Source organism: Callorhinus ursinus, unplaced genomic scaffold (assembly GCF_003265705.2).
Source record: "Callorhinus ursinus isolate GAN/ISIS: 27379988/994484 unplaced genomic scaffold, GSC_fseal_2.0 scaffold64, whole genome shotgun sequence".
Classification (NCBI taxonomy): domain Eukaryota; kingdom Metazoa; phylum Chordata; class Mammalia; order Carnivora; family Otariidae; genus Callorhinus; species Callorhinus ursinus.
Window position 1 is genome coordinate 732,579 of NW_027397126.1, and position 144,179 is coordinate 876,757.

Below are 144,179 nucleotides of genomic sequence, written 5' to 3' on the forward strand. Positions count from 1 at the left end.
CAGCCTTTCTTTGTATTTAATGACATGGACATTTTTACCTTTAATAATAACAATCTCTCTTCCTTAAAAAAAAAAAAAGAATGTTCCTTATTTTGAGTTTGTCTGATGCTTCCTCTTGGTCAAGTCCTAGTTATGCTTTCCTGGATGGCAAACCACATACATGACGATGTGTTCTCAGCGTATTATATTTGGAGGCACACGATGGCCATTTGCCCCTCATCACTCATGTGGATTTTGATCACTTGGTGAAGGAAGGTGTTGTCTAGTCTCTGCACCCTGTAGTTACCTATAGTTACCATTTTCACCTTTGTAACTAGTAAGCAGTCTTAGGGGAAACACTTTGAGACCACGAAGTATCTTTCTCATCATCAACATTTTCCCCTTTAGCATCCGAGAGTCATTTTTGCCTGAAATCAGTCTTTAGTATGATGGTTGCAAAATAATGATTTTCCAACTCTGGGGTTCCTTCCACATTTACCAGTCAACACTCAGCATGGTCCTATAAACAAGAGCTTTCCCTTTCTCCCCACTTACTTATTTATCGGCATGGACTCATAGATTTCTACTTTTTTCAATGTTTTCTAATTCATTACTATCCTTATTTTGGTGCTCAAATTTACCTTTATTTGGCCAGTGGGAGCCTCTTCAAGTTGGCCCCTGTGTCCTTGACATGTGGCCCTGTCAGATTCTTTTCTTAGCATTCTGGTACTTTCTGGCACAACAAGATGTCCCAGGCTCATCTTATACCTTCCCTGCTTCAGCCATAGAATCAGCCATTTCTCCAAGGAGCTCTGATTCCTTTCAGTACAGAGTATAAGTGTTTAGAAACCAAGTTCTGGGTACTAACTGTGTTCCTTGCTATTAGGGTGTCACTGCTCCTAGGAAATTATATATATATATATATATATATATATATATATATATATATATACACACACACACTAATAACTATAAATATATATATTCATACACACTCACACAAAAGCTGTCAGAGTTAGCAAATAAAAATTCTGGATACCCAGTTATATTTGAATTTCAGGTCAACATTGAAAAACTTAGTATAAATATATCCCATGCAATATTTGGGACATGATCTATACCAAAACAGTATTTGTTGCATCGCTGAAATTCAATTTTTTTAAGTAAGCTCTACACCCAACGTGGGGTTTGGACCCAAGACCCCAAGATCAAGAGTTGCAGGCTCTACTGGCTGAGCCAGCCAGGCACCCCAGCTGAAATTCAAATTTAACTGAGCATCTTGTATTTTATCTGGCAATCCTAATACATACAAACATTCATAGTACATACATATAAATGTACACATACACACGCAGAGACACACATATATACAATGCATTTTAGAAATCATGAGTTCACATCGATACTTGAGCTAACTCTAAATGGAAGGGAAAGAATTTTGCTTGATGGACAGGGATGGGAAAAGGATTTTAGGCAGGGCAAAAGGCCTATTACAGGACTTAAGAGAAATTCATGGAGATTAAGTTTTACTGTGTGGTGGGGAGTAGCAAGAGATTAAATTTTTAAACAGATGAATGACACGGGCCCCTTAGGTAAGCATGCTACTGGCACCGAAAAGGACAGACTAGAGAAGGTGGCACAAGAGGCAAGGAGACACATTAGTCTGAGGGAGAGATGACAAGTGCCAAAAACAGGTGATGGCCAGGAGGACGGAGAGGAATTCAGGAGCTACAACGGTGTTAAAAATGTTAAGACTGGATGACTAGACTTATAAAGGGTTAATGTATAAATTTATACAGGGTTGAGGGAGAGGATGGAGCAGAGGATAATGCCCATTTTCCTGACTGGGGCAACTAAGTGGCCAGGAGTGCTGTTCACTGGGATGGGAGACATTGGAGGAGCAGATCTGGGAATAAAAATGAGGAGTCCAGTTTTGGACATGTTGAGTTTGAGGTGCTGTAGGACAGCCAAGTTGAGACTGTCCAGGAAGTAGCTGCATCCATGGGTCTGGAGCTCAGGAGAAAGATCGGGATGGAAAACTATGGACATGGGAATCACCTGCATTTTGATCAATGAAGTTACAGGAGTAGACGAGGTTGTCCAGGAAGAGGCCATAGAAAGGAAGAGAAGAAGAAAAGTGTTGAGGATCAGCAAATGTTCAAGGGACAGGCAAAGGAGGTGGAGCCAGCAAAGAAGACAGGGGTGGTCAGAAAAGTTGAATAAATGTCAGAAAAGTTGGGATCAGGAAAGCCAAGGAAGGAGAGATTTATCAAGGAGGCGAGGGTCAAATAATGTGGAGATGTCAAGATAGGAATTGAAAAGTGTTCCCCGGATTCTTCAATTAACAGCTCATTAGTGACTACTTCACGAGAGTAGGTGGCTGAGGTAGTAGCCTACTTAGCAGGTGCCAAGTACAGAGGAGAAAGCGTGGTGGAAAGAGCGCGGATCCCAGAGGTGGACAGACCAGGGTTTCGAATCCCAGCTCCACACATACTAGCATCTTGTTCAACATCTGTGCCTCTGTTCCTTTGTAAGATGGGGCTAACCAACACCTCATAGGGTGGTTGTGAGGGTTTCGTGAGCTCAACCATATAAAACACTTGGGATAGAGCCTAGCACATGGAGGTGTGATATTGTATCTAATGCTTCAGAGTAGGAAACCTAAACTGCCAAAGGCATCCCAAGCAGCAACGTAATACTCAGTGCCTACAAAATTGTTGGCAACAGAAGTGGAAGTCAGGGGGCTTCCATTGGACTAATGGCTTCAAGGTCATTTTATTGTAGCTGTGACCCAAATCTAGTTCAGGAAGCTTCTGCTCCACCACCGCTGCCGTGACAATCTCCCACGCACAAAGCTGTGTGGACACATTGGAAGCTAGAGTACGGAAGCCACAAACACATCTCTGGAACTGCCCGCCAGCCACCAAGCCCAGGAAGATGCCCTCTGCCTAACGTGAGCCTTCCAAACATCGTGCAAAGGCATCTCATTGGCAGAACTGAAAATGTATCAGAACCCATATTGTATAGAGAACCCTAGCTGCAAGGGAGTCTGAGATAGGTCTTTTTTTTTTTTTCTTTTCTTTTCTTTAGGCTTCCAAGGAGAAACACAAAAAGGGTAGGAAGGGATGCTGAGTAACAACAGATAATATCCAGCACATCTGTCTCGAGGTGGAGCAAATATTTTCATCTTGACAGCTGACACCAGCATTCCAACTGTGGTCAAAATGTAGGCTGTCACTGGTTGACAAAATCCTGATACCAGACAGAAAATGGTGTACAAACAGTCCATAGGTTGGGACCGGAAGGACAGGGGTGGAGAAATTAAGGAAGGTTCTGTCTTGTGGCATGAATTATCACTGTAAAGTGGGGAGCAAATATCACCTGCCCTGACGGAAACAGGTGGAAGGCCAGGGCACCCGATGAGAGCAGACGGCTAATGAGTACATGGGGGAGGAAGCTGCCACCGTGTGAGAAATCCTTCTGCACACTGGCTAGCAAAGAAAACACGGGACTTAGTTTATAAAGCATTGTTATTCTTATTTATTGAAAATGTCCATTTTAAAAGTCTTCAAAATAAAAACAAGTTAGAAAATTTGAGCTTGTGTAAGAAGAGACATGACAGAAGAGGAAGTAAAAAGCCTCTAAGGGCAGCAGTTTAATTACAGGGTAACAGGAACCCACTTACAGAGTGTTGTAAACAACACAACTATGGAGACACTGCTCTCGGTTTAACATGGCTTCATTTCCTTTATATTACTGCTTAATATGTGAGCGCGGACACCACTCTGAGTACCGAGGGCCTCTCCTCAGAAGGGCCAAGTTCCAAAAACATGCATATGTACACGTTGCTTTAAAATAAAGACCTTTCAATATTATAAGCAATCCTATACCTTATCGACTATTTTGTAATCACAAAAATGTTCCCTATGGATGTAGTTTGCACATTTACTGCAAGGCATTGATTAACCACAGGCGGGGCAGATGCTCAGATCTGTGTGGTTGTTGTTAATTTTTAGGTGAAGGACGGAGTATCTAAGCTGTTGGGCTTAAAAACAGAACTACGGCCATTTCCAGAAATCTTCTTCACTCTTGAGCTTCCAAAGATGGCTGCGTGTGGTTGGCTGATGGCAGACTGTGGAATCATCCCCTTCCTGTGGGGAGTTCTTCCTGTGCAGCAAACAGTCAGCAGCCCTGTACCGTGTAGCTATGGGAACTTGAGACCCCCCCCAGTACTAGAAAGAAAAAGAGCTTAGCAAGCTGGGGGATTCAAGCTTCAAGTGTGGTTTCTAAACACCATTTGCAAAACCCACATGTATAGGCACCCATCAAATGTATCTGGTAGACAACCTTGACCAGTCCATTGGCCCTTTGCCTCTCTTTCCAGTGATCTACCCCACCTGCCCAATTGCACCTGTCTTGGGGAGAGAAAGGGGCAGGTTGCACTGCTCTGTCCTGGAGCCTTGTGCCGACTTTCATTTGTGCTGAATTTGGATGTGTTTTGTTCTTCTGGGACCCTCTTCTAAACCTGGTTTACCACAGTTCTAATTTTGGAGACACTTACAAAGGTGATTGTTTGATTCAATGAGCAATGTTAGTAGACCAGTTCCAAATACTGAGCTTCGCTAGCAACCAGCACACGACCACTAGAGGGGTCCTTTCTTTCTGGATACACAAACTGGACCAACAGCACATTTCTGCAAATAATGCTTCAAGTTCTACTCAAAGAGGCTGATGAATATTACAGCTTCTCACTGCATACCTGGGAAAGCGATAAAGTGAATTAAAGCGGTCTACTAGGACACAATATCTCCTCAATGCAGATTGTTTTGAAGGATGAGAAGTCCCATGTTGAATATGCAATGTAGATGAAGTAACTGCTCACAGTCTATATTTTCAAAAAGTAAGCAAAGCGCACACATACTAGTTTACACACCGCTTCATACGGTTGGCTGAAAGCACTGGGGAAATAGAAAACTTACACACGAGGCAGATGGTTAGGGGGGAAAACCTATCATGCACTGGGCAGGGATGGTCAACTCTGCGGCTAAAGGGGAAGATTGTCTAGTGCAATTTGCTAATGGGTCTGGTACTGGCAGGGGTGACCGGAGCTTCTGCCCCATAGAGTTAAAATGTAAACCCACATAAAAGGAATAAGGGTGCTACTGTTTTCTTGGCCTTGTAGACAACACAGGGCAGTAATTAAAATAAAAAGTGTGCATTGAGGGGTGGCACATGATAGTCAGGGCAGGGTGGCTGGGTCACTGGGCAAATGTGCTAGTCTTCCATTCACCCTACCCTAGTCATAGCTCAAGGAGCTTTGCCCTCCTTAAACTGGGTACTGAGGGGCTTCCAGATACAAGAAAGCATGAAAGAAAAAGTCAAGTTCACATTTACTAAGCCATGGCCAGCCACTGTGATATGGCAGCCAGCCCCAAAAGAGTGACGGGACGGGGCGGGGCAGGGAGGAGGGTAATGGCTGGTGAAGAGGCACTATGAATTGAAGGCCATCTGAAGACCGTTTAAGTCATTTGCCTATACTAGTTGTCCTTTTCTTATTAGATGGAAAAGACTCTGGGGAGACTTCCACCACCACCTCTTGCTTTTACCCCAGTCAAAAAGAAAACAACCAACCAATAACTGAATGACAACAAACACTCAAGCAAACAGAGACAGAGAAAGAGAAAGAGAGAGAGCGAGAGAGAGAGAGAGAAAGACTGACTCAGGTACAAAATAAAAACCAAGGAAGTGATCAAACAAATCATTCTGCTGGACATTTCGAGATGCCCTGGAGGCACGTGTGCCCAGCTGCACAGTGATGGTTATGGAAGAATGGAGGTCTTGCTACTGGACTCGGCCCGAATACACTCATCAGTCTGCTTCAACAGCCTCCGGACCAGCTTTTCTAGGTCCCTTCTTGATTTCAATTCTTCTTCCAGGCACTGCTTCATTCTTTTATTTTCCTATGATGGCAAAAGACTTGTTAATTCCCCAACCAAGGAGCGCCTTCCCAGGGCTCCTCCTGCTCCTCCTTTTAGCAGCCTTCACCACTGACTGTGCTTTCCTTCCTCAGGCTCCCTTCGCTCAGCTTCTAAGACAAGGCAGCCCTCTGCCTCTCTGACCCCTCTCTGGCCGAGCCTTTGCATTCTTCTTGCTTGCAGTGTAAGCGTCCTCTACGGCTCTGGCCTGGGGCCCTCTTCCAACTCAGCTCTCTTTTCACTTAGTGTCTCATCTCCTTCAACTCAACTCAGGGGCCTCCCGAGTCCTTCTGACACTTGACCTCATCTCATCTCACGAGCACTGGGTCCACAGTCCCCAGTGTCAGCTTGATATTTACAAGCACCTCAAACTCATAACGTCCTAAAATGAACTCAGTGTCTCCACCGTCACCCCAAACTTCTCTTCCTCCTGTGCCTCCTGATCTCCGTGAAGGGCACCACCCTTTCAAACTAGATACCCACGTAAGAAGCTTCATCTTCAATCCCTGGCTCTCCCTCTTAATCCCAACATCACAGCATCATTTTCCATGGGCTCTACCCCTGCGATGTGCCTTCCTTTACGTTCATTTTCCTCCCTCTGCAGCCTCAATGGCGCTGCCTCAGTTCAGGACTCCATCGTGTCTCACCCTGAGTTTTGTGATAACCTCCCAAGTGGTCTTCCAGTCTCTGTTCTCCCCCCTCCAGCCCATCCTTTCCCCCGTCACCAGGTACAGCCAGTCCCCAAACACCAGGAAGAGTGTGCATCATGGAGCACTGGATCACATCTGCAGAGGATCCCACAAATCAAGATTTACAGTTCTGTTTACACTCACACACTCAGGGATGATTTATCTTTGTTAACATTCTGTTTACAAATGTCAGAGAGCATGAAAGTTGTAACTAAGTATGGGACCCTATTGTAAACCGCTAAATAGGTATATGAGCAATCCTGAGAAATTTAAAGCCAAGACCGCGTGGTAAAATCAACAAAACCCACCATGAAGACACAAGAAAAATCCCCACCTCACTACCTTGTTCCTGTTATGTGACCCAAGAAAATGACTTTTCCATTTCATTACCTGTTTCAGTTCTTTGACCTCATCCTTCAAGGCATACACAGTGTCGACCAGACTCCTAGAACATAAATTTCAGAGATTAAGAGCTGGCACTGAAATACTATTAAGAAAAACTTAAGTATAAAAGCAGCTTTCGAGAACTACAGCTCCTGAAAAGCAGTGGACTTTCCAGCTGGTCGGGAGAGACACTGCCACGAATGGTGCTCGTGGTCCCTATTTTCAGGGGCCAACAACCGCCCGCACCCGTGGTCATTCGAATGCCATGTCATGGCACCTTTTCTCTATTGCCATCCTCCTTGGCCGCTTGCTTCCCAGCTTGGGAGAGTACAAAAAAGAGAGACTCGGGCTCATCATAAGGTTTTGATTCTTCCTTTGGGGCAGGAACGAACATCACCTAACATGTAATGTGGGGTGTCATGAGACCTGCCTATCTTATGGTATCCGGGCAATGGCACTGCTGTTCTCACCTCTCTGACCCTACATGACCCTACATGACACAAAGTCAGGGGCATTCTTCCTGGAAGATCCCATCTGTTCCAAAAGAGGATAAAGTGCCCTGGCTAAGTCATGGGACAGTTACTTCCCAGATGGCTCTCTCCCTGGACAAGAACTCTGGAGATCTGGGTTCCAGTTCGGATGCTCCCACTTACCAGTCCTCCAACCTTGGGTAACCAGTTTCTTTCTACTCCTCTCCTTGTCTTACTTTCTTCACATACAAAATGGCAATAATACCACATTCCCCGCAAGCCTCACAAAGTTGTTGTGGGGATTAATATAGCTATTATAACAATTATTATTACAACTGTTATCATTTATTGAGTGATGACCATGTGCCAGCCTTTATACTTATTCTTCCATTTAACCCTACCACAAACCTTAAAGTATTACTATCATACCCATTTATGGATGGGGAAACCGAGGCACAGAGTGGTCAAGAGGCTGGCCCCCACATCACACAGCTAACACGATGCAGAATTTGGACATGAACCAGGGCTGCTCTCTTAAGCCCAAGGGCTTTACCATTTTGCCACATCACTTCATATACCAGATGGGAAAATACATTGACGATGTCAAGCACTTTGAAATATGCTGTCCTATGCAAATTTAGGCCTGACTTCAGAAATGACTCAAGTTTAAACAAATGAATTATTTGGCTACTTTGTGTTTATTTTATGAGCCCATATGTACTTAACCTGATTTTTCCCCCATTGGGTCACCCTCACTAGTGTGCAAAGGTAGACCGGGAACATTATTTCCCTGAGCCTCAACTTCAATAGAAGTGGTGAAAGTAATGCTTATCTCGCTGGGTTTCTGTAGGATTCTAAATAGGTCAAGTATGTAAAAGTCCAGGGTTTGACTCAGTAAATGCGAGAAGCAACCCTCTGGCCATGGAAACTGGTGCTGTCGCCTTCCCAAGTGCCACCTAGACCCATCTGGAGTGCTATTCTTGCATACCCTAGAGCACCTTCCCATGTGGGGGAGCCACTGTGCAGAGAGTTCCACCCGCTCTGCCTCCCCTCCCCACTTCCCCTTGTTGGGGGGCAGCCCTCCCACAGCTCCCAACTGCATGAGAGCAAACAGGGCTATATTCCCAGAGAAGGAGGGACTGTCCTTCAGTGCAGGCTTTGCAAGAGATGCACTGCCCTGCTGGAACCTTCTTTCCAGCTCCCAGACAAATCAGAAAAGGTAGCCCGCTCTACTCACTTTTCTTCGATGATAGTCTGGCCATTGCTCCTGGTTTCTTCAATGATGAGTTTCTCCTCCTCGGGGAGTAAGACTTGTGGGAGCGAATCTTTGCGTGCACCTACAAACAAGGGTTGTGAGGGGAGAGTTACCCGAGACTGCTCTAGGTGTTGGTCCCTTCTACTATTGTCACTGAGGGGTCCTTGTTGATGGCACATTGCTGCCTTGCACCCAGAGAGCAGTCATCCAACATTTGCTGACTAAATCTTCCTGACGTGAGAAAATAGACAAATACATTGATTCAATTTTGGCCAGGGTGGGGGGCATTTTGTCAGTGAAGTCCATTCCAGTCGAAGGTGGAGCAGGGGTTGGGCGTTACCGCATCAGCACAAAGACATGGGCGTGTTTATGGCTCTGCTCAGACTCTCTCCAGGCTCTGGGGATGGAAGAGGTGACAGAACAGACAAGGGACCGGACCAAAGAGCTCTCCTGCACCTCCAACCTCCCCCTCACTTCTGGATCCTTCCTCTTGGAGTTCGAGCCCTTAATCTTGAATCTTCAAGTTGTGTGCACTCACTGCCTCCCCCTTGCTGAGGGGGTGGTGTCTCTGCCTTCCACAGGGCCCAGCACTAAGTAGGCAGCAGACTGACAAACTGCCTGGTTAAATGCACTCAGTTCCCCAGGAAACAGGACTTCTGGCTGGAGAGAGGGACAGAGAATGGGAGGCCTCCATGATGCTAGACATTTGCCACATGTCAGGGGCAGGCTAGGCAGGAGGGGTGGAAACGTGACTCTCGAGGCCAGAACACTGCCTCCACCTCCTACAGATCTGCGGACACTGTTGATGTGAAGAGAGCAGGTTCAGGGAGCAGATGAGGTCATGTTTTGTATGAGGGATGCTTCTTCTGGTGTCTCCCTGTCCCCCTCTCTTTCCTAGTTTTCACGCCCCAAACTGCTCTCACATTCCATTCCTGCCTCCTTGAAACTTGTTCTCAGAGCCAGGATCTGTCTATGAAGCAGAACATAGGACAGTCCTCTCTTCACGGTCAAATGTGTGAAGTCTGACATCAAATGTTTTCCTCACGCCAGCCTTGGGGACATGTTACTTTGAAGGCATCGGTCAAGGCCATCCGCCCAAGTGATCCCCACCCCTACTCAAGTGATTGGTCATTAGCTGTCCAACAGGGAGCGTTACGGAGAACTCACTTCTTCTGCAGATGCAAACACCTTGCACCAGGTCTCCTGAATGTCTATAATCACAGCAGACAAGACAGAACTGATGCGACCTGGTTTTTTAAAAAGCTCAAGGAGCAATCAGAAAAACCTCATCTGGCTTTCAGTTTGTAGCCTGAAAGGTGCTGGGAGGTGGGGCGGGGGGTGCCCTTTGCTGGTAGCTCCCTGTAAACTGCACACATTCCAAACGGCCCCTGCTGAGCAGCTACATTTCCAGATTTTCAGAGCAACTTTGAAACCTGAGCTGGGTGAAGCACTGTTCACTTAAATATGCAGCTGATCAAAGATAGTATTGTGACTTCCTTTCCAAATCTGCCTATGAGAAGAGATTAGCATCAGTTCACAGACACAGGAACTCTCTGGGCTCTTTAATTCCTAACTAGTGCTCGTGAAGGTATCCGTATACTTCAAAGGAGAAGGACTTTAAAAAAAAAAAAAATCTTTTTTTTTTTTTTCTCATTTCTATCACCTCCAACTTTTTTACTCTTGCGTCTCTCTTTCTCTCTGGGTGAAAAGAAACAGCGGGTAAACAAACCGCCTGGCAGCTCAAAGCACCTTATCGGAAAGATGCAGTTCTGAAGCACTCCTCTGCACCCGGTCACCTGCTTTTCTCTTTTTTCAAAGAGGCGCTGAGCAGTCAAAAAGAAATAGCATTCATTAGAGAAAGTGGTTTGGGAGGGAACCTACTTGAGCCGTGGCCTTGTTGAAAATTTGCGCTGGTGCAGTAGGCTTCGATCACTTTAAGGATCTGCGCATCTTCTTCCAGAGCAGCAGTACCTGTCGGATTTAAGGAATAAGGACTTTGCAGAGACAGATCTGCCTCTGGACCCTCGAGATGACGCGGCGCACTCCGCTGCTGGGGGCTGGCTTCCCTGACTGGAAAGCCTCCTTCGGCCGCTTTCTTTCCATTTTTCTTTGCTGAGGAAATCTTTTCATCGTTTGGGGGCTTCTACTAAGACTCCAAGGGGCCACAATGACCGCAGCGGGCGTGGCCCTAGCCTCAGTTCTCAGCCAAAACACACCACAACCTGCCTCCCCTCCAAATTGTAAGGCTCCCCTTCTCTAGGAAGCTTTCCCCCATAGACCTCACCCATTTTTTCCAAGCAGCCAGCAGAGTCATTGATTCTCCCTTCCTCCCTCTCCCTCTCCAACTCGTTCTGGAAGGGATTGGGGGATGGAACCCTGCTAGAGGGCTGATGTGCGCACCCAGGGGTGGGCTGGGCTATGCAGAAGCTGGAGTCCGGCAAAGATTTCTCCAGACTGTATTTTTGACTGAGACACTGAGGAGGCATCCCTTACTCCTTCACGTGTGTCCCAAAGTAACTCGGTCCCAGCCATAGAGGCCAATGCGCACATATGGACTGGCCAACCGACTCTGCTGTCCGCCTGGGAATCAAGCCGTTTCTACACGGCAGCAGGCTGATACCTTGGCTAACTGGGAACGTCACTGAGCATTAAATTTCCAGAAGGATTTCAGCCTTCAGGTCTGTTTAGTCTATCTCAGTAGCGGAAAACATCTTGGGCATCAGAAACTAAGGGACAGAAAATGTATCCATAGCAAACGTGGCCCTTCAGTGGCTCTCAACCAGGCGGGGCAAAATCTTCAACGCGAAGATCATATGGAGGGTGTTTGGCTCAGATCACATGAAGTGCAGTGGGAGGCAGCTCGTTCAAAAAGCTTAGAGGTGACCAAACCCTAGAATGCATGCGTTTTTCTTTGTGTAACAGGTGATACAGAGGACAAGCTGCTCTCATCATCTGCTTTCAACAAAATTCTTCTGCTAGCTCATCCATAACTGACCGTCAAAAAGTATAAAACACATGGCGCCTGGGTGGCTCAGTCGTTAAGCGTCTTGCCTTCGGCTCAGGTCATGATCCCAGGGTCCTGGGATCGAGCCCCACATCGGGCTCCCTGCTCGGTGGGAAGCCTGCTTCTCCCTCTCCCACTCCCCCTGCTTGTGTTCCCGCTCTCGCTGTGTCTCTCTCTGTCAAATAAATAAATAATATCTCTTTTAAAAAAAAGTATAAAACACATACTTTTCCGAATCACATATTCCTCCTCCGATGGCTTTCTTTCCGTCTTTCTTTTGTGAAGAAACTTCTTCATTGTTTTGGGGCTCTTACTAGACTCCTGTAAGGATAGAGGTTTCTTTATGAATTAGAATTCTCCCCCTGAAAACAAATTGAAAAGAGCAAATGAAATTAAACCGAATGGCTCTCTCTTATTTTGACAGTTTCCAGAGTGCATCAAAATTTAATAACATACACCAAAAAAATGGCTCCAATAAACTCTAAAAGGTTACATAAAACAGAGGCAATGACATTGTCCTCTCAATTGCCATAGGGACAGGTGCCATCTGTAGTGAAAGCAGTGGGTGTTGATCCTCGGGAAATAACCGTATTCCTAACGTGGTTTACAGTCCTCACTGATACAGTTTTAAGGGAATTAGGTAACAACTGTAGTACATACTGCTTTTCAAAGAGCTTCAAAACGGTTTAAATACATTTTCCTTAGCAACAGTCCCCCAAAGAAGAATATTAATTTCCATTTGTCAGATGGGAAAATTTAGGCAGAGGGACTGAATACTTTCCCTGAAGTCAGGGAGCAGAGCCAAATGAGGGATCTCTGGATAAATAACTCGGGGTCAAGAGTCACGGGTGTAGACCCAAGCTTAAATATACATATATAAAGCCATATTTTTAATTAGGTGATTAAAGAGCCATGAATTATTGAATTTTCTTTTGCCGTCTGAATAACCAGTGCCCATTATCAAGTATCCAAGTAAACGGATTAGAATCTTAGACCCTGGTGACCATTCTTCTCCCAATCTCCCATGCGATGCATATACGTGATGTATGGATAATAATTAGTACCTCAAAATATACGGAACAAAGAATTTAATTTCTTCCACTTAGCCACAGTGACCCACTTAGACTTACTTGAAAACAGACAGACATGGAAAACTCACATGTGACAAAAAGAACAGGAAAAAGAGCATTAAAAAACACACACACACACAAAGGAAAACGGGCATTTTTAGGGCATCTAAGACGATGTTTTCAAATGTATTTCACAAGAGCCTGCTTTTTTGAAGAAAGTACTTACATGTCAGATTTGCATCTTCATATTTTAGCCACCAGTTAGAACAAGGGACAAAACAAGCATAAAGGAAAGCTTCATTCATCAAAGGTTACAGCACAGCATTATGATGTCACTGTAAGCCAAAGATATTGTTCTACCCTTACCTTTAAGATATAAGACATCCTCTAAAGTGAATATGTAAAGAAAGAGAAGATGAGCGTGAGAGGTCGATGGTTATAATGACCAAATCCATTTATCAATAATTCTAAAACAACATTTGAAATGTTAGTGTTATCATCAATTACACAGAAAGAATATCATCATGTTTCCCACATTAGTCTCAGATGCAATATCATCATGCAAAAGCCCAAGGAATACAGTTCCGTGTGGAATAACAAATACTGAAAATAACCGAAATACACACTATGCAGTAAGAATATATTAATAACTCTCTTCTCCCAGTGGAAACAACATGATCATGCCTTAGTTTTAATGGATTAGTTCTGTGAAGGATTAAGTCAACTTTACCCTTCAAGGCTCACCTGCATTTGAACTTAGTAACTGACAATTACAAAATATCCATCGTTAAAAAGGGGACCCAGGTAACTATGATGTGGCACTCCTGGTTTACATAATCAGAGAAGAAAAGTGGATGCCTGCGGGTATCACTGGTCGATTTCCAAAGCAAACCTGTGGGACTATTTCCTGGCCCAATTCTGGACAGAGGTACATAATAAGGATTCTGCTCGAGCATTATTTCTCCTGTCGTGCCCAGCTGAAATGATCAAAAAATCCTCCGGTGTCCAAAGACTGTTTTATTTTTACTGCACTCGGAGTTGGAGGCAACAATTAATCAAAACAGCAGCACGGTGTTTGAGATCGGGACAAACTTAAAATTGAGCTAAATCTGTGTCAGGCATCAAAACACACGTTCGAAATAGAAATATATGCTGTCTTTGCCCCCTAATTCTAAGACGCACCTCATAACTGTCACGGACTTAAACCTTCACTCGGTAAGACCTAGGTAAAGAACAGTTCCTAATAAATGAGGCTCTTTACTGAAAGCTGAAACGATGAGAAACAGCTTAGGGGAAAAAAAAAATAAAAACACTGGATGGAAAAAGTAACACTCCACAATCACAGGAGCTAGTAGTGACTGACATTTCCTGACTGCAACTTTCAGGAAAAAATAGAAAGAAACTTCAAGTGCCCACACTACCCAAATATCCAATGCCCTCTAAGGTTGTTGCCTAAAAGCCTCTACTTAAAAGACATTCTTTTCATTAAATTCTTTTCCCTTCCCAACTGCAACAAAAAGTCCAGGCCCTCATAGTTCAGACTCATGGCCTGGTCCCATAAGACTTTCCTGGTTTGGCTTAATAGATCAAAATGATCCAAAAATGCAGAATTGGGTCTGCTTGGGTGGAAATTCGGGTCGAATGAAGTGGCTCTTGTTTGAGACGTGTGGACGTGATTATCAAAGGGTACAACTGTCTTGTCATCAGAAAGGTGAAGCAGAGGCACTTTAGGAGGGGACCAGGGAACTCAGGCAGTGCACATAAACCCTGTGGATATTTGATAAATATCTGCACAGGGACACTGGGGAAACGGGAAATTAAAAAATAAGAAATCCCTGAGTCTAACAATTCACAAGTGACTGACATCTATCCCCTAGCATAAATTCTAGCACATTCCCACAGAATTATCTGTAATGAGCTATGAAATGAGCTTGTCAGAAGCATTTTATACCATAGGTAGCAAAATTACCTCTTTATAACCTAGTGCTGCTGATGGTCTAAGTGGAGGTGCAGGTCGTAGACAACTTAAACTCCACGGTTTTATAATTTGAGGAGGTTCCAGGGGTCCTCGGGGCTGTCCAGTAGAGCTAAAAGACTGGGAAAATGTCTGATGAGATGTTGGCAATCTGCCATTTGAACCCAACCTTGGGCCACACGGCAAGAGAACAGCAACAGTGTCATTGGATCAGCAAAGCCAGCCATAGAAAAGGAAAGGTGGGCAAACAAAAGTCTCCAGTTTGAGAACTGGCACTTTCCAGGCCAGCTTACGGGGTCTCTAAGGAACAGCACCACATTGACTCAACATCCTAGGATCCTAGCTTCCCTCTCTCTTCTGGAATTTCACTCAAGCCAGGGGTGGCTTTCCTTTAGAAGAGAGGAAAGCGGAGTCAACATTGAATGTGTTCAGTCATGCACTGGGCGCTCGACTAGGTGCCAAAATAGGTTATTTCAGTGGAACGACCAAAGAGGAACCTCAGCAAAGCAAAGTAACTAGCTGGCGACTGACAAAGCCAAGATTTGAACTCAGGTCTGATGCCAAAGCCCTCGTTCTTCCCACCACAGCACACAGTGCCTGAGACCGGAGTTTTGGCATCACCGGTTTGAGTGTTGACAGACGACACGGCAATCTTTGCTCTCACTCAACAAGTACGGTAAAATCTCATTGATTCCAATTCCAGGAATTCCAAAGTTGTGATAACTCGGAAGAAGGCAACGCTGCAAGTTTACCCTCGAAGGTGACCTAGTGAATGTGGTAGCATCAGTGAGACTGCATGGCGGGGCTTAAGTCCTGGGGAAGGGAAACTCTGTGTTTTGACTCAGCACACAATGAGTAGGAGACTAACGGGCGCTAAATAAAATGAATTTTGTGTATCACTGAAATATCTTAGTGGGACTTGTGATGAGAAAAACTTTGCCGGCAGTTGGGGCAGGGGAGTCCCTTAATACTGTCAAACAGAAGTGCACACCTCTCGGTACACCTTTGTCTTAATTTGGATGGGCCGCCCTCCACAACAAGAAATCAGAATTCGTGAGGTTTTACTGTACTTTGAAGCCTACAAATATAGACGAGCTGAAGACTAAGGGCATGCTCACTGCTTCTCGTAAGTCCTCTGCAGGCAGGTCTGACGAGAGCCTCAACAATCCCCGGACAGCGCGAGTAGACCACTTACGGAATGACCGCTGCAAGATGATGATGAGGTCTTGGATAACGAACTGCAGGAGGCGGGCCCCCGGATCAGTCTGCAGAGCTGCTCCAGCCACTCCTGCAAGTCCTGGTTGCTGCTGCAGTGGATCACGATTCTCTCCACGTTACCTGCATCGCCCACCGGGGAGCATTTGGAAACAAGAGCGAGCAGAAGCCTGAGCTCGCCTCCTTCATAAACAGACTCGACGCAACTAAGACTCGGGTGTCTGTTTTTAAGGAGGGTTCACACCTACGTGCTAACCCTGTGGAAACGTCTATGTTGGGGACAGGTCATGAAGTCAGGAAATAAATACCTGTATCTGATTTCTAAAACTGTCCTTGACTTCTACTGCTTACAGAATCTGAGGAAAGTAGTCTAAAACTTTAAACAAACTCACAGGGCAAAAAGTGAAGGACAGAGCCATCTCGTCCACAGAGAATACCGTAGTGCCTCAGACACTATTCAAAGTTGAACCAACATCTAATTTGGGCTCCCTACTGGGGAAGAAGGGGGTAAGGCCCCGGGGCCAACATCCCAGCGTCAGCCACTGTGCCGTGTCTGTGGAAAACGTGGAAATCACACAGGCCTGGCAAAAGGGACCCCAGGCCGAAAGGTCAGGCCTGGCATTTTGCTTGGTTTGTGCATTTACATCAGTCCGTTTTGTTATTTCTGAGGCCCAACAGTGGCTGTCTTAGGCAAGAAGAGATTGAAACTAATGGCAAAGCCGAGGCTTCTGAGTGGCCAGGAGACTGTGTTCTATCGCTGGGCCCTAATTATCTCAGGAGAGCTAACATACTATGCTGTGCCCAGGTAAAGCTCACTCATAGCCTTATCACAGAAAATAATGGCATTTATTTATTCAAATCCCACCTCGTCTCAAAAAGGATTTCAAGTAGCTACTTGAAAAAAGAGAAAATTACCTACCTGTGATTTCAAATGTGTTGTCATTCCCTTCGATTTCATCTAATCTAGTCACCACCATTCCTGCTACTGGTATTTTTCCCTATCAGAAAAAGAACATTCCCGTTAATTCTGTGGTTATATGCACGCCTGCTTATGTCTATTAGATTTTTCTGACCCTCTCAGGAATCCCTGCTGAATGACGGCTAGACAGATTTCTCTGGCCTGTCAACAGAGAGTATGTTTCCCTGCTTTCAGTTTTAATTAGACAAGAAAGCAAGGGGGAAATATGGGTTGTGTTTTGCTAACGCGCCCTAAACCATACGGTGGAGATTTACAAACAGCTTACTTTTTTCTAACACATTTGCAGGAGACTCAGTCAACAAAGTAAAGACTCAAAAAAAAAAAAAAAAGTCCAATTTTACGAAAATTAGTAATTGCTCTACCAGGCTGAAGGAAGTTTAACTTCCTAAGGAGTTTCACGACTTGCACCTCAGAACCCCAAATGATGTGATATGACTGCGACTAGACAGTCCCAGGAGTGGGTCCCAGCTTTATAGTTTCTCAGCAATAATGATACGAGATGAGCCCGTGAAACATGGCTGCTGATTTATCCGGTTGCAGACTTAGAGTTCTATTTAAACATTCATAACCTAGCTCACAACCAGAGCAGTGGACATTGAAGATAAACTCATTACAGCAGTATAAAGGTTTCTGATCTAAGGAACATCTGTTCTTATAAGCCGTTTAATTACAACAAAGGGTCAGAACACTCTGTGTTCTCTGGCTGGAGCTTTTAATGCCATAGTGGAAATATTGCATCTGGATGGAAACCTGTTTTCATTCTGGGTCCTGCTATTTGCTTTATATGAAATCTACTAACCTGATAGATAAAGCCACTCATCCGAGGACTTGCAGATAACATTATCAAGACACTTGAGAACAACAGGAGGTACCGCTCCTCTTTTTCCTAAAGTGAAATGAAACATGCTAAGCGGAGAACAGAAATTGGACATTTTATTTGTTAAGAATTTCAGGAGTCACTGTTGTGTAACCCAGAGCTTGTGAGGCAACGAAACATGAACAGTGACCTTTTAAGAAAGATACCCAACCTCAAAGCACCAAACTAGCTGAATTTTGCTTTGAAAGGAGTACAAACCCATGGTTTATCTCTCTTCTTCCTCTACAAAACAGTTAGGTGCAAATAACCATGCTTGGTTCCCAAGTACGCACGCCTGAGACGTCACAGGGTTCATGCCAAGGCACAAGGCTCTGGGGTCACAAAATGAAAATGATTTTACTTTAAAAAGGAGCAAAACAGAAGGGGCTTTCAGGCCATAGGAAGTTTCCTATGCTCTAGCATGTGTATTAAATTCTCATTCATAAAATTACTTTTACTCGGTAAGAATAAGATAACTATCATACCCATGTAATGGGAAGAAGTAAATACTTTTTGAAAATGGCATGAAAGGAAATTTCACACAGGAGGGCTTCTCTGAACCCCTTAAACAGATAGGCGATTAGTAGGTGCAAAAAAATTCTGTTCCGCTTACATGCCCAGCCATGTTAGGTGCAATGATCCTTATGCCTCTCTCCATCTCCTTCCTTGCACTTGAGAAGGGCAATCCTTCGAGGCTCACTCTTCTACCAAGTTCTCTGCAGCCTCTCACATCTTTCTCTTGCTTGGTTTCCTTCTGCAGACACTTCATCTCTTCCTTCTCCTTCCAGCAGCCTCTCCTGCTTAGCTAGTTTCTTCTCTTTTGCCCTTACCATCCGCCCATCCCCTGTCCCTCACTGGCCCCCACGGCTCCTTCTTCGTAACACAGGCCTGCCTCGCTGTGTTGCGCTTCGCAGATGCTGCCTTTTTTACGACTGAAGGTCTGTGCCAACCCTGCGTGGAGCAAGTCTACAGGCACCATTTTTTCCAACAGGCACCATTTTTCCAGCAGCATTTGCTCACTTCGCATCTCTGTCACGTTTTGGTAATTCTTGCCATATTTCAAGCTTTTTCACTATTACTGTATTTGTTCTGGTGATCAGTGATTATGACTCACTGAAGGCTCCGATGATGGTTAGCATTTTTTAGCAATGAAGTATTTTTGATGGAGGTATGTACTGTGTTGAGACATAACGCTATTGCCCGCTTAATAAACTACAGTACAGCGTACAGAAAACTCTCACATGCACCGCGAGACCGAGAACTTGATTTGACTCACTTCAGTGTGCTGTTGGCTTTGTGGCGGGGCTCTGGAACCGGACCTCCAGTGTCTCCCAGGTATGCCAGGACCCCGTGCCTTGACGTTCTCTTGCCAAATTACTTGCTCCCTTCATTTTTCTCCCCATTGATTCCTTCCTAACTGCGGCCCCACTGCCCTCTGGAAGTCATCAATAACTGCCTTCTAGCGAAATCCAATGGCTTCTTCTTGCTCTCCATACTCCTTGACCTCTGACCCTTCGGCAGCACTCAGCCGGCTGACCACTTTCCGTCACCCCTCCCTCCTGGGGTTTCCATAACAACACGCTCCCCCAATTCTCTGGGTCGGGCTCTTCCAGGTACTAGCTCCTCCTCCCTCCACCCGAGAGGTTTATCCCAAAGGTGTGAAAGACTAATAGTTAGACTCGCGGCCACATTAACCTTCCCCAGGGTATCTGCATCTTAAATGAGATTGCTTGTTAACCCCAAGTCATGAATCTCTGACAGAGACCTGTCAGGGACTATAGGGAGATGTTTTGGGATGGGGAAGGCAATTCTAACACCCAATAAATCATACCAGGTGACATAAGCAACCTTCCTCCCCTGCTCTGCCCCCTTCCTAAAAGACACAATCCATCTTCAGCCTTCCGTGCCTCTCTCTGGATATTTTCTTCCTAGGAAGGCACATCTGTCAGGAACAGCTAAATCTCTGCCTCCAGCTCTGCCCTCCCACCCACGTTTCTCTACCTTAGTAACAGCCGCCTACAAGACCTCTCCACCTGGAGACCTACGGCTGGTTACCTGCAAGTGAACAGGTCTAACATGACGCCATCATCTCCAGCCCACAGGTCACCGCTTCCTCTCCACTTGCCCTCCTAACCGGGCTCAGATTTGCCCCCTGCAGTTGTATTTTCTCCTCCACCACCTTCGTCGGCGCGGGGGGGGGGGGGTGCTTTTCACTTTGCAACCCAGCTGGTCCTTCTGTGGCCAGCCCCCTCCCCTCCAGTTTCCCTGAGGCCCGTGCCTGTCCGATTGAAGCATCATCAACTCCCCCTTCGCGGTGTGGATTTGAACAGCTCTTGCCCGATGCCTGGGGTTCTCAAAACCCGACCTCCGTCTCTTTCCCTCTCCCAGCACGCTTCCTCTGCTCCTGACCGACGGGCTTCCCCACTGTCCCGTGGCAAAAGGCCATGCTCCTGTTCTCTCCTGAGATAAGAATGGCCTCTACCTTACAAAATCCTCGCCTTTCTTCTTTGTGGCCCTCCTCCTCCAGGCCCAGCTCCATAAGGTCTTCTTGCTCTCCCCCTTCTCCGAACCTCTGCGGAATCCACTGTGGAGATCTGCACAACCTACCCTGACTACTTGGGTCTGTTCGCTAGTTGCAGCTTGTGTTTCGACCTGTTTGCAAGGCATTCCTTGAAGGCAGGGATCACCGCGGGTTCTCTCCGCCTATCTCCTGCAGCACCTAGTAGAGTGCCGGGCAAGGAAGAGCTGCTCAGTTTCTTTGAACGTTCAAGCACCTGACCTTGACGGAGAGACAAGTCAAAGAAGAAAAACAGGAAAGAGGAAAGATGGAAGCAATGGCACTGAGGTCTGAAACGTCTTACCTCGCACGTTCCATGCTGCACCATTACTTGTGACATAAACAGCACATTTCCCAAGGTTTTAATACTCTCTCCTTCCCAGGCCTGAATAGGCTCAGAAAGTATCTGCAACTCCAGCTGTTTTCTCTTTCTTAGGTCTTGGCACTGCCCCTACAGAACCAAAGCAGAACATAATGGGCTAGGAATTCTTGCAAAACAGACCCAAATCAAGACCAAAGTGAGATGAAGTTTTGGACTTTCAGATTTCCAGAGTCCCTATTCCTCAGCATGATGTGTCCCCAACAGACAGAAAGATCCACCATCCTAACTCTCTAGCCAAAGGTTTTGTGAGCAAGAGCTACTTTTGCCAGAACATCAAGATAAAGTGGTAGCAGGGGCCATGCATTTGTTTCGTTATAAGATTGATTTGATTCACTGTGGCACAGCCCTATACTTTAGGGACTAGTAGTAGATTGGTATGGGGAAAAAATACTAAATTAATTTTTGTTCCTAAAAGAACTGTGAAAAAGAGATACAACTGAATTTTATGCATACAAACTGAAAATACAAGCCAGGAAACAGTATGTGGGATATGAATACGATATATATAAATATCACTGCTTCAGAAAGCATGAAGTTATTTCTTAGAGTAATTTAACAGTATTCATTCCAAGTTGAATATGAAAATGAGCATATGGTTAGTTATGTTACTGTTTCCAAATAAATGTCATAGTTTTTTGGGGTGTGTTTTCTATAAAATCTCTGCTGCCCCTTTTAGCTATATGGCAACTGGAAGACATCAGTTCACTCTACACACATTTTTGAAGCATCTATACTGGGAATAAATATACTATGACCATCAAAGCAAGCTTCGCAACATGGAAAATGGTCAGAAAGACCTATTATTTTTTTAAAAAGGAATGTTACATTCAATTTACAGAGGACAAAATAAAGGGGACACAAAGAGTCATAAATGCCATGGCTGTCAGTTGGGCCGTTCAATTAGGCTGAGCCATGTAACTGTTTTTGACCTATGACAATAGCAATTTTAACCTAATACCTCACTCTGGTTTTCAACTTGCTGTTTACCTGTGGACACATCAGGTACTGATCTTCCGACAGCAATAAAAATGAGGTGATGGTGAATGTCCCATCACAAGCTTATAGCAAGAATCAATAACTAACCATGGATCGATCCCAACTACTTGGAATGCTACAGAAATGTCTAAAATGAAGCTAAACTTGGGGTGCCTGGGTGGCACAGCTGGTTAAGTACCCGACTCTGGGTTTTGGCTCAGGTCATGATCTCGGGGTCGTGAGATTGAGCCCCACATCCAGCTCCGTGCTCAGTGCAGAGTCTGCTTGAGATTCTCTCTCCTTCTCCCTCTGCCCCTCCCGCTTGTGCTCTCTCTCAGACAAATAAATAAATCTTTTAAAAAAGGAAGCTAAACTTAATCAATCACCCAAAGTAACACTATCTTTTCTCCTAAAATGCCACCAAGTGGTTTTACATCAGTGGGTTCAAGAAGACATTAACCATCACGCTCAAGATACAAGATTACAGGTAGCTTTGATAGCAATCTATATAAAGCAATTGCACTTTGGTAGGTTTTCTCCTTTTAGATTTGACGAAGGATTTCTTTTTCATATGCAAAGAATAAACTCACACCTTTTGGCATAAACAGATGAATCCAGTATCGATGCCAATCAGTGACTGACAAGCTACGCAGACATAAGGTGAACGACATGGGGGTAAAGACAAAGAGACAAAAGGAAACCCCCCACCTACACAGCAATGCTTAATGTGGCAGAGACTTCAAATGTGAGTGCTTTATGCCCGCAGCCTGGCAACCTTTCGTAGGTAAGCATGGTTTTTTTGGAAGACAAAATTAAATGAAGCAATCACTGCGATACTCTTGCTAAAGCTTATTGTTTCCATTCTAAAGACCTTTGCATGAGGAAAGAAACGTTACACACAAGTCACTCTCTTAGGAACAAAGCATACAAAACGGAGAATTATAATTTGAGAGCATCACCTACCATGAGAGTTTTGAATGCTATGATTGCTTTCAGAATATCCTGATGATCTGGATGCGTATCCTATTAAAGGAATACATTGTAAAACAATATTAAAGGAGAACAGATCAGCCGTTGTCAGGGGTCGGGGTGGGAGGAGGCTGTGGCCGCAAGAGACGGGAAATCTGAGAGGGTGATGGAACCGTCCTGCATGCCCATCACTGCGGTGGTCACAGGAATCTACACACGTGATAAAAGCCACAGCACTGCACGCCAAAAGTAGGAAGTCCATTTTACTGTAGGCAATAATTTAAAGATCACAAAATAAGACAGCACTTGAGCATTTGGCATCTCAGCGCCTCCAGTGACCAGGTGACCAAGAAACGAAGACAGCTGGTGGCGCTTCATGGATTTGGCAACAACATCCTAGATGTGGTTCCTGAGACTTTAGATAATAACTAACTGGCAGTTGGGGGCCATCATCAGGCCATGTTGTTAATAAATGACAAGAGGTAGGGAACTGTGGGAACCGAGTGGTGGGTAGAGAAAAATCAATCCCGTTTCACTTTCCTTCACAATCCTTCATTTTCCCTCTGCAGGCTCAACATGGCAGGTGGGAACAAAATTCCAGGTTTCATACCATTGTGCTCCTTTGTAAGCCATGGTAGTACCTATGGTCTGCAATTCCATGGTACTTATGACCCCAGCAAGCGGACAGGTTCAAGAACGGCTTTGAGGAATCCTTACGTCCATGACTGCTCATGAAGGGAAAGGGGAGATTCTTGCGGAGGCTGTAGACCTGATGTGGGGGTAAGATGTCTACCTGACCTCTGGGATTCAGCTGGAATAACGGAAGGACAAAGTCTGCTGCTCCACCAGCCTTCGGTAAGAAAACACAGAGCCGAACGGACCCACGTCAGGAGAAAGCATCTCAGCGGACGGCGAACTAGCGCTGAGGGAGGGTGTGGGTTAGCTGATGGTGGGAAATGGAAGGCAGGAGTGTAGATGGGCTCCAATTCAAGGAAGCCCAAGATAGAGGGTCCAGGCAGTGGGGGCGTGGGGGCGCATCTGGGGCTTCTCCGCCTCTAACTGAGTGTGTATTAGTACTCCAGCATTGAGCCCTAACAGAAACTGAGGCCACTGGTTTCTGGGTTTTTGCGATAAGCAAGGAGGGGCAAACCTCAAACGGTTCGGCAAACTGATTTAGCTTTTGGAAAGGCATCCAGAGGTCAACACCTTCCCAAGCCCTAACTGAAATTTCATTCCGGCAGGCTTTACTCACTAGCTCCCCACTGCCTCCAGCTTTCCGGCAGGTCAAATAACCTGAGAATGTGGTTTTGCTCAGAGGACGTGCTTTCAATCCTTACAAATGCTGACAAGACCGGCAGCGTGCAACCTTTTTCTTTAAAGATAATCAAACCCTTTAAAACCTCAAAACCTTTCCCCAGACACAGGAAGAGCAACTAGGGTAAACGCAGCCTCCCTCAGAGGGCCCTCCTCTCCCACCCACACCTCAAACACCCACGCTCGATGGCGCAAGGACGACTCTAGAAGCTATCCCTGTTGATTGGTTTTTAATAAAAGGATCGGGCCTCTTGCTGAAACAGTATTCCATGATCAGACCTTGTTGCCAGTCAACTCTAAGTTGATAAACACAAATGTGAGGGAACTTTGATGTAGGTCCATGGACACAAACACAGATCAACTAATACTGGACCCATTTATGAATCTTTAAGGAAATTCCAGAATGTTCCAGCATAATCCAGAGTCAGAAAGCTCAATGATCACAGGGCCCTCAAGATATTTATCCCTGTCTGTAGTGAAAGTGATATCTATATTTTCTATTGTTTTGCTTTGTTTATCTCCCCAAATCAGGTTGGTTCATATACCAGAACAACAGAAGATCTTGGTCAATTTTGACTGAACCACCATCTACAGAGGAGGAAAACCTAAGTCAGCCTGAGAAAAGCAGCAGCACCGAGGCTGGGAGGGAAAATGATCATGAACATTTAGTAGTAAAGGGAAAAAAAATTAATGACTCTGTGAATTGATAGAGGTGTGAATTAACTTGCTCATGGTAATCACTTCACAATCTCTACATATATTCAGCCATCCCATTGTACACCTAAAAAAATCACATTGTACAACCTAAACGTATACAGTTTTTGTTTGTCAATCACACCCCAATACAAGTGGAAAAAATAAATAAGTAAAAATAAAAAAATCTTCGGTGGGGGGAAGAATGCCCCCTTTTTATTTCGCTGCATTAAGAGGGAAACTAGAAGCCCAGCAAGAGAGAAGACTGGATCAAGTAAAATGCGAAACCAAGGCTTTTTCTGAATTCCTTAGTGAGGTTAGTCTGGAGGGAGACTGGCTGCTTCTTCCAGAGCAGAGGCCCATACCTTGCCTTCCCTTACCTCCATATGCCGTTCCAACTCTTGCAAGAGAGTAACATACTTTTCCAGTCGCATGAATGGTTTGCTGAGGCTGGTTGTTAAAATGAGGATACCTGGGCTGGATGCACCTTGACTTTCCATGAACTGTTCCAGATCATCACTAGCAAAAAAACGACCGCAGTTTTGTTACTGCTTCGTGTTCCAAGTAAAGAATTATCAACCAAATTATTGATTTATTATTAGAAGAATATTATTTTCCTGTACTTTGCACAATATAAAACCGAACAGAAATGAGTTTCATTAATCCAAATGCCGTCCAATTCACGCCAACTCCATTCAGTAAACCTTTACTGAGTTCCTGCTATGCAATCAGCCTTGTGTCCAGCACTGGGGCTACTGTGGTGAGCCAGATGCTCAGGATCCCCAGCTTCCTCTGCTCGTACAACAATCCTTTATTGACATCTACTAAGTAACAGGCTCTGGTCTCTGCTGGGGGATACAGCAGTGAACAAAACAAAAATCCCTGCCCTTACGAAGACTGCCCTGACGGACATGGGACATACAGTCTACCAGATGGCCCCAACGTATGGTTTTAGTCACTTCAAACGTTCTAGTTATTGGCTGGTCAATTGCCGAGGGTAGCAACTCACCGCATACTCCCTATCACCGGGCACCCACTTGTAATGTTCAGAATCAAGTTCAAAACTCAGATAGCTGCATGTGTGTCTGACTAACCACAGAGTCACTTAGCCTAGGATCTGAAACCAGTGCAGCAGGGCTACACAGACAGTTCTATAAGGCGGCAGCTTGGTTAAAAGAAAAAGACTATTCATATGTCATGAATTCTACCCTATAAGCTTGTGCTTCTTCTTTCTTCCTTTTTGCACCGTCTGGCTTGTCTCCTTTCCAGCAACGTGATACCGAGTCCTGGGGCTGCAAGCTCATTTTAATATTCATTTGTGCAAGGACCCCCACTGTCTACGGGGATGGCATGTTCTGAAACTTCTGCTTCTACCTTGGCCCCTTTTGCCTCCGTGCTTGCCCGTGCATATCCAATCAGTCTCAAGTTTATTCCTTTCCATTTGCACTGCCACTGCCTCAGTTCAGACCTTTATCTCTTCCCATCTGGTTCACTCCAAGAGTCCAACTGGTCTCCTGGCTCCCGGGCTTTTTGGCTTCCCAGCCATCCTGCAGACCACGGCTCTAATCCTGTTGCTTTCTACTCAGGAACCCCTGATTGCCTGCAAACCCAAGCCTGCACTTTCTAGCCTCCCACGGGTCCGACCCATCTCTCTCCTCACATGACTTACTTATTCTCCCTAGAAGACAGCTCAGGCAGGACAGTGCCTAACCATGGCATGTTGCAATCAGTGGTGAAACATGTTCAAAGAAACTTGCTATCAGCAGTAAAACACTGAGGGGGGGGGCAGGGATGGGTTGGATTGCAGGTTACCCCTATTCATAGACACATTCCCTTCTTGGGCTTTTGTGAGTGGGAGAGGAAGGGATGGGGTTTCGACTAATGCCCTGGCAACCTGGAGCCATGTAGGGTCACACGTATGTCAAAGGGAAAATGGGCTGGGAATCACTGCTTTCATGGAAGCTGGATCGTGTCTGAGTGGTCATGCCTGACAAGCCACACGGATTGTATCCGTTTTTGCCCCAGAAGCCCCTGGGAGGAAGGAGGTGCCCTGGACCTGGAGTCATAAAACAGGGCTGGTGACCCTGGATCAGTTACCTGGCCTCAGCTGACTCAAACCTACTTCCTACTAAAATTCTGAAGATTCACCATTGGGGTTTGGAAGGCGACTCTTTCATGTTAAGGTCTTCGGGAGTGCGTTTAATCCTATTTAATATGCGCAACGGCCCTTCAACCCAGGTGTTATCCTCATTTTACAGATGAGAAACCTGAGTCTCAGGAAGAGTGAGTAATCGGAAGTAAATGGCTAAGTTGGGGTTCGTGCCCAGGTCTGAAGTCAAACCCTCAAGTCTTTCCATGACACCACACGCCTCTGTATAGAAAAGGATTTTGTAAACTTTAAAGTAGTTTGTAAATGTATTTGTATTACTATTATTACTGTGCCAAGGCAAATACCTTGCTAAAATCACATCTTTAGAAACTACCATTAAGCTGTGATTTCCAGCTTAATGGAAACTCAATTGATGTTAAATTTCCAACCAAGAGCATAAAGTGCACAAAGAGGTTTAAAAATTCATTGCATATAAAATATAATTAGGAAAATAACTTGAATTTGGAGAGTGCATTTGAGTAGAAATGTAATTTAGAGAAAATCACTTTCCTAATTTCTTTTCAATTTGGTAAACAAGTCTTGTTTTTTCTTTCCATGACTAAATAAGTGCCCCCGTCCTCAATGTTCTACTCTAATTGATACAAGGCTTGCGACAATTAAAAGCAAATACTAACGCGTACTTTGTTATTACTTTCCATGCAGCATTCTAACTTTTAGGCTTGCTAAATATTATAAAAGAGTTGTTTTTTTTTTTTATTTTTCAACTTAACACGAGTTCATTGGCTGTTGGGGAGGAAATGAACATTTTACTGTGCAACAAAAGAATAAAACTACCTTAAGCTGCTGCCCATTACAATAACTAGATCCTGCAAGACACATTTTACTGAGCCAAATAAACTTAATCCACAAATTAATGTCATTATACAAAAATGTAAGACTCAAATTTATATTGTCGTACCAAAGAACAAGCTGTCTTTAAAGTGCGGTTTTTAATTTTATACAGCCTGTTGGAAATGTCAATGGGTTAAGGCTTGTTTTTCAAGCTTCACATGTTCTGTACACGTGATGTGATACAAGAGAAGCAGTTCTCAATGTATAAATGCTGTCTTAGACTCAACATACGTTTATCTCACAGAATGCAGGGTGCATGGGGCTCTGGGATGCTCTGGCTTGGGCTGGAAGGCTCCAGAAAACTATCTTACCTTCTAATACCTCTACAGAGCTTAACCATATCATATGAGAGTGTTTCTGTGGAATCTTTGCATAGATTTCTACTTTGAATGATGAGAAGTCTACCTAGAACATCTGGAAAAGGATCAGATATTCCCCCCTCCCCCCCCCGCCCCCACACACACCCTCCTGCCCACACCCCTATCATGGAAATCACTGGAAAGGGGCAAGTGAGGCCTGAGGAGCTGAAGGGCCCAGGCCTCTGGCCAGTGGAAAATCCCAGGGATGCCATGCAACTGAGTTGGGTGGGTCCCTATTACCCCTTTTTCATTAATCTAGTCCCAGAGAGCAGGCTGTCTGCTTCTTTTTTTGTCCCCACCACTTTTTATTTGTGATCAGTCTCACTCCCTTCCCCAGTTCTTCAAAGACACAGACAGGACCGAATCCAGTCTCAGAATGGTCCCTACGCTCCTTGTCCCCGAAGCAAGTACAGAACACAACTCTGGGTTTTTCTCAAAGTCTTCATTGCTGACAACAGGGTAAACAGAGTGACAACTAATAAGAGGAAAAGGGCACAGTGGCGACACAGTGGTGTCTGTCACTGCAACGGAGACGGAAGTACAGTTCAGACCTGTTACTTAGCACTCACTCTCCCCTCTCCTTGCTCTCTCTTTCAATCCGGGTCCCTTTCCCTCATGAAAAGGATGGGAGCCGCACCAAAGCACGGGAGAGAGGTGGGTATTTTTGTAAGAGAGAGCTTATTCCCAGGAAGAAACAAGAGCTACAGTAAGAAGCCTGAAGGGGAGAGAGAGGGGAAACCCCAAAAGACCTCAACCAGGGGATAACAAAAGACTGGGGCAGCCACTCAAATATATGTAAATATGGGGACACATCAAAGTTGGGGTCTGCTTCTATACCCATATTCAGCTAATACATTACTGCATTTTTAACAAGGTGCCAACAGGCCGTGAATTTTTAAAGCTGTAGAGCGTTGCCAAATGTCAGGCGCGTTGCTGGTATGATACTGCCATCTGCAGGCTGAAGGGAAGAACTTCAACCGACTGGCCTGCTCAGGCTGGAGGGATTTTCCAGGGTCTAATCATTCACAGATTCAGCAGGGAAAGAACAGAAATCCACCGATGTCCTTGTTTCAGCTGACACCTTCATCTAAAACGGGATTTTAGGGGCGCCTGGGTGGCTCAGTTGGTTAAGCAGCCGACTCGGTTTCAGCTTAGGTCATGATCTCAGGGTCATGAGATGGAGCCCCAGATGGGGCTACACGCTCAGCAGTGAGTCGCCTTAAGTTTCTCTCTCCCTCTCCCTCTGCCCCTACCCCTACCCCCACCCACTCTCTCTCTCTAAAGTAAATAAATAAACATATTTTTTAAAAAAAGACAATAAAACAGGATTTTAGACCGAAATTTCTGTAAATTTCATTCAACTCTACCTTGCCTCTACTAGTCAGCATAAATCACCACAAAATGCATGTAACAGAGCTGAGATTATATTAGAAGCACATCTGGGGAAACCCCCAAGTATTTCAATTTAATTTTTACTCCTTACATGCAAATTAAAGGTAAGATTAAAAATTCAGTTCTATGGGACTCCAATGAGTCTTCCGTCATTTCAAGGGATATTTTAAGATTCTCAAAAAACACCACAAACTAAAATGAAGCAAATAGGATATGATAATCCCCCCAAAGTTGAGAACCTCTAAATTAACTTTAAATCATAATGTTTGAAGGAATCTGTACTGTTATTATAAAATTAAATTCCTAATGTGGGTAAATGCAGTCAGTAACATTTCAGCACACAGAGTTACAATAGAAACTTCACTGAACACTACCATTTCTTTCTGGAATTGCTATTCTCAGATTAAAAGGAAAAGAGGGGCATCTCTTTTTATTGGTATTCAGAAATTTGCCCTTATATACGCAAGATGTTTATGTATCCACCACAGGAAAAATGCTTCTGGATCTTTTTTTTTTCTTCATTGAAGACAGGTAGTAAAATATTAAAACATTCCCGGAAATGATAAAACCAAATTCAGAACTGTGGTTCCCTGTGGCCTGGGAGGGAGGGGCAGGAAGGAGCAGGGAATAGGAGAGAGTACACACAGGACTCCAACTGAAGCTAGGATTTGTTAAGCTGACTGGTGACTTGATTTTATCTCTGTTTTTCATCTGCTGGAAATACCGCATACCTTTCTTCTAAAAAGCAGCTAGTAGCCGGTAGCAGATGAATACAGTAGAAATGAGGAGTGGCTACAACTACCTTGTGCTAGATGCTGGGTCCTTTGTAGACATTATCTCATTTAATCCCCACACAAACCCACTTTGAGCTGAAGAAGCCAATTCTTGGCCAGTGTGGCTGAGAGGTTGGAGGCTTCCTTCTCTACTCAACACCCGCCCCCCGCCCCCGCTACCCCACCCCACCCCCGCTCACACACACATAGGGAGGAGGCTCTACCCCAGGACTGGCAGGCTGAAAACACTGGGACCCAACACCCTCACCCCCACTCACTTGTTGGGCAGAGGTTCTGTGCTGGGAGAGGCAAGCAGAGAAGACCAGAGGCTAGTGGCACAAAGATTTTGCCCAGGGAGGAAGACAGCCTATAGGAACGGAGAGTTCTGAAGCTCTCCCCAGAGGAACTGGTTTTAGTTGAAAAAGAGTGTGGGGGAGGGGCGCCTGGCTGGCTCAGTTGGTAGATCATGCAACTCTTGATCTCAGGGGTCATGAGCTTGAGCCCCACATTGGGGGTAGAGCCTACTTTAAAAAAAAAGAAAGAGTGTGGGGGAAATCCAAGCCTAAAGGCTCTTGCAAAAACAATGAAGATTTTGGTGGCAAGCAAATAAGAGGATGATGGCAGTTCGTCTTAATTAAGAGCAAGAATCTAAACCCTAGGCCAATTAGGTTACAAGAAAGAACCAAGGAAAGAGACAGCTAAGAAGGGTCAAAACAAACTTCAAAGACTGGTCTCAAAAGCTACTTCGTTGGATCAGATGACAGATCAATTTATGCCCCCAGGGAATTGTCAAAAACATGAGAGCAATCAGCCGGAAATTAGTGGAGCCTAACAGCTGGATGTGATATGGAACTGGGGTAGACAGCTTATCAGGAAAATCAGGGAGAGATGGGCAAAGAGAACCCTGCTAATAAAACCACTGTCCTTTCAGGATGACTGTGTGCATGACCAAGGCTGGGTCCTCCGAGGAATGACATCAGAGGTGCACACTGTGGGCAAAACAGACCTCACTAAAAGAGTCTATCAAGTCACTAGACAAACAAAGAAGCAAACAACAACAAAAACACAGCCCCAGGAGGGGAGAAAGGAATCAGTGTCCAGAGTTGCTAAACCTAAAATTATTGCATAAAGTGTCTAGTTTTCAACAACAAAAAAATAGGTAACACACAAAGAAACAGGAATGTGTGACCCATATATAGGAGATACAAAGAGACAACAGAAGTTGTCTGTGAGAGTGACAAAATGTCAGACTCAACAAAGACTTCAAAGTAGCCATTATAAATGTGTTCTAAGAACAAAAGGAAACCAGCCATGCTTATAGAATTAAAGGAAGCTATAATGACAATGTCTCACCAGAGAGTATCAGTAAAGAAACAAATTATCAAAAAAAAAAAGAACCAGGGGCGCCTGGGTGGCTCAGTTGGTTAAGCAACTGCCCTCGGCTCAGGTCATGATTCCAGGGTCCTGGGATCGAGCCCCGCATCGGGCTCCCTGCTCGGCGGGAAGCCTGCTTCTCCCTCTCCCACTCCCCCTGCTTGTGTTCCCTCTCTCTCTGTCTCTCTCTCTCTGTCAATTAAATAAATAAAATCTTTAAAAAAAAAAAAAAGAACCAAATGGAAATTCTGGGGTTAAAAAGTACAATAACTGAAATTTTAAAATTTGCTGGAGCTGCTCAGTGGTAGATCTGAACTGGCAAAAGAAAGAATCAGTGACTTTGATGATAGATTCAGAGAGATAATGCAATCTGAGAAAACGGGGGGCAGAGGGAACAAATAAAGAAAAATGAACCAGCTTCAGAGAAATGCAGGACATCTTTAAGCACAATAAGACATGCATCCTGAGAGTCCTGAATGAGAGGAGAGAGAGAATGGAGCAGAAAAAAATATTTGGAAAAAAAAATGACTGAAAACTTCCCAAACTTGAGGAAAATGTTACTCTACATAGCCAAGAAGCTCAATGAGTTCCAAGTAGGAGACACGCAAAGAGATCCATATACAAATTATAGTAAAAATGCTGAGAGACAAAAACAAAAGAGAAAGAGAAAAACAACTCAGCATGGGCTATGGAACCTGAATAAGAATAACCGCTAATTTCTCCTCAGAATTAATAAGGGCCTGGAGGCAGTGAAATGACATACTCAAGGTAAAGAAACAAAACTGCCCACCAAGAATTTTATATCCATTCAAACTATCTGTCAAAAATGTAGGTGGAAAGAAAACATTCCCCAATAAACAAAAACAGAGAATTCTTTGCTGGAAGACCCACCTTACATGAAATATGAAAGTTAGATGATAAAATCAAGTAAATCCAGATGTAAATTCAAATCCACACAGAAAAAAAAGACCAGCAAAGATAATCATGCAATTATGAAAGACAGTATAAATACCTATTACTCCTTTTTCTCTTAACTAATATAAAAACAAATGTATAACGCATATACATTTCATATAATCATATCATGGGGCCTGTAACATATAGAAATATATTTTACAACCACAGCACAGTGGAGGTGGGTGGGAGGAAAGCTCTATTGGAATAAGGATATGATACCAGATAGTAACTCAAATCCACAGGAAGAAATAAAACACATAGTAAATGGGAATGTTAATGGAACAGATGCTCTAAATATATTCTTGTTCTCCTTTCCTCTCTCAGTTTCATTAATACACATAAAATTACATCAAATAATATTTATAGCAATGTTACTGGGTTGGTAGCATAGAGAAGTAATATGTATAACAATAGTAGCCCCAAAAAGGGAAGACGACACAGAGCTATACAAGGAATAACATTAGTATATCTCGCTAGAATTAAGTTAGTGTGAATATAAAGGAGATTCTGTTAAGTTAAGATTATATATATATATATATATATATATATATATATATATATAGAAAGTCTCTGAGCAACCACCAAAGAAAGGAATTCAAAAACTCACTGAAAGACTTCTGGTTTCAGCTCTGACATGTAGAGTTTGGAGGGCATCATTACTATTCTCACAAGAAAAAACACTGAACTATCTGAAAATCAATGACTTTTCTTAGATCCACTGGGAATTGAGATCACAGGGAAAACCACCCCCCTCCAAATCTGGAAGGACCGGTAAATACAGAGAATTAAAACAGAGCTCCACTTCCCTGAAGGAGAAGCCACTGGAGCCAGTAACTAGTTGCAACATTCAAATGGTAGTTTTGATGAATTTAAGAGTCTAAGTGTGGACTAGCTGGGCAGTTAAAAACTCTTGACCCAGTCTCGAGATTCCAATACTTTTGTGGGTTTTGCATCTAAGAGCCCATGCAAGTTCTCATGGTAAAAATTGGAGAAAAATCCCATTGTGTACTGTTCTTACACTTAAAAATTTGTTTAAGAGGGTAGATCTCTGGGGCACCTGGGTGGCTCAGTCGGTTAAGTGTCCGCCTTCGGCTCAGGTCATGACCCTGGAGTCCCAGGATCGAGTCCCAGGGTGGAGTCCTGCATCAGGCTTCCTGCTCAGCGGGGAGTCTGCTTTTCCCTCTGACCCTCCCCCCTCTCGTGCTTTCTCTCTCTCTCACTTTCTCTCTCAAATAAATGAATAAAATCTTAAAAAAAAGAGGGTAGATCTCATGCTATATATATATTTTTGCCACAATAAAAATAAAAGGGAAAAGTTTTTTTAAAGTGGAGGAGAGGGGCATCTGGGTGGCTCAGTCACTTATGAGTCCGACTCTTGATCTCAGCTCGGGTCCTGATCTCAGGGTCATGAGTTGACGCCCCGCCTTGGGCTCCATGACGGGAGTGGAGCCTACTTAAAAGAAAAAAAAATAGTGAAGGAGAAATAATACTTCCTCAGCAAACAAAAACTGGGGGAAATTATCACCAGTGGACCACCTTTGCAAAAATTGTTAAAAGAAGTTCTTTAGAGAGAAGGAAACTTAGATCTACATAAAAAAGGAAGAGTGTCAGAGAATACCAATAATTAAGAGTCAGATTCATAACTGCCTGAGCCACTTTAATAGTATAATATGCTAGGAGAGAAGATAAAATGAAATCATATAAAATATTTAACTAAAACCAGAGAAGTCAGTAAAAGGGGGGTAGTAAAGAAACAAAGAACAAGTACAATGAATAGAAAACAGTTATAAACATGGTAAACATGAATCCAACTATATCAATAATCACTTTAAATGTAAATGGTCTCAATATGCCAATTAAAAGACAGAGATCATCAGAGTGGATTAAAAAACAAGACTCAACGGTATATTGTCTATATGACATTGACAGAATAAAAGGAAAAGGAAGCAAAAGATATATAAAAAAATAGCTGGATTAGCTACATTAATTTCAGAAAAAGCTGACATCAGAACAAGGAAAACTATCAGGGATAAAGAGGGAGCATTACATAAAGGTAAAGGGCCAATTCTCCAACAAGACAAAACTATCCTTAACGTGAATACACCTAACAACGGAACATCAAAATACATAAGGCAAACATTGATAGAACTGAAAGGAGAAATAGATAAATCCACTATTGTGGTTAGAAACCTCAACATCCCTCTATCAATAATCAACAGATCCAGCAGATAGAAAATTAGTATAGATATAGCTGAACTGGACAGCACTGTCAATCTAATCATCTAATTTACATTTATAGAATACTTCATCTAACCACAGCAAAATATATATTCTTCTCAAGCTCACGTGGAACATTCACCAAGACAGATCCAATTCTGAGACATAAAACAATGTAACAAATTTATAAGGATAGAAGTCAACAAAGGGTGCTGGGACATTAGACATAGACATGCAAAAGAATGAAGTTGGACCCCTACCTCACACCATATGCAAAAAGTAACTCAAAAATAGATTAAAGAGCTAAATGTAAGAGATAACACTATGAAATTCTTAAATAGGCATAAATCCTCATGACCTGGATTAAGCAATACTTATTTAGCTATACCATCAAAAGCACAAGCAACACATATTGGACATCATCAAAATTAAACTTAAAACTAAAACTTTTGTGCTTCAAAGGACACCATCAAGAAAGTGAAAAGACAACCCACAAAGTGGGAGAAAAATTTTGCAAATCATGTATCTGATAAGAGGAATGTAAAGAAGAATATATAAAGAAGTGTTGCAACTCAACAATGAAAAGATGAGTAGCCCAACTAAACAATGGGCAAAGGATTTAAACAAACATATTTTCAAAGAAGATATTATAGCCAACAAGCACGTGCAACTGTGCTCAACATCGTTAGCCACTGGACAGAAGGAGAGTGACTGCTACTGGCTACACAGTTGCTTTGGGGGAGATAAAAATGTTTTGAAACTAAACGGTGGTGATGGTTGCCCAACCTGGCAAATATATTAACAACAACTCAATTATACACTTTATTTATTTATTTATTTTAAAGATTTTATTTATTTATTTGACACAGAGAGAGAAACAGCGAGAGAGGGAACACCAGCAGGGGGAGTGGGAGAGGGAGAAGCAGGCTTCCCGCAGAGCAGAGAGCCCAATGCTGGGCTCAATCCCAGGACCCTGGGACCATAGACCTGAGCCGAAGGCAGACGCTTAACTGACTGAGCCACCCAGGTGCCCCTCAATTATACACTTTAAAATGGTGAATTTATGGGACACCTGAGTAGCTGAGCCGGTTAAGCATCCAGCTCTTGATTCTGGCTCAGGTCATGTTCTCAGGGTCCTGGGATTGAGCCCCGCACGGGGCTCAGCACTCAGCAGGGAGTCTGTTTGAGGATTTCTCTCCCTCTCCCTCTGCCCCTCTCCCCAGCTCGTGTGTGCATGCATGCACTCTCTCTCTAAAACAGATAAATAAATCTTAAAAAAAATAAAATGGTGAATTTGTGGTAGGTACATAATTTCTCAATAATAAAACAAATAATCCAATTTTAAAAATAGGTGAAGGATCCGAATAGACGTTTCTCCAAATGAAGATATACAAATGGCCAATAAGCCCATGAAAGACACTTAACATCATTATTCATTAGGGAAATGCAAATCAAATCACAATGAGAGATCACTTTACACCCATAATGATGGCCGTAATCAAACAGACTGATAATAACAAATGGTGGGGATGTGGAGAAAATGGGACTCTCTGACACTGGTGGTAGGAACATAAATGGGTGCAGCCACTCTGGAAAACAGTCTGACAGTTGCTCTGAAGGTGAAAACAGAAGAGTTATCATATGACCTCGCAATGTCACTCCTAGGAATCTACCCAAGAGAAGTGAAAACATACGTCCACCCAAAGACGTGTAGCTGATGTTCAGAGCAGTGGATTATTCACAATCCATATGTCTGCAAATTGGTGAATGGAAGAACAATATGCAGTATCTACATAATGGAATCTTCTGTGGCAATTTAAAAAACGAGGTACTGGGGCGCCTGGGTGGCTCAGTGGGTTAAGCAACTGCCTTCAGCTCAGGTCATGATCCCGGGGTCCTGGGATGGAGCCCCGCGTCGGGCTCGGGCTCAGCAGGGAGTCTGCTTCTCCCTCTCCCTCTGCCCTTCCCCCTGCTTGTGCATGTGTGCTCTCTCTCATATAGATAAATAAAATCTTTTTTAAAAAGTAAAAAGTAAAAAAAAAAACAATGTACTAATAAGTGCTACAACATGGATGCAGCTTGAAAACATTACAAGAGAAGAAAGCCAAACACAAAAGGCCCTATGCTGTGTGATTCCACTTAAATGAAATGTCCCAAATTAGCCGATCCAGAGTGACGTAAAGGACTTTAGTGGTTGCCTTGGCCCGGCAATGGAGGGCGCCTGCTAATGAGTATGGGTTTGTTTGGGGAGTGATGAAAATGTTCTCCAATTGATTGTGGTGATGGTTGCCCAACTCTGAATATGCTAAAAATAATTCAACTGTATGCTTCAAATGGGTGAATTGCATGGTATGTGAAGTAGGATTCAATAAGGCTGGGAGATAAAAAAGGAAATGGTAACATTTTCTTTCTCTTTTTTTGGTAATGTTTTATTTCTTAAGCTGGGTGGTGTGTACATGGGTGTTCATTTTATTGTAATTCTTTAAATTTGCATTTAAAGTATTCTTTGTAGGTAAAATATAGATCTCAATAAAAATACTGTTTTTAGGGGCGCCTGGGTGGCTCAGTCGTAAGCATCTGCCTTCGGCTCAGGTCATGGTCCCAGGATCCTGGGATCGAGCCCCGCATCGGGCTCCCTGCTCCGCGGGAAGCCTGCTTCTCCCTCTCGCACTCCCCCTGCTTGTGTTCCCTCTCTCACTTTGTCTCTCTCTGTCAAATAAATAAATAAAATCTTTTAAAAAAATACTGTTTTTAGAAGTCTGACAGACCTAGATGCTAATTCTGGCTCAACCACTTAAGAGCTATGAGCTCTCTGGCCAACTATTTGACCTTCCAATGTCTTATCTGTAAAGCAGGGATGGTAGTAATAGTAATTCCCTCATAGGCTCTTACGTCATGCGCCTGGCGTGCTGTCAGTACTATTATTAGCCAATATTAGCTCTAAGGAGTTGAGCCACTTGCCTAAATAACTCAGAATCATGGCCTCTCTTTCTTTAAACTCCAACTTCCATATTTGCTATTCCACAAGAATTCATGACTTCGATCAGGGGAATAAAATGGACCTTCAAGTGGGACCCACTGAATTCTACCTTTAAAATGTCCTTACTTAATGGCTATATAAAGTCAATAAAGCTCCTTTTTAAAAGATTTATTTATTTATTTATTTATTTATTTATTTATTTATTTGGGAGAGAGAGTGAGAGAGCACAAGCAGGGGGAGTGGGAGAGGGAGAAGCAGCCTTCCCACCGAGCAGCGAGCCCGCCGTGGGACTCGATCCCTGGACCCTGGCATCATGACCTGAGCCAAAGGCAGACGCTTAACTGACTGAGCCACCCAGGTGCCCAAGTCAATAAAGCTCCTAACAAACCAGGACAAAACCAAAATTTCCACCACTTCTGAGGGTTTGTGTCAACTGGTGTTCCAGTCTGGCCCTGGGGGTTCAGGTCTGAGCCAGATTAAGAAAAGAATATTCTTTCCAGTCGTGAGCAGCCTCCAGAATCCATATGCATTCTGAGTCTGGTCTCCAGGTTACGTCCTAAGAGACTCTGTGTGGTGAGAGACACGCACCCCCCCCCGCCCCTGCTAGATTTCTAGCACATGATTTCAAAGTTCAAACTGCATCTTTAAGCCTATCATCCAGGGTTCTGGCCCAGATGAATGCGTCTGTGAATGTGTCAGGGATGGGGAGTCAGGGGGTAAGGAAGGGTAGGAGAGATATGAACTTATCTGGGTCCCTTGCAAGGACTCTTAAAGGAGATACTGTTTCGTTGTTCCCCATGAATTGGAAACAATTTATATTCATGTACAAATATTATCACAGCCCGTTGCTTAAAGTGCTTGCCAGATAGCTCACCCTGCTAGTTTCCTTCCACCTTTCCATGTTAATGAGTATCTGCCTCTGAGCCATAGCGCTGTTGGAAATTTCCCCCACTCGCCAAAGGGAAAGTGAAAAAGAGACGAAGCCAGGCACTCTAGCTATCTGCCAGTAACTCAGATAAACCATTCGCTGGGACAGGAGAAGGCTCAAACACCGGATCTAAATAGAGTTTGGCTTCAGGAAAGCCTTCCCTGATGCTACCCTCCCCCTACACGAAGCTGAGACCACATTGCAAAGTCTTGTGGCATCTTTTTAATTTACCCTTTTGTAATACCACGTTTATGACGTTTAAGTTCATGTCTGTATTTCTCTTGAGATTCTGTGTTCCAGGAGGGGAGGGACTTCCTCTTCCTTGTTGACTGCTGTATCCCCCATCAGCTAGTACAGGACCCTGCCCATAGGAGATGCTCCGTAAATTACCTATTGCACGGACAGACAAGCAATCGGTGGAACGACAAATTAATTCCTGCAGCGATGAAGGGGGATGATCAAAAGTTCAACTGGAGACCTTGGATTTCCAAATGAAGCGGTCCTAGGAAAGGATCTCACGGTGGAACAGCTTACCTGGGGAAATGGTACAACTCACCTGTGCTGTGTGAGCACATTGACAGCTGAAGGATGATTTGCACAGTAAGCCAGGTACATAGATTTAAAGTGAGGCATGAGGTTCAGCAGGCAACCTCCTACTTTGTGCTGATTTTCTGGAAACCTGGAGGTGAGACAAGATGAAACACAGAATGTAAAATAAGGAAGAGGATTCCAATGAAATCTGGCGACACACGAACCTTCTGAATTCTTTTGCCAAAGTGAACAGAGAAACTAGATTATAACCACTTTTGCCATGGAATGCAAGTTCTTGACTGCCGCTTTATTATTATTATTATTTTTTGAATGGGGTAATTGACCATCACTTCAAACTCGAGCCGCCAAACATAGCGCCCATATATAGGGGCCAGATACTTACTTGAAATGACCAGGGAGGGTTGTTTTTTAAAGATATTTGTTCAAATTACAATATTCAAAATTTTAGCCGGGCACACACAAAAATACTCTTGGCTAATTTATATGAAGTTCAAGTACAGACAAAAGTAATCAAATCCCAAACTGACACATCAGAAAGGAATATTATGTAGTCTTAGGGGCTTGGCGGCTGCTAGGCAGGATGGCCTCAAGGCTTTAATTTTTTTAAGTTATAAGCCACCTGTTTTCATTTGTAGACCAATCAGAAAAGTGAAAGAAAGAAAAAAAAATTACTCAGCATTCCACCATTCAGAGACAGCTATTAGAACAATTTTGGCATATTCCTTGGTCTTCCTTCTACATGTTTCTCGATAAAATGGAAAACAAAGATTACAAGTCTAGTTTGTAATCGGTTCTTCTCACTTACTGACTTATCTTTCCACGTCAATAAGCTGGATCCCTATCAGCATTGAGGACGGCCCCTCAGGCCTCTGGTGTGGGCTCTTACCATCTTCCTTCCCGGATGACCACCTGTATCCCAGAAAGCTCAAGAAACAGGCAATCACCCCGGTTTCCCTGTAGATGATGAAAGTTGCCAACTTCTCTGAGATACAGTGCTTGGAAAATTAATCTTGCTACAGAACTATATGCCTGATGATCATTACAGTCCATTCTGCAGTATGAAGCTGAACACCTCAACCATCGAGCTAGCCTTCCAGTACGTATTGTGGTTCACATAAAGATATACTTTCCTTTCCCCACTTTTTGTGTATTTCAACTGTTACTATAATAGACAAGATACCAGGCGTGATTTAAAGAGAAAAAGCCTCTTATGCAACTGAATGAATCACCTGACTAACTTTTCCAAGTAATTTGCAATGTACAAAAGAAAATATCGAATCAATATCAAAGGCAACGTCCCTGGTCAATGGAGAGCTTATCTGTCTCTCATACTGACCAGGAGCAGTAAACCGATACAATTTTTAAATAAAGTCAGAAACAATTTACTCCATGTAGAGCCCTGATATACAACCAGGGGTTTGGCTCTCCCTAGCGCATTTTGTCTATACTGGGACAATTTATCAACGTTGTAATAAATGAGTAAATACAAAGTGTCCCTATCTAAGACAACAGCTAGCAGGAAAAGAAAACACACCAAAGAAATGGTGTTGCTAGCTATTCTAAGGGCAACATACAACACTTACTTGGAACATTCTTCCAAGGCTTGGCAGAGCGTCTGTTGAAAGGAGCATACTTCCTCGAAGTTCCCCAGTAAAGATGTAAATTCCACAGTACTCAGACTGAAAAAAACAAACAAACAAACAAACAAACAAACAAACATAGTTTCAGTGGATAGAACTTCAGGATGATTCCAGTTATCCATCTCTGGTCTAGTGAGCTGATAATTTGCTAAAAAAAATTGGCAAATGGGATGAGGGAAGCAATCCCTAGATTTTAACTTTCGCTTTTTAATTTACATCAGCTCTGTGGTCTTAAACAACATTTAAAAGCATCCTTCCTTGATTTCCTTTTTCTACAATAAGAATAATGATCCTAAACAGGTGTTTATTAAAGACATTTAGGTGTTTTACAATGCAATGAGTGAACAGATAATAAGGGTGTAATATCTAAGTATCTCAATAGGCAAAATACATCATGGCTGGGGATCAATGCAAACAAGTTTGAGTATTCTAGAGGAGCTGGGAGAGTAACTGAAAGATACTATAAATGCTCATAGACTGCACAGGGAAAAACCACAAAATCCAGTTTCTCTCAATTTAAAATGCTCATAAATCAACAAAAGGAAATCTTTATCAGAGGAAGCAGAGGAGAAGAAAATAGTACCGATTTGTTTGTTTGTTTGCTTGTGGAATGGAATGGAGCAAATAAAGGCAAATGGAACAATTTTATCCAGAGCCTCCGTACTATGAATTTTTCTCCATTCTTCCCTCCCAAACGGTAGGTGATACAACATATGCCAACACTACTCACACAAGCACTTCACACCTCTGCAGGCATCTCACAAATATTTTTATTTTTTGTATTTTGTATTATATTTTATTCTTTTATATTTTATATTTTAACCTGACAACAAATTCATGAGGTAGGCGCTATGGTCTCCATCTTACATGTAAGGAGACCCGGGCACAGAGAGGTTAAGCAAATCACCCAGTGTCACAAAGCCAGTGAAGGGTGAAGCCAGGATTTAAACCCCAACATTCTAGCTCCAGAGGCCATGCTCTTAAACGCTTTTTGGGAGAAGACTTTTCTGAAGACTTAAAAGGCCAGTGTCGGCCACGTGTTCTTTCTTCTTCACATCGTAATACGAGGGGAGTGTTTCCAAGAGTGATTTTTGCTGACAAAGCAAAGGAAGCCCCACACAAACGTTACCAGTAACCCCTTGAGCATCAGAAGCGCCCAGTTCCTCTGCCATCATGCCCTTCTGAACCACAAGCTGGAAAACCCCTAGCATGGGTGTCAAAAGCGAAACCTTCAGCCAGCCAGCTTCCCTGACTTTCCTCCCTCATGGCCCCAAGAAGCTGACTGGGGGGCCAGCTTGAACCTGATCAGGGACTTTCTTGGCCCCCTCAGGATCAGACAGTAAACAGTCTGGTTTGCTCCAGTCGCTCTGGGGTCCATAAGACAGCCGGTGGAAACTGACCCTGACTGCATTCTGAATTTATATGGCAACAGGGAAGTTCTGAGTCAGGCTCTCTCGCCTCCTTCATTTGAAATCTTACCATCTCCCCTCCCAGGGTCACCACCTCGGTTTCCTGCCTCTGCCTGTCACCTCCACAAAATGGAAGGCACATTTCAGTCAGTGGCAGGAGGCGCGGTGCGTCGAGTCTGGCGGCTTACTGGCTGTGTGATGGGTATAGCAGTAAGCCTCTCTGGACTTCAGTTTTCTTATTTGTTCAATGGGGACAGTCATTTCTTCCAGGGCACTAGACCCAGTGATTCATTGAGGTTCCTTCCATTCAGCTCTAAGAAGTATGATTCACAGGATTCACTTCATGTTTTACATAATAATAACAAAAGACACTTTGTTGTTGATTGCATTTCAACTCTTACAAAACATGGGAATACAAAATCCTTTCATACTGAAGTGAGATTCCCACAGTGCATGGAAAATAACCAACTGGGAAATTTAGCAAGACCTTATGCCTTAGCAAACATGATTTGGAAAAAAAAGGGGGGGGGATTGTGAAATATGTTAAACTTATTTAAGCCTGAAGTCCAGTAGTTGAGACAGCTGTCCAGCAAAAGTAAACTCTAAATGAGGGGAAAGAGGAGGCTTTTGTCCTCCAGTATGTGGGCCCACGGCTCAACTTTCTATCTGACTTATAGATTATAATCTCCAGTAAAGTGTAATCAATTAAAATAAAAACACAAACGCCGTTAGCCACTACATGCTAAATAGGCCATGCCTACAAGCACACACACAAAAAAAGGTCAGTATTTTTCTTCTGTGAAAACGAAGTTTTCATTTCAAACCTCAGTCACTTCTAAGACCAGAATAAGGTTTGAGTATTTTATTTAAAACAAAACAAAACAAAACATTTGCACAGCTCTATCATTCTCTTTGGCCTGGGTGAAATACGAGCTCGAGGTGCCCTTACAAACATTCACAAAATGCCACACTTTTTCCACTCTCAGACCGTAGGAAAGAGTTTCTGCCCCAGCAAGCAAAGGTCAGGGGGAGCATGAAACTTTCCAGTTTACATGTTTTCTGCATAAAAACACCAGCAGGTCCTGTTTGTGCCAGGTAAAACTGCATGTATCGCTTTTAAAATGTACAAGATAACAATTGTGGCAGATAGAAATGCAGATGTGCTCATTCCTTCCACAGCCAAAAGAGACAGAAAGCCAAGCTCTCCAGCAGCAACATCTTGCGTAATTTCCGCTGCCTTGACCATGTTCTTGGCAACCTGTGATCTGTGGAAATTCTTCTAAAGGGCAAAATCAATTATTCAGTGACATAAGAGCAATGACTCTGGATGCTGACATTATCTTGCTTTATTTAGCAAGGGGCTTAAAATGTAAATCTTACTTGTTATTGGACTGCAGGGGTCTTAAGTAAGTGACAAGTAGAGACTGAAGTTCTTTAGCATAATCCTTTTCAGTGTCCAAAATGTTCTGTAACACCTATAGAGAAACAAAGGTCAAGGTCAAGATTTTGTATTTGTCAGGACAGTCCAAGGTAAGATAGAGCTTTAGATCTTTTAACCAAATTACTAGGCTAGCACTGTAGTAAAAGTAAGCAGCGCAAAATCTGAATGCCCTTTGTTTCATTCTAGCAAACTACTTTAATAATTGCACGACCACTGGTTATATTGCATAATTCACATGAATACAGTTTTTCACAGTTACTCATAACCGGAAGGACCTGGCCATTTATTTACACAGCGCTGTTCAGAATGCTTTCATGGGCTTTAAATCATTTATCCTCGGGAAAGGTCTCAGTTAGCTAACAAAGGGTCATATGCCCATTTTATGGATGAGAACACTGAGACCAGCTACCTTAAGACATACAGAATTTATGTCAGGATAATTTCACGATAACTGAGGTCAAATACCACAAAGGATTCTTCTTTAAGGTCTCGATAAGACCTTTAGGGGACAATACCTGAGGCCACAGGGAATTGTTAAGTAGAGTTAGAACCGGTCTTTTAAGAAAGGCAAAAAGTGCTAGCATGAACAGTTCAAAGAGAAGAGGAAGCTGAAGTGGGAGGAAATTAACAAGGGGAATAAAGCATTATGAAGAATAACCAAATTAAAATCCTCTAGGCAAAACAACCAACGTACAGAACGCAAGGTCTCTTGCCCCACCTGTCCTAGGGGCCTGCCCCATTCCCCAGCCTCCTCTGCAAATAGCTACAACCTACATTTCAAGCTCCTAGAGCTCGCCAAGCTAACATTTCGGTATATTGTCTCTCCTAGCTCCTCATTCCTTCAACAGAAATGTACTGAAGGCCCACCCTGCGCCCAGCGCCATGCTGCCTGCACGGCCTTTCCGCTCTGTTTGCAGGGGGGCACCGGTAAACAGAGGATCACAGGACAATGTGAAGCATTCTTGGCTGCAAGGAGCCCTGCAGGCAACCAGGGTTCCAGACACAGACTCACAAGACAATGCATGGCGATCCGCTTCTGAAAGGTGGAGTGGACAAAGCGAGCGGAGGCCCAGGTCACCGTGGGCTTTGCGGGGAAACCACCAGACCGGCGGGTGGTCGTCCAGGCTCTGCTACCGACGGACAGGTGGCTACAGTTTGAAGGCTTCACTCGCCTCACCTCAGACTGGGGCATTTCACCTACCTCAGGGACCACTGTGAAGAGGCACTGAGACGCTGTACAGGTAGGTGCTGCGGGAGCGGGAAAGAGTCCCGCCAGTGGAAGGGCTTAAAAAAGGTTTCTCCAGGGCGGCGCTACTGACACTTCGGCCCAGACAACCCTTGGCTGTGAGGGGCCGCCCTGGGCATTATGGGACGTTGAGCGGCGTCCCTGGCCTCTACCCACTAGATGTCAGCTGCACGCCCCCACCCCACCCCGTATGGCAACCGAATACCACCTGAAGGACAATATCACCCCCGTCGAGAAACCCTGGTTGAGAGGCCACAGGCGACAGCGTGGCTTCAAAAGCGAGGGCTTAAGCCATACCCCCTCCTCCCTAGCCACTCATGTCTCCTTTCAGTTCCTCTATTCCTCAGAAACTACTCTCAAAAGGCTTAAGTGTCAATAAACCCCGGGACCTGGAGGCACTAACGCTCTCTGAAATTAATCCAGTGATGGGATAGGAATGATTCCCCCCTCCCCCATAGAACGCTGAAGCACTACCAAGGAAATGGGCAACTATCTGGTGATGAACAAAAAAGAAAACACAGCATAAAAAACTCATGGGGGGCGGCGCCTGGGTGGCTCAGTCAGTTAAGCGTCTGCCTTCGGCTCAGGTCATGATCCCAGGGTCCTGGGATCCAGCCCCGCATCGGGCTCCCTGCTCAGTGGGGAGCCTGCTTCTCCCTTTGCCTGCCACTCCCCCTGCTTATGCGCTCTTTCTCTTTCTGACAAATAAATAAAATCTTTAAAAAAATTAAAAAATTAAAAAATTAAAAGAACTCCTGGGATGCAGTTAAAGCAGACAAATACATAGCTGTAAAATGTCCATATCGAAAAAGAAGAAAGAGGACTTCCAGTTTCTGGCCCAGCATTTAAGCAGCATGGCAGTCATTACTCCATCCTAACAATAAGCTGATAGCTGAACTAACTGGGGGGAAAAAAAAAACCCGCCTGACTTTCCTTATATCTGTCAGGGAATTGAGGCCATGGGGGAAAATGCTACCCCCAAAAGTGAAGAGACAGACAGGCAGATGCAGAAAATCAAAACTTGCTGGAGCAGAAACCCACGAGCAGAGGCCTCCACGGAAATCAGGAGCAGGGCAGGAAAACCTGAGCTGTAACTGAATTGCTGGGGGTGCAGTGTGGACAAGTCTGAGTTCAAACCCCCAGGGGGCCCAGTCACAGGGCAGCACACCCACCTTTTGTGGTACCTCTGGCAGCTCTACCAGGCTGTCACAATGAAGAGAGGAGGAAAATCTCCCTCCTGCTTCAGAAGCGGGAAAGGAAAGGTAGCCATTTTGAAATACACCAGAGCATTCTGTCCATCCTAACAAGGTCTGCCCTCAAGAGAGAAACTATTTTACCAGAGCTTAACCTATCAGGTTTCTACCAGAGTCTAACCTAGCTAGGGGAAGGGAAGTACCTTACCTCAGTTCCCTCTAGCCTTCCTGTCCCCGCTAAAGGAGGAAAACAACCTGAGAAGCACTGGTGAAGTTCATGGTCAAGAGACAGAAACTCAGCAAAAGACCATAGGTCTTTTTTTTTTTCCAGTTAGTTCAGCTATCTACTTATTGTTGGGATGGAGTAATGACTGCCACGCTGCTTAAATGCTGGACCAGAAACCAGAAGTCCTCTTTCTTCTTTTTCGATATGGACATTTTACAGCTATATTTGTCTGCTTTAACTGCATCCCTAATCGTTGGACTTCAGAATCCCTCCCCTGCCCCCACCACCATAAAAGTTACAAGTCATACTAAAGGCAAAAAACACAGTTTGAGGAGACAGAGAAAACACTGGAACCATAGTCAGGTATGGCAGGAAGGTTGGAATTATCAGACTAGGACTTTTAATATGACTATGAGTAATACGCTAAGAGCTCTAATGAAAGTAGGCAACATCCAAGAACAGACAGGTATTGTAAGCAGAAAGATAGAAATACTTAGAATGAATATGAAATGGTAGCGATCCAAAACACTATAATAGAAATGAAGAATGCCTTTGATGGGCTCATTGGTACACTGGACCACTGAAAAAAAGAATCTCTGAGCTTGTGGATATGTCGATAGAAGATTTTGAAACTGAAAAGCAAACAGAAAAAAAAAGACTTAAAAAATGGAACAGAATACCCACGAATTGTGGGGTAACACATTTAATGAGAATACCAAAAGGAGAGGAAATGGAGAAAGGGAAAGAAGAAATACTTGAAACAATAATGACTGAGAATTTTTCCAAATTAATGTCAAACACCAAATGACAGATCCAGGAAGCTCAGAGATAACCAGCAGGATAAATGCAAAAGACAAATCCACCTAGGCATGTCATATTCAAAGTCCAGATAAAGCAAAGATAAGGAAAAAACCCTGAAAGAAGCTGGGGGGGAGCCCCGCTTACCTATAGAGAAGCTAAAATAAGAATTATATCCAACGTATCCTCAGAAACCATACAAAGAAGAGGAGAGTGCAGTGAAATATTTAAAAAATTAAAAAAAAAATCCCACCAACCTGGAATTCTGTACCCTGTGAAATTTTCCTTCAAAACTCAAGGAAAAGTAAAGATTTTCTCAGGCATACAAAAACTGAGGGAATTTGTTGCCAGTAGACCTGCCTTGCAGGACATGTTTCAAAAAAGGCTCTTCAGAGAGGAGGAAAATGCTATAGGTCAGAGACCCAGATCTACATAAGGAAAGAAAGTATGAGAGAAAGAATAAGTGAAGATAAAATAAAAACTCTAATTTTTTATATTCTTAATTGATGTAACAGGTAACAGTTTGTTCAAAATAATAGAAACAATGTATTCAATTATATATGTAATTAAGATAAGCATATATGTATATGCTTATAAAAAAGATAAGCATATGTATGCTTATAGATGGGCATATACCATATAATGCTTATGTAGAAATGGAATGAATGACAGCAAGTATACAAGGGATGGGAGGGAGGAATCTGGAGTACTCTGTTATTATAAGGTACTCGTGCGACCTGTAAAGCAGTATAGTGCTATTTTTGCACTAGTTCTAAATATACATTGCAAGCTCTAGGTCAACCACTCAAAAAAGTAAAAAGAAAATTCTAGAATGATACAAACTACCAAAACTGCCTCACAAAAGAAACAGAAAGTCTCAACACCTGTAACAAGTAAAGACATTGAATAAGCATTCAAAACAATTCCCATGGGGCTGCCAGGGTGGCTCAGTTGTTAAGTGTCTGCCTTCGGCTCGGATCGTGCTCCCAGGGTCCTGGGATCCAGCCCCACGTCAGGCTCCCTGCTCAGTCAGAAGCCTGCTTCTCCCTCTCCCACTCCCCCCTGCTCGTGTTCCCTCTCTCGCTGTCTCTCTCTATATCAAGGAAATAAATAAATAAGTCTTTAAAAAAAATAAAGAATACTTAAAAAAAAAAAAAAACAACAATTCCCATGAGTTAAAGCCGAGGATGAGATGGCCTTACTGGTTGATTCTACCAAAAGTTGAAAGAATTCTTATCAGTCCTTCACAAACTCAAAATCCTGGAAAAGAGCAGAGTAGAGGGTATACTTCCCAATTCCAAAACATACCACAAAGCTATAGTAACAAGATAGTTCAGTACTGGTATAGGATAGATGTATAGATCAGTGGAGTAGAATTGAGAGTCCAGAAATGAACCCACGGTCAACTGATTTTTGACAAGTGTACCAAGACCTTTCAACAGGGAAAGAACAGTCTTTTCAACAAATGGTGCAAGGACCACATGTCTACACGCAAAAGAATCTGCACTCTAAATCTATAACATATACAAAAAATAATTCAAAATGGACTCAAGAGTTAAAACTACCAAACTCTTAGAAGAGAACAGAGGAGGAAATCTTCATGATGTTGAATTTGACACCAAAAGCACAAGCAACAAGAGAAAAAACACATAAGCTGGAATTCGTAAAAGTTAAAAATTTTGTGGGTCAAAGGACATTATCAAGAAAATGAAAAAACAAGCCACAGAATGGGAGAAATATTTATAAGTCATATATCTGGTAAGGGTCTAGTATCCAGAATATATAAAGAACTCCAACAACTCAACAGTAAAAATAATTACTTGAAAGTTGGCTAAAAATTTGAATAGCCATAGAGTTTCACCATATGACCCAACAATTTAATTCCTAGAGAAATGAAAACATACGCCCACACAAAAACCTGCACATGAATCTTCACAGAGCATTATTAATAACAACCAAAAGGTGGATACAATCCAAAGGTCCATCAACTGATAAATGGATAGACACAACCTAGTATATCTATGCGATAGAATCTTCGCCATAAAAAGGAAAGAAGTACAGGTACGTTCTACAACATGAACAAACCATGAAAATAATATGCTAAGTGAAAGAAACCAGATACAGAGGAACAAATAGTGTATGATTCAGTTTATATGACATGTCCAGAATAGGCAGAATCCATCTAGACAGAAAGTAGATTAGTGGTTGTCAAGGCCTGGAGGAAGTGATTGCTAATGGGTACAGGGTTTCTTCTTTTTTTATAATTTAAATTCAATGTAGTTAACATATACTGTATTATTAGCTTCAGAGATAGACTTTAGTGATTCATCAGTTGCATATAACACCCAGTGCTCATTCCATCACGTGCCCTCCTTAATGCCCACCACCCAGTGACCCCATCCCCCCACCCACCTCCCCTCCAGCAACCCTATTTATCTCCTAGAGTTAAGAGTCTCTTATGGTTTGTCTCCCTCTCTAATTTTGTCTTATTTTATTTTTCCCTCCCTTCCCCTATGTTCATCTGTTTTGTTTCTTAAGTTCCACACATGAGTGAAATCATATGGTATTTGTCTGTCTCTGACTGAGTTATTTTGCTTAGCATAATACGCTCTAATTCCATCAATGTCATTGCAAATGGCAAGATTTCATTCTTTTTGATGGCTGAGTAGTAGTCCACTGGAGACAGGATATGATATGATATATATATTGGAATATATATAACATCACCTCTTCCTTGTCCATTCATTTGTCGATGGACATCTGGGCTCTTTCCATAGGTTGGCTACTGTGGACATTGCTGCTATGGGTACAGGGTTTCTTACTGAGGTGATGAAAATATTGTAAAGCCAGACAGTGGTGCTTGTCACATAACTGTTAACTTACTAAAAATCAGTGAATTGTACAGTTTAAAATGGTGAGTTATGTGGTATGTGAATTATATGTCAATAAAGCTATTTTAAAAAGTCAAAGCACACATTTCTCAGCTGTTAATAGAAACTCTTTCTGGTTTTTCTCTCGGACTCCAAGTCCTCACCCAGGAGAGTGTCCTTCCAAACTCGAATCTGTCCATCATGGAGCTCTCTGCCCAGCTGGGCCGCTCTTCACAGCAGTGCTCAGCACTAATATTCGTTTTGTATTCTTAGAAATGGAGAGAACTGCACCGGAATTCAGCAGTATCATCTTTTTTTAAACGAAGAGGTAAAAAATATGCAGACTGCTTTATTAACAATATTTATTTGTCCTATATGTATTGAGGGCGGGGAAAAGGATGGTGGCATGCCTTCCTGCTCACGTTCAGGAAGGAATGCAGTCATCTAATCATCTACTTTTGTTCACATTTTTCTAAAAAGACCATGTCTGGAAACAAGCCATCCCACATCCTCACCCTCTTTTCAAGCACTGTCGCCTATGACTGTCACCCTACCCAAATTATAATGTCTGCTGGAAACAAGAAAAAAAAAAAAACAAAAACAAAAACTAGATCCAGTCATTCATTGCCTGAAGGGAATTTTTAAATTAGAAAAGTCAGACATTATTTACATCATAAAATGTGATTTTTACAACAAACAACACGGCTTTAATCCGACCTCCCTCTCACCACTGAAACAGCTTTATTATTTCAACTTCCTCTAAAATGCTATCATCTGGGGGCTCCTTTAAAAGAAATCGCTAAGATTTTGCAAAGGAAAAAAAGAAAAGAAGAAATCACTAAGATTTTGCAAGAAGGGTACCAACTGTCCTGCTCCAACGGGCTTCTCCGATAGGTGAGGCAGCACGCTCTGTAGAAGTTTCATTCTTGATGGACCCACTAGCCTGGGACCCGCAGAAGGCAAAGGTGAGTTAGTGGGTGGACACCTGCTGCCTTTGGGTGAGTTCTGGAGAGCTAAACCGAAAATGTATTTTAACTCATATTGTTACAAATTTTGAGGGTGGCTGAGTGCTGACTTTACAGAACTAAACTGACAAAGGTGGTCAATGAATCCTTCATTAAGTAGTGCAAAAAAAAAAAAAAAACATTGAATGGTAACATACTAAATAAAATAGCGCTGCCCTTGCTGTGGTTTGATTAGTAGAAATGCTCATCTGGGTGGATGCTTGGGATTCTTTCCCAAATTCATTTGGGCTTTTATTGCTTTCCTCAATCTCAAAAGACCAAGTGATGAACTTCTGAGACTGGTTCTTTATTTTTCAGGCCACGGGGCATCTACTGGAAGAGGAAAAAAGGGAAGCAGACAGAAGAGGCTATGTGTTCCCAAACAGAAGGCCTCAGTGGTGAGTCAGAAGGCAAGGGGTTTGGCAAGCCAACCAGCTTCAGAGCAGTACAGTTTGATCGAGATGAAATCCATTCGACCTTACTAAAATAGACTGCACCCAGACATTGTCTTCGCCTCCCTGACTCTGTCTTCCCAAGGACAACTGAGTATCCTTTTGCTTTATTAGCCTCTGACTAAATTCAGAATAAGACAGATGGTGAGAAGCCATAGAAAAAGAGGTGGAGGCCTTTTGTACCTCCATCCTGGGCTATCGATTTTCCAGTAAAATATATTTCCCACGTTTCCTGGAAAGGCTTGAGAGTGAGTTCATTTTTATAACTCTTTCTTCCAAAAGGAAAGAGTCATAGAGTATGAAGGAATTATTTAAGAGGCGAAAATACATAAACCAAGGCTGAAAACAGAGAGATGTCCCATGATCAAGGGGGACTCTAATGGCCTCAGGAAACCTTAAATCAAAGCAAAGACATCGTATTATAGGAATTCCGAGATAATTATGATGCCTGTAAAAATGAGCTCACGTTGATAAAGTCCTACGGGACCTAAGAAGGCACCATATTACTGTATTTGTATCATCTTTGGCTTATATGCTCCTCGCTTACGTCTGAGTACAGTGATTGGTTCCACACCTCCAGGTCCTTGGCTTTCCCGAAACAGCACAATCTCCCTATCAACAGACTCTGCAAATCCCATCACCACCTCTACCTCCAGCTCTCAGATGGAAGATAAACAGTTGACCCTCGAACCACACAGGTTCAAACTGCGCAGGTCCACTTAGACGCGAATTCTTTTCAATAAATACAGTACACTACTGTAAAGGTATTTTTTCTTCCTTATGATTTTCTTAATAACATTTCCTTTTCTCTAGCTTACTTTATTTTGAGAGTGCAGCATATAACACGTATGACATACAAAATAGGTGGTAATCAGCTGTTGGTGTTACCGGTGAGGCTTCTGGTGAACTGCAGGCTACTGGTTAAGTTGTTGGGGAGTCAAAAGTTATACATGGATTTTCGGCTGTGCAGGGGGTCAGCGCCCCTAACCCCCAAGTTGCTCTAGGCTCAACTGTATATGAACGGGTAAGACAGGAAATGGGTAGGTGAAAAAGTACAAGGGATATGGAAGAGTAAATTGGGTAGATGTATAAAGTAGTTTAGGTCGGTAGATTAAAAAAGGGAAGGTGCACAGAGGACTTTCAGGGCAGTGAAAATACTCTGTATGATCCGCTAATGATGGATACGTGCCATTATACATTTGCCCAAACCCAAAGAACATACCACACCAAGAGTGAACCCTCATGTAAACTATGGACATTGGATGGTAATTATTCTTCAGTTGTCACAGATCCCTACTCTGGTGGGAGATGCTGGTAGTGGGCGAGACTGTGCATGTGTCTGGCTGGGGTGGGTAGATGAGAAATCTCCGTACCTTCCGCTCAATTTTGCTGTGAACCCAAAACTGCTCTATAAAATAAAGTCTTAAAAAGGTGTGGGGGGTAGATAAGCACTAGAGAAAGGTAGAGAAAATTCAGGGTGGGAGCAAGTGGGCAGGTAGGTGAGTAAGAGAGAAAATGGGGTAAGCAGAAGGTGGGTGGTGACAGCAGAAATTGCAAGAGGTTTCCTGGCATTTTTATGGGATCTAACATGCCACACACGCCCCACCTTTCCTACCAAATGCAGGTTCTTTAAGACACACCCTTAAAGCATCTGCCACAAGTTACAATGCAGTAGAAGAAAGTTAGGGAAAAAAAAAAAATGCTGCCTATTACTGCTTGTATTTGCCTGTTTGGGAGTAGGGAGACATCACCTCTCCCTCTGCAGACGGATGCTCACGGCCGGGACTGAACATTCAGATCCCTGCGTGTGGCAGTGCAAAGGACAGCATCCTTCCCATGTGCTGTAATGAATGCAGTGAATAAAGCACTGCACCTTCCCAGGGACATTTTGATGGGAGAAGAAGTAAGTGCAGTCCACCCTGTGACCTGCGGGGATGGACTGCAGGCGTGCACACTCTCGCCTGGGCGGCTGTGCCCAGACAGTTCCCCCCACACACACACACCTGAACTCCCTTCCAGCTCTTCTCTACTTATCTAAGTCTTAACATGCTTAAATCCCTCCTTTCACTGAACCTTTCCCTTTATTGGTTCTCCAACGTCAGTTCAGTGGGCTTCGGAATCACCTGTAGGGGAGGGGCGAGGAAGGGGCTGAAGGAGTTGTTAAAAATGCGGTTTCCTGAGATCTGGGGCCAGAGATTCTGAGGTATAGCAAGTCAGGTGTGGGGCCCAGACAGCTGCACGTTTAACAAGCTTCCTGGGGGGCTTCGGATGCAGGATCCCTCGACCACATTTTGAGAAACCCATCTTAGGACGCTTTACAACTTTTCATCCTCTGCCATGTGGCTTACACTATCATGTCCGTCCTGCCTTCCCCATGAGGCCGTGGGTGCTGAGACCTAGGTGCTGCGTGTAAATTGAGCCTGATAATGAAGCCACTTAGATTCATTTTTTCAGTTTTACTGAGGTACAACTGACAAATAAAAAGTATATATATTGGGGGCGCCTGGGTGGCTCCGTTGGTTAAGCATCTGCCTTCAGCCCGGGTCGTGATCCCAGAGTCCTGGGATCGAGTCCCGCATCGGGCTCCCGCTCAGTGGGGAGCCTGCTTCTCCCTCTCCCTCTGCCTGTTGCCCCCCCCCCACTTGTGCTCTCTCTCTCTCTCTCTCTGTGACAAATAAAATAAATAAAATCTTTTTTAAAAAGTATATATATTGGAGGTATATAACTTGATATTTTGATATAGGTACACATTGCAAAATGATCACCACAATCAAGCTAATTAACATCCCTCCCCTCACATTGTTGCCGTTTTCCTTTCTTGTTGCTATTGTTGCTGTTGTTCTTTATTTTTAAATACTTCCTGGCACATAACATCAAGTTATGATGGGCAAAGAAAGGCAAAGAGCAGGATAAGATTATCAGAAAAACAGTGACTAGAAAAATGACACACTGTCTTGCAATGGTGAAAAAAGCTCAACAAATGGCAGTGTATCTTGAGAACACAGAAGGAACCAAGGTCAGGGGCAGCACAAGTCTCCTCTGGCCTGCCACGGCCCTAAAGGATGCTCAGCACATATTCAAAACAACAGGCCAGTCTCAGTTAGACACCTTGATGTGCCACCAGAATTGCACCAAGGCCTGAATGGGGCAGAAATCAGCAGAGGATCCCTTAGAAACTTGAAAAGGGGGAGATGATATCCACAGACTTACCAATTCAAGAGGTCTCCACCCTGCCCAAGTTTATAGTATATAATGGTTATTTTTAGTTTTTAAAAGATTTTATTTATTCATTTGAGAGAGAGAAAGAGAGAGAGAGAGCACATGAGCAGGGGGAGAGGCAGAGGGAGAAGCAGACTCCCCGCTGAGCTGGGCGCCCGACATGGGGCTTGATCCCAGGACCCAGAGATCACAACCTGAGCTGAAGGCAGATGCTTAACCATTGGAACCACCCAGGGGTCCCGTGATGGTTAATTTTACATGTCACTTCCCTGGGTGACGAGGTACCCAGCTTAAACATTATTTTTGGGTGTATCTGTGAGCACTTTTCCAGATAAGATGAGCCTTTGAATTGGGAGAGTGAGTAAAGCAGACTGCCCACCCCAACGTGGGTGGGCATCATCCCATCTGTTGAGGGCCTGAATAGAACAAAAAGGTAGAGAAAGGGAGAATTGTTCTCTCTGCCTGACTTCTTGAGCTGAAACATCAGTCTTCTCTTACCCTCGGACTAGAACTTACACCATTGGTTCTCCTGGTTCTCAGGCCTTTGGACAATTCAGCTTCTAGGAATCCATTCCACACATCTTCATACAGTTTGCCAAAGTCCCATGTATAAGATCTTCACTGCAGAATTGTTGATATAGCAGCAAGGGACCAGAAGCAATGCACATGAACTCCAACAGGAGTTGGGAGAGACAAACTGCAGGACATCCAGAATTTGTATATAAGATTTACATAAGGCCCGTAAGAATCACAGAAGTTAATGTGCCTTGGGTAATCCAAATGACATTTTAAATTGGTAGAATCATTGTATGTACATACTACATCTTCTTTATCCACTCATCTATCGATGGATACTTGGGCTGCTTCCATATCTTGGCTATTGTAAATAATGCTGCAATAAACATAGGGGTGCATATTTCCCTTTGAATTAGTATTCTCATATTCTTTGGGTAAATACCCAGTAGTGTGGTTGCTGGATCATAAGGTAGTTCAATTTTTAACTTTTTGAGACACACACACACACACACACACACACACACACACACACACTGGAATATTATTCAGCCACAAAAAAGAATGAAATCTTGTCATTTGCAACAACATGGAGGGAGCTAGAGAGTATTATGCTAAGTGAAATAAGTCAAGCAGAGAAAGACAAATACCATATGTTCTCACTCATATGTGGAATTTAAGAAACAAAACAAATGAGCAAAGTGAAAAAAGACAGAGAGAGGCAAACCAAGAAACAAACTCTTAACCACAGAGAACACAATGATGGTTACTAGAGGGGAGGTGGGTGGAGTGGGGGATGGGGGAAACAGGTGATGGGGATGAAGGAGGGCACTCATGATGAGCACTGGGTGATGTATGGAAGTGTTGAATCACTAAATTGTACATCTGAAACTAATACTACACTGTTAACTAACTGGAATTTAAATAAAAACTTGAAAAAATAAATTGGTAGAATCAGCAGAGGCAGAGACAGCTCCAAAGCAGCTTGACGGCATACTCCAAATCCACAGGGAGAAGAAGCTATGGTAATATTTTCATCTACCATTTGACTGCATCCTTTCTTTAAAAATTGAATCACTGCGGGGGGGGGGGGAGGGGGGAAGCGCCCAGGTGGCTCAGTCGGTTAAGCGTCTGACTCTTGATTTCGGCTCAGGTAATGGTCTCAGGGTCGTGGGATCAAGCCCTGTGTCGGGCTCCATGCTCAGTGGGGAGTCTACTTCTCTCTCTCCCTCTCCCGCTGTTCCTCCCCCAACTTGTGCACCCATGAGGGCTCTCTCTCTCCCTCTCTCTCTTTCTCTCTCTCTCTCCAAAATAATAAATAAATCTTTTAAAAAAATTAAATCACTGGGGTGGGGTGGCTGGGTGGCTCAGTCAGTTAAGTGCCTGACTCTTGGTTTTGGCTCAGGTCATGATCTCATGGTCGTGAGATGGAGCCCCCCGTTGGGCTCTGCGCTCAGTGCAGAGTCTGCTTGAGATTCCCTCCCTCTCCCACCCCCTCTAGCCCTCCACTTGCTCATGAGCTCTCTCTCTCTTTCTCTCTCTCAAATAAATAAATAAAATCTTAAAAAAAATTAAATCACTGGGGGATCACCTGGAAGTTAAAAGAAATGGTCAGAGAGGAAGGGAGAAGGGAGCCCAGCTCTGTTGGGTAATATATTTTAACCTCATAAATGTAAGAAGAAAAATAGTGGTAAAATTGTCCCCTATGATTACTGTCCGTGTCACCTATGAAGCTCCTTCCTGAGTTTTCATACCAACTACTGCCCACATCATCATTATGGAGCGAATTCACCAAAGAGCGCAATTCTGTCTTTTGAAACACAATGTATAGAGATGTGTAAAAACTCTCCATGCACAGAATGAAAGGAGTGTGCAGTCCAAACGCATATCCAATATTGCGTGAAAAGCGACACTATTTCAGCTGAGGTCGAGGACGACGACGAAGCTACCAGACAGGAAAACTTAGAGGTTATGTTGACTTGACCTTTTCATTAGTGACTGGGCCAAGTCTGGAAAGGAGACATGAAGGAAAGCAGAGAGAAGATTAAGGAGAATAATAGGATTTTTTTTTTTCAAATGGGAACTTATTTTGAATATTGCACATGCCCTATTTATAGCTAATAGATTTTGACACATCTGTGTTCAAGCCAGAGCTATTTCATTCCTTCCTCTGTGCCAAAGGGCAGTCTTCCCTTCAGGCTCTCCTCAAACACAAGGTTGATAATATTTCCGAGGACATCATAATGGATTGATTGATTCTAAAATAAAATCACAGTATATAATCACTTAAAACGTATTGCTCAGAGGAACTTGGGAATTCACCTTCTAAATATCTGGTAAGGCTATATCTAATGGCTGAATTTCCCCATGATGCCTACATGTGAACCGATTTCTCTTTCGGCACTGTTTAATAGGCCTTGCTCTGAATCTTTGTGCTACCTTTGAATTTGTCAGTACAGTGGATGTAAAAGTTCTAGCCATCTGTACAAGGCCTATTGACATTAGACCCTTGCAATACTCCACCGAGTCTCCCATAAGTGTCACCTCAACGCATCCGTGGCTCAGCCAGTGAAAAGGTTCCATACAGACAGTCAAGAAATTCTTTGGTTATGATCTGAACACTCACCACAGTATAATAGTTCTTGGTAAGCGGAGTAGTTTCAAATCCTTTGACAGCCTTGGGGGAGAGAGGTCTCTCTGTGAAAAAGACATTTAAATTATGTTAATAACATCCAAGGCAAAGAGCAGCATTTTACAACGTAGGTCAACTAACCTACTACAAATATTGTAAAATGGAAAGATCAGTGGAAATGTACAGTCCTCAACAAGTGAAACTATACTTTTACTAAACTCTAGATGGTCCAAGTTAGATCTTGTCCAGGCCCCCTCAATCTCTGAGGAGTTGACTCTGGGAAACAAACTGAGGGTTACAGAAGGGAGGTGGGTGGGGGGATGGGGTAACTGGGGGATGGGCATTAAGGAGGGCACATGGTGTGATGAGCACTGGGTGTTACACGCAACTAATGAATCATTGATTATATCAAAAACCAATGATGTACTACTATACATTGGCTAATTGAATTTAAATTAAAGAAAAAAAAAAAAGCCTAACTAATGAATGGCAGGGCCAGGGCAAGAACTTTTCTCCATTTGGGCGTGTTTAATTACTGCAGTCTGTCTCTCCACTCAACTTATTCAAAACAGATAAGCAAAGCCAATGCTAACCAAATATATGTATTTGTAACTTGTAAGTTATACGAGTACGATATGGAGAATAGCAACCATCCTCTCTCGGGGCTCTCTACTGTGCCAAAAATAAAATAATTAAAATCTCTAACACACTGAAAACTAGCAGGAAATTCTTATTTCTTTTATGTATCATTTTAATATCATAACATTCAGCGATAAAATGCTTTCTTTTACAAAGTTACTCTTACCTAACCAAACTCATGACTAAGAGACATCCTAACACATTCTTTCTTTAAAAAAAAAAAAAAATTAAGATAAATACAAGATGGTGATCTTTTCTACCCTCATTTTCTCCTTTGCTTCATTTTGTTTTAATTCCATTTCTATCTTGCTATATTATATGCTGCTTTAAATTCTCTCAGAAGTATGGTGGAGTATATATAAATAACCAAATGATAAGATAGCATCACGCTTGGTTTTTCCTTTAAAAAAATATTTTCTAGTTTTATATCTACTACATTCCCACCCTAAAAAATGTAAATTTTAGAAAAGAAAAGAAAAACTGATTATTAGCCCATCACTCAGAGCTAACCATCATCAGAGTAACATTATAAAGCGTGTCTTCCCATCCTTTTTATATATGTATTTGTGGACACACACACACACACACAGGGATCTTTCTTACTTTACTTACAGTTTTGTAATTCTCCCAACAACCTTTAAAAAAAATTTTTTTTATGTTATCTCTAGTCCCAATGTGGGGTTCGAAGTCAAGATCCCAAGATCAAGAGTCTCGTGTTCTACCAAATGAGCCAGCCAGGCACTCCTCTGTAATTCTCCTATCACAACATTATTTCATGAATATTTTCTCATCTAACCTTGACTTTTAATTATTATTATATTAAAAATACCCTTTACGTGATGTAATGAGGACTGGGTATTATATAAGATGACCTCTACCTCTGAAACCAATAATACGTTATATGTTAATGGAATTTAAATTAAAAAAATATCCTTTATATTTATTTAGCACTTCGTAGCTTTCAAGACATTTTATTTGATCCTCACAACAGCCCTGTCAGGCAGAGATGATCTCATTTTGCAGAAGAGGTCACTAAGGTCAGGGAGATGAAGTCAGTTGCCTAAGGGCACGTATCTGGGAAATGGCAGAGGCAAGGCTGAAGGCCAGGTGTGCCTTAAGAAGAGCCTGCACTCCTAACCCATAGGATGTGCAGAGATAAAGCTACTGAAGGGCTCGGTTGATGGCATTGGCAGTGATCCCTACTGGAGATCAGAGGGACCATCAGTTTGAGCTGGGATGGTCAGAGAAGACTTAGCTGGGCAGGGGGCACTTCTAAAAAAAAAAAGATTTTATTTATTGTCTTAACAGAGACAGAGCAAGCGAGAGAGAGCACGAGCAGGGGGAGTGGCAGAGGGAGAGGGAGAAACAGACTCCCCGCTGAGCAGGGAGCCTGATGTAGGGCTCGATCCCAGGACCCCGGGATCATGACCTGAGCCGAAGGCAAATGCTTAACTGACTGAGCCACCCAGGTGCCCCATGGGGGCACTTGACCCAATCCTGGAAGGTGGTAAGAATTCAAACCGGGAGAGAAAACAGTAGAGAGTTTTCCAGGTAGGGAAGATTCCAAAAGCATAGCTGTAGAAATGGCAATGCTCAAGGAACGACTGTTCCTATGACAGTGAATCGTCCAGCTGGGCCATGCTGGGTAGAGTGAAAGTAAGGCAAAAAAGGCAGCAATCTGGGCCAATTCTGTCACTTCCAAGTGATGACAAGTGGGGCAAAGCCAGTTTCCGGGAGCTTTACGCTATTTCAAGATCCTAGATCTACCTGGTGGCTTCACGAGGCCTAACTGGGCAAAGCAGAGCAATGCAGAGGCACCTTGCCTATACTTGAGATTGTAAGGGGCTGAGCCAGGACTTGAACCGGGTACTGTACTGCCAAGCGTGCTGTGCCTTCCAGTCCGCCACTGTGTCGTACTCTTAGACATATTCGAAAGTGGCCGCTGCCGAGTTCTTTTGAGTTTTTTTAATCAGGCCCGTTTCCTACAGCATAGTGATAATGGTTCTACTGAGAACTCACAGAAATTTTGTGCGATGATGATGTAAACCAGTCTTGATAAAAATGGAACTTTCTAGCGATACCAGCAAGACGTGGTCACCTTTCAAGAGGCAGGCTGAAAGGGAGGGTAAACAGTAACGGAGAGCCTGCCAAGAAACGGAAGAGGGAAGGAAGGGCCACAGGAATGGGTGATTGCAGTTGAAACAAAATGTTAACTATGTCAAGTAGAAAGGAGACACATGAATCGAAAGGAAGGAAGTGGCCAGTCCGGAGACTCCCGGGTAGCGAAATGTGATGCAAAGACACAACTGGTGCTTTGGTAAGATCAATAAAATTGTCAAACCTCTAGCAAGACTGACAGAGGACAAAAAAAGAGAGAAGACAGGAATTACCAATATCGGGAGTCAAACAGGGGCTATCACTTAACAGCCCCTGGAGATATCAAAAAGATGATAAAGCAATACTCTGAGCAACTCTACACATACACATTTGATAATTAGATGTGAAATGAATCAACTGTCCAGAAAACAAGGACTATCACAACTTACCCAATAGGAAACGGACCATTTGAATAGCCTTATAACTATCAGGGAAACTGAATTCCTAAATTTAAAACTCACGAAAAAGAAATCTCCAGGCCTGTATGGTTTCGCTGGAGAATGCTATCAAATGCTTCAGGAAGAGGCAATACCAATTCTTCACAATTTCTTAGAGAAAATGAGAGGAGGGTTAACCTTCCAACTCATTTCATGAAGTCACTATTACACCGATCCCAAAGCCAGACAGAGAGTCTAAAAAAAGAAAACTGCAGACCAACAGCCCTCATGAATATAGATGCAAAAAACCTTAACAAAATGTTAGCAAATAAAATTCAGCAATATTTTTAAAGCACTGTAGGCCATGGAATTCATCCCAGGGATGCAAGGTTGGTTAAATATTCAAAAATCAATGTGACCCACAATATTAATAGTCTAAAAAGAAACATCACACGGTAATATCAATCAATGCAGAAAAAGCACTTGACAAAACTCAGCACTCATTCACGGGGAAAAAACTCCCACCCTTCTCCAGCCCCCCAAAACAGGAATGAAGCGGAACTCCTTCAACTCAATAAGGAACATCTACCCCAAACCTGCAGCTAGCGTTTACGGAAACGGTGCGAGATGGAAAGCTGAGCGTGCGCCCCCTAAGATCAGGAACAAGGCAAAGCGGTCCCTCTCATCACTCTTCAATTCAATCCAATCACTGACATCAATCAGCATTAGTGAAGAATTCAAACGGGTTATGTGGCATAAGGGAACTCAAACAACAGCAGTACCACACAGACAGAGACCTAAGAAACCCTCCTAACCCTGATGTAAAGATCTCTTTCCAATTAGCCTCTGGTCCCTTCCCCTCCCAAAAAGAATGACAACTAGTTTCTCTGGATATGAAACATCCATGTGACATACCCAGGGGACTACAACAGGAAATCTAAATATAAAGCTCAATCCTAGTTTTGCTTTACGATCAGTAGGAAGAGCCATTTCTTAATCTGCCTTAATACAAATTTAATTAGAATGCTACCTAATCTCCTTATCTGATATCTATATTTACCTGCTAATAAGAAGTTTTAGAAGATGGATTTAATGACCGTTTCACTGAACCAGTGGCAGAAGACAGAGTTTGCTTAAAATATCTGTTCTGATCATACTTGCTTCAATACTTCCTTGGCATGGAAATTTTGCCAGGAAAATTTTAACACCAAGTCCTCACAGAACCCTTAGTTTTTCCCTAAGTAACAAAGACAAAAATGAAAAAGAGATATAATTTACCATGTTCCTGATGTATTGGCAGAAATTTCTCTAAGGTATGAATAACATATTAATTTATAGGTCACCACTGATTTTTAAGTAAAGGACTGAAAATTGTATCAATGGCTAATTTTCTTTTTTTTTTTTTAAGATTTTATTTATTTATTTATTTGACAGAGAGAGACACAGCGAGAGAGGGAACACAAGCAGGGGGAGTGGGAGACGGAGAAGCAGCCTTCCCGCTGAGCAGGGAGACTGACGTGGGGCTCGATCCCAGACCCCGGGATCATGACCTGAGCCGAAGGCGGATGCTTAACGACTGAGCCATCCAGGTGCCCCATCAATGGCTAATTTTCTTAGTTATAATAAAAATAACTTTTGTTCAAATTAGGGTTTATTTTTCTCATGTAACAAGAAATCAAGAGGTACACAAGCAGGACTGGGAACGATGGCTCCATAATGTCACCACTGTCCGGATTCCATCATCCTTGGCAAGAGGCTTTTATCTTCATGGTCACAAAAACCTACACTACCTTCAGCCTCAAGCTCATGTTGAAAGGACTTTTGTGTGTGTGCGCGCGCACACGCGTGCGTACGTGCATATGTGTGTGAGAGAGAGAGAGATACTCAAATATTCTATTTCTGAACTTCCTACAGTAGTAGATTGGTGGTTCCACAAGTCCTCTGAAACCACCCTCCTCCTGAACAGAGGGAAGAAGCTGCCCCCAGGGCTTTGGCCATAATTATCTTCTAGACAAAAGCTACAGTGGAATCTAAAACTTAAAATGCTACTCCCCAAGGGCATTTACCAGAGCACAAAGTGCTCTTGTCCATGACAGGCTCAAGGGAAGGGAACTGCACACAGCACTCCCACGACACAGCAGTCTGCAGGGCGAGGGTTTGCACGGGGCTAGGGTTGCTTGGTTTTGTTTTTAAGACAACACAAAGGAATGGGTAATGTCGGCCTGAATGAACGGTACCCAAGGCTACCATGAATGAGTTGGTCAGAATTACGGACTATTTGAGTGACCTCAGTGTTAACATGTCTGATCCAATCGTAAGCAGACAGGGATCACAGGAGTCCTTTAGTTCGATGCCTGGTTCAACATCTTGGATGACCCACGAGGTTGTACCGCCGTGAGGTTTAAAACTCGAAATGGACATGGGGCGCCTGGGTGGCTCAGTCGTTAAGCGTCTGCCTTCGGCTCAGGTCCTGGTCGCAGGGTCCTGGGATCGAGCCCCGCATCGGGCTCCCTGCTCGGCGGGGAGCCTGCTTCTCCCTCCCCCACTCCCCCTGCTTGTGTTCCCTCTCTCGCTGTGTCTCTCTCTGTCAAATAAATAAATAAAATCTTGTAAAACTCGAAATGGACAGTGTCGTGTCTACGGAGATGCATTTCATCTATGGATCATTTAAAAAAAAAACTCCTTAAAGACAAATGTCCTTTCCTCAGCTTATATATCAGTATGAGCTTTGTGGAAAGAAATTTAAAAATTGACAGGTATTTTCTAAACCAAACATAAAACAGCACAGCATCGAACTTAAAATTCCCTCAGCAGCATCCTCAATCTTCCCAACAAGACATCTTTACTCCATCAAGCTGATCTCTTCTACCGTCCCCCAAGCTCCCTCTGCTCGATGCTACCACAGACCCCCTGTGGTTTTTGTCCTGTCCCCACCAATCGCTGTGACTTGGATTGTCCTCTCCTCTCATCTGGGCCTATCCACAGCCTCCATGTCTTTGAGGGCTCAGCTCAAGCCCTACCTCCTCCCCAAAGCCTCTTCCCATCTCCCCACCCACAGCACACTCCCTGTCCACTGATGATCTGCTATGGAGTTCACACATTATCATCATCTATCACTTTACACGGTCTGTTATTGGTTTCATCTCCAGCTGTTAGCTCTCCCCCAGACTCCAAATCCATAAGGACAACTACCTGCTGGAAATCTTCCAAACTATGATTCTCTGGCGCCTCTACTCCACATGGCCAAAGCAACTCTTCATTTTCAGTGCCGACCACCCACCCAACATACACACACACACACACACACACACACACCCTCTTCATCCTCTCTATTAATGGAGTTCAGCACGTATTAAACATTTCCTATATTTCCTGTGTCAAAACCAATGTGTTAGGCGCTCTGGAGACAGAAAGCTGACAAAGATGAGTAAGTCCCTGTCGCCCTACGTGTCCCGTGAGCCAGGCATCCCTCTTTCGCTCACCATTCTCCACAGCACCCCGCATTTAACTCCATCACTGAGCTTATCCTACCACATTCTAAAAGATCTCCCTCCACTTGCTAGACTAAGAACATGAGGGCAAAACTCAGGTCTCGCTTTCTCTGCCTCACCAGTGCCCAGGACAGAGCCTGATAGCCCAGTTGTGGCAAAGAACCCTTTGCTGGCTGGTGAGGTGCATGACACCACATGCCCTTAAAGAGCTCACCCTCAAGCTGGACCCCTAGACTTGGAGTTATCCTCACCTCTTCCCTTTTGCTCATAACAAATCATCAGTGAATTTTCTCTACTGTATTTTAACAGTATCTACCGCACCCACCCACTTCTTCTGCTCCACTATTGCAAAAGGGGCTTGTACCACTATCTGGACTGCCTAGATCTGAGTAAGAGCCTCTACTGGCTTCCCCGCACCCTCGTTGCTTGGCCACCCAGGCCCACACCACCGCTAGAAAGAGCTTTTGGAACCACACGTGATCCCCTGCTTTTCGTTGACACCCTTCTTCATGTGGCTCCAGCCAAGGAAGGCCCCATTCCTCTTGACTTGCCTTCCCCTCAACCCAAGTCACCCAACCACCCACTCCATGCCCTCCGACTTCCATTCTTTAACTTACTAACGCCCTCCAACCTTTCACCTGCAGAAGCTTCTCTTCATCCCTCAAGACCCAATTTAAGTGCTTCCCCCCGCCCCTAGGTTACTGTTAACAGAATCGTTTCTTTACTGCTCCCATAGCATCTTATCTAGGCTTAGAGCTTTGCCTGTGTTACTTAGCTTGTGCTACCCGTTACAGTTGGTAATGTCCACACCTAGCTTGACCACTAGACTGTAAGGTCCTTGGAGGCAGGGTCCATGAGGGCAGACTATTATAGCCCCCCCACCACTACTACCCAGTATCTAACTGACGCTCAGTGAACAAGCCGAACAGAACGTAATGACCTGCCCCACAGTATTCGTTCATTTTACATAGATTTCCTGAGCCTAAACAAAACAGAAGAACATCTCGGCCCTCATGGCACGTACATTCTCATGGTAAGATACAGACAGTGAATGAAATAAATAAGCACATGTATACCACCTTAGATGGAGAGAAGTGGTAGACAAACAAACAAACAAACAAAAACAGAGCGGGGAAGGGGGACAGGGGCAATGGGCATAAGGTTCGGTTTTCTCAGGTGATCAAGACCACCAGCTCAAAGTAACGGAAAGATGTAGCAAGGGGTAAAAATCAGCTGTGAGAATCATCAAAACCAAGGAAATTCCAAGCAAGGCCTGTGAAAATATTTCAGGGCTCAACAGAAACGTCGGGATTCCCAGTAATGAAAAATGCTAAGGGGTGCCTGGCTGGCTCAGTCGGTAGAGTGTGCGACTCTTGATCTCGGGGTTGGGAGTTCAAGCCCCACGTTGGGTGTAGAGTTATGTAAAAATAGAATCTTAAAAAAAATGCTAAGAAGTCTACACATACACATATAATTATAAATCCGCTAGCAAACATTTATTCCATTAAAGGAGATGCTCCCTCCCCACCCCCACTGCCCTTAAATGAACACACAACCCAGAAAGTGTGCAAAGTAAACTTTCTCTTAAATGCTTTAGGGGAAGAAAGCTCCTAACAGTGGTTATCTGGGGGAGGGAGCAAAGGAGAGAGGAATTCGTATTATCTACATTACACATCTCTGTAATGTTTTAATTCATTTACAGTGAGCCTATAATTATATTAGTTAATAGTATTAATTTTTAGGCATTAAGAAAACAATAAAGACATCTAAGAAAGGAAAAAAATGCACTGAGGAGCTAACTACTCCTCAGTAGGAGTAGTAAATATTTTGGGGAAGTGAAGAGCTACAATAATGGGAATAACTGAACACTATGTTATGTGTATTGTGACATAGCTTTATACATCAGGGCTCTTTGGTAATATAGGCAGGGCCTACGTTCTTAAATAAGAAAAGGCAAGGAAGTTACCTAAGAAAGTTCTAGAAAGACTACTGAAGAATTATTAGATTTCATTCTCTGGATATTATTATGAAAGAGGGTAAGTAGTTAGCAGTATACAATGAGTTAAGGACAATCTTCTTCAGAATCAAAATGGCCAGACAGCTTGCAGTCCTACGGTTGTTATTTCTCGAACACATCTCTGAGGCATTTAGACTGAGGTCTGCTCAAAGGGCTTAGGGCTAAAAAAAGGAAGTTAGCACATGGCCTCCCTTATTATTGTTTTCTATCATGGTGAGTCTTGGAGCAGCAGGAAGGACTATGCACTGTAGTCCACGGGCTAGAATTAGTAGACAGAACGGGACATAGTTAAGGTGGAACAGTTGTCTGAGCTTTGAATTCTTTGGCTTTTTTAGGCTTTTGTTGCCCTGATGTAATCTAAATACAACTTCGTTTCAAAATATCTAATCACAGATATTCCCCCCCAGTTCTCTTCTACCCTTATTGTTGGCATGCATGCGCAAATACAAAGAGTTTCTGGGAACCAATTAAAACTATAAGATTCGCAGCAGGAATACAAGAAAGTACAAGAGTCACGTGCAAAAAGGCTTTTAAAAGATCCACTTACCACTGGATTTAATTTCTCGGACATAATTACTAGGGAACCAGCCTGTTCTGCCATTTAACGTGCCTTCCCACCAGCCTCCTTCTTCCACTCTGGTGACATAAATGATGTCCCCTTTACAAACCGACAGTTCATCTTCGTTAGTCTGCTTAAAGTTGAATCTCGCCTTTACTATCAACTGATGGCTTCCATTTTCTGTCATCTCCTAGAGAAACGAAAGCCAGATTAAGCAGCCCTCTAAATGGGGCAGGGGCAGAAATTAAATGAATTGAGGCAAATAAAGTGGGGTGAGCAAGGATGAAACCCCAGGTCTACCTCAGTCTTGAGTTGTTAGCTGAGGAGTGGGACTGGGGGGTGGGGGAGGTTAAGAAGCTGCTCGGAAGCGCATGCAACCTTTTGCGTTTCTGAGAATGTGTGTTTTGAAGGGGGTGGTAGCTTTCATTTCCCTCTCCCTCACCAGTGACCTAAAGATACCTGTTTAAATGAGCCGGGAACCAGAGTAGAACGATAAACCATTCCACCCTGCCTCTACCCAACACACAGACACGGTCTTACATAATTACACGGCCAAGATTAGGTATGAATCCACCCATAACATCTGCCTCCCACCTCCCGATTGCTAAGAATATCTTAAATTGGCTAAGATTTAGTCATACGCAAACATCAAATACCCCATCGTTACCTGAGTCGGGATTTGTTAACCTGTCATGGGCCCCTCTGAGAAGCTGATGAGCACAAGGGATCTCTGCTCAAAACACAGGCCCAGAAGTTCACATGCAGGAGATTTTGCACACAATCTGAGAGGGTCCCAGGGCTGTGGAACTGTAGTGTTCATCAGCTCCTCAGAGGGATCGTGATCTCAAAAGTTTAAGCACTTTGGAAGTAGTTAAAGTGCCTTGGAAGTAAGAGCTCCTGATGGCTTGGAGCAAGTGGGTGGCTTCTGACAAGGAATAAAGTCTCTAGCGAGCAGAAGACAGGCGGTTCCTCCCAAAGAAAAGCTCCCGTCAAGACCAAATGCAAAGATAATGGGGCTACAGCCAATGTGGGAGCTCCTCACAGGCTCCCTAGGAATGCAAAGAGAAAAATAAAATGGTGATAACGATGATGAGAGCCAGTAATAGGTATTGATTGCCTCTGCTGTGCCAGGCACAATCTCATTCCCCTAAGAAATGACAGCAAACTGCCATCAGGAAGTAGTTACCATGACTTCCATTTGCACAGCCTCCTCCGCCACACGACTCACTCAGTTCGAGGAAGGGAAAGAACCCTGGGGCTTCAACCCCGGGTCTCTGACCCTCTGGCCCACAGGCCTGAACTGGCACTGGGTTTCAGAGTAGTTTTGGGGGCAATGCCCCCAACACACAGGCCGGCTATCTCATCACAGATGCAGGGGAAACCGGGACTGGAGCCGGGGGTGGGGGGGGGGTGGGTGTCTCATTTGACGGATTCCAGAACAGGCAAGGGGAATTGGGTTCTATACTTACCACCGCCTTTGACTGCCTCTGCAGGCCTGGGGCTGTGCTAACAACTGTTGTCTGCGGGTTTGTCTGAGAACTGTTAGCAGCACTAAGAGAAGAGGAACGTCCACATGGTCTTTCTGAGAGCTGATCTGTGAAAAGAGAAAAAGGCAAGATAAAGGGAACCACTCATGTCAGAAACACAGCTACAACATCACGTCCTCTTTCATGGGACATTATCAAAGGCCCCCGGGGCCGTCCTCCTCACTGTTAGCATTAGGATCGTGCCCAAGTGTATCTCATTCCACCCCACCCCCACCCCCTCCAGTTTGGTGGCCAACTTCCTTCTGCGGAGCCTTACTGGCCATTGCTGTCCAGTAGAATGAAAAACAGCGACAAAGCCACATTTTCGCTTAACCCATTTCCCTACCACTCTCCCCTCCTGAACCAGTTGCAACAGTACGCCCTGTTAGCCAAGGCAGAACTATATTGGGTACCAAACAGCTGTTTGTGGCTCTTATTACTTTGAAATATTTCAAACTTCTCTCTTTGTGTTTTGGCCCTTAACTGGGTGGTTCTGTCTTCCTCGTAGGCAGCAGTACGTGTGGTGTCTGTAATGTAAACTCTCCCCCGGAGCCTGGGGGTGGGGGGTTGGGGGGGGAAGGAGAAGGCGAATCGGAGAGAGAATGTGTGTCTGGGAGAGATGCAATCTTGATACCAGGATTCTTCTTTTAAAAAATCAAACTCAAGAATCTTCTCTTCCTTGAAACCTTGTGAAATTCGATCAGACCAGCGCTGAGCTGGATGTTTTCCGTATGCTGACAGCGTGCTAAAGAGAGGAGCTGGCTTCTTGACAAATTCAAATGAGGGTTCTTTTCCTCTCCATTTATTTTTAAAAGACATAAACTGCAAAAGTCTAAAGCCCAAACATTCCCTAGGCGACAAGCTCAGTATCCAAGTAATTTCCTTGATGCTGTGGGTTTTAACTTTCACCTCCTTGTATTTTATAAATATCTGTGGCAAGGGAAGAGACTGTAAAACTTGCTAGCAGAGTTTGGCAAAGGAACGTATAATTTGTATGGCATAATGTTAGAATTATACGATCCTCCCTGCCCAACACTGGGTGGTTGTCATGTGTGTTAAATATAGTTACTTGAATTAGCTGTACTTTCTGCTATACGCCTTGCAATAGCTCAAAAACATTTTTTTTTCCCAAATAGCAAAAGAACAACTCTAGAGAAGTATTTTTACATTTATTGCTATTATATACAGCTCTTTTGACTAAAACTATAATTACTTGATAGCTTCCTAGATGTTCCATTCTATTTGGCACTTGACTATATTATCTGCTCTTGTTTGCTAATTGTTTCACGTGGGTAAGTTGAGTCTCCCTAAACAGACAGTCATTTTCTCAAGGGCGGGGACCATATCTTACACTTCCTTTGTGGCACCTGGCAGTGCTGGGCACACAGCCTATTGACTCTCCAATGGTATGAACAGCAAGAGTCATGCTCGGGCATAAGGGTCCTGGGGTCAATCCGACGGGGGCTGGATCCCAGCTCTGCCACTTTCCAACTGGGCAACTGTGGGCCTGACTTCCCTTATCTGTAACATGGACCTAATAATAATACCTACCCCCAGAGTCGTTTCAAAGATGAGACCACTGATGGTTCTTAGAATTGCTTAGACCCGTGGTGCGGGCTCAACGCATTTTACCTCTGGTTATTTCCACCCAGCTGTAGGTAAGATGCTGTCTCACAGAAGGAGTGAAGTTATACTCCAAGGTATCAGCGTTTTCTTCACATTCATTAGGATTTACATTCAATACCTCCAATGTGGTAGCTATTAAGCATTTAAATAAAAAAAAAATACTCTTTTCACTCACTATGAACCTGAGGTTTCATTTCCAGAGTGAGGTTACTGACAACTTCCTTTACATGGACGGATACACACAAAAATCTATGAGAAAAACACGTCTGTAGGGGGGACAAGGAAGTAACAGCTATCCTCTGTAAAGTTTATGAAGAAGAGAACTGGTCTTTTCCTTTTCCTTTTCTGTCTTGTTATACTCCGTTGCTTATTCCATAGCTTTGAACGAAATAGTTTCTTGGTTCTTATCATTATATGAAGGGCATTACAGTAACATCTGTGAGAGGCATGTTAAAATCCTCAAGTATGAACAATTAAAGCATGTGACACCCACTGGGATTTATTTTCGAGGAGAGAAGAAATCTGCCCCATTCGAACAGTCCTGGCCACAGCTGGCTCCTAGGGGAATGAGAAGCCCGTGGGTCCAAACATGTCACGCACCACTCATAAATCACAAACCCTGCTTACCTTCTGTTGCTTTGTTGACAGCTAAAAGAGTGCTCAGAACCTTGGAGAAGTTGACCCCTGAATAAAGGTCATCAGGATCAAATACCTATGAGAAAGGAAATTGAAACTGTCAGACACAGTAAGGATTCAACTCAGCAAACCAAACTATGAAACGGCCACTTCCTCTGGCTCTCAGGAGACAAAAATGTACAAGCCGAGACCCAAACCTCTGTATACCTTCGGGAGAAGTGAAAGCAGCAGCTGAGCCACCCAATGACATGTGGCAGGCCATCAGTGAGTCAGAGCGAAGCGGTGATGGGAAACGAGAGCCAAGCTGAGAAGCAGGGCCCACAGCAAACGCGCTCGCCTAACCTGAGCATGTCGACGTTCAACCCGGTTCCAGGAAACCCAAATGCATGGGTTCCAGTTCATGCCCATCACCTACACAACATCCTTGCAGTCTGCCAAGAAGGTGCTGGAGCCTTTCTGAGATGTTTCCAAGTGTGCAGTTCAATCACCGGGTTCAGCAGGGCCACTGTCCACACTGCCTTGTCCTCTGCTCCGTCCTCCCCGCTGCCACCCACTGGGTCCCAACGGCCTGGGATCCTAACTCCACGCTGCCCAAACTTTCCCAAGGCCTGCCTTTGGCTCCCGACCTGGGTTCCTGGTTTCTGCTGCTTGACCTTGCCCCTCTCAGCTCGTCTTCATGGATTTGAACCTGTGCTGGCTCTTCCTGGCCTCAGGTGACTTTTCCAGATGGGACCTCTGGCCTTCCGAACACGGCTCAACCATCAGCAACAAATCATGAAACAAATACAACACTTCACTTTGCCTTCATTCTGATATGCCACTGTCCCTAGGGAAGACACCAGTCAGCTGTTGTTTTAAATACAAACTAATTGTTGATTTATAAATGTATTCCACGTATGAAAATGTTTGGACAATTCTTCTAGTCTCCTATATGTGTATTTGAAACTAGAAGTATCCTCACACATAGGCACAATCTATGAGTTTGCCAGCCAACAATGTAGATATACTTCTCTATAGGAAACCCATGTTCTGGATGGAAATGCACCTTCTAAAAACATTTCTTTCCAGGAGGTCTAGAAGTTTGAATCTTCTTTTCCCAGATGCAGTGATAGGAATAAAATGTACCTCTTCATGTGGGACAAGATTGGTAATGGGCTTTCCCATTAGATAGAGCCAGCCGTGGGGCACCTGGGTGGCTCAGTTGGTTAAGCGACTGCCTTCGGCTCAGGTCATGATCCTGGAGTCCCGGGATCGAGTCCCACATCGGGCTCCCTGCTCGGCGGGGAGTCTGCTTCTCCCTCTGACCCTCTTCCCTCTTGTGCTCTCTGTCTCTCATTCTCTCCTTCTCAAATAAATAAATAAAATCTTTAAGAAAAAAAAAAAAATAGATAGAGCCAGCCGTGTCATTCCTAATCTGCGTGTTTTCTGGGAGCCACGTCAAGGCAAAATTTTCTCTTCTTTGTGTACATATTCTTCAAGACCTAAACTCTGTCTCTAAAATGAAAATATACAGTAGTCATTTTTTTTTTCAACCTGGGAGGGGGCATCAATATAGATAATATATGCACATGTGAGCCTATAGAAGTCTGCCTCTTCTGGGATTCACGACTGTACTATTCGTTTAATCAATGAATGTTTTGCATTCAAACAATATGACTGAAGAGCCCAATCACAACTAAAAATGACACACTAGAGGCGCCTGGGTGGCTCAGTCGGTTAAGCTGCCGCCTCTTGATTTTGGCTCAGGTCATGATCTCAGGATCAGGACTGAGCCCTGCCTCAGGCTCTGCGCTCAGTGGGGAGTCTGCTTCCGGATTCTCTCTCTCCCTCTGCCTCTCCCCCCAGTCACATGCACGCACTCGTGCTCCCTCTCTCTAAAATAAATAAATCAATCTTTGAAAAAATAAAAATGACACACTAATCTACTTTTAGTAAAGGGGTAATCCCAATATTACTAAAGAGTCAAATGACACTACAGTCCAAATATGTTTCTGAATGCTGCAATATAAAATTCAAAGTTGTCCAAGAATAAATGCGTAGGCATTCTGTTTTAGTTTGCCAAAGTCTGGGTGAACAAGATACAACAGACCCTGGAGAGAGAACCTAGTATCCCAGAGGATTCCAGATTCACTGAACCTCCCTTAGAGCACATCAGTGGGAAAGTGTTAACGACATGTATGCCAAAATGGTAACAAAGCAAAAAATTCACTCGTTTTAGCCCATAATTCCTAACGGGAGCGTGAATATGTGTGTGCATGTGGATGTGTGTGTTGGGTAGGTGTGGTGGAGATGGGGAGAGCCTGAAATAAGAAGCAGAAGTAAATGTTAGCAGAATGAGGCAGGAGAGCAAAAACTGATAAAAAAAAACAAAAAACAAAAAACCCTCTCCCTTTCTTTTTCTGTTGCTCCTTATCCAGGTTAACTGACTGCCCATACGTGGCAACACTGGCGTTATTCACTTATATGGGCACTTGGCTGAAATTAAGACAAATAGCCTGATCAGAAAATGAAACGTGCATCATCAGCAAGAGTCACTGCATCTGCTTGAGGGGAGCTGCCTGGACTATACAGTTTCCTTTTTAGAAAAACCCAATACACTAGAGTTTACCCACGGACACTGTTTTTCTCACTGCAAGCCTATTCTGTAGCACTAGGAGCTACACAGGAAGGAGCTGGAAGAAGCCTCTAGGGAGGAGTAGAGGAGGCAAAGCCTAAGAGTTACGATTTCAGAGCGGTGGAAAGATTAAATATAACCAGGAACACTGTCCACAGCACCACACCCTTCCAAACCCCAAACTGCATGCTAGTAAACATTCCACTCTGGACTCTGCCTCCATGCACTGAGACCGGTCCCCTGCTAAAACGGAAACATGTGGAGGGAGCACAACACGTTCAGCTGTTAACAGTCTTTTAGACCTTCATGGAAATGAGAGGCATGAGACCAAGTTTAGAGATGATGGTGTGAAAAACCTAAAGGCACTGGTGCCCAGCTGGGAAAAAGCAGAATTGTCCAACGTGGAGGGGGTATGGGGAGAACACGGAGAAGTAGGCTGTGGGACAGGCCATTTGCCTCGGACTAATCCCGACCAGTTATACATACAAAATGGAGAAGCAATTCCCCTCTTCTATCTGCAAAGCACTGGGGCTTGTGAAAGGAAATGCAGATTTGCATATTTACGATGCCTGTGCTTTTCCAACATGAAGCTGTGATGATACTCGTCTTCTGCTACTCTGTGCAAGCCTCACTAGCCTGTTTAGTATGGCATGAAGCTGAGTCCCAGATGAGCGGAACTTTCTCTCGACCACTTGGGTCCAGAAATTAGCTGGTTCGTTTCCAGTTGGATCTGCCAAGGTCAGAGGAACAGCAGGATTCCCTTCCTCCATTGACCACAAACAACTGTGATGCAGACAAAAAAGGATTGCTTCTCAGACTGCTGCCTAGTGCTTTCAAGGTCGCTCCTGCAATGGGATGAGGCAAGGTTCAAGGATAACAGCAACAACAAACATTTACTCTACTCTGGGTAAGCGACAGGAGGGACAGAGATGAAACTTCATGAAAGATTTTTTTTTTTTGTTATTTTTTTTTTAAGTACTGTTGACCCTTGAACAGTACGGGTTTGAACTGCGCAGGTCCACTGACACATGGATTTTTTTCAATAAATACAGTACAATACCGTACATGTATTTTTCTCTTCCTTATGAAGTTCTTAATAACATGTTCTTTTCTCTAGCTTACTTTATTGTAAGAATGCAGTATATAATACATATAACATGCAAAATACATGTTAATTGACTATTGATGTCATCAGTGAGGCTTCGGGTCAATTTACATAAGGCTACCTAAGGTCCAATTCTACATCAGCAGCTGAACTCAGACAAGACATTTTATTTTGTTTAAAGATTTTATTTGGGGCACCTGGGTGGCTCAGTCGGTTAAGCGTCTGCCTTTGGCTCAGGTCATGATCCCAGGGTCCTGGGATCGAGCCCCGCATCAGGCTCCCTGTTCAGTGGGGAGTCTGCTTCTCCCTCTACGCCTCCCCCTGCTCATGCTCTCTCTCTCTGTCTCTTTCTCTTCCCCCAAATAAAATCTTTTAAAAAATAAAATTTTAAAAAATAATTTATTTATTTGAGAGAGAGAGAGAAAGTGTGTGCATGGGTGGGGAGGGGCAAAGGAAGAAGGAGAGACAATCTCCAGCAGACTCCTTGCTGAGTGCAGAGCCCAATGCGGGGCTCGATCTCACAACCCTGAGATCAGGACCTGAGCCGAAACCAAGAGTCGGACGCCTTATCGACTCCACTACCCAGGCCCCCCACAAGACATTTAATCTTTAAATGTTTCTGCACATTTTAATATTTTGGATATCCACAATGACAGCAAAACTTCTTTTCCATCCACTAAACACCAGGTGTTAATTCTGAACGGTTGGGGATCTGGCAGTATTAGCCACACAGAAGTTTATATTTTCATGGCTTTACATATAGACCCTTTTGGAGTAGTTTTCAGTTTCAATATGTAGGCTATTTTATGACATTTTCCCTAAACTGACCAACACAAGGAAGCACATGAGAGGAAAATCTCCAACCCCCCTGCTCCATTCCCTCACTAATCTTACAGGGACAGGGTCCTGATTTCCTGAGCCCCTGCCATGCGCTGACACCATGATTGCAGATTATATATATACACACACACACACCCATGTCCATTCATTGCACGTGATTCTCCCAGCAAGTCTGTAACGTAGGTACAATTATTTCCCCCATTCTATAGATGAGCAAATTGCACTCCGAGTGGTTAACTCACAAGGCAAGAGATCCAAGAAAGTGCTCTGAGGGGCAGTTTAGCCCTGTCTGCATACTTTCCACTGTCACGAGGCATTCGAAAGAAGAAAAAGAGTTCTGCGCCTTTATGCACAAAAAGCAGTCCCTTGCCGCTGTCACTATGATCCGCGTCTGTACCATCTGCAGCAAGTCTGTTACAACCTCTAAGATGACTAATTCCACTAATCGTGGCAAAGAGAAAACCTCCCATATTACAAGCCTGTCTCCAAGGGGCCGTGCCTGATTCCGGTGCTGGCCTTCTCATTTCAAGCCCTGACCCGACCCAGTAGGCACCTGCTCCTGTTTGCGGGAAGCGGGGGAGGGCTGCACCGAGCTACCCATATTCTATTCGTTCAAGCCGCCGTCCATGTTTGTGAGGTGTCGGCTGGGCGGGGGTCCAGCCCGTGGTTACAGGGCCACGCCAAACCATCCCCTGGCACCTTGCTCTAACCATCTGAGATAACCAGTGACAGCCCTGGCCACATCCTTGTTCAGAGAAGCCATACCGCATACTCGTTCGGAACAGGGGACCGTCTCTAAAGTCATGGGGCTTGGGTACCATTCAATCGACTTCCAATTAAAGTTAATTGAGGGTTTGGGGTGATCACAAGAGGCTCCGTCACTCAACTGTTAAAACCTCATCAGCTGAAAAGCAAGGGATTCAGTGGAACCACATGGACATAGCTTCTGTTTCGGGCCCTTTAAAAAAAAAAAATTCCAAATATTTTAAGAACATTCCATGTCTCCCTTGTTCCTGCTGAATAAAATCTCAAATTAACTTAGCCCATCTTGAATCGCATTCTCCAATTCTCACAGCTGAGCATGCTGCCTCTGTTAACCCCTGAACTTTGGAGGAAATGTCATTACAGAATGCACCAGAGCAAGCAAATCGGAGCTGCTTAGTCATATTTCGCTGGGTGGCACTGCTCCTGGCTTTGTGAGCACAACAGGGATGCTGTCACATAGCTCCCCCTGAAAGCAGTCACAACGTCAGCAACAAATAATGCTCTTAGCTCAGAAATGGCACTCAATGAGCCACTGGCACTCCCCTTCCTAGAATACGGTGGATGGCTTTTGTATTGTGCCTGGTTTTCAATAATAACTTCCTATTTGATAGGGAGTAAACTTAAAGAGAGCAAATCCTGCTCTCCGCTCCTCTCGTTTCCTTCCTTCTCTCCATTTCAGCCATTCAGAGCGGCAGTAACATCTGTGTCGGCAAAGAGCTCCGGCGTGAGGGTCAGGAGATCTTGATTCAAACCCCAGATTTGTCACTGCAGAGCAGTTGTGAGCACCTTAGGAAAGTTACACCACTTTTTTTTTTTTTTTCGGCTCTGTTTCCCATCTGGAAAGTGAGAGAGGTCTTTGACCAGACTAGCACAGCAAGGCTCACCGGCCCATCGTCCGAATAGGGGCCCTCAGAGGCAGCACCTTGGCTGTTTCCCCAAGGTCCAGAGTCTGGTCTTCAATTCTCATGGCTCTTGAGAAGGGACTCACCCTAACCACATTCACAAAAGGCCACTGCATCAACCAAGTGGCCAATTTGCTAATTTCTGCTCAAAGAAATAGACCATTAAGAAGATTGGATATTCCCATCTTATGGCCAGCATATCACTCTCTTCCCAAGAGAGAAATCTGCATGGTAAGCCAAACCAGAATTAGAAACTTGTTGGATAGTATATAATCAAAGCAAAGGGAGTCGGGAGTATCACAAGCTAATGTAATCACTACCTGTTTATAAGTGCACTTCTTCAAAATGTCATTTTAAAAATGACTTACTGGGGCACCGGGGTGTCTCAGTTGGTTGAGCGTCCAACTCTTGATTTTGGCTCAGGGCATGATCTCAGGGCTGTGAGATGGAGGCTCTCTCTCTTTGGCCCCTCCCCCATCTTCCCTCTCTAAAAAAATTAAAATTAATTAATTAATGGCCTATTTATAAATTCTGGCTCTATCTTGCTGCCACTGCCTAGTGGCACTTGGCCTGTGATTGTGGACAGCTTTAACCAGTCTACGTTCTTTTGTCTCTGGATTTATATAGTGTCATTTTACGTAAGTAATGTGTGCTTCTGGACTGCCTGGACCTTACAGAATCCAGAGCCAGGAAGAGCTCAGCTCCGTAGAGCTCCCATGACCGGAGCGAGGATCTGAGCGGAACCCCTCATCGCTCACACCTCATTGCAACATCATCAAATCCTCTTCCTGATGGCCACTTCAGAATCACCAACACCTTAATGGCCTCCATTCTTCCTTGTTAGCACTCCTTTAGGGGAGAAAACACTTTCTCCACAACAGGGAGTTCTCTTCAATTGAGTATTTTTTTAAAGATTTTATTTATTTATTTGAGAGAGAGGGAGCGTGCATGCACACGAGAGAGCACAAGCGTGGAGAGCCAGGACCCCGGGATCACCTGAGCTGAAGGCAGATGCTTAACTGACTGAGCCACCCAGGCGCCCCTCTTCAATTGAGTACTAAGTGTTCGGGAAAGAGCAGAATGAACAAGGAATGACACAGGTATCTTGGCCAGGACGGCCACAGAATTCAAAAGAGAAAGAGACAGAATAACCGGCTTTGGATAATTTCACCAAGAAGACAGTAGGCATGAAGGGAAGGAAAAGATGAAATCTCTCTTGTTAATAGGGCTTGCCAAGCCCAGGACAGGAAGCAGGGCGCCTAGGACCAGGCGCTGCTCAGCCAGACGCCATTGCGGCCTGTCCCCCACCTCCCCCCGCACTCCTGTCACTAGAACCTTTGCAGGAGCTGCACTGGCTGCCAGTTTTGAGGGGTGGGGTGGACGGGTAATTCCTCAGCTGCCAGAACATCTGGGTGCCAGACCAGGGGGTGTCCTCCCCAAGCTCCTCACCCCCACCCCTTCAGGGAAGGGGACTTATTTCCTAGCGTTCCAAATTGGAATGCGGAACCCATTTTCCCAGGGACATAGGGCCACATCTGCCACTTGGTGTGTGAATTCTACAGCTCAGCCACACTTATTAAACAGGCTGTTGTGGGCCAGCCGGAAAACTTAATCAGCACATAGAACCTGGTTTCTAGGGGGAAAATGTTTTCTGTGTTCCTAACAGTACCTTACAAATCAACTTTTGGAAAAGACTCCGTTTTACATTGAAGAATGCCTGGTTGTGTGGTCCCAAATTAAGTGTCCACCTCTGTTATACTTTCTCCTTGTCCTTTCAAATAAAGGATGAACAATTACCCTGGACACTCCAAGCACTCTTTATGTTGGAACTGCCCATGATTCGAGAATCAAGTGATACACAGGAAGACGATGAGAAGAGCCTCAGAAATGGTAACAGTTGACAAGTCCCGCCTGTTTAACGGGGCCAGGCAGTTAGGGAGGAGACTCCCATGGGAAGACAGGGCTCCTGCCACCCCAGCTTTCCTAGGAGTCTGCTAGGGCTGGAGCCCGGGAGCCTAGCAGAACCAACGGCTTTGCTGTAGAGGCCACACACAGGAAAGACGGGTGTTAAATGAACGCTACACAAAGATCAGGGAGGGAGGAGAGCCATGAAAAGAGGAAGCACTGCAGGCTGCTTTCTGTGGCAGCTCCTCTAGCCAGTTTAATCTGCTGCCTTCCAGAAAGTTCTGCAATGCCTTACCCTAAGGCTTCTGTCTTCAGAACTGCCCCAGCCTCCCAGTCTGTAGAGATGGGGCACACACTCAAGCCTTCAGCCACCTACCACCTACACTGTACCACTGTATTTATTCTGTGGGTGTTAGGATTAGCTCTGGATTTCCAATGAGAAGGCGGACTCTTGGAAGCCCAAAACTGGCCCCCACAGACCCAACCTGGGGTTCAACGTATGTGAGAGCCTCGATAAATAATCATTCACTGGCTGATCAACAGGATGTACTGGCAGAGACACTTAAACACAAATCAGGCCTCAAATGCAAGCCCCATGAAGCCAGTTCTTTAAAAACTTTTTCACTTCTGGATCCTGTGTTTAGAAGCCTGCCTGTCACATAGCAGGCGCTTAATAAATATTTGATGAATTGAGGAAAGTTTAGAAGCTCTTGCCAACAGATGATTAATCACAATTGAAGAAAAATCATTGCCAAAATTACAGTAAAGTTCAAAAGAACAGGATTAAGGAAGAAACAATTTCCACGTGACTTTCCAGGAAACGCCTATTAGCTAACATAACAATACGCCTGTACTCGTCGGCAGAATTAAGCCGCTCAATTGTGAGATGACCAAAGGTGCTTCAGACTCCAAGGTTGCGGGTTTCATTGAGTTATGTGCCCAGTCTGGGCCAAGTCTGCAATTGCTGGCCTGTCCCGGGTAGTACAGGTAGTACATTCTCCTCACAAAGCGCCATGACCTACGCATCACAGAGAAAGGAAGTGGGGAAAAACTGGAGTTGGCTCTATTTTTTGAACTGTTTTGCTTTGCTGGAGTTGGCTGTATTTTTTGAACTGCTTCATGGTAAATCGCTTAAAGGGCAGACACTAGCAGCCAAACTCACCTGTTCATCCCTTACTCCAAAACAGGCTCTGAGTCACAGCCAGAGCACAGTGGGACGTGGCAAAATATGCCAAAGGAACTCACGAGAAGCAAGAAGGGGTGAGAGGCAAATCGAAAGCCTACAATCCACATGCCCCAGCTTAGACCAGCTAATCTGGGTAGGAAGGATGTTGTGCCAAAGTTACAACCATTTTCTTTATTTAGAGATCACCCTCAACGGTATATTTGGCAAAGACTTTTGGCACTCCTTGCCAAAAGTCTATGTGTGAGTCACCTTTTCAAAAGTATGTCATTTTCAGAGATGCCCATCAATGCCTAACAGACATCAATCAATTAATTAATGTTCCTCCATCTGATCTCAAACAAGATTTACACCTAGGATACAATCCAAACATGGTGAGGTGGGTGTTTGGGAGCTCACCTATCAGACATGTCAGGAATGGTGCTTTCCATGAATATCCATGTCTCTCAGCTTAATGGAACCCAGCCTTTAAGTGCCTACAGAATCCAATCCCCAGGCTTCAGGCTGGCATTCAGATTTCTTCTCAAGCCCATCATTTCTCACCATCGTCAACGTGTATGCCCCAGAATCCTTCACTTTCTTCACTGTGCCTCTCTCCGATATGCACACTTCTCCTTATGAAAAAGGCCCCTCCACCATTTGAACCCCAGCTGTCCTTTGGGGCCCAGACAACATCACTCCCACTCCACGGGGTCTGCCCCAGGCACTACACCTCAGTACACAATAGGCTTCTTCTTCTGAACTCTGTGTTACGTTCTAGACTCTGGACCCACTAACTTGGATACCTCGCCATATGCCACCATCCACACTGTTAAACTCCACGATTTCCCATACTGCCTCTTCCCACAATGCCACAGGCACAGCACCCACCGTACAGACAGCAAACAAGTACTTGCTGACTATGATGCTTTCCTTTTCACCTGAAAGTTAAACAGGTATTTCTTCCACCAGAAACACCTGTCCTTCTGGCATGCCTTCCCTGAAAGGAGAGACAGAGAAAAGGTCATTTTTTTTTTCTAGTAGAACCTGACCAATCAGGGCTCATCTATTTTTCCATCACTTGGTAAAACAGAGTCTTCTTTGGAAGGCTGTGATTGAGAGTCGTGAAGAATGCTGACAAAGCATTTATCTCACCAAAAGGAAGTGAAGGTACTGCCTGGGATCACTTGGGAGAATCACAGTTACAGAGTCCTAAGGTGCAAGTGTCACACCTTGAAAACCCAATGAAATCAAGACAGTTTGGGTAACATAAGAAATAAGTGTGGGGCGCCTGGTTTAAGCGTCTGCCTTCGGCTCAGGTCATGATCTCGGGGTCCTGGGATGGAGCCCCGCATCGGGCTCCCTGTTCAGCGAGGAGCCTGTATCTCCCTTGGCCTGCCTGCCTCTCTCTCTCTCTGACAAATAAATAAATAAAATCTTAAAAAAAATAAGAAGTGAGCTGAGGACTGGAAAAGCAGAGAAGGTCTTCCATATGACATTATGGGACCTAATTCACATACCATTAATTTTCTTTTCTTTTTTTTTAATGAAACAGTTTGGCATAAAGAAACAGAGTAAATACAGTAAATACTGTATTACGAGAGACTAAGCTTTCTTTTTATCCTTATTTTCATTCATTAAAGAGTCATTTCTATGAAAGAAAGTCAACTCTTGATAATCTACATATAGACTCTTAGATATACAAGCTATCTAAAATACATTTTTAAAAAATTCATCCGGGGTCCTCTGGGTGGCTCAACTGGTTAAGTATCCGACTCTTGGTTTCAGCTCAGGTCATGATCTTGCAGTCGTGGGAAATAAAAAGGATAGTATGTAAAATCTGGCACATAAAGGAGTCACCCACGAGCTCACCAAAACCATTGTTTTCCACTCTGTGGTCTTTCCTGGAAGGTAATTTTGCGATCCCAAATCAAGATTTTCCCCAATCCATAACACATTCCTAAACACCAGCATATCTTCAAAGAACGCAAAGTGGTCATGCTACAGCGCAAATGCTTATTCACACTATCACAACATATACGCCCCCAAAGAAACGGTTACACTTCTTTCGTTGTTAAAATACTGCATTCTCTTGGTTTGCATACGTTTCTCACAAATTATTGGTAAACGGCCCCAGTTTGCTGGAGACCTAGCCATGAAGAATAGACAGATTATAAGATGGAATGTTCCTTAGTGTTCAGGCCTGCTTTCACAGGCTGGGCTCTTCATAAAAGATGTGAAGAGTTTGACACCTTAATGATGCCTCTTAAAATAATGTCCACGCTTCCAAGGGTGGAGAAACCTGCCTGCTATTGTCTAGAGCGAGACAAGCCCTTAATAACAGTGTCATTCACTGCTTTGCAAACTGCTGCCTTCCATCTTACCTTAATTTAATCCTTTCTTTTCCCTATTGCCCATTTCAATCCCTCGGCTGATATGTCTGATCTCTGTAATAATATTCAAGTCCCCAAGAAAGTATAAAGCTGGGATTTTACTCTATTTGTTTTTAAGCAGAACTTAATGAGGAAGGTAAATCTTCTGCCAGAAGTCAAGTAGAAATGATGGGTGGCTCTATGCTCTTTCGGATGAGCCCTCTCTGAACCCGTACACCCCTCTGCGTGGTAGGGTCCAAGTCGGCCAGGCTACAACAAAGCCTGGAGCTAATCAGACAGATGTCTGGGATCCTAAATCTTTCTTCCAGACGACAGCAGAGGAAGGGGCAACGTCACTACTGAAATGCAGAGGTGGAGCAGCTTCTGGACTGGGTGGACATATATCCCCTCTAAAAAGTTGGTAAGCGAAGGCCCTACAAAACTGACAAGTGCCCTCACCCTTCTTCATTTGCAGTTCAAAGGCCAGACCTTGCACTTCCTTTTGGTACTAACCCCAAAGTCATCACCAATCATCCGGCATACCTTCTGCTGTGCCAGCAAGGACTGACCCCCCGGGGGCTACCTCGATGATAACCTATGACCAGATAAGAATGGGGCCGGAGTAGGGGATAGCTGGCCAAGATTGTGTGGTTCTAGTAAAGAGCTATATTGTGCTCTGGTGCCCCCAGAAACAGCCTGGATTAGAATCAACATTAAAACCAAATTAGAGGGGGTGCCTGGGTGGCTCAGTCCTTAAGCATCTGCCTTCGGCTCAGGTCATGATCCCAGGGTCCTGGGATCGAGTCCCGCATCAGGCTCCCTGCTCCGCGGGGAGTCTGCTTCTCCCTCTGCCCCTCCCCCCGCTCGTGCTCTCACTCTCAAATAAATAAAATCTTAAAAAAAAAAAAACAAATTAGAGTGAATGGGATTTAAAACAAGATAAGGGAGACTCAATTGGTCAAATTTTCTAACGAAATGCATTCCATTTGGTATTATCAATATACATTCAACCCAACCCACAAATGCCATGTTTCCTTTTTAAGTAGTACATACCGTGTTTTTTTGTATAGAAGCAATTGATTTTGATTTTCACCCTCTACTATGCCCAATTTGACAGATTTATTACTTATTTCCCCGGCGCAAGGGGAGACTTTTTTTTTTTGTCGGTCATCACCAAAAATAGAAAACCATTTGTTGAATTGTTTAATTTAACTAAAACAACAAGCATCTTGCTCTGGGGTGTATTTTTAAATTTCAAGCTATTGTAATTATAAAATGGATGTGTTTGTTTTAAAAGACACAGAAATTAAAAATAAAACACATGAAAGACACAAAAATTAAACTACTTCATCCAGGTAGTAAATGTGAGAAACTGAAAATATTCTTTTATCACCTTCTAGTTTCTGCATAGACTAGAAAAGAGCAAAAAGCATTCCTGATTTTTCAATTCCAAGGGGAATCCATCCAAACTGTTTCTATTATTAGCACACAAAATGGTAGCTAAAAAAGTTTCTGTGGTTAACAACTGAATAATTCATAGTCTCTGAAGAATTCGGTTCCTTGGTCTTCTCCAGGTCCTCCTTAGAACTGGAGTCCCACACACCTCTAGTCCTGAGTTCTTATAAAGGAAACCATATACAAATTGTTTCCAGCAGTTAAATATTGGCCACCCTAAGCATTCAGAACAACATTCAGACCAACAGCAAGACAACCAGCTGGAGACCTTTACATGAACTTCTATAACAGGTTCATAAAACTCTTAAGATTATACATAAATTGACAGAAATTATAATTAAAGGTTGCAGTCTCTGTTCTGTGGGTATCACTGAGCCACAGTATCACTGAAATTTAAACTGCCTTTATGTAGCCCTCCAAATAAAATATGTAAACAAATTAAACAGGACATGTAAATAATTTTAAACACATTTCAGTACACTCTAATCTAAATTCAAATTATTTTCTATGATGTGAGGCACTGAGAATTTCAAGTACAAAAAAAGAAAAGCACTTCAATTAGTGAGTGAAAGATGTAAATAATGTTGAAAGGCCTGATGCGTGCTGGTCAACACGAGAACAGAGGCCAAGGCCGCCACCACGATTCATCCAAAGTTCCCAGAAAACATTCAACTCGGTTTTGCCTTCAGAAGAGGGGTGTCAAGTCTTAGAAAATATGTGGGCATTTTACCTTCAACTTTACTTTTTAAAAAAATGTTTTTTTCCACAAGCAAGCAGTCTCTGTCCAATAAAGCATGGAACCAAGGAAAAAGATGGCTGGATTTTGTTTTCCTGTTTTAAGGTTCCTCCCTGTTTAAATTCTCCAAGTAACTGGTATAAAAGCTCAGAAACCCGGGAGAAGCCATCATCCCAGAGAGGCCACAGTTTACCCCTGCCTGTATCCAAGTTTTTTGTTTGTTTGTTTCACTAGGCTCCACACCCAGCGCGGAGCGATCTCACCACCCTGAGATCAAGACCTGAGCTGAGATCAAGAGTCAGACACTTCACCAACTGAGCCACCCGGGCGCCCCCCAAGTTGTTTTCAATGTTAGGATTTCAAAAGAAGATCTCTCTCTAAAGTATGACTCACTTCTTAGAGTTTGCTTAACATAACTAAAGACTTAAGTGAACTTTTTTTTTTGATAACATTATGTGATCATTCATGAACACTAGTCTACTGGGATATATTAAAATTCCAGTTAGGAACTAGCTTTCATTGAGTCTGCTCAGTGCCAGGCACTGTGCCAAGTGCTTTCTCTGCTTTCTCTCGTTTCCGGCTAAGGGGTAGTGTATACCTGACAACAACAAAGCACACACATTACCTACTGCTACCACCACGGAAGTTAGCACACACCTAAGAAGTGGCCAACCCAGGTCAGTTCAAGTCCAAAGCCCAAGCTCTTAAGCACTGCACTCCTCATGCATGCGACTCCTCAAGAACACAGGTTTCCCTGACCAGGATTCAAACCCAGACCAAGGTAGGGGAAGTCACAAATTCAAGCCACTGGACTGCACAGCATGTGCTGAGTTGCCTGACCCCACACCAAAGGGCCCCAGATGGTTATGTATTCGGGGGTCTGCTTTTTAGAGTTTTCCTGCCTCCTTTCCTGGCGTGCTGCTGATTTCACTGCTTCCATGTTGTGCGTGGATATGTACCCTTTGTACCACTGCCAGCACGTCTAGTCCCTGGCAACCCCCCTTCTCCCTTTATCACGACCTTCTATCTCGATGCTGTTCTCCAATTTACAAAGTGCTTCCACATACCTTATCTCATCTAATCTAATTTTCTATTTCTAATCCGTTTGGGGATAAGCAACCAGATTACCCATAATTCCAACATGCTTAGATAAGTAAAAGTCATTAGGCTCCAAGTGAGATCCTGAGGCAGTCTCCCAGGAATAAAGTGCGGAAGCCTTAGTGCAAAGAGGTGGGGGGAGGCATCTCTTCTGCAGTCCAGACCTTCCCTCACCACTCACTCATGCTACTGGTCATTCATTTGATAAACATTTACTGAGTACCTGCTATGCGCACATGTTATATTGAGTGCTGGGATCATAAGAATGATCAACCTTAGCTTCCTGCCTTTGAGAAGTGCCAAGACTAGAAGAGAGATAAACGTGTCCACAGATCCCTGTAACAAGAGTGGCCCGCCAGCATTAAGATAGCCTGGCACAAAGGATTATGGGAAGGGGGACGAGAGTTGCCCAATCCAGCAGAGAAGATTTTCTAGAAGATCTGAGGCTGTGGAGGAAGCTTGGTATCTCTTTCTTTATGGTTCTCAGCTAGATGGCAGACACTGGAGGTTGCCAGATGGCTGAACTCTAGATAAACCATGGAAATGGTTCTCAAATCTGGATGCACATCAGAATCACTTGGGGACCTTTCAAAACAAACTAATTACAAGACATGGTGGCTCTGGGAAACTGTCGGGCGGCACCTACTCAAGCTGAACATACACATACCCTGTGGCCCAGCTGTTCCATTCCCATGTACAAACCCAACAGAAATGTCCACCAGAAGCCAGGCACAAGACATGCACAGCACCCAGCAGCACTGTTCACAGCAACCCCAAACTGGAAACAACCCAGATGTCCATCAACAGGTGAATGGATAAACAAAAGATGGTACATCCACAGGATGGGATACGACTAGCAATGAAAAGAATGAACCATTTGGATCCACAACATGGGTGACTTGGACAAATGTTACTCTGAGTGAAAGAAACCTTATACAAATGAGTACCTACTGTATGATTCCACTCATATAATGTACCAAAACAGAAAAAAAAAATGCATCTATTGTCTTAGAAGTCAGGGCAGTGGTGCCCACTGGTGAGGGGTGTGTCTGGGAAGGGGCATGAGGGTGGCTTCTGGGTGCTGATAATGTTGTGTTTCTTAACTGGTGTGCTGATTATATGGATGTGTTCAATTTGTAAAGATTCATCAAACTATATACTTAGAATTTGTGCGATTTCCTGAATTCATGTTACATTTCAATATGATGTTTATTTAAACACTAAAAAAGAAAGAAATACCAGGGTGCCTAGGTGGCTCAGTTGGTTAAGTGTCTGACTCTTGATTTTGACTCAGGTCATGATCTTGGGGTTGTGAGATCGAGCCCGGTGTCGGGCTCTGCGCTCAGCGGGGAGTCTGCTTCATATTCTCTCTCCCTCTCCCTCTGCGCCCCCCCCATGCACTCTCTCTCTCTCTCTCTCTGAAATAAATAAATCTTAAAAAAAAAGATTCTCTCTCTCCGTCTCCCTCTTTCTAACCCTTTCCCTCTCTAAAAATAAAAGAAAGAAAAGAAATACCCAGGCCTGGGCCTCACTACAGACCAATTAAGCTCAGTGGGGTGGGGGTGGGAGAACCCAACATTTGTATTTTGTAGAAGCACCCCAGATGGCTCTGATGTACAGCCATATCTGAAAAGCAAGGGGCTTGATGATCCTGTATTTATCAATAGCTCCTTTTGGGGGACAGTCTGGCACATGGCAAAGGGAATGAGTTCTGGACTCAGGCCCATCAGCAATGACATTCTGATTTGCACTGACGGTGTGGGGCATTTATCTGGATGATCCCCAAACCTTAGTTTCCTCCACTGTATAATGGGCACAACACCACCTCCCTCCCAGGATTGTTGGGACTTAGAGCACCTAGCACAGTACCTAGAATATAGTAGGTGCTTAAGAGGTGGTAGCTAAGGGGTAGCTACTCCACTCCTTTTCCAATCCTTTGCATCTAAGTTCCTAAGTACAGTGATGAGCAGATCGCTGCAAATGCACAAAACGAACGCTCTCCAATTTCTCCTCCTGAATGAGTTTCTTTGTAAAGACTGAAGTAATATTATAATGATGTCAAACGAATATCGGACATTTCTGGGCCCTAGTTTGCTCACTCTATTCAGCACCTGCTATCCCTGAAGATGAATGGAGAGGACACGGACCGTACCATAAATACAAACCACAGACCCCCCTTTAGAAGGCTTTACTCCTGCCCTCATCCTTAAGAACAGCGCCAGCCCTGTGTGAGCAAAGACAAGGCCAAGATGTGAGTTGGCAGAAAGAACAGAAAAAATGAGTAGCTTGGAAGACATACCATCCGTAAAATGTGCCAGATGAAACGCTTTTGTATAAAATGTCATAGTTTAGTAAAAACAAACCAAAATCCTGAGCTGAGAGCAGAAGATCCAGGTTGGAGTTTTGATGCTATGACTGGTAAGCTGGATGACTTTAGTTAACTAACTTTTCGGTTTCCTACATGCTTTACAAGGGCACTGTGAGTTTCAGATAAGGTAGGTAGAAGGCAATCTAAAAAAATTAAGTGGCAAAGAAATGCAAGACACAATACAAGCTGCAAATTTACTTTGTTCCAAACTCCAATCACCAACCACCACCACCCCCGGAGACTGAGAACTCTCTGATATTAACCGCTCCGTGCACACCCAGCCTGAAGCTCGCTTATGTAAGAAGGGACTGCAGCACTGCCTGGCATGTAGCATAATACTTTGCTTAAGAGAAATCCTTGGAAATGCCTCAGCTGAAGTACAAGGGCAGGCCCAGGCCTTAACGTTTTGGAGAGAGGTGCTCTCAGTCGCAGAACACCAGAACTGTGGCTGGAGCAAATGATGTCATCCAAGCTCCTCTTACCATGGTCAATGTCAAAATTAAGATAGGAAGTTCAAGGACAAATTGTGGGCTTTCCAGGCAAATAGAAGTTAGAAAAGCAGTTTGGACCTTAGAGTCTTGTGATTAAAATTGTTACTACTTTACAGAACATCAACCGAAATGTATCCTATTCTGTGATTTTTTTTTCCGGGGTTACGTGAAGCTTTTATTCACAAAACCATAAGTAGTTGCGTAGGCAAATATATTCCCTCATTCCATTTGTATTCCCACTACACATTAAGAAAAGAAAAAAACTCGTGTGAGTCACCCCTATAGCCCAAAACAATAACAAACCAAAAATAAAAATAAGATTTTTGAAGAGACAGAGATAAACTTAAGGGCTCTCCACTCTAGAGCTAAGAAACGAAATAGCTCAAATACCTGTTGGGTTCCTAAATGACTGGAAAATGAAACTCGGAATTAACTACGGGCACGTTGGCACACCTTGCAGAGTACGGGTCTTCCCCCATCCACAACCCATTCCTGCGACAGACCTGTGTACTCGACGCCGAAAATATCCGCAAACGTGCGGATGCCGGGGACTGAGCTGGTGGGGGTGGGGGGAGGCATCAAATTAGTATCGAAAATAGTACTGTTGACTCCTGCCCTGGTTCCGGGGGAAAGAAGGAATCCTGCCCGCCGCAAAGCCGGCGGCCAGAGCCGGACAACTCGCCCCTAAGTTTGGCGCGTCCTCGCTCCGCGCCCTCGGCCCCCGGTTCCCCCCGCCCCGCGCGCGCGCCATCCCGGCCCCCGGGATCCCAGGGCACTGCCAGGCCCTGGCCAAGCACCGACCCCGCGGCTGGGGCTGCGAGCCTCGGCAGGGGGAGGAAGGGCGGCTCCTCTGCAACCCGGGTCCTTCGGCACCACCCCGGCCCTCGCGTTCTCCCCTTCCCTTGACAACCCCCCCCCCGCCCCCAGGCAGGTCACCTGGCTCGGCCGCTGCCCGCCGCTCCTCCCGCTGCTCGCTCGCTCGCTCCGGCCGCGCCGCCGCCGCCACCGCCGCCGCCGCCGCCGCCGCCTCCTGGAAGCGGCTCGCCCTCGCGAGTCACGGGGCCGGCGAGCGGGCGGGCGAGCTCGTGCCAAGGCTGCGGGAACCGTGCACCCCAGCCGGGGCTGGGACCCTGCCCTGAGCGCGGCCGCCACCCGAGCGAAACTGGAGAGCTGGGCTCGGCTCGCCCGGGCGGGGAGGGGCGGCTGCAACTTTGCTCCCGAACGCGGGCGAGGAGGGGGCGCCCGTCTCCAAACTCCGTGCCGCGCCCGCCACCTCGCCAGCCTAAGGATTTTCTTTATGCCTTTTTTTTTTTTTTTTTTTTTTTTTTAAATCTAAAGGGAAGCCAGATTCTTGCCCTCAAGTTCTTGCTTCCAGGGCCGTGCGGCTCGGCGGGCGGAGGAGCGCGGCGCCGAGCGGGCTGCGGGAGACGCGCCCGCCGGGTGCGCTGGCGGCGGGCCGGGCCAGGGCGGGCGGGAGCCGCTGCCCGGGGACCCCGCTGGGCTGCGCGCGCTGGCCCCTTCGGGCCTGGAGCCAGAGCCCGGCAGGGAGAGCGGCCTGGAGGGACCGGGCCAGCGGCGGGGAAGCGGTGACCCGGACCTGGATCGCCGAAGTAGGAACTGGAAGTGACAGCGGCAGGGCAGCCGCCGCCGCCGCCGCCGCCGCCGCCGCCGCCCGGGTAGCCGTGGCAGCGGCAGAAGCCGCGGAGGAGCGGCGGCGGCCACACTGCGCATGCTGCTGCCGCCTGCAACCGCCGAGCCCGGGGCCCGCTGGCGCCCGGCCTGCCGCCGGCCACTGCCGGAGCCCCGGGAGGGAATCCCGGCCTCGCGGACTAGCCCTTCCTGGCGGCCCGCGCCCCCCTGCCGCCCCCCCCCGCCACTCGGCCCCCCCCCCCCCCCCCCGCCAGCTCTGTGCCCAGCCGCCGAGACAGCGGGAAAGGACGCGCTCTCCGGCGGCCCTCCACATCTGTCCCTTCCCCAACTGTCCTGCATGCCCTTCCTGGGCTCTCTCCTAACAGGACCCAAGTCAAAGGGGCCTGTTAGGAGCATAAAAAGGCTCATGATAGTTGGGGAATATTTACCGCCTTACTTGAAGTCCAGTTTTTACAGAAATACGATGCAGTCGGTAAAAGATTAGGATGGCCAGAGCCCTGGGTGTCAGTCAATGTAACTCAGGGAAATTCCGTTAGGAGTGTCAGATTTGCTCAACAGAAAAACAAACAAACAAACAAACAACTTACCGATATCCTCTTTAGTCTTCCCACTAGCACAAATTGAGCAGCTAAATATACAAAGCTCTGCCCAGCAGAAACTCATGGACTTGAGCCAGTTAAAAACAGAGTATCCAACAGTTAGACATTACCAATCCCTACTCTAGTCTCCTTTCACAGATGAATCAACTGAAGGCGGGGGGGGGGGGGGGGGTCTGACTTCACACAGGTGGCCGACTTAGCCTTGAAGGAGGGCCTGACTGATACCCACTACAGCTACTGACCTCACTCCTCCAAGATGCTTCTGCTCTCCCGGAGCTGAAGCTCTCTTATGGGAGATTTAGCCTTGACTCTTGGTCATTAGTAGATCTGCCTTCCTTCCAGAACTGCCTTCATGCAGAGCAGTCCCTGGGAAATGGCAAATCGTCCATCCCACAGGCCCCACTTTGGGGATGGCATCCATGCTGTTCCAGTGACAAGGCAGATGGAGTGACTCAGGAGACAGGAGGCAGTGAGGGGGTGGGGGCAAAGAAAAGCCATACTGATACCAGCTGGTACTGGAAAGAGAAGGAGAGAGAAAAGAAAGAAGGGAGGGAGAGAGAGAGAGAGAAGCACTAATTGAGCCTTATATACATTCAGTGAAATCCTTCATGAGCAAAACATCTTTTTATAAAAGTAGGCTTGGCCCAAGAGCAGAATAGGAGATAGTAGGGTATCCCCGGCAGTGGGTTGGTACTAAAGGTGGCAGGGGACGAAGCAGGAGTGCCAGCTGGGGATGAGGCCAGGAGGAGAGCACGAGGGCTGTAGCCAGAACAGTGTAGTCAAAGAGGTATCACCCCAGGCCACTCTCAATTGATCAGAAGAAGTATATCTGTCCCTCCTCCTCCCAAGTTCAAAGGCAGAATGAAAATAAAACCACCATTGCTAAAATAGGTTGTCAGAGGACTTCCTGGTCACATTAGTGACACTCTACCTAGATATGAGGGTTTTCCCATATGTTCTAGATCTTCTCTTGAGACCTGAGTGTCCTCCCTGCCTTCTCCATTCTGTAAACAAATAAAAAAGATAGAGCTGGTTCACAGAAAAGGAAATACAAATGGACTATAAAGGGGTCAGAAGATGTCCAAACTCACTAGGAATCATGAACCTCAAATTACAGCGGTAAACGAAATATCATTTTCACCCAACATTTTAGCAAACATGAAAGATAAATAATATCCAGTGCTGCCAGGGACATGAGGAAGAAGGCACTTCCTACTCTATGGTGGTAGCAGAGCTTCATATAGCATTTTTGTAGGGGATTTGAGAATATCTATCAAATTTTGACACAGTAATTCCATTTCTATGAAGAAAAATGCTTCAAGAATAATCACAGATGTACACAAATCCACCTCTATGTGCACATACAGCCCCATGAGCCGCTGGGACTTATCCCAGCAATGCAAGATTGATCTAACATATGAAAATTAATCAAAGTAATATAACATATCAAGATAATAAAGGACGAAAACCAATGGTCATCTTAACAGATACAGAGAAAGCATTTGACAAAGTCCAGCACCCTTTAATGACCAAAAAAAAAAAAAAAAACCCTCAAAAAACTAGGAATAGAAGGGAATCCTTCAATCTGATAAAGGACATCTATGAAAAACCCACAGCTAACAATCCTACTTAATGGTGAAAGGCTGCAATCTTCCCCCTAAGATTAAGAACAACACTAGGATGTCTACTTTAATCACTTCGATTCAACATTGAACTGAAGGTTCTAACCAGGCAACTTAGGCAAGAAAATGAAATAAAAGGCATCTAGACTGGAAAGGAAGAAGTAAAACTATCTCTATGCACAGATGACATGATCTTGTACAAGAAATCCACAAGGAGGGGCGCCTGGGTGGCTCAGTCGTTAAGCGTCTGCCTTCGGCTCAGGTCATGATCCCAGGGTCCTGGGATCGAGCCCCGCATCGGGCTCCCCGCTCCGTGGGAAGCCTGCTTCTCCCTCTCCCACTCCCCCTGCTTGTGTCCCCTCTCTCGCTGTGTCTCTCTCTGTCAAATAAATAAAATCTTTAAAAAAAAAAAAAAAGAAATCCACAAGGAATCCAAAAAACCATTAGAACTAATGAAAAAGTTCAGCAAAGTTGAAGGATACAAGATCAATATGCAAAACATCAATTGTATTTCTATACACTTGCAATCAACAATCCAAATATGAAATTAAGAAAACAATTCCATTTACAATAGCATCAAAAGGAATACAATTCTTTGGAATAGACTGAACCAAGGAGGTATAAGATGTGCACACTAGAAACTATAAAACACTGTTGAATGGAATTTTAAAAGACCCAAATAAGTAGAAAGACATCCTGTGTTCATGGATCAGAAGACTTAATATTGTTAGGATGGCAATACTCCCCAAAGCCATCTACAGACTGAACACAATCCCTATCAAAATGCCAGCTGGGTTTTTTTGGGGTTTTTTTTTGTTTTTGTGGAAATGGACAGGCTGATCCTAAAATCCATATGGGCACACAAGGGATCCAGAATAGCCAAAATGATTTTGAAAATGAAGAACAAATTTGGAAAACTCATGCTTTCTGATTTGAAAACTTATTACACAGCTACATTAATTGATTGAATGGGGAAAAGAATAGTCTTTTCAAAAATAGTGTTTAAGAGAATGAATTTGGGAGATGCCTGGGTGGCTCAGTTAGTTAAGCGTCTGACTTTGGCTCAGGTCATGGTCTCAGGGTCCTGGGATTGAGCCCCACGTCGGGCTCTGCACTCAGTGGGGAGTGTGCTTGTCCCTCTGCCCCTCCTCCCGCTTGTGCTCTCTCTCTCTCTCTCTCTCTCTCTCTCTCTCAAATAAATACAATCTTTAAAAAAGAGAGAATGAATTTGGACTCCTACCTCACACCATACACAAAAATTAACTCAAAATGATTCAAAGACCTAAATGTAAGAGCTAAAACTATAACACTCTTACAAGAAAACATAGGTATAAATCTTCATGACCTTGCATTAGACAATGGTTTTTTCGACATGCTACCCAAAACACAAGCAACAACAACAGAAATAGATCAATTTGACTTCATCAAATTTAAAAAACTTCTGTGTTTCAAAAGATACTATCAAAGTTGGGGAGGTGCTTTAGAGAGTGCTTTGTTTCTTAGATGTCTCGGCAGACCTCCCTGACCAGTTGCTAGCTGTGTGGTCTTCCAGAGACCCTAGGACACTACAGCCATCTAAGAACACAAAGATGGAGGTCCCTTGGAGAGGCCCACTGGCCACCCAGAGGTTCAGAAGGCCGTTGCTCTTTAATGGGGCCATCGTGCTCCACAGCCAGTACTCAAGATGTCACTGTGCTGCCCCATCTCTGGTTTCATTTTTCTACATTTCCCAACTGACCCTTTCAAGCCAGCACTCTGTCTTTAGAAAATAACAGTGTGTTCTGGGGGCGCCTGGGTGGCTCAGTCAGTTAAGCCTCTGACTCTTGATTTCGGCTCAGGTCATGAGCTCAGGGTCTTGAGATCAAGCCCGCATAAAGGGCTCCATGCTCAGCGGGGAGTCTGCTTGCAATTCTCTCTCTCCCTCTCCCTCTGCCCTCCCCCTACTTGTGCTCTCTCTCATGCACGCTCTCTCACTCTCTCTCTCAAATAAGTAAATAGAATCTTTAAAAAGTCAAACTCGAAAAAAAAAACCAGTAAAATGGTGGTTACCACGGGATGGGGAGATGGGGAGATAAAAATTGATATTGTTTAAGGGCACAAACTTGCAATGAGTACTAAATAAGCCACAGTGATCTAATGTCCGGCATAATATTGAATATAGACAATATTGTACTAGTATTATGTGACGTGATAGATACCACTGCAACAGCAATCATATTACAATATATAGATGTAGCAAAGTAACATGCTGTACACCTTAAACTTACATGCCAAATGTCAAATATATTCAATTAAAAAAATTAATTTTGAAAACGGTAAATATTTGTGTCTCAGTCTGTCTCCTAGCTAGCTACGTGGGAGCTTGAGACTGGATGGTCAATATTCCTGGCTGCGGGGTTCCCCCAGCTCAGCTTTCAGTCTCATGCCTTAGGTGCATTATCTCATTTGATCCTTAAAACAATCCTACGCAATAGATATTATTAATGTCTCCTTTACGCAGATGAAGAAACTGAAACAGAGAAAGGCCAAGTAACTTTTCCCGGAGTCCACAGTCAGTAACTGACCAAGCCAAGACTCTAATCCAAGTCTGTCAAACTAGAGAAAGTTATGTGCTTAGCCGTAGTGCCAGATACCGCCTTATTCCAATATCCCTATGATGTTCAGGCCAGCCTCAATGATCAAAGAGAGACAAAAATATGCCCAGCGCCTTGATTCAAGAAATGAAAATTAGCATATACTTTTCAGAAAGATTTGTACCCAAAGTGGGTGAAAATATTTTAAGCATTGGTACTTAAAGGAGTAAGCATTAGTTATCATCAGAAAAATCCACTTCTGTGAAACGACTCATTATCCCACAGTGCTAGACCCAGGAGGTGTTTCTGTATCATCTAGTATTCTTAGAACTGCAAAGAAGCTCAGGATACCTTCTGGCAGCTTCACAGCGCAGAAATCATTGGCAACCTCACCACGTTTTTATTTGTCAAATAAAAAAGAAAATGCCATGATCTGTTCCATAGTAGACATTATTCTAGAAGATATATAGAGAGGTCTCAGGCTACACCTACCTCAAAAGACACACACACACACACACACACACACACGCAGAGACACACAGCTAACAGTGGGTAACAGGGACACCTGGAAGAAAATATTCTGAGACAACTATAGCCTGATGCTGTAGCTAACTTTAGGAAAAATTCTGAAGCAAGTCAAGTTTATCTGGGGCAAAGCGACTTGTATTACTACTGATAATAATAGCTAACACTTGGAGAAATACTTACTAGGCGCCAGGCACTCTTCCGGGGACATGAATTCATTGACATCTTATACTGATCCTATGAAATAGGTGCTGCTATTATTCCCACTTTATAGGTGGGGAGACTGAGTCACAGTCAAGGAACATGCCCAAGGTCACAAAGCTACTCCTGAGAGAAAACTGAGCATTTGAACCCAAGCAATCTAGCATCAGAATCCATGATCAACCCACTACTAATACTTCTCCACAAAAAATACTGCTAAAAACGAGTCTATACTTCTTATGTCCCTGGTTCTCTGCTGAGCACTGTACATACATTATCTCATAGATGTTTTTCAGGTCCAAGCTCTTAGCTCTAAATTATGATGTAGTATCTCATTTGATCCTTTAAAACAACCCCATGAGGTAGCAATTATTGTGTCCATTTTACAGATCAAAACACTGAGGCAAATACCTGAAGAAAACAAAAACACGAATTTAAAAAGATATGCACCCATACGTTCATTAAAGCATTATTTGCAATAGCTAAGATATGGAAGCCACCCAAGTGTCCATCGATACATGGATGGATGTGGTATATATGCACTCAAGCATAAAAAAAAAAAAAGAATGAAATTTTGCCATTTGTGACAACATGGATAGACCCAGAGGGTATTATGTGAAGTGAAATAAATCAGACAAAGAAAAACCATTACTATATGATTTCACTCATATGTGGAATCTGAAAAACAAAACCAAACATAGCAGAAACCGACTGATAAAAAAAAGAAAAGAAAAGAAAAAGAAACCGACTCATAAATACAGAGAACAAGCTGGTGGTGGCCAGAGGGGAGAGGACCGAGGGGATGGCAGGAACAGCTGAAGGGGACGGAGAGGCACAGACTTCCAGTTATAAAGTAAGTAAGGCACGGGGATGAGAAGTACAGCACAGGGAACATAGTCAGTAATTTGTAGGGGCGGCTGGGTGGCTCAGTCAGGTTAGGCAGCCAACTCTTGATTTCGGCTCAGGTCATGATCTCAGGGTCCTGGCATCAAGCCCCATGTCAAGCCCATCATCGAGCCCCCCACTGGGCTCTGCACTCGGAGGGGAGTTTACTTCAGGATTGTCTCTCTCCCTCTGTCCCTCCCACCCCCAAATAAATCTTTAAAAAAATAATATTATAGTAACATTGTATGGTGACAAATGGTAGGTACACTTATTGTGGTGAGCATTGTGTAATGTATAGAATGGTCGAATCACTACATTGTACATCTGAAACTAACATAATATTATATGTCAACTATACTTCAATTTTAAAAAACCTACAATCTTTTTTAAATGAATGTATAAGACTTCAGCATCATTTGAATGTACTATAATTTATTTGACTATTCACCTATTGCTAGATACTGATGTTGTTTCCATGGCTTTTGCTTCTGCAAATAAAGATGTCTCACATACACACACACACATAGACACACGGGAACAGAGAAATTAAGTAATTTGACACTCAGACAAAAGTATCACCTCCTTTCCAGCAATACCCCCATACGTACTCTAAGGATCCATATAATATAAAACAATGCAATGTAATTTAATATACAATTTCTACCACAGGGGTAGGTTCTCTGGGCTTTTCAAGGCCTCTGTTCTAAAGTGTTAATAGGGGGGTGCCTGGGTGGCTCAGTCGGTTAAGCATCTGCCTTTGGCTCAGGTCATGGTCCCAGGGTCCTGGGATCAAGCCCCGCATCGGGCTCCCTGCTCCGCGGGAAGCCTGCTTCTCCCTCTCCCGCTCCCCCTGCTTGTGTTCCCTCTCTCGCTGTGTCTCTCTTTGTCAAATAAATAAATAAAATCTTTAAAATAAAAATAAATACATAAAGCGTTAATGGGAAAAAGTGACAATATGCTTTCCTCTCTTCCCAACTCAGGGGGGTTACGGTGACCCCCTAGAGCAGCCAGTTCCCCCTAGCAGGGAAGCACCCCATACAACCTCTGTCACCGAAAGCCTGTTTTCAGGGCTCGGATGCTGTATTAAAAGAATAAATCCCATCCTAAGTTTTGATTTGGTTTGGTTTGCTTTGCTTTTGGCACTGGTTTCTGGAGAAGACAAACTAGCAAGCCACCCCTGGAGACCACCAATCTTAACCATGGTTTCCATACAATGCTACCCCGGTACGACAGTCAAGATCAACCGAGGACTTGCAGTACAGCACCATCCTCACCAGCTCACCAGTGGGGCGAGGCACCCCGGGCGGGCTTACCTGCACTTGAAGTGTTGCACATCCTTTCAGGAAGTCACTGATGTTGCTGAGGCAATCAGCTTCCGTTTGGGGCTCCGAACAGTACTAGAGAAACACAGTCAGAGGTCACTTGGACACTGTCATCCCATGCCAAGCATACCATAGTCCTCATGTTCTGATAACTAGATAGGTAGGCTTTCTAAGGCAGGGGACACATTGCTATCAATCCAGGAAGAGAAATAACCACTGGAGGAAGTGATGTAACAGTCTAAACGGTCGGTCTCTTTCAAATGTCACCAAACTTTCAGTCCCAAACCATCTAAATCTACTGACAAACCCTTTGTTAGCCTTCTGCCGAAGTGCGGGGGTAGCGAATTGGATCCAGACTGTTTTTTGAGCTTTGGTTCTTGCTTTTAATCTATTACTTTGCTCCCTCCTCCCCCATGATAATTTATTAAAATCCTGTTCTCCCATTTACTGTTTGCTACATTTGGGAACAGTTCTGTATGCTGTGGTTTAGTACTGTTTTTCTTTTTTTCAAGTTTAAGGAAACTTATAAGAAAATCAATTTACTTGATAAAAATACAAACTGGTTCAAGAAGGCAAAAGAATTCACGTTATGCTCACGGTCACGTACCCTGCTAACCTTAAGAGCTGTAGGATTCAACCTTTAAACTTCCTTAAAGTGCCTACTTTAGAAATGACCCATCCTCGTGATCATGGCTTTCCAACATTAAAACTTTTGGCTTTTTAAAAGAGGGTAAGGTTAGTTTCACTTTGAACACATGTTGCATTCAAAACACATATCTGGTTTCTATTGTTTTAGCAAACCTTTTCTGACATTTTGGATTATTTCTCCTGGTTGCCTCTGTTTCAAAGGATATTTTATTTCTTTGAGCAGAAAATCGACATCGATTCTAGCCAAACTGTCAATAAATACCATCAATAGGGGCGCCTGGGTGGCTCAGTTGGTTAAGCGACTGCCTTCGGCTCAGGTCATGATCCTGGAGTCCCGGGATCGAGTCCCGCATCGGGCTCCCTGCTCAGCGGGGAGTCTGCTTTACCCTCTGACCCTCCCCCCTCTCATGCTCTCTCTCTTCCATTCTCTCTCTCTCAAATAAATAAATAAAATCTTTAAAAAAAATACCATCAATATCTCTCATAAATCATCCCATTATTATGCAGACTCATATATACCCCAAGTGCAAAATATGCCCTTGGTACATGGGGAGGTAGAACACGTTATCTCTGGATGGAGCAAACGATACGGGTGTTTTCTCCTTGTCCCCTGGCACCAACGGTGTATCACGGTTTTACTATCTTTGGGGGCCCAACTGCGAGAGGATAACGTTTCATTTTCTAAGTTTCTCAAACAACAAAAACAATGAGAGAAGGCCAAACTCTTAGGAAGAGATTCAAGGGGGCGAGTCCCATGGCCTGAGCAACAGAACATCTCAAGGGTTACATTATTGCTGCTCTCTGGTGGTGAGCAATCCCAAAGAGACTGCCCATTTCCCTTACCTTTTCTAGAGAGCCCGGCCTAAGTCTGTTGATCAGTTTGCACAGCACTACCCCATTCTTCAGTGAGGACTTCAAGAACTGCTCCGGGTCACAGACGGTCTTTTTGGGGGAATCTAAAACTCCCAAGGATATAAGCCATGTCACGATTCGCTCCTCTGGATTCATCACTGAGGACCGCACAGCTCCCTGGGGCAGCTGCAAGGACTAAGCCACATCCGTAATTGCATCTGCTACGGCCTTCCGTTTTTTTAAGTTCTCTTCTGTGGCTTGCAGAGCAAAGCGTTTCGACAACTTTTCTTAGATAATGGTGGAACCCACACGAATTACGGGATCTTAAAGCCACAGAGATCACACTTAAAAGATGAAGAAATAGAAGGAATAAAAATCCTTGGATGATGCTGGGTTTCTTTTTCCAAACCTGCAAAACAAATTCATGAGGGTTAAAAAAAGAAGAAGAAGAAGAAACACACAAACACCACCCCCCCCAAAAAAAAACCCCAACAGTGCAAGAAGCTGTAAAGGAAGGAAGTGAGGAGGATGCTGGGGAGGGAGGAGAGAGAAGGAAGCAAGTGCTCTGGGAAAACAGAGGGGACCTTGGAAATGAGACACTCATGGGCCAGTCTGGGAAAACACTGTCGATAAATCGTCTAGCCCCAGTGAAAACCTGGCTCCTGTCAGGAGGAAGATGCCAACTGGCTCTTAGGTCAGACAGATCCGAGCCTCGTGGGGAAGGTAGGCTGAGAACATTCTTCCGAGAAATGGCCGGATGCCCTCATCCGGTCTCACAGAGCTGGTGTGTCATGATCATTCCTCCTAGAACACCTTGATTGCCTGGTGATAATGTGCCAAGCACATGAAGACCACGCCTGCTGTCAGCCATCACCGTGTATAAGCAGAAGCTAGAAGAATGGCATTTTACTTTGCAGCCAAAACGCTGTGTTTAAGGAAAGAGGCTAAGGATAACATCTGACATCCTGTTTACTTGCATTCTTTAGCAATTCTTTTTCTGGACCTGGTTCCACTACACAATCCAGCTGCAGTACCCCTAGCAAAGGCGCAGACATAGTCCCATGAGCGGGTACAAAATACTTGAAAACAGAACTTTTGAAAACAAAAGAGCGCTTGTCCTCTGTCTATACTACAGTCTGGAAAGCTGATGCGTCCCCAACAAGAAACACTTTGCATTAAAAATGCTGCCCTGAAAAAAACAAACCTGGTCTAGAACAAGAGATCTTGTTATTCTCAAACATTTTCACAACCAGTTGAAAGAGTCATACTATTGGGAAACGTACGAGAAGACTAATGTGAGCAGCATAGCTTTAAACTGGCAAATGCATGGACCTCCCCGTCAGTCACTGCCCCTCCTCACGCCGGGGATCCTGCTAAGCTTCCGAATCCTTCTCAACACAGCTTTAAACATCTACCACCGAATAATCAGCTTAGATAATCCTGCTGAATGTTTTCAAAGCTTCCCCTTCTTGCCCTGTTCCTACCACTTACCACACTTCACTATTACTACTTGTTGATATGTTCCCTCCACCAGAATGTAACTTCTCTAGAGTAGACAGCTTGTCCGTCTTGTTTAACACTGTTCCCAGCAGCTCCAGGTACACAGATGTTTAAAAATGCTGAATGAGGGGCGCCCGCGTGGCTCAATCGGTTGAGTGTCTGCCTTTGGCTCAGGTCATGATCCCAGGGGTCCTGGGATCAAGCCCTGCATCGGGCTCCCTGCTCCGCGAGAAGCCTGCTTCTCCCTCTGCCCACTCCCCCTGCTTGTGTTCTCTCGCGCGCTGTGTCTCTCTCTGTCAAGTAAATAAATAAAATCTTTTTTAAAAATGCTGAATGAATGAGTGAATGAACTCCTATGTCTTAAATCAAAACTCTTTTCCTTGATAATGATTTTTACTTTTATTGAGATATAATTGACGTATAATAAATTGCACATATTTAAGATGTCCGATTTAATGAATTTTGACATATGTATACACCTGCAATACAATCACACACACACACACACACACACACACACAATCCAGGTAAAACTTTCCATCATCCCCAAAAATGTCCTTGTGCCCTTTCAAACCCTGTCCCCCTCCCTTCCCTTCCAATCTGCTTTCAGTCCCTGTAGATTAGTTTGCATTTTCTAGAATCATATATAAATGGAAGCATAGAGTATGGTACTTCCCTTTCTCTGGTTTCTTTTGCTCAGCATCATCGTTTTGAGATTCATTCATGTTGTTTTGTCTATCAATAGTTCTATAACAAGGATTTGACCTCCAAATGTTTGGTTTGATGTAATTATACTTAGAAGCAAAATAAGTATAGTGAACCAAAAGTTTTAATTGACTTTTGACCATAGCCAAAGCTATGTCATAGAAAGAAATACAAAATCCATTCGGTGGTAAATTCAATTCCCAAGTCAGACCTACTTGAATACATTTTTCTATGTCATTTGGACAATTTTTCACAATTGCTCATCAAAACTGTACTCTACAGACAAACAAATCTGGCAGTATTATTGAGGTATCACTTACAGTTTCTGATCAAGAACAAAGCCGAAGTAATTTCAGGAACCCAGCCTAGCCCAAAACAGGCTTAAGCCCACTGAGGTCACCCGGATAAAAATCTGCCTCATTTTGGACAATGGCTATAGCAAATTACTCTAAGTACTAAAAGTAAAACCAGAAAAGCAAGGCCACCTCCTCAAGGCAGTTCTATTAGTATGAAGATTGGGAGTTAGGGTCAGTATGGAGATTAAGGAATGCCAGGACTATAGCAAGCATGTGGCTGAATGACTAGCCATGGAACTGAGGCTGGCTAGGGAAGCAGGGGACGCCACAAAGGAGCTGATGAACTAGGGGTATAGGGTGCGACGCTGGAAGACTAGAGGTCACAGTGATACGAAGAGCAACAGGCTTCCCACGACAGCATGAGTAAAAAGAGAAAAGGTAAAAAAAAAAAAAAAAAAAGAAAGAAAGAAAGAAAAGAGAGAGAGAAAAGGTTTCTCACTTGACTGCCAAGCCTTAGCAGTATGCACCCTGGGCCACTGAGCCCAGCCCCGTCGCTCACTGGCTTTCCCACCTGCGTCCTCTCGTCCTAATGGACTCTCTGGCAGAGCACAGTTTGGTTGCTTCTCCAGAAACACCTCTTTGATCGTGTAATACTCCTGCTCAAAAACCCTCAAAGGCACTCCATCGCCTAAAGCCGTGATTTACAAAGAACAATGTACAAAAATAATCACCTCTTGTAGGGAAGGCGGAGAAAAGAATGAAGACTTGGGAGCCCTAGTCCCCAGAACCCTACTTCAGAAGATCTGCAATGGGGCAAAGGAATCTATATTATTAGATACCCCACTTGAGGGGCGCCTGGGTGGCTCAGTCATTAAGCGTCTGCCTTCGGCTCGGGTCAGGATCCCAGGGTCCTGGGATGGAGCCCCGCATTGGGCTCCCTGCTCCGTGGGAAGCCTGCTTCCCCCTCTCCCATTCCCCCTGCTTGTGTTCCCTCTCCCGCTGTGTCTCTCTCTGCCAAATAAATAAATAAAATCTTTAAAAAATAAAATAAAATAAAAATAAATAAATACCCCACTTGATTCTGATAAGGGGGACCAAGGTCACACTTGGAGAAACAATTTGGTTTATAACCTTCCACTCCACCCCAAATTCTTTTTTATCTTTAAAGATTTTATTCACTTGAGAGAGAGCATGCATAAGCAGGGGGAGGGGCAGAGGGAGAAGCGGGCTCCCCACTGAGCAGGGAGCTAGATGTGGGGCTCCATCTAGGACTCTGGGATCTTGACCTCAGCCGAAGGTTTAATCAACTGAGCCACCCAGGTGCCCCAACTCCACCCCAATTTCTGCCAACATCTGGGTCATGTCCGCTCAGTTCCTTGACTTCCCTATCTGTGACTGATGGATTACCTCCAGCCCCTCTTTATGCCTGCTCTGTGAAAATGGACCTGGGCCTTTAAATCATTTTTACTTTGCCAGCTGGCATGACATGAACTTTTATGGGTAGCTGGTGGTAGACATTGCAGGAAGAAGGGGTTTTACTTCCTGTTTCCTGTGTGCTCACTCCACAGGCTCTTGCCGAGCTCCCAGCTTTCTTAGTGCTCCCCTTCTGCAACACTGGCTTCCTCCAGTGCACAGTGGGTAGCAGCTTCCCCTGGCACCCTTTGGGGGGGGCGGTGCTATGGCAAAGTACCTCTGGTGAGACACTTCCCCCGTGAAGGGGAAACAAGCACCCTCCCAGGGCACATTTTCGGCAAGTTCTAGAGGGCGGATGTCCAGCGAGTTCCACTGACTCAGCCCCATGGCAACTTCTGTAATAAGGCGTGGACCTCAGCTGTAGGTGAAGAGGGGAGGTTCTCACGGCTCTATGGAAGTGACCAGTGTGTGTTATTTCATATTGTACCTGCTATATGCCTATACTCTTCTAGAGTTCTACTTACTTCGTACTAGTCAATCCCCTGTTCCTGTTAATAATTGTGTTAAACTTTTCCTGTTCAAATCCCTCTGTGGTTTCTCTGTCCTGATTGGACCCAGACTGACAGGCCTCGTTATCTTCTGTGAACGCTCCTCCGCTTTCGCCAACCACTTGCAAGGTCACAACTTGTACTTTTTGGCATCACACAAATTTCTCTGCTTCCTAAATCATGAATTCAAACATTACATTTTCTAACTACAACCTACCATTTTTCCAGCTGGCTTGTTTGGTTTCTCCCGTGACAACTAGCCCTTAAACTTGTAGGGATCTTCAAAGCATTGCTTTCCAAAATGATTATGCAATTTTACTTTCCTGAAATCAGATTCTGATTTCCCATTGCTCCATATCATAGCTAATACACATTTCAGACTTTTATTTTTTTTAAAGATTTTATCTATTTATTTGACAGACAGCACAAGCAGGGAGAGTGGCAGGCAGAGGGAGAGGGAGAGGCAGGCTCCCCGCTGAGCAAGGGAGCCCAATGTGGGACGCGATCCCAGGACCCCGGGATCAGGACCTGAGCCAAAGGCAGTCGCTTAACCAACTGTGCCACCCAGATGCCCCATTTCAGACTTTTAAATTTTTATTTTCATGGGTGTAAAATTTACTTTTCTATGATTACTAATAAGGTTAAAGCAGTTTTAAAAAATTATTTTTTAGAGAGGGAAAGAGAGAGGGACGGGGGAGGAGCAGAGGGAGAGAGACAATTTTAATCAGGCTCCACGCCCAATGCAGAGCCTGACCAGGGCTCAACTGCACAACCCTGAGATCATGACCTGAGCCAAAATCAAGTCGGATGCTAAACCAACTGAGCCACCCAGGTGCCCCTAAAGCATTTTTTCATGTGTCAATTGGCCATGAGTATTTCCCCTTCTGTGAAATACTTGCTCATTTCCATTGTCTACTTTTCCACTGGTTGTCCTTTTGTTATTGATTTGTAAAAGTTTGTAATACATTATGGATACTAAACCAATGTGTTTGTGAATATCCCCTTGTACTCTTGTTTTTCATCATGGTGTAATATGTGGTGTATTTTAGGAAATAGAAGTTCTTGATTTTCAAAAATAAGATACTTTATCTCACTCTCATGTAAAATAAATCCAGAATTTGGCGGTCCAAGGCTAGCATGCAGTCTCATTAGAGACCCAGGATTCTACTCTCCTGCTACTTCACCATCTTTAGCTTCCCACCTCATAGTTCAAAATGACTGTTTACGTGAACTTGGACTAGGCAATAATGGTTTCTTAGATATCAGACTGAGGCCACAAGCAACAAAAGAAAAGAATAGATAAATTGGTCTTCATCAAAATTAAAAATTCTGTGCTTCAAAGGACACCATCAAGAAAGTGAAAAGACAACTCCAGAAGGAGAGAAAATATTTGCAAGTCATATATCTAATTAGGGACTTGTATCCAGAATATAAAAAGAACTCTTATAACTCAATGATAAAAGGACAAATAACGAAAAATGGGCAAATTATCTGAGTAGACATCTCTCCAAGAAAGATATAAAAATAGCTAATAAACTCAGGAAAAGATCCTCAACATCATCAGCGGTCAGGTAAATGCAAATCAAAACCACAATGAGATTCCACTTTACACTCATTAGGATGGCCATAATCAAAAAGACAGATATTGAGGTACCTGGCTGGCTCAGTCAGAAGAGTATGTGATTCTTTTTTTTCTTTTTTTAAGATTTTATTTATTTATTTATTTTAGAGAGAGAGAGAGAGAGAGAACACAGTGGAGATTGAAGCGGGGGGGGGGTGGGGAAGAGAGAATCTGAAGCAGATTCCATGCTGAGCATGGAGCCTGACAGGGGGCTCAATCTCACTGCGAGATCTGGACTTGAGCTGAAACCAAGAGTCAGATGCCTAACCTACTGAGCCACCCAGGTGCCCCAAGAGCATGTGATTCTTGATCTCAGGGTCATAAGTTCAAGCCCCATGTTGGGTGTAGATATTACTAAAAAAAATTTTTAATAACAAAAAAAAACCCAAAAAGATAATGACTAGTGTTGGTAAGGATGTGGAGAAATTGGAACTCTCCTACATTGTTGGTGGCAGTGTCAAATAGCACAGCTGCTACAGAAGACAGCTTTGCAGTACCTCAAAATGTTAACATAGTCACAGTATGGCCCAGCAATTCCTCTCCAAGAGAAATAAAAACATGTGTCCACATAAAAACTTGTACACAAATATTCATAGCACTTAGTCATAATAACCAAAAAGTTAAAACAATCCAATGTGCATCACCTGAGGAATGGATAAAGTGTTACAATCAAATATTACTCAGTCATAAAAATGAATGAAGTGCTGATACAGGCCACATCATGGATAAACACTGAAAACATACTAACTGAAAGAAGCCAGACACAAAAGACCATATGTTGTATGATTCCACTTCCATGAAATGTTCAGAATAGGGAAATCCATACAAACAGAAAACAGAACAGCAGTTGCCCAGCACTGGGGTAGGGGTTGAGGGGAAACTGGAAGTGACTGCTAATGGCAGTAGCACTTAACCATCAGAAGCAGGGTGGGTATAATTACCATAAAGTACAGTAAAGTTGGAATGTCACCAAGGCATGCCTGACCCACAGGTATCTAATGAGATGACTCATAAAACATTGTGTCCTATGGGCAAGATATAAGATATTCAGGATATTGACCTTTTGGTATATGTTTTAAATTTTTTCCTAGCTAGTATTTGTCTTTTATGTATTTCTTAAAAAAAAAAAAAGATTTTATTTATTTATTCGACAGAGAGTGGGTACAAGCAGGGGGAGTGGCAGGGAGAGGGAGAAGCAGGCTCCCACTGAGTGGAGAGCCTGACGTGGGGCTTGATCCCAGGACCCCGGGATCATGACCTGAGCCGAAGACAGATGCTTAACTGACTGAGCCACCCAGGCGCCCCTGTCTTTTATATATTTCTTAACAACTACTATACAGAAATTTAAAATTTTGTATATAATTAAATATACCAATCTTTCCCTTTATGATGTATACCTTTTATATGCTTCAAGTCCTTCCTCAAAGTCACTTCAGAAACTTATCCTAGGGTAATGATGACAAGTTCAGAAGATATATGTTGATGACAATAAAATCACAATCTGGAGGCCTGGGTGGCTCAGTCGGTTAAGCATCTGCCTTCAGCTCTGGCCATGATCCCAGGGTCCTGGGATCAAGCCCCATTTCTGGTTCCCTGCTCAGTGGGAAGTCTGCTTCTCCCTCTCCCTCTGCAGCTTCCCCCACTCGTGCTCTCTCTCAAATTAATAAATAAAATCTTTAAAAATAAATAAATAGGGGCGCATGAATAGCTCAGTCAGTTAAGCATCTGCCTTCAGCTCAGGTCATGATCCCAGGGTCCTGGCTCCCCACTGCTTGTGCTCTCTCGTGAGCATGCGTGCTCACTCTCTCAAATAAGTAAATAAAATCTTTTAAAAAATACTCAATTAAAGAGAACTCCCTGTCGTGGAGAAAGTGTTTTCTCCCCTAAAGGAGTGCTAACAAGGAAGAATGGAGGCCATAAGGTGTTGGTGATTCTGAAGTGACCATCAGGAAGAGGATTTGGTGATGTTGCAATGAGGTGTGAGTGATGAGGGGTTCCGCTCAGATCTTCGCTCCGGTCATAGGAGCTCTGTAAAAGCCCACTCGAAGAGGACGGAAAAAACAGGCTATAAGCAGGGCGAAAATATCACAAACCACATATCTGATAAAGGCCTACTATCTAAAGTGCATTTTAAAACTCTCAAAACTCAACAATAAAAAAAAAAGGAATCCAATAGAAAATGGGCAAAGACATGAACAGATATTTCATGAAATAGAATAGGTGGATGGTAAATAAACACATGAAAAGGTGATCAATATCATTAGCCACTAGGGAAATGCAAATTAAAAACCACAGTAAGATATCAGTACACACATAGCAGAAGAACTAAAATAGAAAACAGTGACAACACCAAATGGTGCTGAGGATGCAGAGATACTGGATCACTCAGACGTTGCTGGCGGGAAGGGAAAATGTTACAGCCGCTCTGGAAAGTAGTTTGCAGTAGTCTGTACTTGCCATACAACTCAGCAATTACGTGCTTGGGCATTTATCACAGAAAAAAATAAAAATATCAAAACCTATACATGGGGGCACCTGGGTGGCTCAGTTGGTTAAGCATCTGCCTTCAGGTAGGGTCATGATCCCGGAGTCCTGGGATCGAGCCCCACATCGGGATCCCTGCTCAATGGGGAGCCTGCTTCTCCCTCTGCCCCTCACCTGGCTTGTGCTTGCTCTTTCTCACTCTCTCTCTCTCAAATGAATAAATGGAGTCTTTGAATAATAATAATAATAATAATAATAAAACCTATACATGAACATTCATAACAGCTTTATTTGTAGCAGCCCCAAACTAGAAACAACCCAAATGTTCTTCCTTCAACAGGTGAATGGTTAAACAAACTGTGGTGTATCCAGATTACAGAATCCTAAACAGCAATAAAAAGGAACAAACTACTGATACACACGACAACCTGGATGGATCTCAAGGGAATAATGCTGAGTGAAAAAGAAGCCAATCCCCAAAGTTACATACTGTACGATTTCATTTATGTAACATTCTTTTTTTTTAAAGATTTTATTTATTTATTTGCGAGAGAATGAGAGAGAGAGAGAGAGCACATGAGAGGGGGGAGGGGCAGAGGGAGAAGCAGACTCCCCGCTGAGCAGGGAGCCCCATGCGGGACTCGATCCCGGGACTCCAGGATCATGACCTGAGCTGAAGGCAGTCGCTTAACCAACGGAGCCACCCAGGCGCCCCTTTTTATATAACATTCTTGAAATGACAGATGCCCAGGGGCCTCACAACACCAGAGGTACCACACACATGGAAAACCCTTGATGTCGACAAACAATACAAAGACATATAGTATTATATAGTCTGCTTCCCCAAGAAGTGGATTTTCTCCTTCTGGAGGGGCAACTTGAGAAAAGGCATCATATAGTTCCCCAATAGAGCCATTAACTTTGCCTTTAAGGTTAAGTTTAAGCAGGTATTCTTGGGATGAGTGCACAAGCACATTAATTTTGGAGGTATTCTGCTGACAATCTGGCGTTCTGTGGTACCCTGGGGGTCACGTCTTTCAGCTTTCTCTACTCCTTAGATTTTGCCAGAACCCACCTGGCAACCAATACTGGGAAATCTGTCAAGGAAAGAAAATTCAGCTCTCTCCTTTCTCCACCATCATGCCATGTGTGGTTGACTCTGTTCCTCACCATGTCTCCTTACAAGATTTTCAAGATCAAGCAATTCCCGGCCAAGAAACAAAAGCAGAATTGTCCGATTCCCCAATGGATTCGGATGAACACTGGTAATAAAATCAGGTACCTCTTGAAGGGCAGACATTGGACAAGAACCCAGCTGGGTCTATGAGGAGCTGCACACGAGACGGCACACATATTTACCCTGCATCAAGGTCACTAGTGTCTTACTATATCAAGCAGGAAACATCACCACTATCTGGACAGCTGGTCATGTTTTATTGGGGAAGTGACTGTTCTCTTTGTTTCTATGCTTCTGCACTAGTAGGTTGGTTCAGTAATAACTAGTGAGAACTTTTGTTTAAAAACAAAACAACTCCAAGGCCTAGAAGACTTGTCTTATGAAAACCACCAATTTGGATGGCCAGTGTGGTCTCCCCATTCCATACTGTGAAGTGGTAGGTGATGATGCAGTCTGGTCACAAAGAACTGACATCACATATGAAAAGAACTGACATCACATATGATGGGAGCTTCATATATAACAAGTAGAAGATTTTCAGAGGTGAATGTGGAAAAGCTTTTATCAAGAGTGTATGGTCCAGGAGGGCCTGGCTGGCTCAGCCAGTAGAGCATCTGACTCTTGATCTTGAGGTTGAGTTTCAGCCCCACATTGGGTGTAGAGATTACTTTAAAAAAAAATCCAAAAAGCAAAATACAAAATAGCATATATGGTATGATCCTCCTTTTTAAAAATAAATGCTTAAATATGCCTAAAATTGAAGCATATAGGGGCACCTGGGTGGCTCAGTTGGTTAAGCGGCTGCCTTCGGCTCAGGTCATGATCCCGGAGTCCTGGGATCGAGCCCCACGCTGGGCTCCCTGCTCAGTGGGGAGCCTGCTTCTCCCTCTCCCCTCCCCCCACTTGTGTGCACACACTCTCTCTCTCAAATAAATAAATAAAATCTTTTAGAAAAATTGAAGACTATACCACAGCTGTTATCACTGAACACTCATTAAATATTTCTTCATCTTCAGATGCAGAGTGTTCAATTAATCATACTCCTCAGTTTACCATGCATATAATCCTACATGAGGACTCCCCTCATACTTTTCCTTCGTTCACAAACTCTCCTCATAGACACCCATTCCAGTGTGTGTGATAAATGTCATTAAATATCCATGTTCTCTCATAAGGTTTGTAGTGTGCTTTACATAAATGATATCATGCCATAAATCTTGTTCTCTTTCTTACTCTTTTTTTTTCATCGAACATAAGAGTCTTTAGCATCTGGCTAGCTTTGCGCTCTTTCTTTGCACCATGACAACTGCCACAGTTCTTGGTAACTTCCATACCTATATGGATGACCAGTCCAACACTGGCCTCTGACTGCCTTGACCTTCTCATGTCCCATGATCTTGGCTTTTACTCTCTCCACCCACTCTCATAAGCACATTCAAATTCCTATCATTACCAAAAATGCACCAGCTCTGAAATCTCAAATTCAAACATTCAGCACTCTAAATACAATCTTATAGTTTTCCAGATCATTTCTTCCAGTACCCCTATCCCAACCATCTTGTTATCCACTTGAGCCAAAACCTCTTTATGGTCCATCACTGCCCTCCTGTCACCACTCTCCTTGTTTTTTTTTTTTTTTTAAGATTTATTTATTTATTTATTTATTTTGAGAAAGAGCGCGCGCGAGAGAGAAAGAGTATGAGTGGGGGGAGGGGCAGAAGGAGAGAATCTTTCAAGCAGATTCCCTGCTGAGCGATGAGCCCACCGTGGGGCTCGCTGAGGGGCTCAATCCCATGGCCATGAGATCATGAACTGAGCTGAAACCAAAAGTCAGACGCTTAACCGACTGAGCCACCCAGGCGCCCCTACCACTCTCCTTTTTAACCAGCTTAGATTCCATGGTCCACTGTTAGAATTATTTCCTTGCAAATTCCCTCACCTTTCTTCCTTCACTTTCCCTCCACCATAATCATCTGCCAAAATCCCAACCCTGGCTAAATTCAACTTTGCACTAGCGGAATGTGACCAGAGAAAAACTTTACAGTAGTGATGACTGGACTCACTTCATTACTTCACGCCTCTCCCTAAAACTTCACACTCATATATTCAACTGCTTACTTGTCATTTCCACATCATTGTAGCATGTATTTGTGAATATACTAAAAACCATGAATTTTACACTTTAAATGGGTTAATCGTACGGTATAGGAATTATATCTCAATAAAGCTGTTGTATATTTTAAAAAGGAGGAGGAGATAAATTCAACCCATCTCACCCCCCCAAATAGCCGAGATTATTTTTAAAAATAAAAATAAAGAAGGGATTTTTACCCACAAGATACCAAGACATACTATAAGGCTATGATAATTAAGCAAGTGTGGTGTTGACTCAAGATTAGGTGAAAACAAATCAGTAGAAAAAAATAGAGAGCTGCCCAGAAGCCAACTCTTGCCTATGTGGGAATTTGGTATATGATAGACATAGTATTTTAGATCAATAGGGAAAGATTGCCCCCTCAATAAATGATGTTGAGACAATTGGCTACCCATTTGGAAAAGAGGTAGATCACCAACTCATACCACAAACAAAAATACATTCTGGCCTTGGGATAAGGTATTCCCAAAAAGGACCTCTCCCCCCCAGAAAGAAACCCAAACCAGAAACACAGGCTTCCTTTATACTGCATTGCAGAATTAGGCAGACTCACTGGCATGGCCAAAGCTGTTTGCCTATTTTCTGGCCAGCACACACATCCTCCAGCTGCTGGGAGCGCTGGGGTTAACAGCTCACACATGCAGCCGCCTCCTTAGAATTGCTCTAGCTGTTGGGGACTACCTTGCTTTATTACTTTTCCTTGCAACAGGACCAAAATAGCTACAATTTTACAGACTTGCTATCTTCTAGTTCCACAGGTCACAAGTCCAACATAGGTCTCGCTGGGCTAAAATCAAGGTGTCAGTAGAGCTATGCTGCTTTCTAGAGACAAGTTCTGGGGACAATCCATTTCTTTGTCTTTTCCAGCCTTTGGAGGCCATCTGCTGCTATGGTCTGAATGTTTGTGCCCGCCCCTTCCCCAAAGTTCGCCAACTGAAATCCTCACCCTCAAACATGATGGTAGTAGGAGGTGGGGCCTTTGGGAAGTGAAGAGGTCATGAGGGTGGAGCCCTCATGAATGGAATAAGTGTCTCATAAGAGACCCCAGAGTGGGGCGCCTGGCTGGCTCAGTAGGTGCAGCATGCGAATCTTGAATTTGGGGTTGTAAGTTCAAGCCTCATGTTGGGTACAGAGGTTACTTAAAAAAATAAAAATAAAAGAGGCCTCAGAGAGCTCTCTAATCCCTTCCACCAAGTGAGGACATAGTGTGAAACCACTTAGAATCTTTAAAAAAAGGGGGGGGGACACCTGGATGACTCAGTGTGTTAAACGTCTGCCTTGGGCTCAGGTCATGATCCCAGGGTCCTGGGATGGGCCCTGCATCAGGCTCCCTGCTCCATGGGGAGCCCACTTCTCCCTCGCCCTCTGCCTGCCTCTCCCCCTGCTTGTGCTCTCTCACTCTCTCTCTGTCAAATAAATAAATAAAAGCTTAAAAAAAAAAAAGGCAAGCAAGCCCTGGCTCTGAACCAGGAGGAGGGCCTTTACCCAACCATGCTGGCATATTGATCTTGGACTTTCCAGCCTCCAGAACTATGAGAAGTTGTTTATAAACTACCCAATCTGGGGTATTTTATTATAGCAGCCAGAACACACTAAGACACCTGCATTCCCTGGCTTTCAGCTCCCTTTCTCCATCTTCAAAGCTAGCAACAGCAGGTTGAGTCCTCATATCACAGCTCTGCCCCACTCTTCTCCCCTCCCTTCCATTTTTAAAAACTCACGTGGTTAGATCGGAACCACCTGGACAATCAAGGATCCTCTCCCCATCTCCCTTAATGACATCTGCAAATCCCTTCTGCCACCTAAGGTAAAAATCCACAGGTCTCAGAGATTAGGACATAGACATCTTGGGGAGGGGTCATTATTTTGCTTAAGCTGGAGAAGTACAATTTTTTAAAAAATGAGGTATTCTCCAAACCTAGAAATCATTCCCATAATGGTAGTAGAGAAAGAGAACACTTTTATTATTAAATAAACATTAAACCAGAATGTGATGTGCATCATAGGTAATCTACTAAGAGATTGCAAAGACAGAAAGAAATCTCACCCTTTGGGGCGCCTGGGTGGCTCAGTTGGTTAAGCGACTGCCTTCGGCTCAGGTCATGATCCTGGAGTCCCGGGATGGAGTCCTGCATCGGGCTCCCTGCTCAGCAGGGAGTCTGCTTCTCCCTCTGACCCTCCCCTCTCTCGTATGCTCTCTCTCTCTCTCTCTCTCATTCTCGCTCTCTCAAATAAATAAATAAAATCTTTAAAAAAAAAAAAAAAAAAGAAATCTCACCCTTTGATAGAGCCAGGCAGATACAACCGATTACATGCATGTTCTGAAGATAAATGATGGCCTACTTCTTAAGGAAGAGTGCCTCACAGCACCATTTGTCACACATAGCTAATCCTAACTTTACTTTGTAATTGGCGTGAATATCTGTTAGCTAATTGGCTTTATCGAGATAGAAATCAACTTCTTGGGTGCCTGGCTGGCGTAGTTGGTGGAGCATGTGACTCTTGATCTTGGGGTTGTGAGTTCAAGCCCACACTGGGTGTACGGATGACTTAAAAATTAAAATCTTAAAAAAAAAAAAAAACAACAGGGATGCCTAAGTGGCTCAGTCAGTTAAGTGTCCGACTCTTGATTTCTGCTCAGGTCACAATCTCAGGGTTGCGGGGTCGAGCCCCATGTCGGGCTCTGTTTTAATCATCTCCATTATTTTTTTCCCTTTCTCTGGGGAAGTTGTAGCCATCTAAATCAAGCAAATGCATAGGAAAACACAAAGCAAAGCATTCATCAAAATTGTGATAGAGGGGTGCGTGGGTGGCTCAGTTGGTTAAGCGTCTGCCTTCAGCTCAGGTCATGATCCCAGGGTCCTGGGATGGAGCCCCGCATTAGGCTCCCTTCTCAGCGGGGAGTCTACTTTTCCCTCTCCTTCCACCCCTCCCCTCTGCTTGTGCTCCTGCTCTCGCACGCACACACGCGCACTCTTTCTCAAATAAATAAATAAACTCTTTAAAAAGAAAAGTTTTCCTTTTAAGGCCAATAAATTTCCCCTGAGGTCCATTGATTACATAAGCAACATCACATTTACATGATAATTTAGACCCTTCAGTAAATGTTCCATCTTTCCAAATAATTTTTTTTCAGATTTGAAATACAAAGATTCCCATGGCCATCATCTAGTATCAAAGTCTTATTATTTTTTAAAAGATTTATTTATTTATTTGGGGGGGGCAGAGGGAGAGAATCTTCAAGCAGACCCCCAGCTGAGCGTGGAGTCTGAGGTGGGGCTGGATCCTACAACCCATAAGACCATGACCTGAGCAGAAACCAAGAGTCGGATGCTTAACCGACGGAGCCACCCAGGCGCCCCTCAAAGTCCTATGATGAGACAGCAGTTCCAGAGTACAGATGGAACCTCTGGTGTTTACTGTACATGTCTGTAATGTCTTAAGTCTTGAGGACACATCGATCCTATGGGTCATTTTTCACATTGGTCTAAATCAGTACTTGTATTATTGTAACAGTCAACTGAATATATGTAACAGGCATTCATCTTTGTTTATCCATCTATACTAGGACTAGAGAGAACTTACCTCCCAACGTTAATCTCGTGATATCAAATCTGACTTCTGCAGTTTCTGTCTCTAGATGCCAGCTTTGTTTGTCTGTTAATTCAGTGTTTTTGCTTTTCTATTTTCTACAACAACCTTCCAGATCAAACCAGTCAACAAAAGATTTCTGTGTGAAATTTAGAGCTTGAGTACATAGATGCGTAGTAACCACTTTTAGTTTGTTATAATCAAAAATTACTAATATAAAGATGGTCCCACGTGTACTGTGCCGATAATCAGAATGTTGGGTTTGTAAACCCAGATCATGTGCATACCAAGAGCATGATGTAGAGCTGACCGGAATATGTGGTTGTGGGAACCATTACCTGGAGTGCAGAAAGAAAAAGTCGGGTAACAACGCTTGTCTTCTGAGTAAATGTGATTCTTAAAGTAATTGGAATAACCACTGCCATGAGTGGGACACCGATGTAGCCCTATGAGAATAGTAATCAATTTTCTAGACTTATCATTTTTTCAGTTGAGTTCAGTATCAATATCCATTACTCTAGAAAAGTCCTTTGTGGGAACCACAATGCAGTCTTCCTGGGGCGCTGACTTCCTGGGGTGAAAGCCTGAATCCAGCTAAGTTTCTCCTTTACTTTGCTGGCCATGTGGGCGATCAGCAGCACTTGACATTGGACAGCCTGTCTTTCCTTTGGAATATCTTCACATAGATGAGGCTTCCCAACTGATAGAGGGGGTAGACCTCTTCAGGCAGGTCCTTCCAGGTCCTGTGACCTTAAGTCTCAAGGTTTCTAAGAAAGAGAGAAGCCCTTTTAAGTATCGAACATGATTATGAGAAGCTTCAGTTAAATCAGGCACAGGATCTGGCCTCAGACCCAAATTCATAGACCTGTCAAAGTAAGTTCAAAGGGAGAGAGTCCCTGCTTGCTAAAGGGGTCACTTTAACTTTTTTTTTTAAGATTTTATTTATTTATTTATTTATTTGAGAGAGAGAATGAGAGAGAGAGAGAGCATGAGAGGGGGGAAGGTCAGAGGGAGAAGCAGACTCCCTGCTGAGCAGGGAGCCCCATGTGGGACTCGATCCCGGGACTCCGGGATCATGACCTGAGCTGAAGGCAGTCGCTGAACCAACTGAGCCACCCAGGCGCCCTCACTTTAATTTTTTTTTTAAAGATTTTATTTATTTATTCATGAGAGACAGAGAGAGAGAGAGGCAGAGGGAGAAGCAGGCTCCCAAGGAGTAGGGAGTCTGATGCAGGACTCGATCCCAGGACCCTGGGATCACGACCTGAGCCGAAGGCAGACGCTTAACCATCTGAGCCACCCAGGTGCCCCTCACTTTAATTTTTAATAAGCCTCCAGGTCACTTTAACCTGGTAGATTGCTGAATCTTAGCCAAGGAGTTTGATTCATTTGCTCTGCATATCCAGAGGACTGAGGCTTTACAGGAACCTGCAAACATTGGCATAATTCCTGGGCAACAGTAGAAATAAAATGACTTCCCCTGTCCTAGTCAGTGTGCACCAGTACCCCAAAAGTGGGCGTTACGTGCATTACGCGAGCCTGTACCACTGTCTGAACGTCAGCTTTTTTTTTTAAGATTTTATTTATTTATTTATTCATTTGAGAGAGCGAGAATGAGAGAGAGAGAGCACATGAGAGGGAAGAGGGTCAGAGGGAGAAGCAGACTCCCCGCTGAGCAGGGAGCCCGATGCGGGACTCGATCCCGGGACTCCAGGGTCATGACCTGAGCCGAAGGCAGTAGCTGAACCAACGGAGCCACCCAGGCGCCCCTGAACATCAGCTTTTGAAGTGGGAAAAATTTCAGGCCATCTAAACATCATACATATCATAACGAGAGAAAATCTCTTACCTTCTGCAAGCATTAGTTCTATGAAATCCAACTGCCTCCGGGCTCCTGGTAAAATTGGTTAAGGAGATGCTCTGGTGCTTACCTTGGGAGTGGCCTGTAAATAATTCTACTGATAAATAGTACACCTCCTTTAATATATTTTGAATAATTCCAGCTTTTTGGTAGGCATAGTAAGAGTCAAGTGCCGGGGTGCCTGGGTGGCTCAGTTGGTTAAGCGTCTGCCTTCAGCTCAGGTCATGATCCCAGGAGGGGGGGCGGGGACAGGTTCAAGTTCTGCATCGGGCTCCCTGCTCAGCAGGGAGTCGGCTTCTCCCTCTGCCCCTCCCCCCTGCTTGTGCTCTCTCTCGCTTGCTCTCTCTCAAATAAATAAAATCTTTTAAAAAAAAGAGGCAAGTGCCATTAAAATGCCCTTTTATTCAGATGGTTTTGTTGATGATACAACACTAACTGGGGCATAAAAAATATTGTCAGGTAATTCCCATAGCCCGGTCAAATTTGGCTTCTGTTTCAATCCATTTGCCCATTTCCTTTGGTGAAATACATTATTTATTTATTTTTCACACTTTTTTTTTAATAACAAAAGTTTCTTACTGTAGGAAGAATAGGGCTTCTAAATTTGGAGTTTGCCAGGTTTCCACAGCACTGTTGCAGCTGTAGTCAGTAAAATGAATTACTAGGAGCTGAGCATTTCGCTGTAAAGCCCCTAACAAATCAGCTATCAGTTTTCCATGAAATATTTTCCATGAGATATTTTTTTAGCTTGATAAAGAAAAATCCTCTACTGTTTGCTAAGTTGTGCTGTTGCATGACCAGCACCAAACATAGATTGATTAATAGTGGATTTTATATGTTGGTTTTAAGTCCAGAACTAAGAATTGCAGCTGTAGGAACTGGTATTGACTTGTCTGCTTGAGCAGGTTTAATTCCAGACAAAACGTGAACTTCCCAGGCCATATGATAAGTCATCATAGCAGAGGAGGCCTCACATCGGCCACTTTTAGGCAGAGCACATTACCCACTGGTAAAGATTATTACATCTGCATTTTGTTTTTTGTTTTTAAGATTTTATTTATTTATTTGACAGAGAGAGAGAGAGCACAAGTAGGCAGACAGGCGGGCAGAGGGAGAGGGAGAAGCAGGCTTCCCGCTGAGCAGGGAGCCCGATGCGGGACTCGATCCCAGGACCCTGGCATCATGACCTGAGCCGAAGGCAGACGCTTAACTGACTGAGCCACCCAGGCGCCCCTCCATCTGCATTTTGAACAAAAACATCATATAAATCAGGTCAGAGTTTTCAAAATTTGGATTCCTCAACGCTGGGAGAGAGGGTATTATCAATTTCAGTTGTCCAAACCTTCTTCAGATTCTAGAAACCAAACCAGAACGTCTGGAGAATGATCATGCAATTGCTTCATGAGAGGTTGTATCTGCTCTGCAAAAACAGGAATCCACTGTCTACAGTATTGTACTGGTCTCTAAATTGTCTAATTTTTTTTTTTGTAGGCTGTTTGATCTGCAAAATGGGTTGACTGCTAGATGGTCACACTCTGTGGCCCACAGCTGGCAACAGATGCCCTAAATCTTCTACCTCAGATAAGCAATACTGCAATTTGTCTCGTGAGGCTTTATACCCTCGTAAAGCAAGAAAGTATAAGAAAGCCAAAGCATCAATCAGTTTTACATTGCTCTTTGGTTTCTGAGGCTGCCAGCAAACCATCTACATTTTGAAAATTATAGATCCCTCTAGTGGAATAAATTTCTCTAAGTTTCCCTGTAAATGATTAGGAAAAAACAATAGAGGAGTCTCAAAACCCTTGAGGAATTCTTTGTCATAAATACCAGACTCCCTCCTAAGCAAAAGCAAACAAGGTTTTGGATTCTTCTGCTACAGGAACAGGAACAGGAACAGGAACAGGAACAGGAATAGGAACAGGAAGGAAGGAAGGAAGGAAGGAAGGAAGGAAGGAAGGAAGGAAGGAAGGAAGGAAGGAAGGAAGGGATGGAGGGAGGGAGGGAGGAAGGAAGGAAGGAAAGGAGGGAGGGACATGAGAGATGGGAGCCAGGACTGGTGATAAGTGATCCAATACAAAACTGGGCTCCCTAGTGGCAATTGGGGTGTTAGGACTCTGGAGTAGTTGAGGCCAGGTAATAGCACTTAACCATCAGAAGCAGGGTGGGTATAATTACCATAAAGTACAGTAAAGTTGGAATGTCACCAAGGCATGCCTGACCCACAGGTATCTAATGAGATGACTCATAAAACATTGTGTCCTATGGGCAAGATAAAAGAAGAGCCAATAAGGGTATTGCTTTATATATGTATAAATATTTATGTATTTAATAAAAATTCAATAAGCAGAAGTCTGAGGTGGCTATAGTTGGCTGCATCCCCCTCAAAATTCATATGTTGAAACCTAACCCCCAATGTGAGGGAATTTGGAGATGGGGCCTTAGGGAGGTGATGAGATCATGAAGGTGGAGCCCTCATGAGTGGGATTAGTGCCCTTATAAAAGAAGCCCCAGAGAGTTCCCTCACCCCTTGTGTCATGTGAAGTTATAGTAAAAAGATGGCTTGGCTGTCCATGACCCAGGAAGCAGATTCACAAAAGACACAGAATCTGCCATCACCTTGATCGTGGCATCACGTGGCACCTCCACGTGGATCGTGGAGGAATAAATGTTGAGTTTATAAGCCCCCCAGTCTCTGGTGTTTTGTTCCAGCAGCCCAAACAGACTAACACAGAAGTCAACTGTCCCAGTCGAAAGATCACAACCCCTTTCCAGAATGAAGCCAGTTCGCAGACCCCAGAACCCATAAAATAAAGGAGAGGCCAGGTTCCTGTGAGGAAGCACCCTACGACATGACAAATATATCAGTAGTGATTTCCCCAGGCCTTTCTCCAAAAGCCTGTCTGACCACTTACTCAGCTAGCCAGGGAAAGGGGAATACACAGAACTTTTGAGGTGTAGCGCAACCAGGAAGTGAAATAGACACTGATGCCAAGCCCACGGTGTTATTGCAGCTACCCTGTTAGAGAGGGGTTTATGGGGGCCAGGTAATAACGAGATAAGGAATATTGGCTCAGATCTCAGAGTGGGTACAGCAGTCATCTACACGGCTCCCAGATGAAGAGTTGGAATGAATATATGAGCAGTTGGAATGAATATATTAGCAGATTAGCAATCCTTGTATCAGTTCCTTGACCTACACAGTAAGAGCTACTGTAATAGGAAAGGCCCTGCGGAAGCCCCTGAAACCCTTCCCCCTCCCACAAAAAAATCCTCCAGTGACCAATGTAGTAAATGAAAAACAACATCACATCCCTGGGCAGGGGTCCTGGGGATGGCAAAAATTAGTGTCACCCTCAAAACATTAAATGGTGCAAGAGTCATGGTCCCCCATCGAATCCCCATTTAATTAGTCTGGCACCTGCCCAATAATAGCCAGATGGTTTAGGTACCTTAGTGCTATATTATGAGGGAGAACAGGAGAGATAACATAGCCCTGGGGTAAGACTGTGAATCTGTATTGGTGTCTGTTCCATGAGGATGGAAACTGTTTTTGATTTTTCTTCCAGATGGGCACGAAAGAACTTATTTTCCAAAATCTGTAGCCACCTGCCACCTGCCAAAGGCTGTGTTAATCTGCTCCAGTAAAGATACCACATCCAGCCCAGTAAAAGTAATTGGGACTATTTCATAGATCATATGGGTCCATCATATTGATGGTATGTTAATTAGACCTGATGAGTGAAAAGCAAAAGTACCCTGGATGCCCTAAGACATATGCACTCTAGAGAAGCAGAGATAAACCTTACAAAGACTCACTGATAAGCCACATTTGTGAAGTTTTTAGAAATCTGGGTCTGGGAAAGGCTGAGACATTTGCTCCAAGGTGATTTTTGAACTTTGAAACTCCTCCCTCTAAGAAAGGGTATAAAAGTGGACCCCTTCGGGTCTGGAAGAAACATGTTCCACCATTGGGAATACTGCACTGGTCCATTTATTGAACGAACTAGAAGGCTACTAGTCTTGAATGAGGCCCAGTGCATGAAAGGGCTCTGTAGCAAGTTCAAGCTGTAGTAAATGCAAATCTGCCACTTGGGTCAGATGATCCAGAAAGCTCTGTAAGACTAGAGGTATCTGTGGGTTTTGTTTTTTTTTATAGTTTTGGTTTGTGTGTGTGTGTGTAATCTCCACACCCAACGTGGAGCTTGAACTCAAAAGTCACATGCTCTTCCGACTGAGCCAGCCAGGCACCCTAAAATATCTCTGTGGTTAAAAAAAAAAAAGTGCTGGGGCACCTGGGTGGCACAGTCAGTTGGGCAACCGACTCTTGGTTTCGGCTTGGGTCATGATCTCAGCTCAGGGTCATGAGATCAAGCCCCGAATCAGGCTCCACGCTCAGCACAGAATCTGCTTGGGATTCTCTCTCCCTCTTCCTCTGCCCCTCCCCCAGCTCATGTGTGCTTGCTTGCTTTCTTTCTCTCAAATAAATAAATAAATCTTAAAGAAAAAAGTGCTGACAAGCCCAAAATGGAGCAGTGCAGTGCAGATCCTTAGGGTTCTGGAGCAAGGCCATGCCAGTTCTCTGGAAGCAGAGAACTATCATTTGAAAAGGAGCTCTTGACATGCTATGGGTCCTGGTAGAGATTTGAGCACTGACCTTGGGACATCAAGTGACATCATATCCCCAGAACTACCCATCACGAGCTGGGTTCTGTCAGATCTACCCAGTCGTAAGTTTGCACAGGCCCAGCAGCAATCCATTTTAAGATAAAGTGGTACATGCAGCAGAATTAGGCTCAGGCAGGCCCAGGGGGCACAAGTAAGCTGCGGGAACAGGTAATCCAGACACGTAAGTCATCCACCACTCTTGTACTGGTACCTCTCCTTCAACTCACACCTATAGGCATACAGAAGGGGGAGCATCCCTTATGACCATCTGACATAAAAGGAAAGAACTCAAACTTGGTTCGTGGATGGGTAGGTTCAGTTTGGGTTCAAGCTGAAAATGTGTAGATGCTTCCCTCTGGCCACACTCGAGGATTTCTATGAAAGACATGGGCAGAGCTTTTGGTGGTACGGTTGGTCATCCACTTTGTGTGGAAGAAGTGTCCTGGGGTTATAACATATATTGGTTCATGGGCACAGTGGATGGTTTGGTTGGCTGGTCAGGGGCTTGGAATGGAAAGATGGAAAGATTGGGGTCGAGGAGGTCTGTGGAAGAGGCATGTGGGTGGACTTAGAGGAATGGCACAACATGAAGATTTTTGTCTTTTCATGTTAACACCCACCAGAAAGCAGAAGCAGCACTAAATGACCAAGGAGACAGGACGAACTGGCCAGCTGATATCAGCCACGGTGACAGAGATGGAGGCTATGCATGGGCCCAGTAGCATGGTCTTCCTCTTGCCAAGACTGATCTACATATTGCCGTGGCCAAATATCTGACCTTCCAGCAACAGAGACCAACACTAAATCCCCAATATGGCACCATCCCTTGAGGATAGCAACCACTGACTTGGTGTCAAAATATTTTGACCCCTTCCCTTTGGAAAGGTCAGTGGTTCATTCTGGCAGAGACTGACACGTATGTCAAGTATGGATTTGCCTTAACTGCCCACAAGGAAGGCCTCAGCCAACACCACTATCTATGGGTTCACAGAACATCTGATCTATCAATATATACCAAATTCCTAGTTCCAAACTCACAATTCAGCATGTCACTCCTCCTCCCAGGGAGGAAAGTAAGTGAAGGACACAGAGAAGTGTTACTTTAATAAATGTCCCTCTACCTGAAAACTGGGGGAATAAGAAGTAACCCCCCTTGTCTCAGGGTGGGTTCTCCAGAAGCAGATGTTGAGATGAGAACTCATGTACATGGAATTTTTAAAAATAGATTAACAGAGAAAGAGCATGGTGGAGAGAGGCAGGAGAGGGACAGAATCTTAAGCAGACTCCCCGCTGAGCACAGAGCCCAACCCGGGGTTCAATCTCATAACCCTGAGATCATGACCCGAGCCAAAGTTAGACACTTAACCGACTGAGCCACCCAGGCACCCCCATATACAAGCAATTGACTTAAAGTGTTCCCAGCAGAACCTGGTAAGAGAATGGAGGAAGCTTAACAGGAAACAGGAAGAAGCTAAACAAGTGTATAATTTCTGGCAATATCCCTGTGGAGGACTGCTTCAGCATGATCCACCAGGGGGACTCTGAGCATAAATTATGCCTCAGAGTTTGTCTCTACTTGAGCCAAAGGAACCAACCTTTCATACTCCCACATCGGCCAGTCAGGGTGTAAAGACTGTCCATGGCTTGCAGGTGAGGACGAACAGGATTGTGTAAGGGTGAACGTCAACTCATAGGCATTGCCAGCTCTCTGCATGTGCAAGCAAAGCAGCTCCATGAACCACCCCTAGACATTCCCACTAATAATGTTGGATTACTTATCCGGGCAGCCCATAGCCCAGTCAAGTTGACACATAAAATTAACCATCACAGGTACCTTGTGGTTTGGAGGAATTCTAAGTTTTCAAATTTATGAGTGCCAAGTCGTTCCTGATACTCCCTTTTTTTATCCTTCCGATGTCTGTAGGCTCTGTAGTTTGATGTCTGATATTGGTATTTATGTGTTCTTTTTATCTTTGTCTAACTTGCTAGAGGTTTATCAATTTTATTATTTTAGAAAAATCACTTCTTGTTTCACTGATTTCTCTATTGTTTTCCTGTTTATAATTTCAGTGATTTTTTTAAGAGAGAGCGAGCAGGGGCAGGGGAGGGGAAGAGAGAGTGAGGAGAGCGAGGGAGAGCGAGAATCTTAAGCAGGCTCCATGCCCAGCACAGAACCTGATGCGGGGCTTGTTCTCATGACCCTGAGATCATGACCTGAGCCAAAATCAAGAGTCAGATGTTTAACCAACTGAGCCACCCAGGTGCCCCTCAATTTCAGTGATTTTTGTCCTTATTTTTATTATCTCCTTCTTTCTGCTTTCTTTGGTTTCATTTTGCTTTGTTTTCTAGTTGCTTAAAGAAGGAAACAGGTTATTGATTTGAGAACTTTCCTCTTTTCTAGTTTTTTTTTTTTAAAGATTTTATTTATTTATTTGAGAGAGAGAATGAGAGAGAGAGAGCACGAGAGGGGAGAGGGTCAGAGGGAGAAGCAGACTCCCTGCTGAGCAGGGAGCCCAATGCGGGACTCGATCCCGGGACTCCAGGATCATGACCTGAGCCGAAGGCAGTCGCTTAACCAACTGAGCCACCCAGGCGCCTTCTAGTTTTTTTTTTTTTTTTTAAGATTTTATTCATTTATTTGACAGAGCACAAGCAGGGGGAATGGGAGAGGGAGAAGCAGGCTTCCCACTGAGCAGGGAGCTCGATGTGGGGCTCCATCCCAGGACCCCGGGATCATGACCTGAGCTGAAGGCAGACATTTAATGACTGAGCCACCCAGGTGCCCCCCTCTTTTCTATTTTTTAAAAAATTTCTCTTTCATGGGATTGTAGAATGGTTTCACTTTGGAAAAGAATTTTGTATTAACTCAAAATGGTAAAAATGAGTTACGATACCAGGAGAATTGAAAACACATGTTTACACAAAAACCTGCACAGGAATATTCACAGCAGCATCATTCATGATAACCAATAAAAGTACAAACTACTCAAATATCCACCAGTTGTTGAATGGGTAAACAAACAATGTCATATTATTTGATTAATAAAAGGAATGAAGTAACTGGGACAGCTGGGTGGCTCGGACGGTTAAGTGTCTGCCTTCAGCTCAGGTCATAATCCCAGGGTCCTGGGATCGAGTCCCGCATCGGGCTCTTTGTCAGCGGGGAGCCTGCTTTTCCCTCTCCCTCTCCCTGCCGCTCCCCCTGCTTGTGCTCTCACTCCGACAAATAAATAAAATGTTTGGAGAAAAAAAAAAGGAATGAAGTACTGATAGATGCTACAACATGGATGAACCTTGAAAACATGTTAAGTGAAAGCAGCCGGTCACAAAAAGACATTTTTTTTTTTTTGTAAGATTCCATTTACATGCAAGAATAGGCAAACCCACAGAAAGAGAGAGTAGATTAGTTATTTCTAGGGCCTAGGGGAGAAAGGGACAGGAGGAATGGGAAGTAACTGCAAATAGTTACGGGCTTTCTTTTTGGGGTGATGAAAATAAATTAGTGGTGATGGTTGCACAACTCTGTGAATATACTAAAAACCACTGAATTTCACACTTCAAAAGGGTAAATTATATCTCAAAAAATTTCCCTTCCAGCACTGCCTTAGATGAGTCCCACATATTTTGATATGTCGTATTTTCATTCAATTCTATGTATTTTAAAAATTTCCTTTGAGATTTTCTCTTTGATCCATGGATTACTTAACAGTGCTAAAGTTTTATTTCCAAATGTTCATCGATTTCCCTGTTGCATTTCTGTTACTGATTTCTAGTTTGGTTCCATTACAGTTAAAGAGAATATATTTAGGTGTGGTAGGCTAAATAATGGCTCCCCACAAAGATGTCCATGTCTTGATCCTCAGAACCCGTAATGTTATGTTACACGGAGAAGAGGAGTTAAGACTGCAGAAGGAATTAAAGTTCCTAATCAGGGGTGCCTGGGTGGCTCAGTTGGTTGGGCGACTGCCTTCGGCTCAGGTCATGATCCCAGAGTCCTGGGATCGAGTCCCACATCGGGCTCCCAGCTCGGTGGGGAGCCTGCTTCTCCCTCTGACCCTCTCCCTTCTCATGTTGTTTCTCTCTCTCTCTTATAAATAAATAAAATCTTTAAAAAAAAATAAAGTTCCTAAGCAGTTTACATAAAATAGGGAGATCATTCTGGATCACCCATATAGGCCCAATCAAACCACGAGTCCTTAAAAATAGAAGATGGGAGCAGAAAAGGTCTGAGAGATGCAACATGACAAGGACTCAACCTGCCATTTCTGACTTTGAAGATGGAGGAAAAGGGATATAAACCAAAAAACTGGTAGCTTCTAGAAGCTGAGAACATTCCCCAGTTTACAGCCTGTAAGTAACATGGTCATTAACTCTATAACCTACAAGGAAATGAAATCTGCCAACCACCCAAATGAGCAAGGAAATGGATCCTCCTGGTTGTTTCATTAGTTTGTCCAGTTTTACAATTGCTTATGGCGGGAAAGCAGGTTTCATACCAATTACTCCATCATTGTCATAAGTGGAAGTTGTTTGGTTTACTCTTCTGTGTGTAGACTTCACTATTTTTCATGTTTTTTAAAAAGTTAAAGAAGATTACTACCATACACAGGTAGAATCACCAAGGGCTTACCCCTCAGAAATAAAGGTTTAGGTCATACCACCAAGTAAATACCACCATTAACTGAGATAAAAAGGAATATAAAATTGATCTTTTAGGAAGAACATTATAAATACCAATATGGTCTTGTGACCAGTTACTAAAGCAAGTGTTGTAGATTCCACTCTAATTTTGTCCCCTGCTCTAGCATACTCGTTTCCTCCCAATACTTTACATATTTGGAGATAGGGGCACCTGGCTGGCGCAGTCAGTGGAGCATGGGCCTTGGGGTTGTGAGTTCGAGCTCCACATTGGGTGTAGAGATGACTTAAAAAATCTTAAAAAAAAAAAAAAAATGGAGGAGCACCTGGGTGGCTCAGTCGTTAAGAGTCTGCCTCCGGCTCAGGTCATGATCCCAGGGTCCCGGGATCGAGCACCGCACCAAGTTCCCTGCTCAGCGGGAGGCCTGCTTCTCCCTCTCCCACTCCCCCTGCTTGTGTTCCTGCTCTTGCTGTCTGTCAAATAAATAAAATCTTTAAAAAAAGAATGGAGATGCCTGGGTGGCTCAGTCAGTTAAGCATCTGCCTTCAGCTCATGATCCCAGGGTCCTGAAATTGAGTCTGGCCTTGGGCTCCCTGCTCAGCATGGAGTCGGCTTCTCCCTCTGCCTCTGCCCCTCCCCACTGCTCATGCTCATGCTCTGTCTCAAATAAAATCTTCAAAGAATAAAATTAGGTTTAAAATTTTTTAAAAAGAATGTTTGGAGATAAACATAACATTTTTAGTCCATATAGTGGAGAATATGAAGATAAGCTCCCAGAGATTTTGCACTTGTAAGTTGAATGTAATTTTTCATGAAACTTTAGGGTGTCTTTCTTTGGGGTGGCCATGAAGCAATACATTTGGGGATATATGCAAAATAAAGTGTGTTAGGTGGACACATTTTTGGAAGAATAAATATGAGAAAAGTGTATTCATTTTTCATTCAACACGTATTTGTTGAACTCCTACTGTGGCAGGCACTCACTTAGGCTTTTGGGATACATCAATAAACAAAACAGGCAAAGTTCCCTGATCTCATGGAGATTATATTCTAACAGTGAAAGACAAAAAATAAACAATGGATATAATAAGTAGGTAAATTACATGGTAAGAAAGGAATAAGCATTATGGAGGGGGAAGGGACTAGAGCAGGGCAATGGAGCTCAGGCATGCTGGGAATGGGGTGAAATGGGGTGGACATATGCAGTAGTAAATAGGACAGTCAGGGTAAGCTTCACTGAGCGGGTGGGTGAGATGTGAGCAAAGACTTAAGAGAGGTGAGTCAAACGGTTATCTGCAGCAGGTAGTGGGCCGAAAGTCCAAGCAGGCCCTACTGCGTTCTCTTTGTGTAACATGTCAGGCTAAAATCAAGGTGTTGGCCAGGCTGGGCTGGGGGTATTCTCTGGAGCTTCTGGGGAAGAATCTGCTTTAAAGCTCTTTTGGGCTGATGGCAGAATTTAGTTCCTTTCCATTGCTGGCTGTCAGCCTGGGGCTGCTCTCAGGTTCTAGAGGCTATCTTTATTCCTTGACACGCAGCCTCCCTTACATTTGCAAGCAAGCAAGAGTAACAAGCAATTCTTCTCATGCTCTAACCTCTGACTTCCTCTTTTGCTACCAGCCAGAGACAAGCTCTATTTTTTTTTTTTTTTTAACATTCTCTGCTTTTAAAGAGCTCATGTTATTATGCTGGGCCTACCTAGACAATCTCCCTTTTGATTAACTCAAAGTTGTCAGATTAGTAACCTTAATTATATCTGCAAAATCCCTTTTTATTTTAGTGATCTCTATACCCAACAGTGGGGCTCGAACTCACAACCCCAAGATCAAGAGTCACATGCTCTTCCGACTGAGCCAGCCAGGTGCTCCTCCCTTTTACCTTGTAACTTAACACAAGCATGACTATGACATATCATATTCACAGCCCTGGCTATTAGGGAGAAAAATCTGGGGAAACTCTTTGGAATCCTGCTTACCAGAGACACAAAAAGAAGTAGAAAACCTGAATGGATCTGTATCTACTCGAGAAACTAAATCTAAAACAAAAAACAAATTTATAAACAAAAAGCAGAATCAGACCTATAAATCCAGAGAACAAGCTGATGGCTGCCAGAGGGGAGGATGGGAGGCTGTGCAAAATGGGTGAAGGGGCATGGGAGTTACAGGCTTCCAGGATGGAATGACTACCGTCACAGGTACAAGAGGCACAGCGTAAGGAATATAGCCAATGACACTGTAATAGCAATTATTCTTGTGGTGAACACCGCACAATGTATAAACTTGTCCAATCACTAAGTTGTATACCTGAAACTAACAGTGTGTCAACTAGAATTAAATATAATTTAAAAAATTTTAAACACTTTTTAAAATAAATTTGCAATAAAAAAAAATCTTCCCACAGAGAGCATTCCAGGCCCAGATTTCATTAGTGAATTCTATCAGACATTTAAAGACGATGCCAATCCTAAACACACTTTTTTGGAAAACAGAGAAGGAAACATTTTCTAATTCCTTTTATGAGGCCAGCATTACCCTTCATACCAATTATCGACTTACTGCCTCTCAGCTCCAAATTCACATCTTGCTTGCTCTGTGAAAATGAATCTGGGGGCCCTGGGGGGGCTCAGTCGGTTAAGTGTCAGATGCGGTCATGAGACCGAGCCCCAGGGCAGGCTCCGTGCTCAGCAGGGAGTGTGCTTCAGGATTCTCTTTCCCTCTCCCTGCTCGCAAGTGCTCTCTTTCTCACTCTCTCAAACACATCTTTTTTTTTTTTTTTTAAAGATTTTATTTGAGAGAGCACAAGCGAGCACAAGCAGGGGGAGGGGCAGAGGGACAGGGAGAAGCAGATACCCCGCTGAGCAAGGGACCCCGACATGGGGCTCGATCCCACGACCCCGGGATCATGACCTGAGCCAAAGGCAGTCGCCCAACCGAGCCACCCAGGCACCCCGATAAATACATCTTTAAAAAAAGAAAATCTGAACCCTTTAAATATTTTCCCTTTGCCAGCTGGTGTGTAACAGTATATAAAAGGAAAACTTGTTTCCTCTCTACTACTACTTTCAGTACTTGTGGCTACCAAACGTGGTTTTTTTCCCACATTGATGCATTCTCTGGCAACAGCTGGGTGGCAATTCAATTCTATCTACCTAGAGTTAGCATCTATAAGGGCTCAGTCCAACAAGACTGCCTCACTTAAGATGCCAAGGACAAGTCTGGGCCTCCTATACTTCTATCAAACAGATTCCTACCACCCCTTCCTCGGGTTTGATACTTTTCTGGGACAGCTCACAGAGCTCAGGAAAAAAAGCTGTACTCACGATTTACCATTTATGATACAGGACACAACTCAGGAACAGACCAATTGAATAAATGCATAGGGCAAGGTACGCGGAAGGGACACGGGGTATGCGTGCCCGCCTCGGGCAGGGCATACTACCTCCCCAGCAACTCCACGTGCTCACCCACCAAGAGGCTCTCCAAATCCCCTTGGTTAGGTTTTTCTGTGAAGGTTTCATCACGTAGGTATGACTGATTAAATCATTGGCCACGGGTGCTTGGCTCATCCTCCACTCCTCTCCCTTCCCAGAGGTCAAGGAGGTGGAGCTGAAAGTTCCAATCCTCTACAATCACATGGTCAGTTCCTCTGGCAACCAGCCCCCATCCTTGGGGACTTTCCAAAAGTAAACTGAATTAACGTAAACTCGGGTGTGGCTGAAAGGGGCTAGTTTGGAACAAACGGAGACATTCTTTCCACCTTTATCACTCTAGAATTATTTCAGGAACTGGGGACAAAACCCAAATAGAACAGAAGATGCTTAACCTTTATCACTCCAGAGCTGTTTCAGGAGATGGGGATGAGAAGACCAAAAGATGTATTTCTTAATCTATCACAATAGCACATTAGGGGGGCGCCCGGTGTTTCAGTCGTTAAGCGTCTGCCTTCAGCTCATGATCCCAGGGTCCTGGGATCGAGCCCCGTTATCTCCCTGCTCGGCGGGAAGCCTGCTTCTCCCTCTCCCACTCCCCCTGCTTGTGTTTCCTCTCGCTGTGCCTCTGTCAAATAAATAAAATCTTCAAAAAAAAAAAAAAAAAACACCAAAACAATAGCACATTAGGTTTTGTCAATGAAGGGCAGAGACACTCTGCATGGAGAAAAAGGGTTTTGCATCCGAGTCCAGGTATGCTTGTTTGGCAGCCTCTTACAAGATGTTCTTCTCTAGCCTGGGCAACTCCTCCAGGCCTGGCTCCTGCAGTGAGGGCAGGTTCCTCCAGCCTCAGGCCCTTCCTGTGCTCAAGAGGTTGTCTGGGCACAGCAGCTTCCCCAGGCGGCCTCCCAGTCCCTTTTATAGCCCAGTACCTCTGGTGATAGAGACCGCTCCCCCTAAGAACCTTCTCCGTTACCCTAGAAAATAGTTCTAGTAAGTTCTGCAGGTTAGGGAGGGGGACCACAGTGACTTCTCTAACCATGGCCACAGCCCAGGATTCTTTTATTCTTAAAGAGTTCTCCTTACTGGGGCGCCTGGGTGGCTCAGTCATTAAGTGTCTGCCTTCAGCTCAGGTCATGATCCCGGGGTCCTGGGATCGAGCCCCACGTCAGGCTCCCTGCTTCTCCCTCTCTCTGCCTGCTGCTCCCCCTGCTTGTGCTGTCAAAATCTTTAAAAAGTTTCTTGATTTAGTAATCCCTTGTCTTCCCCATGCATATTAAATCTTTATATCAAACCTTCACTGTTGAAATGACTGCATGGTTTCTCTTCTGATTGGCCCCAAATACTGACTTGACCTAGAGAGAGAAACTGAAGTGACAAGTGGAGATGAACCCACACCAACAGGATCTGAGGATCGGTTTGTTCAAGCCTTTGGGCTTGAGTGCAGTGTTCCTTGCAAATGGAAACTAGGATGGTAGTTAATTCATGGCACGTAAGAGCATCACAATGAATCAAAAAGTGCTAACTGAAGCACACGCTTTGAGAGCCCCAAAGCTTGCTGTACTTAACCCTTGTACCAGTAAGGTGACCATAAAGACTGTACTGTTGGTTTCTTTTGTGTTCACCTGAACGCTTACAAAGAAAAAAAATTATAAGCTCAAGTCCATTAACTGGCAGCTCCAATCACAGTCTGAGAATCAAAGAGTTTCCATGACTTATTTCTTATAGTCACAGGGCTGACAGTTCTGAAAAATCAACTGCACAGGGTGCCGAATAACGACGACAGTTGAATTCAGGCTCAAGTTTCTCATATGAAAGGGCAGGGGCTGATAAGGAACGAGACCCTGCTGGACACTTCTGTTTGGACCCAATCTTTAACCTCCAAGTCATCCTGAATCTCCCTTACCAGCTGAAGCAGACTGCCCTGCAATGCCTGCAAATAAGCCTTCCTCTGTTTAAAAACCTCTGCTTAAAAACGTTGAGAACCTCACGTGGGGCACACTCCCTGAAAGGGGGCTCTATTCTCAAGATCCACCACAACCGCCTCCCCCTGCCACTAGAGTTCCCATAGGCAGGGTCAAATCTCAGCATCCTCCAGGCAGCCAGGTGTACACTACAACCCAGGAAGAAACCGCTTCCACACCAAACCGGAGTGGATAGGCAAAATACGGGGATGCACACCATTAAATACTATAGCTAGAAGGAATGGATCAGATACGTATTGGCAACATGGCTAAATCTTCAAAACACAATGAGGAGCCATTACAAGAAACAGGAGATATTTAACACAATACAGCATTTCAGTGGATTAAAAATACATGCATATAAAACATCAATATACATTAAATGCATTAGAATGGTTGCCACTGGGGGGAGGGGCCCCTGGGTGGTTCATTCGGTTGAGCTTGTCTGCCTTAGGGCTCAGATCATGATCTTGGGGTCCTGGGTCGAGTGCCATGTCGGGCTCCCTGCTCAGCTGCAAGTCCGCTTCTCCCTCTCCCCATGCTCCTGCTCTCTCTCTTTAAAAGAAAGAATGGTTGCCACTGAGGAGGGGAAAATGGTAAATGGGAGTGGGGATTAAAAATGTGAAAATGACGGGCGCCTGGGTGGCTCAGTTGTTAAGCGTCTGCCTTCGGCTCAGGTCATGATCCCAGGGTCCTGGGATCGAGCCCTGCATCGGGCTCCCTGCTCGGCGGGAAGCCTGCTTCTCCCTCTCCCACTCCCCCTGCTTGTGTTCCCTCTCTTGCTGTATCTCTCTCTGTCAAATAAATAAATAAAAATTAAAAAAAAATAAAATAAATAAAAAGTGAAAATGAAATGAGAAGGGCCCTGTATGGATTAATCACCATAACGTACCAAAAAAAAAAAAAAAAAACCACTGAGGACTATGACTCATGGGGGGGGGGGGGCGGCGAAGAACCTTGGCATATAATAGGGACTTCCAGTCCTTGACAAGATTCTAACATAAGGTGCTGGGCTCCTTCCCCCAATTCCAGCCCTGAAGATGACACACAAGAGGAAAACGGACAGATGATGAAATCTACTTACGCAGCATTTACCATGTGCCAGGCCCTATTAACCCATTTAACCCTCACGCTCTGAGATAGCCCATGCTAGGAGACAGGCACTCTTCTCCCCATTAAACAGGTGAGACAAGGAGAGGCTCAAGTAAATTGCCTCAGGTCACACAACTGGTAATGCTGGAGGTCGAATGTGAACTCAAGATAGTCTAGATGAAACCGAGGAACACCTAGAGACTAGAGAAGGGGAGTCTAGGGCAGGGATGGAGGTCAGAAGAGAGTGGTCTAAAATGGAAGAGAGGTAGGCCCCACAGACAGAAGAGAGACCAGAAGAAATTTCTAACTGTGCCCCCCTATTTTTCCCTCCTCCAACATCACTCTGGAATGAGCCTTCTCCACCTCATCACCATGTTAAGACAAAGAACAGCAGTGCCAAGCCAGCTGGAGGTGGGTTACATTAAGGCAGCACTGAGGTCACTGCAGTGGGGAGCATAGCATGTGTGAGCACCCAGGCCAATTAGCTCCCACCTCCCCCCCCACAGTGAAACCCCAACCTCACATCTTATTTATTTGACAGAGACAGCGAGAGCGAACACAAGCAGGGGGAGTGGCAGGCAGAGAGAGAAACAGGCTTCCCGCGGAGCAGGGAGCCCGATCCGATGCGGGGCTCGATCCTGGCACCCCGGGATCATGACCTGAACCGAAGGCATACCCTTCACCGACTGAGCCACCCAGGGGCCCCGAACCTCACATCTTAAACCAGTAAATACACCCTAGACCCTCAAAGGCAGGACTGCAGCCAAGATTTCCTTGAGGAATCTGACCAGCCCAAGAGGAAAAACCTAAAGTCGCTGGTATCAGGGGTTCCCCAACAAACAGCCCCCACAGTGAAGCTCAGAGTTGAAGAGGCCTCAGAACTTACAAACAAGTTCATCTATTATAATCATGAGCACAAAACCAAAAATTTCCACTTAAGAAAGCCTCTAAACATAGAAGATGGAATTTGAAGTAAAATAAAAACCCAGCAACAGTAACTGAGGAAAAAACACTCCACGGGGAGAAAAAACAACTTTTCAAAAATCAGTATCTTTTGGGGCGCCTGGGTGGCTCTGTTGGTTAAGCATTTGCCTTCAACTCACGTCATTATCCCATGATCCCAGGCTCCCTGCTCAGGAGAGAGTCTTGCTTCTCCCTCTGCCTCTCCCCCCTTCCCCCCTCAGGCTTGTGCGCTGTCTCTGGCTCAGTCTCTCTTAAATAAATAAAATCTTTAAAAATAGAATAAAAAAATCAGTTATCTTTAGACAGCTTACAATATAGAGCTACAATAATCAAGATCAGACACGTCAATAAAAATGTATGGTAATGGTTCCTACAAACACATGGAGGTAGTAATTCAATGGAAGAATTCTTTTCAACACATACTAGAATGGATAGATTAAAAAAAAAAATATTCTACTCTTACCAAAAAAAATCAATTCAAAATGAATTACAGACCTAACAAAGTTAAAACTACCAGACTTGTAATACATATACCAATGTTAATCTCTTAATTTTGACAAATACAACAAAACTACATAAGATGTTAAAATTAGGGCAAACTGGGTGTAGGATATATCGGAGCTCTATGCTATCTTTGCAACTTTTCTGTAAATTTAAAATCATCCCAAAATAAAGTTCATTTTTTTAAAAAGTGCTCGGCATTAGTCATCAGGGAAATGCAAATTAAAATCTCAATGTGATTCCACCCCACCCACCCACTAAAATGGGTAAAATGAAACAGATCAACAGCAGCCAATGTTGGAAAGCAACCAGAACACGCATAAATTGCTAGGAGGGCATGAAATGGCACTCTCTCGCAACGCTATTCAGCAGTTTAAAAATTAAACATATACAGTCTACCCTATAACCTCATCAATTCCACTCCAAATTTTATCCAAAAGAAATGAACTATATGCCCAAGACTGGACAATATTCATAGCAACATTATTTATAAGAGCCCCAAACTGGAAGTCCAGATGTCCAGCGAAACAGATGGACTATATACACTGTAAACTATACACTAGAATTCTCTGCACCAAAAAGGTACGAATACAACTACATGGATCTCAAAAACATGCCAAACGCAGCTAGACAAAAAAGTACACTGATTTAAGATTTAATTAATTATGAAGTCCTAAAATATGCACATCTACCCTGCAACAATAGAAACCAGGTCAATTCTCTCTGGGCCTGGGAGAAGAGACACTGACTGGTAAGAGGCACATAGGAACTTTCTGGAGGGAAATGTTCTGCCTCTTGATAAATGGGTTATACAACTCTTTTCCAAGACTGATCAAACTGAACACAAGATCTGTGTGCATTTCACTATAAATAAATTGTATTTTTTTAAATATAGAAATGCCACGGGCGCCTGGGTGGCTCAGTTGGTTAAGCGACTGCCTTTGGCTCAGGTCATGATCCTGGAGTCCCTGGATCGAGTCCCGCATCGGGCTCCCTGCTCGGCAGGGAGTCTGCTTCTCCCTCTGACCCTCTTCCCTCTCGTGCTATCTCTCATTCTCTCTCAAATAAATAAAATCTTTAAAAAAAATAAAAATACAAATGCCACTCATTCATCAGAGATACATAAATTTAAACTGAGATACAATGTACCCACCAGAATGGCTGCATTTAAAAGCACCAAGTACTGATAAGGGCACTGAGTAACCTCAATTCCAAGTGGGTAGCAAGTTAAATGTTACAACTTTGGAAATATGGCAACTTACTATGAAATTATCTATCCTATGATCCAGCAGTTCCAAACAGAAGTGTTTTCATCTAATTACACACAGACTTACATATCAGAACATTCACAGCAACTTTATTCTTAATAGCCAAGATCTGGAAAATGCCCAGGTCTCCATCAATAGGTAAACTGTACCATGCTTACACTTGGCAATGGTAAGGAACTACAGATACACTGGTGGCAGAATCTTAAAAGCATTTTGCTTAAAAAAAAAAAAAAAAAAAAAAAAAATTTTTTTTGCAAGGCTCCACTTTTATTACATTTTGCTGCTCCAGAAGAGACAGAACTAGTCTACATCTTTGTGAAAGCAGGGCAAGAATTTTCTAGGAAGAAGTCATAAGGTAACTTTGCTTGGTGACAGCAATGTTCTCTATCTTGATAGTACATGTTTCGCCAAATTTCATGGTACACCGATTTCAACATTTCAAAGTTTAACATTCACCTTCAAAATCTGTAAATACTGGGGCGCCTGGGTGGCTCAGTCGTTGGGCGTCTGCCTTCGGCTCAGGTCATGATATCCCGGGGTCCTGGGATCGGGCCCCGCATCGGGCTCCCTGCTCAGCGGGAAGCCTGCTTTTCCCTCTCCCACTCCCCCTGCTTGTGTTCCCTCTCTCGCTATGTCTCTCTCTGTCAAATAAATAAATAAAATTTAAAAAAAAAAAAAAAACAAAAAAAACAAAATCTGTAAATACTGAGCTCATTGATACAGGTGTGTTTAGGGATGCACATTTATGTGTGCAACTTAATTGACAAGGACTGGCTTTTCTAGACTAACTGCTGTGGAGCTAAGAAACAAATTTACAGGACAACACCTAGGGCTTTATTCTGCCATCCTAATGTTCAACAGACATTAACTTTCCCATGTGATTACTTCTCAACTGGCTCAATAACCCAAATACAGCTTTTAGGTGCAGATGAATTCAATGCATATAACGCATACCCCTAGAATGGAGGCTACCTCAGTGGTCTGGCCCATGTCATAAATCTAAACCTGTCAAGATGTTTAGATGCACTCAGAGGAAACCTAACACACCGAACAATCCAACTCAGCTTCACCTTCTATCGGACCTCATAGCCAATCAATGCCTTTCTGCACCACCTCTTCCAATGCTCTGATACTCATTCATGCCCCAATCCCCCCCCCCCTACCGGAAGCGGAGACTCCACCAGGCCCTGCACTCTAAGGGTTGTCTTTCTTTGAATAAAGGACAAAGGTCACTAAACTTTTAGTTTTAACAGTATGCCAGGAGTCAAATGTACATAGAACAGTCGACAAAAGCAGAGAATGTTGTCAATACAGAAGTACGTTATTCATACGGCGCTGAGTTTAACGGCACTGCTGAAGGCCCAAATTAGGATTCGCTACCAAACTGAGCTAAAATGGACCGGTTTTCCCCCAAGAGTTAAGCAGAAGCACCAGAGTACATCTTTGGTCTTTCAACTTCTAGTACTTTGATGTCACTGCTCCCATTTACCCACTTAGGGATAAAGATTAAATGCAATCACCTCAATTACCTGGATACCTACACCTGAAGCTCCCCTAATAAAGGGGGCCTAGTCACAAAACAGGCCACCTTGGTTGACTATGTTCCATGGCAACTGCTCAAAGTGAAGTGCATGAGTAGTAGTTTGGGGGAGGGCGACAGGTGGACAGCATATCGAAAAGCCTGAAGTCCTTATTACAAAAAAAATAAAAAGAACCCAGGGGCCACAAAAAATGCATGTTAAGTTTTATTAAGTTTCAAATACAAAACATTCCAAAAAGAGAAAAGTGATCTATAATATCTAAGTTCTATATTCAACTACCAGTTAAACAAAACATTCTTTATCATTCTGTTTTACAACCAGTATAAAGCCGGAAGAATCAAGACGGATTCTTTTTCCAATGGGGGAGTAAGTCTGCTGGGTCAGTAAACTATTTGCCAAACAGCGAATGGTCATTTAGGTATGCTTAATTTGAATTTAGTATTCATGTTTACTATGATTAATTTCTATGTTCTACACTATTTTCAAGGTACCTAAATAAAATCTCCAGAGCCAAAAAGTATTAGAAGCATAATCCCAAGTAGTTTACATTACAGGAGGACTGAGGAAGACAGCTATGTAAGTGCAACAACTACTTAAATTTGGTCAATACCCTCATCATGGTCTGTGATTAGAAGAGCCTGTCTGTCCAATGAGGATTACAAATTTTTGGACTATTTCTCACAGTTGCGAAGATTAAACATGATAGCACTGATTTTACTATGAAAAAAGTCTCAAGTTTTTGTACTTAGTTCTTCTAACCCAACAACTCAAATCCAGTCCCTTTGAGAACATTATTAGCTTTATATACTATCAACTCTAGTCTCCAACATGACTGGTTTCCAAGACAGGTGGTGGGGGTAAAGCAGGCTTACAAACAGTACAGTTAAAGAAAAAAAAAAAAGCCAAGTGGCCCAATTGTTTCCAGTTTTTCAAGTGTGCTTTCAATCATTTCAGCTATGTTTCCAGTTACTTTAGTTTCCAGACACTACTCCTCCCTTTGTTTTATAGCTGAACCCTACTTCTGGATAAACTACACCAAATGTTCCACTTGCTGAAACATCAAACAGTTCAATGGATAGAGTTACTCATGCCTTTCATTTTTCTACTTCAACTTTCTGACAGTCAGCTATAATTAGGAAGTTCTAAATTGCAGAGTTGTCCCCAGGACTTTAACAAAAGGAAAGCCAAAGCTGTAAAATCCACATAAAGAACCACAAGAACTTACTACCTCCACTTACCAATTTCCTTAACTGCTCCCCTTTATCTGGTCAATTACTTTTTTTTTTTTTTTAAAGTAACTACCACTCCCTAGTTAAGTGCTAACCAACATTGATGCCTTCCTTCCTTAGATCCACAGGAACCCCTGAAGGCAAAAATCTATTGCCTGCACCAAACCAATTCTGATGAGTACTGCTTATGCAACTGTTGTGCCTTATCGACAATCAGCATTCTTCTGCTTCAACAACTCTGTAAAATGAAAAGCATGTGATCAGATCACAAGATACTCTTTTATACTAGAAATTACTCCCCCCGTCTTACCCGTTCTTAAATACATACTTTATTGCTTTAACTGGCAACAAAAACATTGCCTTTCAATTGCAAGCTCTAAAATGCAATCGAAATCACTTTGGTAATACTGAGTATTAACCAGGTCATCATTACACCTGTAACACTGCTACTCCAAGTGGGAACTGAGATGCAGTGGCATCTGTTCTCCCTTTAGTCAATTTGTACTGTGGCTGAGGCGGCACCGTTACAAAATGCATGGGAGCCAAGTTTAAACCTCATGCCAAGTCAAGTTTGTTCACATACCAAAACACGAAGTGTACAGCTCCAATCAACCACTGCTTATGGGGACTATATTAGCAAGCTTTATACATTTAAATATGAATTGTAAAAGACCTTAAGAGGAACAAACTTCCAGTTACAGGATAAGTAACTCCGCTGAAAAACACAGAATATAGGAAAAAATGCTAATATTGTACGACTGAGCCACTAATGGAAATATACCTGCTTAAAATACTTTGCCCTACATTCTAATGGTAAGTTAACGTACCAGGTGTTACACATTACAGCACTTTATCCTCCTAATCCACAAGATTATACCCCTTCACAGAGAACTTACAAGTATCACAGGTATGCAAAGTGGAAAAGTTATTACTTACACCTATAAAGGCCACGGCTTTTAAAACTTACCTTAGCATTTGATTTCTCTTGCTGCCAGCTTTATCTAGTGTGAATAAATCAGCACTCCAACCATAATGACCAAAATCCTCAACCTGTAAAAATTAAATATGTAACTAGTTATCTCTCTTAAAGGAAAATCTTCAAAACTTGCCTACAACTGCTCTTTTCCAGAAAGAAAAGGCAAGTTCAGACTTGCAGCTTAACGTTATTTCATGTTCTACTAATTCTCAAAGTGGTGGAAGATTCACTGGCTTGGGATGGACTGGAATGGCTTAAAATGGTTAAGTTGCATGGCTTATGGATTCTCATTCTGTTCCAATGGTGCACTGCCATGTTAAATCCATAAGTTGAACGGACAAAACTTATTTGAAGGAATAAGTGCAGTGTAAGGATTTTAGTTGGAGGTCTTCAAGTTTACTATATTCAAGAGCATCTTTTTCAACTTCATGGCTGGACCTGGGTCATGCTGCCTCAGGTTTTGCTTTTTAAAGACCACTTGCAATAGATTTTCTCCATACAGTGTAGTTTCAAAGAACTAAAAACAAGTCAGGCATCCAACTAAATGTCAAGTTTGCAATGGCTTACAGGGGCAGAGAGTGGAACCCCAAACTTAAGCCATTTCCTATATTGACTAAAAGGCTATTTTGAAAAATGTTAAAACATATGAAGCATGTTTAAAGGTCTTCATCAAAAATACTTAAAAAAAAGAAAAAAAGACACCCCCTCCCCAAGCCCCAGATCGCCATTGGTAAACAACAGCTGTATTATTAAGGCCTTTAAGTGTCATACATGCTTTAAAAAAAAAAATCCATGTGTTGAAATTTGGAGGACTTCTAATATGCTATCGAACACTTTGCTTTTCCAAAAGTTTTTTTTTTTTTAAATCTAGAAAGCATTTCCATTGCCATGAGGTACAGTATGTCTCACTGTACTATGAGGAAGGTAAGTGTTCAAGCTCGACTTAGACGGAAAAACTAGTTTGCTTTGCTTACCATCTTTGCTGTTTCACAGGCATTTGATGCTTTAAATCTGATGTGGAATGCTGATAGATTCACTTTTTAGAAGTCATAAGCCTTTGAGAAGTTGGAGATAACTTCATTGCTTATCTATTTTCTCCTTTGCAATCAAGCTGTTCCTTAAAAGTGAGACACTACAGAGTTGCAAAAATTTGAAACAGTAAGAGCAAGCACCGTTTGCAGCTTCATGGTTGGTTTTGGCCAAACTTTTTATTTAGTATTCTGTAGTTGCTTAACACACACTTAAATGGTCTTATTGGGGGAGGGGAAAGGGGAGGTTCTTGTAGATTCCCAAGGAAATGTCAGAAAGGCAAAATATGGCCAGCATTATCCATTTGCTTTTTTGGGTTTACTGGGTGAATAGCACTTTCCTTACATAAGCATCTGATCTCAGGTTTTTCATACTGAGAACATTGAGATTTCAGTTGAAGACACTCTGAAATCCTAGAGTAGCATACCCCGACCACCCTCTAATAGCTAGCTTGTTTGTATAGGCAGAAGGATTCACCTCTCCATTTTAGATGGCTAGATGTTTGTGGAAGGTCTTAGAATTGCTTTGCCTCATTTACTGGGAAAAATCAGATATAGGAAGTGGCCTTTAGGGACACTTTTAACTTGAAAAATTACAACACTAGTACACAAGTCAAGTCTTAACACATTTAACATTTGCTTATTGAAAGCAATGTCATAAAGTCAAATAAGATTAAACAGGTTTTACTTTTTTTTCCCTCACAAGAACATAAAAATTATGGAAGGGGAACTTAACAGGAAATTTAAAAAAAAAAGTAACACAATTTTTCCTTTTAGTAGTCCTTGGGTAGTTATGACAGAAAAGGTTCCACTTTTTTGTTTGTTTCTTTGAACAGGGATTTTGGTCCAAAGTTTTGTTTGTTTTTAATATCTGCTTCTGCCTCCCCCTCTATCAGATCGGCTTCCTCCACGGCCACCACCTCTTGGTGCTCCGCGGCTTGAACTGCTGTAGGAATCACGTGGAGGAGGGTACCCCCTTTCCATAGAAGGGGGAAGCCCTCTTTCTTGTCTGCCAACCCGATCACGACCACTTGAGTAGAGATCACTTCGGCTGCTTGAGTAACTGTCTCGACTTCCACCATATCCGTCACGTGAGCTGCTGTAATCATCATAGCGACTGCTTCCACCATAAGATGGCGGGGGCCCTCGTGTAGGTGGAGCACTACGTGAGTTACCTGCAGGGTCAATGGTCAGGTAATATGGCAACACTATAAATTGTATATATACAACATTTAAATCTGAATTTACAGAATTCTTGTATTAAACGTTTACTTTCTTAAATGGGAGGTTTTAAACTCTGCCATTGCTGGCCATTAACAGGGATTTGCTCATCTGCTGAGATACGGAAATGGATGGGTTTTAATGTTTGTTTGAAAAGACTGAAGACGGTGTGTATTTCAAGAGGATATTCCAGACAGCTTGTTATTTTATAGTAGACACTCAGACACTTTCCAGTGATAAGTTGCAATTTTGAACTGTAGACTTTCCTTCATATTGCAATGGTAAACATTTGATCTTGTTAATAAAATTTTTAAATTGTATTTTCACTGTTGGGGGAAAACACATAAGGCTGCCAATTTAAGCAAGCAAAATCCCCTCCAAAGCAAGCAAACAGCCTCAAAAAAAAACTCAGAAAAAAACAAAAGCCCCTCACAAAACTAGGAAAAGCCCAGCTGATAAAGTTACCCCTTAAAAGCAAGCAAATATCCCTTAAAAAGCAAGCACCACACAGCCTAATAAAGTGGCTCATGAACCTAAAAACTCAAGCTGGTGATATTCAAAGACCCTCAACCAGTATCTTACCATAACTCTCATATGAATCTCTGTAGGAACCTCCACTTGGATGATCTGAATAGTCACGATCACGACCATAGCCATCTCTATCACTAAATCCAAGAGAAAAACTTGTTTAGTTACAGGGCATCAATTTTCAGAACAATTTCATTTTTTACAGCAAGCTTGTGGCAAGCAGCAGTATTACTTTACCTATAGCCTCTCGATGGGTAGTCATCACGTGAACTGGAATGACCATAATCACGGTAAGTATAATCTCTTGGTGGTGGTGCATAATCTCTCGTATCACGAGAACTTGGGTAATCTCTGCTTGAATAGCTACAAAAACAAAATTTAACTTGGTTCACACTTTTGAAAATTTCTCCCTTCAACCTCAATTATTAGTAAGACAAACTAGCACATTTGTCTGTTACCTGTCTTTAGTAGAGTATCCATCATCTCTTGGGGACAAATAAACATCTCTACGAGACGGCAGGGGTTCCCGTCGAGGTGGGCCTCCATAACTATCTCTTCCGCGTGACACAGGAGCTTAAGGGGGGAAAAAACCCATTTTTAAAATATACCCAAAATGGAAAGCTAAAATGTGCATTTACCTTCAGGCAATGAAAAGCAGGGATTCAAATAAAAGACAGTATGGACCTAAATCAAGACGTTTCTTCTTTAAAATTTCCTACTCACAATCTTTTTTTCAGTACTTACAACTTTAAGTACCTAGATTCACCTCTAGTCCGTGAGTCAGTTTCATAAGCACCATTTTTATATTTAACATTTAAGTTTTTTATTTTCTTCAAGATTTTGAGAGAGACAGCAAGAAAGCACAAGCAGAAGGGAAGGGAAGAGGGAGAAGCAGGCTCCCCGCTGAGCTGGGAGCCCTACATGGGACTCGTTCCCAGGACACTGGGATCATGACCTGAGCTGAACGCAGAAGCTTAACAGACTGAGTCACCCAGGCCCCCCTAAGTTTTTTATTTTAAAAAGCATTTTTGAAATTCACTTATCAATCCTGTTACAGTGGTATAACAGATTGTTCTATAAATCCTGCATTTACCTCTTCCTCCCATTCCACTGCTGCTGCGAACTGGTCCTGAAGGGGCAGATCTTTTAGGAGGAGGACCACCACTTCGTGGTGGTGGTCCTCTTTTTACTGGAAGTGGTCCCCTGGAAGAACTCATGTTAAAATTCATGGAATAGCCACCATCATCTACATTGAAATAGAAAAGAAAAACATGTTAATTCTAGCATCAATAAGAGGTTTCTTTGTTGTATCAATGACCATTTTCTGTTTAGTTGGGGAATCTTGAGTTTTTACACTTGCCCAAGACTACCAAGCATAAGGGAGTCTATACAGACTAACAAAACTGAAGTGTACTGTAAGTTGCTTCAAAGAAAAATACAAATTGTTCCATTTTTATACACTTAAGTATGCGTTATCAAAAATTTTCTGAGAAAAAATTTTCTGCAAATTCTGGATAATTTTGTTGCCCATGGTTTCATTTCTTTATTATTTAAGTAATCTCTACAACCCAACATTGGACTCAAACTCATGCCCTGTGATCAAGAGTTGTCAGCCAGGTTCCCATCCATGGTTTTTTTTAAATACTAACTTAGGATGCCTTCTATGTTTCTCTTAAGTCATTAGGACTTTGGTAAATGAGGTGTTCACAGTATCAAAAGCTGGAGAATTTACAACAGGACTTAACCAATGCAGACTGGCGTGGGGTTTGCAGTTCCTAAAATTCTCCAACAAGCCTGAGGTATACTCAAGTCATTACCCATGTGCCCTCCACGTGAGGGAGGTCCCCTGGTTCCTCCACTTCCTCCTCTTCCGCCTCTAAGACCTCTTGGAGGGCCTCTGCTTCTTGGAGGTGGAGGTGGTCCACGTCTACCACTTTCAAATGATGGTTTAGTGGCCTGTTCTACTTTGATGGCTTTTCCATCTAAGGACTAAAGAACATCAAAACGGTTAATCGCACCCATATTTAAAGAGATCTTGCAGATCCATTCACTATGCATTGTGACACCAATGTGCCCTCCAAAATGAAGTTTTTAGGTAAATTTAGCTCACCAATTAATCTGAGAAAAGCGATAAAATATAGGGTCATTTTTTCA

General features: G+C 43.7%; 2 protein-coding genes and 1 long non-coding RNA gene across 7 annotated transcripts in view; 1 reads left to right on the forward strand and 2 right to left on the reverse strand.

Moving 5' to 3' along the window:
• Positions 1–3,495: 3,495 nt before the first annotated feature.
• Positions 3,496–100,096, reverse strand: ARHGEF6 (Rac/Cdc42 guanine nucleotide exchange factor 6). Of its 4 annotated transcripts, none has more exons than XM_073885664.1 (22): positions 99,627–100,096; positions 98,127–98,210; positions 70,937–71,021; positions 68,627–68,751; positions 67,146–67,347; positions 57,912–57,982; positions 43,704–43,798; positions 40,858–40,953; positions 39,279–39,401; positions 25,122–25,260; positions 22,729–22,788; positions 20,713–20,859; positions 17,795–17,881; positions 16,936–17,014; positions 15,997–16,139; positions 14,796–14,933; positions 13,193–13,213; positions 11,984–12,077; positions 10,634–10,723; positions 8,735–8,834; positions 7,034–7,088; positions 3,496–5,939 (listed from the first exon to the last, which is right to left on the reverse strand). In XM_073885664.1, the coding sequence occupies exons 1-22, from the start codon at positions 99,789–99,791 to the stop codon at positions 5,799–5,801; spliced, it is 2,340 nt and encodes a 779-aa protein (XP_073741765.1). In that variant the 5' UTR covers positions 99,792–100,096; the 3' UTR covers positions 3,496–5,798. The 4 variants fall into 4 exon arrangements, with proteins under 4 accessions (XP_073741765.1, XP_025717353.1, XP_073741767.1 ...); XM_025861568.2 differs by having other exon boundaries at positions 14,796–14,921; positions 99,627–99,813; XM_073885666.1 differs by lacking the exons at positions 98,127–98,210; positions 99,627–100,096 and adding an exon at positions 89,695–90,121.
• On the forward strand, positions 20,854–25,325 carry LOC112815532 (uncharacterized). Its single transcript, XR_003206007.2, has 3 exons — positions 20,854–22,549; positions 23,304–23,589; positions 24,580–25,325. It is a non-coding gene; the product is annotated as an uncharacterized lncRNA (long non-coding RNA).
• Positions 100,097–137,234: 37,138 nt separating the features above from the next.
• Positions 137,235–144,179, reverse strand: part of RBMX (RNA binding motif protein X-linked) — a 9,017-nt gene continuing 2,072 nt past the window's right edge. The window contains exons 4-11 of one of the 2 annotated variants that reach the window (XR_012376110.1): positions 143,843–144,014; positions 143,119–143,271; positions 142,484–142,598; positions 142,263–142,388; positions 142,080–142,162; positions 140,223–141,451; positions 139,240–139,322; positions 137,235–138,510 (exon numbers count right to left, since the gene is read on the reverse strand). Coding sequence is in view for 1 of the 2 variants with exons in the window: in XM_073885680.1 (XP_073741781.1) it covers positions 141,141–141,451; positions 142,080–142,162; positions 142,263–142,388; positions 142,484–142,598; positions 143,119–143,271; positions 143,843–144,014 (960 nt within the window). In the remaining variant the exon portion in view is untranslated. Of the gene's footprint in view, positions 138,511–139,239; positions 139,323–140,094; positions 141,452–142,079; positions 142,163–142,262; positions 142,389–142,483; positions 142,599–143,118; positions 143,272–143,842; positions 144,015–144,179 lie in introns of those variants that run through there. The other variant, XM_073885680.1, reaches the window with a different exon arrangement.

Bases quoted from the DNA above. Each gene is read 5' to 3' on its own strand.
- ARHGEF6 (XM_073885664.1), bottom strand. From the start codon at position 99,791: ATGAATCCAGAGGAGCGAATCGTGACATGGCTTATATCCTTGGGAGTT. The intron at 43,799-57,911 runs GTGAGTGTTCAG...GTTTCTCTATAG, and splicing joins CCAAGAACTATTATACTGTG to GTGTTACAGAACATTTTGGA. The intron at 25,261-39,278 runs GTGAGTTGTACC...TTTTTTTGCTAG, and splicing joins AATGTGCTCACACAGCACAG to TGATGATCTGGAACAGTTCA.